Raw genomic sequence first — 144179 nt, forward strand, 5'->3', positions numbered from 1 at the left:
AATTGTACAGGTATATGGTGACTTTGTATAGAGTGTTCATCGTAAGATGACCTCCTGGCCACCGTTTCACAAAGCCTTCTTAACTTACGATCATCGATGAACACTCTATACAAAGTCACCATATACCTGAGAACGGAAAAAAAATTGAATTAAAGTTTAAGAAAAGGTATTGTTTTGTATCACAAAATTTAAGACTCGAAAACAACTACATGTAGTTTAAATCATATAAATAAGCAAGACAAACAAATGTGCAAATGATATAAGTAAACACAATAATAAATCGTGTTACATCTACCAATGAGAACAATTATATAGAAAAGAACTGACCATAAACACGAATCATCATTTCACGAAACAACTTTAGTTGAAAAATTAAAAATCAACACACAGTATAGCAGAAAATAACTCGTGGACAATTCAGAGAACTGTGCTAGTAAGCCATAATGAAGCAAAGAATGAAATTAAATATATTGACCAGAACCAATTTAGGTTGATTTTTATATTGCAATCATTAAGCTGAAACACAGATTTGTCATCTTTAAGACTCCCTATGCATTACATCATCCTCTTTGGCAAATCACACAGACGCATGAAGTAAGAAAATTAATATTCCGAAAGTACAGGTAAAATAACACAACTGGACCGGGATTTTTTTTAATTTGAAACAAAATTTAAGACACGGATAAACCATAATCTCTTCAACAACAAGAAATGAAAAAAAAGAAACTAGAAAGGAAACCTGATATTTTGAAGTTACAAAGCTGATATATAAAATACCAGTGAGATCAGCGAGGACAAAACTACATCCAGGTCTGAATATTGAGAAACTTTCATTCATTATCGTACAACTGCATACTATAAAAAGGTTCTATAATACATATCAATTGAGAGAATAGGAAATAAAGAAAGGACAATTCTACAAGATAAAAATACTATTGCCTATTTATGACAACAAACGAGGGCTATGGACAAATATAATGTGTGTCTCTCGTGATAAGAAAATCCCCAAATTTTCTTAATTATTGAAAATCACCACAACTCTGCATCCATTCTGATTAGCAAACCATACATCACAGTAGCCCTAACATAATAACATCCAGTGTAACAACCTTTCATGCATAATGCATATTGTATGATATGAACATGGTAAATATATATACGATAAAGTCATAAGAAACGAGTGACCGGTGAAAAATAATGTTCTTCCAATTCTTGAACCAATGCATACAAACATCATAAACTTAGTCTTCTGTGCACGAATTTATCATTTCTTTCGTGTAAATTTCGTATAATCGTCAATTTTTTTTTCAATCGGTCAGTGTTATTGTGAAAATATGGCAGGTAATTAAAGTTCGTGTTTTGAAGCCGAAGTTTAACGATTGTCACCTGTTTGTCAACAATCGATAAAAAACCAACAAAAAAGCATGGAAATTGAGCACGTGTTTAACATGTAAATTCAGATAATAGTTTATTTTAAGGACATCCATGCGTATTGCGATCACCGGATTTTTACGAGATGGGTCACACTGAGGTTACTTTGCATACGGAAAATATGTCGGGGGGGAATTGCTTCCTGGAAGAAAGCAATTAAAATAAAGTAAACTTCTTCTAAATATGAAGTTCTTCAGAAAAAAGTAAATGTACATAAGTTTTATAATGAAAATAATGAAAACTATCCATTGAGTTATAAAAAAACATATGCATTATTTTTTTTAATTTGAGGTTTCTTATGACTTTAAAAAAAAAAGATACTATTGAATCGATAGTAATCTTTATATAGTTTGTTATCCAAATATTATAAATTGTGTTCCGTGCTTTAGGAAAAGTAAGGAGTTTTGCGCTTGCCTGACTTATTCAAACATATTAGAAATTTAACAAACTATTTGGGAAAATAAATAAATCCTTTGATCAAACGATATTTGCAAAATTTGGAGAGAAAAAAAATAATGGCGACAGAAGTTTAGAATGTTCAAATGTCGTATATCGACTAAGAAGAGACAAATCTAAATATAACAAGAGACTCATGAGAGCCTGATATCGTTCACCTGTAATTTCAGTTTCATACATTTGACTTATTTGTAGATCTTACTTCGCTGAACAATTGTATCGTTTTAACTTTCTCTCTTTCTGTGCTAATATTTAAGATATAACACAATCCAAAACTGTAAAAATTCCGAAAAATGGGCTATTTCTGGACAGTAACCCAATAATTAGTTGTCCTAATGGTCTGAAGATTAATAGAAAGGTTTTTTGCAAATGTGTTTTATTCAATTATAAATTGTCTTGCCTTTTCCGAAAATTCTAGCTTTTTAAAAGCATTTTTACTTTATTGATGGCATTGAAGGGGTCACCTAACAAAAAATTTTTTTGTTGATCCCATCTTCTTCTCTTTTCATTTTTCCTTTTATTCTCCATTTTTAATCTTTATTCTCATTGTGTTTTTATTTTTATTTTTGTTGACCTATTATTCTCTATGCTGTATTTTTTCAACTTCATTAAATATTTAGACACTCAATTTTTCTCGTTTTTCTAAATTCAAGTGCGCTTATTTACTATCTTTTATTTTTTGGTCGTAATGAACGTACAGTGACCTAGAGCTGATTCAGAGCTGTTTCTTTTGTCTCTTGTTCAAATGTTGGACTTGGATTTTGCAATTTATTAACCGTCTTTTAATTTGTTTATGATTTTCGGTATTTTTTTTATTTTACTTTTAACATCTTAAGGCGTGTCTCAGACACGTCCTTAGATTATTATTGATAATGTTCCTGGCCCCAAGAATCTTTTTAAATATATTTATTTCAATTTTTGTATTTATTCGAAAATTCCGCTTAAAACCATTCAGATAATGTGGTCACATGAAGTGACGCATATCCGTTGTTTGATAAAGGTATTGATACATTAAAGGTAAACTGTTCTTTGCAAATTGTTTTAAATTATGGCTCAATCAGCTTTAGAAACATGCGAAATATGCAACCAAGCATTGGGCATTGATTATTGCGAAGAGTGCGAACAACTGTTTTGTAATAATTGCAAATTGATGCACCTAAAAATGAAAATATCGCTAAATCACACTTTTAAGGATGTAGATCACCAGGAAGTAAAATTAAACTTGTGTGACCAACATAATCTGGGATATATTTTATATTGTGAGAAATGTAGTTCACTCGCATGTAAGACATGTATAATTGAGAACCATAAAGGTCACGCATTAGGGGATATAAACGTTGCAAAAATATCAGAATTGCAAGTCGAAGTGTCGGAAAAATTAGAAAGCTATTCGAAAGAGCTAGATGAGGGACATCGTAATGCACTTTTGGTGAAAGGCCAGTTGGAAAATCTTGAAAAGGATTGTAAAAAGGCGAGGGAAGAAATTAAAAGTCGCGGTGATACGATCAAATGTAATGTGGATAAAATAGTAGATTCGCATACCACACGAATTTTGCAAAAAGAGGAAATCCAGAAACAGAAAGCCAAGGCGTATATTGATGCAGTAGAAAAAATTTACGTGAACGTATGGAAACTAAAACGAGAGCATCGGAATATTTCCGACAAAAGAAGTGGTGTTACCTTACTAAAGTCGTTACAAAAGTTTCAAAAAGAAAATAACAATTTTAACTTAAAAATACCTGTCGTGCCATCTTTGGGTCATATATATGCTGTCGAAGGTGGCTATGAGTATTTATTAGGCCTTTATGATCGGACTAAGGATTTATTTGACAATTGCAATTTTGAGTTTGGTTCTGAATCGAAGTAAACAAGAAAAAAGGTTATCTACAGTTTGTATAAAATTAAACAATCAAAATAAATGAAACATTGCAAACTTCGTACTTGTTTTTAACAAAAACAATCAAATACCCATGGAAAGACATACATCCTTTTCATATACAATTATTTGCTTTATACTGTCATTAATTTATTCTAAAGTTAACAAATTAATATCAAGTGGAATGGAAAATCTCTTTAACAATTGACAAATATATGTTTGGATATCTGCTGTCACAAATTGATTATCCAAAATGGTACAGGAAAACAGAATGTAGTATGGACAGTTGGGGAAAAATACAAATTAAAAAATGATTTGTGTTTTGAAATAAACCTAACAGGACCTCTATCAATGACGACGACCTTTTTTACAAATCCGTATTTATGTATCCTTCAGTAAAATGTATTAGCTGGAGATTGGTTATGCATGAATTAGTCGTGTTCAGCCATTAAAAGGAAAGGGTGTCAACATTGAAAATGGAACACAGTCAAACTATTTCATTGACTGATTCGATTCACAAAAATAAAACATTATTATACAAGTAAACACAATAACTAACTGATTGTTCTTAACCTAAAATATGAAATAAACAAACATAGAAAAATTCAATTGCACTATTTCGCTAACTATTTATATCGGGTTGTATGATCGTCGGCAGTCTTCGGATATCATCTCAATAGTAAATAAGATTACGTCTAGACTAAAATACACACGAAAGTCTGATATAAATATTATCGAGTACAATCATTGTTGACTGTTTATTTCAAACTGATGGTAATTTGGATATACAATTTAATATGGTATAAATCAAATAGGAGAATTTGAGTTAAATCGTTTCTCTTTAGTCTTTTTCGTTTTTTGCCTTAGCGTTGTGAGTTTATTTTCGAGTTATTTTTCCCCTCTCGTTTGACATGAAAACATCAGAATGCAATATCGTAACTCATACAGGCGTTATAAGACCGATTTTTTTTTGCATGAACCCCCTGAGGGGTTCATGCTTATATATTGGTGAGTTTTGGATGTGTCTATGGGCCACTCGATATCTCTCGGCCGGAAGTCGGAATAAAATTCTCGGAACGTCTCGAATGTTGTCGATTATTTATACAGGTATTAATCTATGCTTTGGCTACGCTAATCTGACTTAGTTTGAATATATAAACGTATTTGCCTTTTCACAAAACATATATGTTTTGATAATAAGCGGTGTGAAAGTTTTTATAAAACAACAACGCTATTATATTTGTTTTGAAGCGATCTCTGAATATTCTGTGTGTATCTAGGTCAATTATAACACGGCATTGTTCAGTGGCAGGATAACATGCGTGAAGAATTAACCACGTAATATAGTGTATTAATAATTTTATCAATGACTTGGGAGATAACAGTTTGGTTTAAATATTTTTATTTATTTAAATCGGAAAACCGAAAGATAATATGATTTTAACAACAACGCTATTATATTTGTTTTGAAGTGACCTCTGAATATACTGTGTATCTAGGTCAATTATAACACGGCATTGTTCAGTGGCAGGATAACATGCGTGAAGAATTAACCACGTAATATAGTGTATTAATAATTTTATCAATGACTTGGGAGAGAACATTTTGGTTTAAATATTTATATATTTAAATCGGAAAACAGAAAGATAATATGATTTTAAAAATTAAGTTAGTTTCAAAGCTGTTAAAGAAATATATAGAAACTATAAACTGTATTTATCATGTTTATGTTTTTATAGAAACTAACAATAATTGAAGTCAGAATATTTGCAATTATGAGAGGGGCGTAAAGAGGGTATCTGCACGGAAGAACGCTAAATAAAATTGTTATTCACGATGAACGAATAAATAAAAAATGTCTTGCACATTAATTGATCTTTTTTCGATTTCACGAAAATGATGAATAATGGACCTTTTTCACGGTTGCATGTGAAATAAAAATGGCAAAACACGTTACGCGTAAATAACCCTTTATATTACCACACTCTTAAGTATTTTCAATATTCATTTGTAGTTGAAATAAATATTTAATACCTATAAGACTTATATATAAATTCTTGCATCTTAAAAAAAATTTGATCAACAATAATAATTTTTCTACGTTATATTTAATTCATACAGTTTCAGTAAGGTTTTTAAAGTAATTGTTATGTAATATATCCATAAAAAAGAAAGAAAGACTTGAAGACAATTTAGATGAAATGATAGAGGAATTATTAAAAACTTGAATTTGTTTTTGTTTATTGATGGTAGTTATTAAAAATTTCGAAAAAGGATTTTGAATATGAATTTATTTTTATTTAATTTCAATTATTTTTTATTTATATTTTTAAATAACAGTTAAAGTCTAATCTTGAAATATTTGCATCTTTGAAATATGTTGCAATTATGAGAATAGTTTGCATTGTTTTTCTTCATAACAAATCGTTAAGTGTAAAGTAAAAATCCATATGGAATCGAACTTTATTTAATTGAAAGAAAGATCGTAGAGAGCCGATCGGTCTTTTTTGGGTGCAAGTGTGAATATGAAAGCAAGATGTGTCAATATTGTGTATCAATAAATAACCCTTTGAAGACATCGCCTTTGTTTATTGTATTGAAATACAAGAGGCTGTCACAACGACAGCAAACCGGATTTATTAACATTTATTTGTGTCCTGGCAATATCACAAGAACCATTACTGATGAATGTGAAGTTAAAATCGTCAATATCAAATTTGACCTCCATTTTGTCATCAGTATCAACATATTAAAATTTGAAAAGCTTAGATTGAATGGTTCATGAGTAAATGCAACAACGTGAATGGAAACACCATTTTACGATCTTTCAAGAACCATAACTCCTGAACGGTAAAAGTCAAAATCGTCATTATTGAACTTGACCTCTATTTTGTCATCAGTAACAACATATATAAATTTCAAAAGCTTTGGTTGAATGGTTCATGAGAAAATGCACGGACACGACTCGAAACACCATTTTTCAATCTTTCAAGAACCATAACTCCTGAACGGTAAAAATCAAAATCGCCATTATTGAACTTGACCTTCATTTAGTTGTCAGTAACAACATATTAAAATTTTAAAAGCTTTGGTTGAACGGTTCCTGAGTTAATGCACGGACATGACTGGAAACTCCATTTTTTAATCTTTCAAGAACCATAACTCCTGAACGGTAAAAGTCAAACTCGCCATTATTGAACTTGACCTTCATTTAGTTGTCAGTAACAACATATTAAAATTTTAAAAGCTTTGGTTGAATGGTTCATGAGTTTATGCACGTACACGACTGGAAACTCCATTTTTCAATCTTTCAAGAACCATAACTCCTGAACGGTAAAAGTAAAAATCGCCATTATTGAACTTGACCTTCATTTAGTTGTCAGTAACAACATATTAAAATTTTAAAAGCTTCGGTTGAACGGTTCATGAGTTAATGCACGGACAACATTTGATTCCCGCCCGCCCGCCCGACCGCCCGCCCGACCGACCGCCCGCCCGACCGCCCGCCCGCCGTACATCCCCAAATCAATAACCGACATTTTTGTCACAAAAATCCGGTTAAAAATTGGTGGATAATTACGGACGTGTACATCCCAGATACGTTGGTCACTTCTATAACATGAAATAAGGTTCCAAAAGGGAAATATTTATCGATGTATTCTTTAAAAGTGTTAATTCATCATTTTTTTATTAAAACATTTTTATAGCATAAACTCATATTTAAATTTCGTATTTGTGATGTTCTTTAGTAAGTTTTATATATTATATATTTATATATATATTTGTATCATAAAACGTTTATAAAACAAGTGTAAATTATTATACCGATCTTTGCCAATAACTTTACTATATCTAATATATGTTATATTTCGGAATACAATTTATCTTAACTAATTGGAGATAATGCAAATGAAAAAAAATATTTGTATTTCAAAATTTATATCATATATTATCAAACATATCCCTGTCACATTCAGTAAGTATCTGCCTGTAATTCAATGGTTGTTGCTGTGTTGCATGATTGATTTTTCGTTTCTTTTTGGGTACATTAATCAGGTCGTTCCTTTTTTCGTTTGTATTGTTTACATTTCTTATTCCAAGGCCTATTGTAGCTGACTGTGGTAGGGGCTATGGTTTTTTTTTATGAAGGCTGTTTGAAAATGTATAGCTGTTAATTTTTGTGTTATAAGGTCTCTTGTGAAAGAATCTCATCGAAAATCACACCAAACTTCTTTTCTATATTAATCTTATTTGGTTTACTTTTTTCTTGAAGGTATATCACAGAACAATTCTTATATAGTAGATATTATAAGTCATATATCAAGGTATTTTGACAAATAACCTAAACCATATATTCAAATCTGAGGTCCAGAACTTTAACATTTATTTATCTTATATGTCCACATTGATTACATTACAAATAAAGTGTGTATAATTGTCACAGACAGCCTCAAATAATTATGCAGGATAATTAAAAACTTCCAGGAAACAAATTAAATCGATATCAATTTTTAAAAGTCAAAATAAATTAACCACAAAAAAAGCAACCTGAGGATTAGACGTATGTTGCAGAGTCAATAAAATTTCCCGTAGTCACTTAGAGTTTGCAGAAATTGGGAATTGCAATAGATCAGCAGCAATTTGTACATGAAACACAAAGTAAAAATTAAGTAAATTCATTCACATGTGCAATAATCTACCCACTATTACATATTTTCAATAATGATGTGACAACAAAACTCATTAATATTGATCAATATCTCATTCACAGTAAATTTGTTCAAATCAAAAGCAAATAAAATCAACTAATGTTATTGAACGCAGTCAGAAGTTGTGGGTTCATGTATTGCTTTTCTTTTTTCAAAGAAAGCAACTTATTTTCTAGTTGACGTTAATGTTAAGGTAGCACAATACAAAGATTTGTTTACTTCCAATCACTAACCTTTGAAATGCTGTAACTTTCTTATGAATGCATAGAAAATAATAAAAGAGGTATACATAGATAGACAAAAGATTGATCTTTTAAATGAATGCAATATTTTTATTATGCAATCATTGTGTAATCAATTATTATGTAATTAGTGGCAAAATCTGGGTACGTTCACGTGAATGAATTTAGCTCTATCATCTCTTTAACTATACGGAAAATTTTAACGAAATCGTAATCAACACATCATGGGCTTCAAAAGGGTGTCTCAGATTGTCTCTATTGTATTCCATTCTCTCATAAATCTCTAATTAGTGTAAACATCCTAACCACATAAAAGAAGATAATGTTTAAGTAGGTGTAAAATTTGTTCTATACATTCTATCTTAAATCTGAGACACCCTTTTGTAGATAATGGTCATAGGAACAACATATGATAAAATCAACCCTCTAGGGATACCTATGCAGAAGCTAATTTCATTTGAAAGTGGAAATTTGGTGAAAAATATTTTAGACACAGTTAACATTATAATTGGTTACATAATTGTTGCATAATACTAACATTGCATTTATTTGAAAGATTAATCTGTTAGCTAGCCAAAACTACCACTTTTTCAAGCATTATTAAGAAAGTTACAGCATTTTAAAACTTGGGAGTTGGAGTTATAAAATCTTTGTATTGTGCTACCTTAATTATGTACATTTTTATAAATTTCCTGTTTACAAAACTTGGAATTTTTCGAAAAACTAAGGATTTTTTTTTATCCCAGGCATAGATTAACGTAGTCGTATTTGGCACAACGTTTTGGAATTTTGGATCCTCAATGCTCTTCAACTTTGAACTTGTTTGGCTTTATAAATATTTTGATATGAGCGTCACTGATGATGAGTCTTGTGTAGACGAAACGCGTGTCTGGCGTACTAAATTATAATCCTGGTACCTTTGATAACTATTTTTGTATATATAAACACCTGTCTTTTATGTAAAAGAAAATACTTTAACTCTGGGTTTTTTTTCGGTCATATTCAGGAGCGATAATTATATGTTCTATATTCTGTATTAGTAATAAGTGAAGTATAACAAATTTTTCTCGCAATGAAAATCTGAAAAAAATATTTTGTCAATCACTAATTCACTAGTCAGAGAGAGATAACTCTAGCTGTTTCTTGGAATGCTTTTGATTCAATTTATGCTATGATCTTTAATGAAACATAGTATGCAATGGTCTCACTTAAGTTTAATTTCTGAAAACATACCACATCTTTTCTTTATCATCCCTAATAGAAAATATGCAAATTTAGTTCGAAATGGAAAATATGGATGTCTATGTTAGTATTTCACATCCATTAGGAAATATCTCATGCATATCAAGATGATTATTCCGTCATGTTGACCTACCATTACTTTTACATACTGATTGACTAGTGAAAAAGTAGCAACTTCCAATTTTCTAGTCTGTGGTATGACATGAGTAGGGATTAAAGAAGGTCTGGCTGAGGGGTCCTTCATTATTTAGAGCATCTCTAGAGCTTTTTTTCTCTCTATCTTTTATTTATATTGACACTATTTTCTTATGTTCCAGCTCTTAATTGTTCTATGTGTTTGTTCTTATTTTGCCTACTTTTACATTTTTTACCCGTTATTCTGCAAAATTTACTCATTAATCTCTTTTCTGAAATCAAGCCCCATTCAAACCCCTAAAGCTTCAGCACTTCAAGTGAGCATGCTACCACAATCTTACTGAGACCACTCATACAGTAAAACAAGAAAAACAAAACTTCCTTTTTTCTTTTATTTGAATCAACAAATAGTAGAAACTCTATCATTAATGGTGTAAGATTTTTATGAGAAATATTTTGAAAAAACATTTGCACAAGAGACTAAAGTTGTAATTATATTCAAATTGAAATGATTTATCTGGGTTTTGATTATATACAACATAATGTAGTTGATCATTGCCTTGTGACATTTCTTGTGTAATACTGTCTTTTTATGTTGAATATTTAAATAAAAGTAAAACATAACTATAAATATAATAAGTAGCTGTTTTAATAATTTATAAATACAAGGCCTTTCTGGATATTGATATGAAGTTTTTTTTAAACCATTTATGAATAAAGAATCAAGAATAAACAAGGTTATAAATATTTATCATTGATATATATTTATAATATATATAATGAAAAGAGATCAGGCTATATGTATTCATATTATTTCATACAAAATTTTTCTCCTGGAAATATAAAAATGATATGGACATATATAGATCAAGCTAACAGAAATATTGCCTAAATGTATTGGTATAACATTATAAAGTATGTAGATATAACAATGATAGAATTAAACTAACATGATGATATAATTAAAAAGAGGGAGCATACAATTTATGCAGCAGTAAAATATACAGTTAAAGTAAAAAGAAGGCTCACTATAGGCTCATATAGAAATCACTTGAAAATGATATGATGCTATAGGCTCATATAGAAATCACTTGAAAATGATGTGAGGTTAGAAACAGACATTGTTATCTCCCCTTAGTCTTTGTTATCTCCCCTTAGTCTGGAATGTTTGAATTTATTCTGTGGATTCATTTATTTTCATCTGCATTTCCATGGTTTTCATCTATTGTTCATGAAACCAATCATATATACTGAAAATGGTTTTCATTGAATAAATGATTGTTAAACCAATTAAATGAATCAAGACGAATAGAATGGTTTTTAATCTCAATTTTATTAATTTTAATTTTAATTTTATTTAATGAATGAATAATTATTTGAAACAATTCTATGATCTGGTAAAATGGGTTTTCATTGGATAATTATTTAAACCAATCTTATGTACAGATAAAATGATCTTTATAGTACAAATGCATAGATATTTTTTTGAAAGCAATGTAAAAAAGGGGAGGGTCTACCAAAAAGACAAAATAAGAAGATTGACTAGTAAAAAGTCTATGCAATTATAACCATATATTTAGCTTCTTAAGGGACATCATACCCATAGAGTCTCATATGTATTGATATTCAATATATGGTCAATAGTAAGGGAGCTACCATTTGATTTTTATGGGGGGGGGCTAGGATGAAATTTGAAAAAAATAGGCAGGACAGGAGTTTTGAGTTAAAAAAAAAAGGCAGGATGAGACACTTGCAAAAAAAAAAAAGTCAGGACGACAATTTAGGTTAAAAAAAGTCTGGATAACCCCCCCCCCCCCCCCCCCCATAAAAATCAAATGGTAGCTCCCTAAGAAACAAATTCAAAAATATAACAAGAACACAAAAGTAAACAAATAAGGCAAATGCAAAATATGTAAGAACAGAATATAAAACAAAACAACTTATACATTGAACCTTTTATGTTTTGGAAGATATAAGATTACTACAATAAAGGCAAGACCTCTGGATCTTGTTTCAAAGCATAAACAGTTAAAGCATTCAACAACAAACCAGATGCTCCGCAGGGCGAAGCTTTATACGACCGCAGAGGTTGATCCCTGAACGGTTGGGGCAAGTATGGACACAACATTCAAGCTGGATTCAGCTCTAAATTTGGATTGTGATTAAATAGTTGACACAGCATAGGTTTCTGACACAGAATGAATGTGTTCTAATGAACTTAAAATTTTTGTTTTCTCTTAGAGCAATTCACTATGCTGTTGAATATTAATCCTCTCAAAAAAATGTTTGAAGAAATTTTCTTTTTTATTTATGAAATTTCAAATGAGAAAAATTGTATCAGTTGGTAGTAAAAAGTGAATATACATTGTATATTGTATATAACAAAGATTTAAGTTGATTCTGGACAAAGAAAGATAACTCCAATTAAAAAAAAATCTTGCTATTGCACAATATTTTGCAATTAGAAATTTCTTGCTTACTATTCTGGACAAAGAAAGATAACTCTAATTAAAAAAAAATTTGCTATTTCACAATATTGTGCAATTAGATATTTCTTGCCATTGCGCAATACTGTGCAATTGAAAAGACTTGCTATTGCACAATACTTAATATAATAATTTTAGATCCTGATTTAAACCAACTTGAAAACTGGGCCCATAATAAACCAGGTGCTCCGCAGGGCGCAGCTTTATACGACGGCAGAGGTCGAACCCTGAACAGTTGGGGCAAGTATGGACAAAACATTCTAGCGTGATACAGCTCTGAATTTGGATTGTGATCAAATTTTTGACATTACATGGTTTTTTTTTTTACACAAAACAAATGTCAAGATTTTACAAATTTTACAATTAAAGATTTCTTCTTCAAACTTTTTAAATCTAAAATGAAATAGTTGACACAGCATAGGTTTCTGACACAGAATGAATGTGGTCTAATGAACTTAAAAGTTTGTTTTTGCCTTTTAGCAATTCACTATGCTGTTGAATATTAATCCTCTCAAAAAAATGTTTGAAGAAATTTTCTTTTTATTTATGAAATCTGAAATGAGAAAAATTTAACCCCCCCCCCCCCCCCTTTTTTCACATCCCTGTTTCCCTTTTTCCAAAACTGATATCAATTCAAATTTCTAATGGAGTTTGCAACAATAACTACTCTTTTAAATACATCATAAAATATTAAAATGTAATATAAAGTGCTTGTTATCACTGAATGGTAAAGATTGGTTGGTAGTAAAAGTGAATATACATTGTTTATTGTATAAAACAATAAAAAAAACTTCATCAGCAACATTTTATATTGGCAAATTTCCAATGAAGTTATTTACATAAAGTTATTGGCAAATAAAAATAGAAAATGACATCATAGTCATGTCTGGCAAATGTCCAACATACATTATCTAAAAACATTTTAGATAAGATAAGGAAATAAGATGTAAAAAAACTGCTTGTTATCACTGAATGGTAAAGATTATTTTAATTTATCAGTTGGTAGTAAAAAGTGAATATACATTGTATATTGTATATAACAAAGATTTAAGTTGATTCTGGACAAAGAAAGATAACTCCAATTAAAAAAAAATCTTGCTATTGCACAATATTTTGCAATTAGATATTTCTTGCTTACTATTCTGGACAAAGAAAGATAACTCTAATTTAAAAAAAAATTGCTATTTCACAATATTGTGCAATTAGATATTTCTTGCCATTGCGCAATACTGTGCAATTGAAAAGACTTGCTATTGCACAATACTTAATATAATAATTTTAGATCCTGATTTGGACCAACTTGAAAACTGGGCCAATAATAAAAAATCTAAGTACATTTTTGGATTCAGCATATCAAAGAACCCCAAGATTTCAATTTTTGTTAAAATCAGACTAAGTTTAATTTTGGACCCTTTGGACTTTAGTGTAGACCAATTTGAAAACAGGACCAAAAATGAAGAATCTACATACACAGTTAGATTTGGTATATCAAAGAACCCCATTTATTCAATTTTTGATGAAATCAAACAAAGTTTAATTTTGGACCCCGATTTGGACCAACTTGAAAACTGGGCCAATAATCAAGAATCTAAGTACATTTTTAGATTCAGCATATCAAAGAACCTAACTGATTCATTTTTTGTCAAAATCAAACTAAGTTTAATTTTGGACCCTTTGGACCTTAATGTAGACCAATTTGAAAACGGGACCAAAAGTTAAGAATCTACATACACAGTCATGACAATTAGATTCGGCATATCAAAGAACCCCAATTATTCAATTTTGATGAAATCAAACAAAGTTTAATTTTGGACCCTTTGGGCCCCTTATTCTGTTGGGACCAAAACTCCCAAAATCAATACCAACCTTCCTTTTATGGTCATAAACCTTGTGTTTAAATTTCATAGATTTCTATTTACTTATACTAACGTTATGGTGCGAAAACCAAGAAAAATGCTTATTTGGGTCCCTTTTTGGCCCCTAATTCCTAAACTGTTAGGACCTAAACTCCCAAAATCAATACCAACCTTCCTTTTGTAGTCATTAACATTGTGTTTAAATTTCATTGATTTCTATTTACTTAAACTAAAGTTATAGTGCGAAAACCAAGAAAATGCTTATTTGGGCCCTTTTTGGCCCCTAATTCCTAAAATGTTGGGATCAAAACTCCCAAAATCAATACCAACCTTCCTTTTGTGGTCATAAACCTTGTGTTAAAATTTCATAGATTTCCATTCACTTTTACTAAAGTTAGAGTGCGAAAACTAAAAGTATTCGGACGCCGGACGACGACGACGACGACGACGACGACGACGACGACGCTGACGCCAACGTGATAGCAATATACGACGAAAAATTTTTCAAATTTTGCGGTCGTATAAAAAATGGTACTGAAAATATCACTAATGTGCATTCAAATGTTTCTAGTAAACCAAGAACATTTTCTTTAACACTTATCAGTGGCGGATCCAGGGGTAGGACACCCCCCTTTTTTTTGGTCAATCAATGCATTTGAATGGGGACATATAGTTGGAACCCCCACTATATCCTGGGTTGGGACCCCCCGTTTTAAAATGGCTGGATCCCCGCCCCTGCTTTGAAATTTACAACATTAGTTATCAATTAAAATGGCAAGAAAGAAAATTAGGCATTGAAGAACAACTTTTGACTAGGCACGTACTACAGTTTGAAATGGTGTACTGACAAAGTAAAATAACAAAATAATGATATACATGATCACTACTACCTGGTAAAAAGGCACAGCATTTAATAGCTTGGTTTCATGAAATCTTCACCAAGTTCATTTCTGAATTTTCTATAGTTAAATTTGTTTGACGATAATCATCGTGTACATATAATTAGGACAAAAGGTTCATGGTTAATACTATAAATCACAGCCTAATCTGTCTATTTCATCAATAATGAATTCAACATCACTTTTTGTAACTGCATTATTGGAAAAAATCATTCTGAAAAAGTTCACAAGGTCACCATCAGGCTGATAACCAATCAAAAGTGTTCCCTTTTCCACCATTTTCTGTTTGATAACAGGAGCAACCTTGCAAAATATAAACAAATCAGTTTTAAATAGATGATACTAATTTTAACATAAGAATTGTTCCAGAATTACATGTAAAGAAGGAGTGAAAAAGATGCACTTATTTAAGACCCTAACAACCCATATTAAAAGACAAGAGTGCACACGCTGAAATGTCTCGCCTTCTATACTAATCATTGATATTATGTAGATAGTCCCAAGTATAAAGCATTATTACAACTGTCTCATAAACTTAACATTAACCAAGATAACGAAACAAAGACCAATGAACCATGAAAATGAGGTCAAGGTCAGATGAACCATGCCAGGCAGCTATGTACAGCTAACAACGCTTCTATACAACATATATAGTTGACCTATTACTTATAGTTTAAGAAAAATAGACCAAAACACAAAAACTTAACACTGTGCAATGAACCGTGAAAATGAGGTCAGGGTCAAAAGAAACCTGCGCTACTGACATAAAGATCATAAAATATTTCCATACACCAAATATAGTTGACCTATGGCATATAGTATTAGATAAAAAGACCAAAACTCAAAAACCTAACTTTGACCACTGAACCATGAAAATGAGGTCAAGGTCACATGACATCTGCCCGCTAGAAATGTACACCTTACAATCATTCCATACAACAAATATAGTAGACCTATTGTATATAGTATGAAAAAAAACAGACCAAAACACAAAAATTTAACTATAACCACTGAACCATGAAAATGAGGTCAAGGTCCCATGACATCTGCCCGCTAGACATGTACACCTTACAATCATTCCATATAACAAATATAGTAGACCTATTGTATATAGTATGAAAAAAAACAGACCAAAACACAAAAATTTAACTATAACCACTGAACCATGAAAATGAGGTCAAGGTCAGATGACACCTGCCAGTTGGACATGTACACCTTACAGTCCTTCCATACACCGAATATACTAGCCCTATTGCTTATAGTATCTGAGATATGGACTTGACCACCAAAACTTAACCTTGTTCACTGATCCATGAAATGAGGTCGAGGTCAAGTGAAAACTGTCTGACAGACATGAGGACCTTGCAAGGTACGCACATATCAAATATAGTTATCCTATTACTTATAATAAGAGAGAATTCAACATTACAAAAAATTTGAACTTTTTTTTCAAGTGGTCACTGAACCATGAAAATGAGGTCAAGGACATTGGACATGTGACTGACGGAAACTTAGTAACATGAGGCATCTATATACAAAGTATGAAGCATCCAGGTCTTCCACCTTCTAAAATATAAAGCTTTAAAGAAGTTAGCTAACACCGCCGCCGCCGCCGCCGGATCACTATCCCTATGTCGAGCTTTCTGCAACAAAAGTTGCAGGCTCGACAAAAATTAGGGAATGTATCCATAGGACACAAATGATGCCCTAGCTTGCATATAATATTACAAAGGGACATAACTCCAGAACTGTAAAAGTGACATTACCAAAATTTGTACTTCTTCTGAATTTTGTGGTAGCAAGTATTGTGTATATGTTTCATATCATTTTAATAGTTGAGGCAAACTTAAGTTAGAGACTGGAAACATAATCTTAAGCAATATTTCAATTTATTAAGGGGCATAACTCAAGAACGGTAAAAGCAATGCAACCAAATTCAAATTTGGTCTTTTTTTAAGGTAATAAGCATTGTGTAAAAGTTTCAACATTTTTGGAGAAGCAAAGTAAAGTAAACGGTAAAAGAAACAAGAAATTCAGCCATTTTTCTATTTGTAAAGGGGCATAACTCTATCATGGTAAAAGTGATGCTACCAAATTTAAACTTGATCTGTGTTTTGTAGTAATAACCATTGTGTTTAAGTTTCATAACATTCAGTTGCAGCAAACTAAAGTGAAAATTCTTACAAACTTCTATTGTATAAAGGAATTCGAAGATGAAAACAACAGCATTTGAGCTGCTTCAGATAGAAATTGACCTTATACAATTTCAAGTACACATAAACATGATTAACAAGAATGTGTCCATAGTACACGGATGCCCCACTCGCATTATCATTTTCTATGTTCAGTGGACCGTGAAATTGGGATTAAAAATCTTATTTGGCAAATAAATTAGAAAGATCATATCATAGGGAACATGTGTACTAAGTTTGAAGTTGATTGGACTTCAACTTCATCAAAAACTACCTTGACCAAAAACTTGAACCTGAACGAACGAACGAACAAACGGACAGACGGAAGGACGCACAGACCAGAAAACATAATGCCCCTCTACTATAGTAGGTGGGGCATAAAAATGTGGGCCTATTTTGTAGGGTTTAATAACAACTAAATTTTCAAATAGTTACAGACTTTGCTTAGAGAGTTTGTCAATTGTCAACCCGAAATAAGTTATATATACATGTATTGATATTTATTTGCATAAGACCATTTTCAATCCGACGCAGCTCATTTACTTTTCTTGAGTGCCTCCCAGCCCCCCCCCCCCCCTTTCTTTAAGTTTTTGAACAGCCCCTTTATCATAAAATATAGGATCTGTTCTATTTTTAGACAGTTCAAATAAAATTAAGATACACCTACCTTTCCGACCTGCTCCCACCATTCTTCTGTTTCAGGTTTTCCTCTCAGTCTCTTAGGTATATACCAAAAACACACATTAGTACACTGGGGCTGAAATAGTATGTATACATTTGTACATATAGAATCATTCACTTTCATGTTCCATGTTTTTTCACTCTTTCAATTGGTTGACAACATTTGATTTTGTAAGGTTTAATGAACTTCTGGATTTGACTTGGAGATGGGTATTTATGTAATATAATATATCTTCTTTTTTTGGTATATTAAACAAATATTCACACTTTTTTGTTGTTAATTTTCTTATTTAGGGGGGTTATTTTCATTTTTTATTTTTATTTTCAGGCTATTTTCTTTATTTGTTTGGCCAAAAAAAAAAAATCAATATTCATGCCAGTTCTCCTTATTCCATGAAAAAAATGAAACAATAGTATCTGTCATTAATACGTTTAAATAATTATTAAAATATTAACTCACTTCTTGTACCATTTTAAACCCATCTCTTGCCTTAGCTAACTGTGTAAGGTACCTGTAAAACAACACTTCAAAATTACACATAAAATACATTTATTTTTTTTACTCATAAAATAATGCCCCTCTACTATCATAGGTCACCAGGGACATATAAAAAAAATATAAATTTCTACACATTGTCTAAAATACTTAAGGGAAACAGACTCTGCAACCAAATCTGGTGCAATACTATATATCTCTAATCTTGGCAGTGGAATTTTAATTATCTGAGATGCTTATCAAGCCTTAAAATGTGTCTTAAAATTTGATAAGATTGAAATATGATCATATCACACTTGATACAAAGATCTGATAGAGTCCAGGGAGCCTCAGTGGTCCAGTGGTCTAAGTAGTTCTACTAATGTAATCATTAGCCAGTCAACACTGAGGTTGTGAGTTCAAACCTCGCTTGTCCAGGTGCACTGGACTCCAATCTTAATTGACTAGGATTGTAAGTTTTCCTAGACCACATTCATTCTGTGTCGGGCTTCCCCCACCAATAAAAACTGGCGACAGACAATAACCCAAAAGTAGCGCTTTAAAGAGGTACGAAAGACACCAAAGGGACAGTCAAACTCATAAATCTAAAACAAACTGACAACGCCATGGCTAAAAATGAAAAAGACAAACAAACAACAGCACACACGACACAACATAGAAAACTAAAGAATAAACAACACGAACCCCACCAAAAAACTAGGGGTGATCTCAGGTGCTCTGGAAGGGTAAGCAGATCCTGCTCCACATGCAGCACCCGTCGTGTTGCTTATGTGATAACAAATCCGGTAAATAGTCTAAAAGTGGCTTTAAAACACTAACAATCAATCAACCAATCAGATGGAATCCTACTTGACATATGTCATACCTTGAACAGGAAAATAAATTATCAATATCTTCCTCTAGTCCAGCGTCACCTTTAGCCTTCCACATTGTCCACACCTTCAGAGCATCCACTTTACGTCCACATTGTATAGATTTGTCTCCTGTGTCGTAGGAAACATCGTAGAATTTGTCTTGTTGAAACAAATACTTGGCCTTTGCTGAATGGGCATCTAACAGGACTGTCTGAAAGTCAACATTAAATTTATAAATATTGATAAATACAATTGAATGATTATAATAAGTGTTGAACACTCATAACTTAAGCACAATTTGCAAGTTAAAATTCATGCATTTTTATCACATCAGATTTGCTAAATACAAAACATTTTCAACAATTTTTTAAACTAAATACCCTAAGGATGACAATAAACTCATCATAGATATCAGGACTAAATTTCGTATATACGCCAGATGCGCGTTTCGTCGACAAACCATTTGTAATTTCAAATAGATGATCATATGTGTTGAACGCCAATCATTTAGACACAATTTGCTAGTTGCAAGCCATGCATTTTTATCACATCAGATTTGCTCAATACATAACATTTTTTACTAGATACCCTAAGGATCCCAGACCAGTTTAATTTCAAATAGAGTTGTCTTATTGGTAGTCATACCATATCTTCTTATATCTTTTAGTAGTATTAGATTGATTGATTGATGTTTAACGCCACTGTCAGCACTATTGCACTGTTTTGTGGTGGTCAGTTTTGAGGCATTCAGAATGCCTGAAGAGTACAGAACCCCTGACCTTCAGTAAGAAAACTGACAATCCTAGTCAACTAAGATTTGAGTAAAGCCACATGCTCAAACTCATAACAGGCTAGTGATAAAGTTATGCCTCGTTCACATGCACATTTAATTCGAATTGAATTTGAATCGAATGCGAATCGAATTCGCTAATCAGGTTCACGCACTCTTCAAATTATCAAATTCGCATTAGAAATACGCTTTTGTTAATACAAATTAAAAGTTAACGTCGTTTGGACAATTAAGCGACTTTGATGCGCATTGCAATTCGAATTATAATTGACGTTAGGACGTAAAACGTTTCGAATGCGAATTAAACTAATTCAAATTAGTTAATGCGAATAGAATTCGAATTACGTGTGAACTCAGCATAAGTTTGACTACTTATACCAGTAGTCTTAGAGAAATTATCCAATAATTTAGCAGTTGACAGATAAAGATGGACTCAAAGTGATAGCAATTTCTCACACTGGCCAATTAACTAAACAGATAGAGATAGTTTTCATTGAATATCAATATTGTTCTTACCTTATGTTTAGTAAGGAAAACTGCAGCTTGTAAGTTTGTTCCCATCATTTTATGGGGATTCCATGTTAAAGAATCTGCCCTGTAAAATAAACAAACAATACTTTAATATTTTATGTAATTGTTCATATATATATATATTTTCTGTTTCTATGTAATTTGTAGTTAATGAGAAATAAGAGGAACCAAATAGATAAAAATTTATTAATTCAGTATTTATATAAAAAATCTTTGGCTAAGTAGACTCTTTTTCAAAAACTTAAATGTATTTTTTTCATCTCTTGTCTTATGTGTTTCTTTTAAAGGCTTTGGAAGGGGAGCTACGAGTTCTAGAATAGGTGTTTTTTTAATGTGTAGAAGTCATTTCACAGGACATTTTCTATGCACATGTCTAGATTTTTACACAAGCAAATTCAACAAAAGCAATTTATCATTTAAATAGATTTGCACTTATAAAAGTTGACCAAACTGTTCTTTTTTAATTTCCTCATCTTGATGAAAAGGTAATGTGACATTGTCTAACAGTGCATAGATACAATACATAATCACAAGACTTGTATGTAAAAAAAAAAAAAATCAGAAACAGTAGAACAGACAGTCTCGAAAATAAGTATTAATCTTGGCTATCACTTGTATCTTACAATAATTCCAGACACAGTACCGGGGTAATTACATTTCAATAATGTCAAAGTCCCATATCTCTTGTCAATAGCTTCAATAATGTCAAAGTCTCATAACTCTTGTCAATAGCTTCAATAATGTCAAAGTCCATAACTCTTGTCAATAGCCTCAATAATGTCAAAGTCCCATAACTCTTGTCAAAAGCTTCAATAATGTCAAAGTCCCATAACTCTTGTTAATAGCTTCAATAATGTCGAAGTCCCATAACTATTGTCAATAGCTTCAATAACGTCAAAGTCCCATAACTCTTGTCAATAACATCAATAATGTCAAAGTCCCATATCTCTTTTTAGCACAGTAATTACCTTTCAATTCCCTTCATGAACCCCTTATATTTCCGTGACAACAAACAACCTGCTCCCCATGCTCCATCTACATGCATCCATATTTTGTATTTCTCACAGATGTCAGCTATTGCTTCCAGGGGGTCATATGCTCCAAGGACAGTAGAACCTGATGTTGCATTGACCATGTATGGTACTATGCCCTGTAAATCAAATAGGAAAATGATGGTACAGTGATAAGACTTTTAGAACATTTAAATAGGAAATTAAAAGCTGGTTGGTGGTATGTTGTGTACAGGGTTCTTATTTCATGTATATCTCCAGTTAAAGACTTTGCATAGAGATTTTTCCAACCCTAAATAAGTAAATAGATGTTCTGATATCAATTTGCATAAGGATGATTTCTATTCGAAGAAGGTAATATTAAAAATTTTCTTATAAACTTTTTTTTATAATTACGACATCTCTGACATTATATAGTTACTTTCTAATTTACCTAACATACTTTATGAATTATCTTGCATAATTCAGAACACATTTTATGGACATATACCTTTGATATACAGTCTTGTATAGTTTCTTCCAATGCTTTGGGACACATTCTACCCTGATCATCAGTTTTAATAGGTAGAACATTGTCCATACCAATACCTAGAAAACCAGCTCCCTTCTTCAATGAATAATGTCCCTGTAGAAAAAATTAAATATCTTCAGTAATACAAATCTGATATTTAATGTGCTACTTATAAAAAATATGGGTGCCACATTTTGAGCAGTATCTGCTACCCTTCCAAAGTATCTGAGATTACCCCTCGATTTTAGGTGGAGTTCGTGTTGCTTAGTTTTTTTTTCTTTCAATGTCGGGTTTTTAATACTGTTGTACGTCTTTTGATCCTTTTTTTGTAATTAAAAAAAAAAAATGATTTTTGCTGCCATGGCATGGTCAGTTTTATTTCAACTAATGAGTTTGAATGTCCTTTCGGTATATTTTGCTTTCTTGTATGTTTTTTGTCTTAATTTGATTTTAGATTTCAATATTTTGAGACTAAAACTCTGTAATTAAAAGAGAATGAAAAAAAAAATTAAAAGCCCATCTGGTAAAATGGGCAACTATTAAATGTAGAGTATAAAAAATATTCTATTAATAGATTAAATTTTTTGGCTTTTCACACTAAGAATTCAAAACAAAATAGTTATCTTTAATTTATAAGCTTTCTCTGTCTGATGAATACTTAGAATAAGCTTCTATTCTATTGAAAAGTTGATATCAAAAATACTGTGGATTAATTTATTTTTCGCTGTCTTGGATTTTCTGGAGATGAGAAAAATTGTATTTTCTCAGAAATTTGTTTGCATGGTGTTCCAAAGTCTGTGTACAACGCTATAGCATATAGAAATTTTTTTCTTTAAAATTATCGTTGCCTTTAACCATGAAATCCACGAAATTTGGTATCCCACAAGTAATAATGAATCTGCAGTAAGGCGAAATGTTTTATTTTCAATAAAACAAATTTGCACACAAGACGAAAGGACAAGAATATAGTATCTCAGACTACTGAAAACCAGGCTACATCAATAGACCAAAATAAATCATATAGCATCAAAACTATTTACACCTACATAAATTTCCCATATATTTTTTCATATGAATTGTTTTATAATTGCTTAATGTCAGACTAATTATTAGGGTCTAGAAAGGGTTAAGAAAACACAGAAACAAGAAAAACAGCTAGGTAATAAATAATAGAGAATCATGGGGTGCTAAAATATAAAGGCTAGTGACAGAATGGCCACAAAAATCATATAGAATATTGAAATGTTTAACTGTTGCTATGGACTACCTTCTCTGAGGTCAATACACAAATTTTAGGTAGGGCTTGCATCCCCTTCATTTTGCAATCTGGAAATCGTTGATACCGAGCTACGTTAAGTGCATACATGTTGGAAATGGAGCCGCCTGGAATAAATCGTATTTTGTACAGGAAAAATAATGTCTAAGTGCAAACATATTGATTGGAATATAATATAAAGGTATGAAATTTGATACTAATGAAATAAGCAGAAACATGACAACAAATTCTTGAATGAGGGTTTGCTATTCATTATCATGATCATGTGCTATATCTAAATTGGTATTTGCTATCCATGGGGTGTTTATGAGTAAGTTTCATCCAGTTATTATTAAAGTGCTTTATGAATTTGTCTCCCCTGTTTGTCATTGACTTATGAATTCTTTTTGTGATGTGATGTATGAATTCTTTTTTTGTGAATTGTTAAGTAATTCATTAATTCCTCTCCACTATTTGTGCTGTAATACATAAATTGATTTGAGCTATTCCTGATGTGCAGTATGAACTATCTTTGGTGATTTTTTATTTAGAAATAAAGACCAGTTATTTTTGGTTCCTAAAACTTGTCTGAGTGGCTACTGATGCCTCTGACCTTGAAGATTATGAAGATGTTAATCATAATCGTTTTTGGTTGTTTTTTTTGTTGCTATTTAGTATGATTTTAAAGTATACTGGTAAATGACTAGCTTTTGAACTTAGAACCCTATTGGCCAACCAATCCATTTAATAGAGTCCTCGATCATATTAAAGTATTGAAGTTTGGTAGATTGACTTTGTCAGAATTTCCAAACTGTGCCTCAAATGCATAATTAAACATGATTCAAATTTGTCAATTTTACAAATCAATTTAAAACCAGATGCTCCGCAGGGCGTAGCTTTATACGACCGCAGAGGTTGAACCCTGAACGGTTAGGGCAAGTATGGACACAACATTCAAGCTGGATTCAGCTCTAAATTTTGATTGTGATTAAATAGTTGACACAGCATAGGTTTCTGACACAGAATGAATGTGTTCTAATGAACTTAAAATTTGTGTTTCTCTTAGAGCAATTCACTATGCTGTTGAATATTAATCCTCTCAAAAAAATGTTTGAAGAAATTTTCTTTTTTATTTATGAAATTTCAAATGAGAAAAATTGAACCCAATTTTTTTAATCACATCCCCCTTTCCCTTATTCCAAAACTAATCTCAATTAAAATTTCTAATGGAGTTTGCAACAATAACTACTCATTTAGATACATCATAAAATATTAAGATGTAAAAAAACTGCTTGTTATCACTGAATGGTAAAGATTATTTTAATTTATCAGTTGGTAGTAAAAAGTGAATATACATTGTATATTGTATATAACAAAGATTTAAGTTGATTCTGGACAAAGAAAGATAACTCCAATTAAAAAAAAATCTTGCTATTGCACAATATTTTGCAATTAGATATTTCTTGCTTACTATTCTGGACAAAGAAAGATAACTCTAATTAAAATTTTTTTTGATATTTCACAATATTGTGCAATTAGATATTTCTTGCCATTGCGCAATACTGTGCAATTGAAAAGACTTGCTATTGCACAATACTTAATATAATAATTTTAGATCCTGATTTGGACCAACTTGAAAACTGGGCCCATAATAAAAAATCTAATTACATTTTTGGATTCAGCATATCAAAGAACTTCAAGATTTCAATTTTTGTTAAAATCAGACTAAGTTTAATTTTGGACCCTTTGGACCTTAATGTAGACCAATTTGAAAACGGGACCAAAAGTTAAGAATCTACATACACAGTCATGACAGTTAGATTCAGCATATCAAAGAACCCCAATTATTCAATTTTGATGAAATCAAACAAAAGTTTAATTTTGGACCCTTTGGGCCCCTTATTATGTTGGGACCAAAACTCCCAAAATCAAACCCAACCTTTCTTTTATGGTCATAAACCTTGTGTTTAAATTTCATAGATTTCTATTTACTTATACTAACGTTATGGTGCGAAAACCAAGAAAAATGCTTATTTGGGTCCCTTTTTGGCCCCTAATTCCTAAACTGTTGGGACCTAAACTCCCAAAATCAATACCAACCTTCCTTTTGTAGTCATTAACATTGTGTTTAAATTTCATTGATTTCTATTTACTTAAACTAATGTTATTGTGCGAAAACCAAGAATAATGCTTATTTGGGCCCTTTTTTGGCCCCTAATTCCTAAACTGTTGATACCAAAACTCCCAAAATCAATCCCAACCGTTCTTTTGTGGTCATAAACCTTGTGTCAAAATTTCATAGATTTCTATTAACTTAAACTAAAGTTATAGTGCGAAAACCAAGAAAATGCTTATTTGGGCCCTTTTTGGCCCCTAATTCCTAAAATGTTGGGACCAAAACTCCCAAAATCAATACCAACCTTCCTTTTGTGGTCATAAACCTTGTGTTAAAATTTCATAGATTTCCATTCACTTTTACTAAAGTTAGAGTGCGAAAACTAAAAGTATTCGGACGCCGGACGACGACGACGACGACGACGACGACGACGACGCCGACGCCAACGTGATAGCAATATACGACGAAAAATTTTTCAAAATTTGCGGTCGTATAAAAAATTAATAAGGAAATAAATTTCATCTGAATGCAGCATAAAAATTTACCTGGACAAAATATTCCATCTCCATTTTCAATTCCTGCAAAATTCAGCATTTTCCTGATAACACATTGCTCCATCAAAGTAAACACTGGGCTGACTTCATATGTGTACCTGGTTAAGTTTAAAAAGCACATCAATTTCAGTAAGTCATATCAGTCCATTAGCAATTGTCACAGATGCTGATCTTTGAGTTGATGTTAGGTGGGGATGAGCCATTAAGAACTATATCTTTTTTGACTTAGCAGCTAATTATAATTTTGTTTCCAATACTTTACAGGGAGCATATGCAGGTGGCACCACCTGTTGTCTGAATCCTAAGTTGCATCATAAATACAAATCATACTTTCTGAACATTAAAAAACATGAAAAACAAGAAATTTTAAGCATGTATTGTCACAAATTAGATATATATGAGAAAAGCTTTTTGTATATTACTGTCTTCTTAGAGAGCTACCAATTGATTTTAATGGGGGACAAGGATGAAAAGTTTGGTCCTGCCTTTTTTAGTTGTTATCACTGTCCTGCCTTTAAATTTTTCGCTCTATTGGGTCCTACCTTTTTTATAAGTGTATCCTGACTTTTTTTTAGTATAAATTGTCCTTCTGCTTTTCTCTTTTTTTGCCAAGTATTTTTTTCACTCAAAACTCCTGTCTTGCCTTTTTTCAAATTTCATCCTAGCCACCCATTAAAATCAAATGGAAGCTCCCTTTTACTAGTATCATGTATATATGACAACCTTTCAAAGACGGAATAACAACTTACTGGCTAGAATTCAATGTTTCTGTAAGCCATGCACCACCAAGGGTATACTCATCCAGACCACCAAACAACTGATTGAAAAACCTAGGATGTCCTACAACAATTACAAAATACTTCTATGTTTGTTGTAGTACAATGAAACAATGGAATTTACACACATTATCTAGTAATAACATGAATAATGTGTTTGTTAACATGCAATGCAGTATAAATTTAGTATAAAAGTGTCAGGCCCCCTATATTTTGTTGGGTTGCGGTTTCATTGATGTAAACCTTTAACTCTAACTCATAAATAAGTGAGTACATTTATTGACATATCAATTAAAAATTAGAGTCCAAACATTAGAATTGTATCGAATAAGTGGACGGACAACTGAGAATTAAAGTGTATGAAACCTGATAAAAAGGAAACAAATTATCTCCCTTATTTATGTTCAGTTTGAGAAAATAACAATATTGAAATTAAAACTATTAAAGTAAACAATTCATTTGTATATATATTCCTCAACTGTTTGGTTGTCATCAAACTTTTTATTTGTTGGTGGTTTTTTTTTTTCTTTTTTTTTAATCTTTTTTTTCTGGGGAAAAGGGGGGGGGGAGAAAGAACTGTGAAAATTGCAGGAAGTTGTGCATAAATACAAAAGAATATTTTGGGACTGAAAAAAAATCACAGACATGAACTAGGGAATTAAAATGTAGGATTTTGTTTTATCATGATCCACTTTTCAAAAATTGCATTTAGTCTTATGTAGTTATGAAGCACAGAAATTCAACCCCTCCCCCCCCCCCCCCCTTTTTTTAGGGTTCAAATATATCTTATCTATGTAGTGTTTTGATGATTTGTTAATCAGTTAGTTTTGTTTTCTTTTTTTTTTAAACATGGAGTTTCCAGTCTTTCAATTATGAGATAATGATTCAAAAATACCTTTAGTATCTATTCCTTTTTTATCACGATAATCAAATTACTAAAATAAGACATGATTTTTTTTAGCACTTTTTAACATTAAAATTTTTCAACTTATTGCAAATTACCTCCCTTTCTCCTAGCAAACATTTTGTCAAAGTAATCTAACCTGTTTTTACACTGTATTTTATCACATCATTACATATATCCAGCAGACGGTCATCACTGGTTGGGTCCTTCAATTTCAGATCTACAATTTTCTCTAGTTCTTTGGGGTGTTTGAATTCCACAATTTTATTTTTCCTGTCATTGGCTTTGTCAATACCCTCTGTGATCATCAGATCCATAAGTTTTGTCAGGAAATGGTGCTGATCTTCTGCTGGGGCACCATTTGCCCCATTGGTGGCACCATTCATTGTATTACGTTCCATTTTCAACTTTTTGACATCACTGACACCATTATTGGTTGAAGTAGTTTGGCCGTTTTCCATTTTTACTTTTTACCTATGAAATAAATAGAGTAAGTCGAAATGAGTAAAATTATTTAATGACACCTTAAGGAGTTATTGGCCTTTGAAGGGGTATGGTGTGTACGAAAAATTGGTCTCGACACAAATTTCGTTCCTGTTTTCTTAATAGCAATTAAAATTATTATCTCCTACGGAATGACCATGATGATATCCAGGAAATATTATTATTTACCAAAGATATATATTATGAATATATGTATCTGCTGTTTAACAGTCTTACTATACAAATCCTTGCTATGATCAAAGATTTGTACAGTACAAATCCTTGCTATGATATAAGACAAATATCGCATTGATATAATAAAATATAGCATGTATCTTTGACTTATAGGTGATTTTGGCTTTAATAGCAAACAATTGAATTCATCTCAATTGCATTCCACTGAATTTGCTACATGATATTTATAGAATGTGTACATCTACAATTGATAAATCGTGCATTTATGTTTCATTTATTCAAAAATTCAATTTTCTCGTTTAAATACACCTTGCTTGTTATTACATAATATAATTCATGGAAATTATACACCATACGTATGTCGTTTTAAATGTCACCCTGTCTTAAGAAAAGATTCATTACTTTATACCGAGAAATCGGCCTTTCTTCGTACAAATGCTAACATTCGTCTGAAATTTCCCACAATGCAACTCGTTGATATGAGACAATATCGCTCGTTGATATAAGAAAAGTTTTTATCGAATCGCTTCTTCAATAGACTGTTAAATTAAACTAGTAATTAATTCATTAACCAACTCTACATTCCGGCAATTCAGAGTCTTCAATGTAACAATAACTTTTTTTATTACAAAATGTAATATCATTGCATTTCAATGTAACCGCAGCCATGCAGTTGCCTTTTAAAAATGAAATATTTCCCTTCCCGTTTTGCGAGAAATACGTCATACACACATGCACTCGTCTCAGATTCCCACCTATATACCTTTATATGATTGCATTTGTTTCCCTATATACCTTATATAAAGGTATATAGAAAAAAAAATCTGAGACGACGGTGCCTGTCGTCATACACTAACAGAAGAAAAGACAGGGGAAAATGTTTCGTTTTTTCATATTCTATTACTTTCGTTTCAAATCATTTGCATCTCCAACGGAATGTTCATAAATATCTTCTCCCGCCAACTGTCCGCACACGGTGACGCGAGATAGACCAAAATAATTTCGATGTTGACACTGCTGAGAGACATGACACAAGAACGTATTCATCGTATTGCTAGAGAAATAAGTACGTATACTGATAGATACTTATATATTAAGAGGTTATGGGTTTATGAAAGATAGAAGATCAAAGTAGAGACATCAGATATGTGTAGAGTATAACAAAAATCATAGGTGGATCCAGGAGGGGTGGGGGCCCTGGCCCCCCTTTCGTGGGAAAAAATTGGTTGATTATATAGGGAATCATTGAAGCATGACTGGAGCCCAAACCCCCCCTTTAGGAAAAGTTCTGGATCCGCCACTGAAAATCATTCTTGGTCTTGACCTTGGTTAACGATTTTACTTCCTTGCACTTTACAACATCGAACGTGTTCTCATTACTAAGCCAAGATATAATAACTTTAATTCCTTCCTTCCCTATCTGTAGCATAATCTTAAGTGTCTACGCTATTAGGCCACCCAAAATGAATAACGTTTTAACTGTAATTCGTAGCAGATGATTATACAAAGCTTTCGTATTTGCCCCCCTCCTTTGCTTTTTTTTTATTATATTAAAGCAGATGCGGAAACAAGCAACGGGGCTTGCTACATATAAAACCAACAGAATCTAGATGACACTACCATTTTCTGTGTCCAATGGACCGTGAAATTGTGGTCAAAACTCTAATTTACAATTAGAAAGCATGATCATATCATTAACTCTCAGTGGTTAGAAACATATTCTTTTTTTCTTATTTGTAGGTATACCAAGAATTACAATCCTAACCACTTCTTTTTGGTTGGGAAACAACGTGAAATTTAGAAAGAGATTCCGAAAGGGACAATAACAGATCATCGTTAGCATCATAGTCGAAGTCGAAAGATGAAGATGCTCAGCATGATCGAATGGGTAGAAAAGTCTAACTCTTGACAGACGAACAAAAAATTAAAGTTTTATCAGTGCATATAAGGTGTGCTCCGGAAAGGAAAGAGATTATTGTTGTGCTAGTGATAGACTGCAACAGTTACCCGTGTACTAACAACTGATTCTTAATTTACACATTGTGTTTTTTGTATTCTTTCTTTTACACATTGTGATTTTTTTTATTCTTTCTTTTACACATTGTGTTTTTTTTTTGTTCTTATTAACACATTGTGTTTTTTTTTTTTTTTGTTCTTAATAAAAATTGTTGTTGTTGTTATTAACACATTGTGTTTTTGTATATTCCGAAAGCATACTGCATATTTTACGGAGGGAACCAACCTATATTAGTGACGGTTATCGCGTTACTCGCATAAACATCCATTTCTTGCACATGTTGATGCACAAAAGAGAATGGTAATGAGTTTTCTGGACAAGTAAAATAGACAATACTGTTGATTACCATTAAAAAAAACCGTATCATGTGAAAAAAATAAAAATATAAATACAAATATACATGATATACCTGTCTTATTTAAATCTATTTTCTTTTGCGTCGTTAACTGTGTATATACAGTGTATCAGGCAATGTATGTATGCATACCACGGTTGATATGTGACCTTCACCAATCAGAAGCATATATTTTCATTTGTAGATATGTCTCCGTCTTTACCTTGTGATACCCTTTCATACTATTTAACATGCTAAAACTATGCTTCAACTGCATTTACATATATAAGAACGTATAATGTGTACGTATGGCTGACTTTCTCCTGACATTTGTGAAACAAATCAATACTAAATCATTTATTCAACAGCCTTGGAATGAATTCATTATCAAAACATGACCGATCTCAAGGTTACACTAAACCTTTAAATCGGTAACGTGTAACATTTTCTTCTTTTGTTACTACATGTATTACTTTTTAAATTTAATAAATCCCCCCCCCCCCCGAGACATATTTTTAAACGTACGTCTCTACTTCTCCACAACCTTTCACAGTAAATAGGTCGTTATCTTACTTTGCACTAACCCCATATGGAATTTTCTGCCCTCCCCCTTTAAATGTTGTACAAGGACAAAATCACACTACATAACGTATGTTTTTTTTCCTTTAGTTTGTCACAAACAGGTTTTAATATTTTGTTTAAGTGATCATACCCCAGTCCCACTAGGCCACGATCGCACTACGATCTGTGAAAAACATGCAAATTTTGATGATCGTGGTACGATCGTGTAGGTCGCAGTAAGGTCGTACCACGGTCGTGGTGAGGTCTTCAAGATCGTGAAGAGCGTGGCCAACTTTGAACATGTTCAAAACAATCGTGGTGCGGTGGTGGCGAAATTAGGTCGTAGTGGAAGCGTAGTGAGAGCGCACTAAAATCGTAGTAAGATCGCAAAGGTCGCTGTACAATCGTAGCGAGAGCGTAGCGAAAGCGTGATTCTATTCAGAGAGATTGCGCTACGATCTCGCAGCGACGTTATCACGACCTTACTACGACCATCACGTTCTCACCGCGACCCAACTACGCTTCCACTACGACTTTACCACGCTGTTCACGACCATAGTACGATTCTAGCACGCTCTTGCCGTCCTCATCACGCTCTTCTCACGACCTTACTACGTTATCACTACGACCATCATTTTTATTGTCATTTTCACATAAAATATATAAAAAAAACTCCCTAGATTTTGTTTGTCTGAATGTATTTATCTATGTGCTCTAACGGCTCAACCATGCTTCTCGTTTTTATATAGATTAAACCGTTGGTTTTTCCCGTTTAAATGGTTTAACATTAGTATTTTTTTGGACCCTTTATAGCGTGCTGTTCTGTGTGAGCCAAGGCTCCGTATTGAAGGCCGTACCTTGGCCTATAATGGTTTACTTTTATAGATTTTTACGTTGATGGAGAGTTGTCTCATTGGCACTCATGCCACATCTTCCTATATATATTGACACATCTGTGTCATCTCTGCTATCGTTCACTAAAATATCGTCATTTGCATGATCTTTATGGACCAGCAATAGGTTGTAATTTAGGTTTGATTGGTCGTTCCGACATCTCTTGATGACAAGTATTATACTACTTATGAGTATAGTATCAGTTTAATTGAAGTCTGGAGCTGGCATGTCAGTTAACTGCTAGGAGTCTGTTGTTATTTATGTATTATTGTCATTTTGTTTATTTTCTTTAGTCACATGCATCTTCTGACATCAGACTCGGACTTCTCTTGAACTGAATTTTAATGTGCGTATTGTTATGCGTTTACTTTTCATTGGCTAGACGTATAGGGGGAGGTTTGAGATCTCACAAACATGTTTATCCCCACTATTTTTGCGCCTGTCCCAAGTCAGGAGCCTCTGGCCCTTGTTAGTCTCATACTATTTTTAATTTTAGTTTCTTGTGTACTATTTGGAGTTTAGTATGGCGTTCATACTTTGCTCCCTCTGCCTCTACATCAACCCCTACCACCACGCCCACGTGTTCTAGTAGATTTTGGTGGCATGACTGTATTGTTTCCGAGAAATCTCCGTTTTAATCAGAAATAGAAGGAATGGAACTATGTTGATATCAAACACGATATTGACGGTATTGCTGAGAACGTAGTAAGATCGCGGTATGAACGTGCTATAATCGCAATAAGATCGTGTTGCAATCGGATAACTCGTGGTATGGTCGTAGTGAGAACGTGAAGAGCGTAGAAAGATCTTTATAAGCGTAGTGAGGTCGCAGAATAGGCGCGGTGAGAACGTGGTTTAATCGTAGCGGGATCGTTGTAGAAGCGTAATTAGGACGTAGTAGCATCGTGAAAGCAACGAAAATTAACATTTGCATGCCGCTCATACCGCGACCTCGCCACGATCTTAATTTATTTTAGATCGCGGTGAGCGTGGTGCGATCGTGGTCTAGTGGGACTGGGGCTTGACAACAAAGATTATTATAAAACTAATATTACATGCAAATGCTGATTTATATATTATTAAATTGTTTGGATGTAACATTTAATATTAATTATCTCTCCCCTTCCGATTCTCCAACTTTAAAGTTTAAAAAAATCTTACTACTATTTAAAATGTCATTAGTCATGGCAGATAAACCCTCGATCGAAAATATGACATTTATCAAGGCCTCTATGCTTGAGAAAATCGCGTTTCAATCGTTAAAAGTTATTAAAACACGGATGCATATTAAGTTGTAAATAAATAAAAAAGAAGATGTAAGAGTAATTTAAACATGTTGAAATGAAGTTAGTTTAAAATTTGTCAAAGTAAGCTTTAAATATTCTTTTTTTTAATTTAGATTTATTATGCATGTCTCTATACTTAGTATGCGACGCGTAACAGTTTATAAGTAGGTGATCTCTTATATGCATTTTATACGGTACATTTGTTCGGGATATATTTCAGATTTCATTTATGAAAGGAAATATATAGAGCAGAAATTTGATTTTTTTTTGTATCAATTTAATCAAAATGTAGATTCAAATATTTTCCACTTCAAACGATAAAGTATTAAAGACTTCTTCAAAACTTATATATGATGTATAGTTCGGCGTCAGCAAAAAAGAAGCCAAGGAAAGTGTTTATCTCTTCTTCACAAACACGTATTTCATTGAATCTCGATATTGATCATGTTTATAATTTTTCTAACAATGACGTTCTACCTCCATAAGCCTGCAAATGTCATGGCGGGTCACATATATATATACCGACCATGCGAGGGCTGTAAATCACTCAAGGTCGTTAAACACGTTCCATCATCATGGTGCCATATAGAAAGAGCGATCTTGGATACTGGTGACTGGCATCTCATTCAAAAGCACCCTGTCTACATCTTAAGAGTTTAAAACCGACCTTTTTGTAAGTCAATTTTAAAAATGACCTAGTGAACTTATTTTTTTTTCAAACGTAAGCTTGTGATCTAAGAGAAAACCATCCTGAAGCACTGTTATTGTCTTTTATATTGTAAGCCATAACTAAAGCATATGACCAGACTGAGTGTATACAAAAAAGGACCACACAATAATGGAGAAACTGTCATTCTCTATACAACACTTAGATGGCTTGGAGGATATTGAAAACAATAACTATTTTCTCTGCACATCTACACAACTACAAATTGAAAGCATTGAATGATTTATATATAGTCTTACCTATAACATTCGTTTAGACTACTGAATATCAAGTCCTCTCATGTGGAATCCTATACTGCTACCAAAAACTCTTTACATATAATGTATTTTTAATAAAATTAGGCATACTTTTTTACCGATTTTTGCGATGATATATATTTTTTAATATAATATCATGCTTATGGAAATATCACTTTCATTAAAATCTGAGGCATCACTGCAACACACACATATTTAAGCAACTAAGGAATATAAACTCAATAAAATGAGACAATGGCACATCGCTTTTAAGGAAAGTAAAATTAACAAAAGAAAGACTAGGTATGTGATGTTTAACTGTCAAGGTCAAAAGAGGACACCTGTCTCTAAATTAACGTTTGATTTAGTGATAATGAGTTCTAATGGATACAGAATGATCCTGATCCTAAGGTCAATATCATTTTGACACAACCGGTCTCTTTATGTTAGCTAGCTTTTTTCATCTCAGTGGTACTATAGTTTGTCTGAGTAATCGTACACTGTTCTGTGGTTAATTTGTTTTGGCGCAGGATCGGTATTCATCAGGGCTATAAGGATATCTCAGTACAACAACACAAGGGCATTTACAGCACCATCTAGTGGCTTTTGTGTCTTGACCTTCACAATACACCTTATCGCTATTTAGTCCATTCCTGGAAAAGCAGTCATTTATACAACTTCCTGTTTAGGTCACGAAGGCTGAAAATGGAGGTCACCAGCAGTGAGCTGAGGGAGGAAAAACTTTAGAAAGTGATCATGAAGAAACTTTGATATAGTATGATCCACTTTTTTCGAAATTAAAATTGAAGTAAAAAAATATTTTGTTTGAAGTATTTACGGTAGTTTAAACAGGTCTCATTAAAAAGTATCATGCATGGTGAATTGTTTAAACAGGGACCCAGATAGCTTCAACTGGATGAAAAAGTTGTGTAATTTTAGAACTTATCCGGAATGGAATAAATAGCGATTAGGTGTATTCACACAGGAAGTAGTAACTTTTCTAAGTTAATGTTCTCCTATTACTATAGTATCAATGAGTACATCCATCTGATTTTCATTTGATATTTAGAAACACTTTTTTTTTTTGGATTACTAACAGACATACGATGTCAATATACGTTTGTATTGTTGAAATTACTTTTCAAGTGATATATTTTTTTTTTGGGGAGGGGGGTATAAAGCTTTGCAGTCACTAGTGATTCATAGCAAATATAGAAATACATCTTCGACAATATCGAAAGGACGGCATAGACTGCAAGTTTACATATATGGAGAGGGACATAAGAATACCAGCATAGACTAATGTGAGATATTTTTTGTAGAAATTATAAGAGTAATGATTACTGCCAATGATAGCACTATTACCAAACTAACCTTCAAAGAATCGTAGCTCATCCAAGACTTCCACAGAGTTTTTCACACTCTAGACTGAGGAGTGGCGTCCCTTGGTTAGCTATTATAGACAGATTTGTCAGTCTATTTACTCCTCTGAAAGAATTTTTACTGGTTTTTCCTATGTAATGTAACGGTGTTTTTATACAAAAAGTTCCGTAAACTTTATGAGTAACCATGGTAATTATACTAGTTGATATTCTTCTCCTATGTGTATGTACCTTTGATTGGTTCTCGGTAAAGTATTTTGTGGTTCTTCGTCTCGTTATTTCCGGCAACGACCGGTAAATACCGTTTTTACAAAGAACTCACTGTAAACAGCATACAGAACGTTACAAGGTGTTAGTTAATTCTGGTTAAAACTAGTCGCTAAGTTATGAGTAATATATTTCATTTATTGAACTGCAAAGAAGTAGCTCTTTTTAAGCGCAATTTTGTCAAAAGCGATAACTATATATATTGTTCTTATTATAGTATGCTCCTTAGATGAATAATCATCACATTAATCATTATATAATTTGTTAAAATAATACTAAACATACAACTTTGAGTTCGGTACTCGGCACACAAAAACAATTTTTAGTATATTGTCGGCTTTAACTAATAACCGGTCACATCAGTACGTGGCTTTCCATAATAACCAAGTTCGTTCTACCATAGCACAAGACAAAACATCATTATTTTACATTTATTATATAGAAAAATAAATGTTAAAAATTGTTAAATTTTCTTATATTTTAGCATGATGTACTCACCTAGTACAAAGCGATGTACCTTCCTCACCGGTCTTCTCGAGATTCCACGTGATTTAGTAATGATTTTTTTTTATGTTCTAGATTAAGGACAAGATATTCTATTTTTAACGATGGAAACTTACTGGGATATTGATTTTGTTTTATTTATAGCTTTTCTTAGTGACCGCAGAGTTCACAAAAGAGTAGTAGGGTTTATATAATCTTTATTGCAAAATTACACCCACGAGGGTCAAGCAATACAATCAAACAATAATTTTATACTATACAATGCAATACAATACAATGTAATACAATGAAATACAAAATAATACAATACAATATATGTCATATAGAATAATAGAACATTAGAGTTCAAGGGGCATTAGCAAAGGTGGACAAACAAATCATTTATTTTCTATTTTTTTTCAAACATTTACAAAATTGAAATATTGAAATAATTGAAGGAGAAAAAAGGGGATCATACCAGACTAAAAATTGATCGTCAATTTTAGTTCAATTTTAATTTTTCTATATTATTGAAGTTAATTATTAATTCCAGTTTTTCTCTGTTATCTATTCTATATTTTTATTCAATTCTTCTCTTTTCTCCTTTCTCTTCCCCTATTTTCTCATTTTTCCCGCCCCACCCCCTTAACTTTTTTGCCAATTATTGTTTACTCTGTATATCCCATGAGTTGACCCCCATCAACCGAAAACGCATTTTATAGTTAAAGTAAATGAATTCGAAAAATATCATCTACCTTACCTTTTAAACAAGTGTTATTTCAAAAATGGTATAAAAAGTAAAGATTATAATTGCCGTTATAGATATTAATCATAAAAGTAAGCGAGTCTATTATACTTTAACTAATCTCTTATATTATCCATTCATTTAATTGGACACGTTGCATTTGTTAATTTTCACTACCTTTCAAAGATCTTCAATTGCTCCGCCCAAACATACCAACATCTAATAATGTCTAAAATTACACCCCTTAGGCAGCAACCATTTGATTTTCGGGGTGGGGGCTATGGTTTTTTTTTTGAAAAAAAAGTTTGTTTCCAGTTTTTGGAGAGAAAAAATAATTTGTTTTTGATTCTGAGGGAAAAAATGTTTGTTTCACCCTCAGCTGCCACTATATGTAATGCTAAAATTGAAAGAAAAAAATTGTTTTCGACTTGTCAGAAAACAGAGAAAAAAAATTTGTCCAGAAAAAACCCATAGCCTCATTTAATAAAAAAGATTTTGAAATCTAATTATATAAACATATTTTGGGGTAAATTAAGTGATGAGGCCTCTCATGGGGTGTCCAAGTAATCACAAAATCACATTTGTTTTGCCATTTGAATATACTCGCATAATCATTGATTGTTTTTTAAAACAAGATAATCAAATGATCAAAACCATAGTCCTAGATTATGAAATAATCATGAAATATTTGGTCTGGTAATCAAATAATCACTTTAAAAATGGCTAAGTAATCACATGATCAAAAATCCATGATTATTTATATGTCTGAACAAGAAGAATGAAAAGTAAAACATACAGACTGTTTGTTCTGTATGTGTTCAAACCCAAATATTCTATAGTACAGTGCTATATACAGCTCAACATTATCGAAAGATACTAGATACATCAGGTGTATATGTAGGGTTTGACTCATCGAAACAAAGAACACAAGCTGAAGCATGCATCTAACAAACAGATAAAAAGAAAAGAGATACAAAGTACCCATGCATCTGTAGGAGAGGGGCGAAAGATACCACTGTCCAGAGGGACAGACAAACAAAAAAACCCTCATAGATCGAAAATAAACTGACAACGTTAACCCCATGGCCAAAAAATCAAAAGCCGAACAGACAAATAATATTATAGTTCACAAGCTAGACACAACATATAAAACTAAAGACTAAGGCAACACGAATCCCACCAAACACTGGGGTGATATCAGGTCCTCCGGAAGGGTGAACAGATCCTGCTCCACTTATGGCACATGTGAGAACTCATAGTTGTCGACAGGAAAACCGGCAACCCTGACCAATAAGATTTGAACCGAGCACACCTAATTCATACACGTTTTCACGCTGTATGTTTGTTTAATCTAGTACATTGGCTAGACGTGTAGAGGGACAGAGGATTGAAATCTTACAAAACGTGTTTAAACCCGCCGAAATATTTAAGCCTGTCCCAAGTCAGGAGCAACTGCCCTTTGTTAGTCTTGTGTATACAATACAAGTTAGAAGTCAAGATGCGGTATTTTGGCCATTGAGACAGCCCATAGGTAACCGTATGTTTTGTGCAATCTTGGTTTATTTACATGCTTCGTAGTTAAGTGTGACGTCCATTTTCGCTGAACTAGTACACATGTTTGTTTAGGGCCAGCTGAAGCCCGCTTCCGGGTGTGGAATTTTCTGATTTTGGTGGCGTTGTGCTGTATTCTGTTCTTTGTTCGGGTTGTCTCTGACAAACTCCGTTTCCAGTCTTAATTCTATTTTTATAGGCTAATGAGATAGTAGTTTAACTCTGTCACCGAAGCCATGTTTTCATTTACAATTTTAAATTTGAAGTGTGTATACATGTATTCAATTTTGCACAGAGGCGGAGTAAGGGGACATGGTGCCCAGTTCTCTTGGCTTCATATGTGGGAAAAGTTTGGTTGATTATATAGGGACTCAATGAATGATGACTGGAGCGAGTCCAGTCTTTAACAGTCAGTGGCCCTTTCCCCTTTTATGAAATTTCTGAGTCCGCCACTGTTAAATATAATCAAATGTTACATGTGAATAAACAAAAAAGATCTTTAAAAATTTATTTTTTATTTTTATTGAATCCCGATTACCACTGTTACATGAATAAATATATATATGCTATAATATTTTTTGTCATGATCAACAAAAAAGTCGCATTTCAGTTTCTAATGACCTTTTTTCAATTTCAAACAATTAAAAGGAGGCCCTTCATGGGGTGTCCAAGTAATCACATTATCAAAAATTATTTGCCAATACATGTATAATCATATAATCATTGATTAAGTTTTTAAACAATATAATCAAATAATCAAAAATACAGTCCTATATTATCAAATAGTCAAATAATCATGAAATATTTTGTCTGTTAATCGAAATAATCACCTTAAAAACGGACAAACCGGCCCAGTTATCACATAATTAAAAACCCTAGGTCGTAGGAGAAGGCTCTAAAATGGAATTTATATCTTCTGTTCTGCTAAGATGTCTTAAAATTTGTCGGAAGCATCAGAAGTTTACTTGGAAATATTTGCACCTCTGCACCTGCACGATGCTCCACTATAACAAGCTTCATAGTTGCTAGTTTCACAGTCCCCACTTGAACAACATTGCCAGTCATAATTACAGCTGTCTCCTGTGTTTTTGCAATGAGTTGATTTCTTGAAGATATCCATTAGTAAATCGTCCATTTGCCTACAAAAATAGTGTTTTAAATTAGATTTATGAATTAATGAATTAACGCGTTTTATGCTGGTAAACCTAGAATATGACATGCATTACTTATGATACAGTTTTGTTTGCTCATTTTAAGTCCACAAAAGTAATTTGCTGTGTTAAAAAGCTGAGGTTGATACTAACACACAAAGGTCTTTGGTATATTTGTTGTTCTCCGCCAATTTTATTTTTGGTTTCCCAAATGTTTGGTCCCGAGTTACTCGATATATGTTATTTCTGAAAAACTAGTTTTGCGCACGTTTATAATACCATTTGTTTTGTAGAGTGCACTTAAGGATGTACTTAGGTGGGTGAGGGTTTGTGAAATTAATAAAAACAAGAATTGAAATTGATACTATAAGTCTGAAGTGCATTAGTTATAGGTCATGGAGCTCTATTTCCAGATATGACTTTTAAAATATGGCGGGGAAAAGCTGACTCGGACTATTACCTTTAATATATTTGCATTGGTATTATTTGGGTCTCAAATCAAAAGTAAAAAATCAAAAAAAATCTGCTTTAATTTTGGCAAATTACCCTTTATGAGCAATTTTAAGTCTTATATATGAAAAGATAAATGGGTGTTATAGGCCAAAATATTTATACATTGAATTGTATAGGGGATAAAAACATGGAGTCCGACCATTTATTACAAATTCCAAAACCTCATGACCTAAGTACATCCTTAAGTACGGTAATATTGAGGTTTTGAGTTCAATCCCTGCACGTGACAGGTGTATTCGACTCCATTCTAAATTGACGTGTAGGATTGGCAGTTTTCTGCCGGAGGTTGATGATTCTCTCCGGGCAATACGGCTTCCTCCACCTATATAAACTGGCCACCAAAAGAGATACCAGAAGGACATTCAAACTCACAAGTGAATCTCTCAATGAGAGGGTTCAAGTATTCACATAATGATAATCACATTTTTGTGCCAATATAATCACATTATCATTTATAATTTCTTTTGAACAAGATTATCAAATAATCAAAAATACAGTCTAAGATTATCAAATAATCATGCAATATTTGGTCTGGTTATCAAATGGTCACTTTACAAACGGCCAAGTAATCACATACTCAAAAAGAGGCTCACGTAAAAGACAAACAACAGTCAACAAAACACACACACACCACAACACAGAAAACGGAAGTAAATTAAATGATCAACATAAAACTCTATGCAAAACCGGGGTGAATTCAGGTGCATCGGACGGGTATGCAGATTTTCTTACACATGATTAAGACACCCGCATCGACAAAACGTCTCGTAAACAATAAGATAATTATAAAAAAAAATCACAGATTGTCTCCATTTTTCTATGGCAAATTTCATTTTTTATGAGACCTTTTAGTTTAGCATTATGGAAAAAAAACCATATCTAAACATGGTGTGATACGATAATCAAGGATTTCTTTCATTATAGCCTTCCGGTAAATATTTAGGACCTCATTTAATCTTGTCATGGAATAGAGTCAGCAGTGATGTTGCACCAGTGTAGCATTGTAAGCATGTGCTTACAAATAATTTATAAAACTGATTTTTTTTTCAATAAGAATTTGACGAGAATCGTTCAGCTTAAGAAAGACTGCAGCCCTCAACCCCCTCCCCATTTGCTTAAATGTTATTTCCCCGTGTCTACACCACTAGAGTGGCGCTGATCTATATTCATCTGACCATCCGGCTTTCAATGGTATTTGTAAACGCGGAGTAATTCCTACCGTGATTCCGTGTTACTTTCTTCTTTTAGTTCAGTGTTGATCATATCCCTGCGACTATAGTCTTTTAAATCATCAAGTAAGCGTAACAGGCCGATTGTTTCTTTTGAACGCACAGAAGCGCTATGTATTGCTGAAAGAAAACAACAATTATTTTACATAAATTACAAGTGTGGACACAGATCAGTGTGGATAGTATGTTTGGATGTTTGACAGTGTTTTCTGACAAAAAGAGTTTTCTGGTTTTTCCCAATAGGATTCTTTGTTGAACGGTTGTGCACAGTGATAGCCAACCTTTACCTAACACGGAAAATAGCAGTGGTTTTTTTATTTTTAAATATTGAGTTTTAAAGTTTAAGACTGTCATGGAGGAGACACTACTTTACTTCAGTGACGACCGTTCGTAGATTTTATTTAACTAGACATTGCTTTTAATATCAAATCTATATATTGACCAACGTACTATGAGTGCTTAGTGTATATAATATGTACATTCCTGTAAATAAAGGTTGTGCATGCATGTGCAACGTTATATTGGAGGATTTGAACTTTTTTTTTAAATGATTAATCAGACTAGACTTCGTGAACATTGCCATTTCCCGTGTATTTAACTTTTATGTGACAATTCTTTACTTATAAAAATATTTTTCGCTGGTATTTACTGATTATGTCAAAGTCATGTGATTCGCTATTAATATGGAGTTAACAAGTGTGTCAAAAAAAACCCGTCACTCAGTCATTTTGAAATTCAAATTACAGTAACACATTGCTTAGGCTGAGGGTGACAACCATGATACCTTCAAAGCGACACAGGATTGAGCAAGAACGTAGTGACTTCTATTTCACAATTCAACCAAACAGAAAGTAATACTCTATTACACTCTCATGAAAAAAATCCACAGCAATATTATTTACCTACGAAAACATGTTTAACCCCAAACGCCCCAGCCTATTTTAAAATAACATGATATCTGAATAATGACCCCAGTCAGTATAGCGCTCTATATCTATTTAAAGTCGTAAGTACGAACCATTTGATTTGAGGAGGCAGTCTAAGGTATTTGAAAGAAAAAAATCTGACTCTGGTTTTTGCATTGAATAAAAATTCTGGCCGTATCTGGATTGAAACCAATAACCTTGTCCACTTTTTTTGCAATTAGAAATGAAAATTTCCAACAGAAGTATTTAGCATTAAATGAACATGATGAACAAAAAACAGGCGTATTTTTTTAGGGCCGGGGTTTGCATGTCTGACCGGAATGTCTGTTTCGCCGAACTGATATATTGAATTCTTTTTTTCAAGACCATGCTGCAGACTTCAACCTGACTGCTGAGTGTGGCCTTTATGTCTCCATTTGTCGACCGTCATTCATAAATTCGTTGTCATTTCAGACTCATTCGTAGCCTTTGATTGATTTGGAACCCCTCACCTCCCTTAATTTTGTTGCGTGAAAAAACATATCAACCAAACATTCGGATAAAAATTGCTTGTTTGACTTTTTAAACTCTTGTCGGTCGTATTGTAAATTTCATCGAATAACTCGGCGTATTTCTTGTTTACAACAAGAAATATGTGAGGTTATGCTAACTTAACATACAACAAACGAGAATTTTCCATGTCTATTTTTTACTGACAAGTCCCACATCAAATATATCAGTACATAGTTTTGGATCCATGCTATCATTTTATGATAGACAATCAATAGGGAGAATATATAATACAGCATAAAAAATGTCCAACCCTTACACTTTACAGCAACTATAGAATATACATGCCCCACGACAGGAACCGTTCAAAAAGTGCATGTTACACTAATTTTATGTTTTTAAACCCAACAAAGATCCCAAACATTTTTCGCCTCGCTCCGCTCGTCAAACTTTTAAAACCGTCGCCCCCTTTCCAAATTCCTGGATCCGCCCCTGGTAACAGTAACAAGAGGCCGCAACACCTCAATGAAACGGGGACCAATTTGTATATATACATGTAGTGGCATGTGCACACTTGGCAATTAACAGAGGCGGATTTAAGGAAGATGGCACCCCTTTATGAAGCTACACACATGTGAAAAATGAATATACTTTTTACAATGCAACAGTCCAGACATTGACTAAATATGTGTCCCATTTTAAAATCCGTGATCCGCACCTAATTTATATGGAGTGTGTTAAAAACGGCGATACATAATTTATGTAACAAGTTTTAGCTTTCTAAAAAGCTATGGACTGCTTCGCTCTACGCTAATTTAAGGTAATATGTGTGCATGTGGTTGTTAATTAGTTTTGGAAATGTGGTATTTTTAGATATTGATTGATAAAAACTTGATGTTCTTTATATTAAGAGTGTCTGTATGCGTTATATATCCATGCTTTTAAAAATCTAAATTTCTTGTTGAAAATTAAAACAATTGTAAAACGACACGACTCTAGGGTGTGCCTAGATTGTCAGAAGTTATAAACTACAGATAATGCTTTTTTATAAACATAATATTGTATATGAACATATATATTGTTTAGTAAAGCAAATCGTGCAAACTGAGTAACAAAGCAAATACACACGTATTAATAATTGATATTTCAGTATTGAATTCATCTGTGAAATGTATATATGCAAAATAAAACGAACTTGAATTAATGACAGTTGTTTGGAACTGAATTGTCAATTTTCCGGCATTTAATGTCTTATCCTGGCCGAGAAAAGTCTGTAATTCTTTATCTCATTTAAGCCAATAGCTGTTGCTGTATCTCAGCCGCATCCAATCAGAATATATACGTGAAAAGTAATTTATTCAAGATGGCGTGTATTTCGATTGAAACTAATAGCTCCGCAACGTGATGAAAGCAATTAGTTGAAACCCAAATGCACGAATCTTGAATGTCTTCCGGTAACACATGTATGAATCATAGGAGACATAAATAAAAACACGGAATTTTCTTATCACTGTTCATTAAAAAATTGCAAAACGATGAAGTTTCTTTACCAGACCAAAATTGGCCGAAGCCATGCAGAGTTTTTTTTGATGTGCTCATTTTATGTAAATGTTTTTGTTCATAAAATGTTTGAATATTTCGAATCACTATGTTTTCCTATCCAATATAAAAAAGAAGATGTGGTATGATTGTCAACAACTATCCACAAAAGACCAAAATGACACAGACATTAACAACTATAGGTCACCGTACGGCCTTCAACAATGAGCAAAGCCCATACCGCATAGTCAGCTATAAAAGGCCCCGATAAGACAATGTAAAACAATTCAAACGAGAAAACTAACGGCCTTATTTATGTAAGAAAAATGAACGAAAATCAAATATGTAACACATAAACAAACGACAACCACTGAATTACAAGGCTGCTACGTATATACTTCAAAAATATTCTAATGGAGTTTTATTGGTATTTCGGGAATTTAAGATAACTAATGGTACTATCAGGATTTCAAAATGGAATTAACAAGTCACGGCTTCCACTTGAGGTCGATGATGTTTTGAAATAATTTGAATGAATTTTTTTTAACTAAAAGCCTATAAATTGGACCACAATGGTCAAAGCGTACAAAAATATTTCGGACAAAAAGATATTCAAACTTTTCCAAAAATAAAACTTTCACTATTCGATTTAAATATGCATAAATTGTCGAATGTATCACCTGTGAGAAAATGAAAAAATACATGTATATTCTTAATATAATAGTAATTAGGTCCATACATCAGCATGTGTACTTACCAGAGATGGAAAAAAGCACAAAAAAAGTCACACTTAAACTTTGCATCATTTTCGTTTTATCCTTGTCTTTACCGATACTTTCTTTTATTCAAAATAGTTTCTTTTTATATAGTAAATTAGACCTAAACATCTGGATTCTTTTAGGGGTACCTCCACGGGGTTTGTATAACTAAAACCAAAAACATAACTTTAGCGAAACGTATAGAAAATAATTGTAATGAAAATTAACCTTGCATGTTCCTTTTATATCGTAACCAGAAAAAAAGAGTGTAAAGAAATGTTCAAAAACTTATCGACATTTTCGATACCCTTAAATTGGCCCATTTGTCAATTTCGTGCGTTGAATGTCTTAAGCCAATAGCTACGATGACAATCTACGAAGTTCAAGATTGCTATCAGGTCACGGAGCTTCTAAACAGCTTGTATATTTTTACGTCTTAAAAAGATTTTCGTTAATATTTTACAATGTAATTTAACACCTAGAGATAAAAAATGATTATTTGTTTATGGTTTATTAAATTTGTAAACATTTTGAAAATATTTTAGTGTTATAATTTATAAAATATTTATTTGAGTTTTAACAGATATGTTGACAAACAATCACGCGACTGATTTGAATAAAAACAACAACAACAACAAATAAAATAACCTAGTAAAAAAGTTTTCTCGTTTGAACTATTTTACATGTGTGATTTCGGGGCCTTTTACATGTATAGCTGACTATGCAGTATTGGCTTTGTTCATTGTTGAAGGCCGTACGGTGACTCATATCTGTTAATGTCTGTGTCATTTTGGTCTCTTGTGTAGAGTTGCCTCATTGTCAGTCATACCACATCTTTTTTGCTATTCCCTTAATGGTCACTTAATTTTTTAAACAATCTGTTCAATTGATTGTACTCTGTCCAGTAACCTGTTTTCTTGTTTGTTTTTAGGGTCATAGAATTTTTTTTGAATTATTATTCTGGAATAAACCCGGTAGATTTGTTCTTGTTTCTACAAAGACAACAAAATGCTGTATAGTTTAAAAAAAAAACAACCCTCAAAGATATATGTAAGCATGCTACTAGTTTGCCTATATTTGGTTTGATAATTCTTTTCTACTCTATTTTACAATATAAAACTAGTATATGATTTTGTTTGAAATATAGAACAAAATTCAGTAGTGTTTTTTTCATAACGTCTTTTTACTTGTCACAGAGTTTACTTTACATGGCATTGACAATAAACATTTCAATTTTTATTGTTGCTGATTCCTCGAACAAATAAATTTTGAAAATGCTTTAGTAACGTACTCTTTTTATGCCTACACATTTTGGATGAACAAAGAAAACATATGTTATTAGCACTTTTATAACCCCGTGAACTCCGGCATCAGTCCGTGAAGTTCGGCACGGGTTACATTAAAGTCTGTAGGTCTATAATCGACACTATGGCTGCTTTAAACGCAAGACCGTATAAAAATATATACAAATTTGTTAACACAAGTTTACAGTTCGAAAGCTAGGGGAAGACTGCCCCAGCAACAGTTTACAAAACATAAATTAATTCAAAGATAAGGGTATTAAAAACATTATACATAAAAGGTTCTCAAGAAATATATCTTTCATTGTCTAATCTTATGTAATAATAAACGGATTATTGTCCTCCGGCTTAACTTAGCAAAATAGCGATAATTGCTTCTTTTGAAGTTGAGTGTAAGTTTAGCACTTTTGACAGCCATCGGATTAAGTTATAAAATAGTAAATCTATAATCTCTTTGGATATTTGAAAGAAGAAACATTATATTTAAGAATAAATCAATTTAAAACGAAAACTCATATAAATATTCAAAACGAGAGTTCATATAACTTTTTAAGACGAGAGTTCATAAACCTATTAAATTCAAAACGAGAGTTCCTAAAAAGCACTTTGCAAACTATAGTAAAAGTTCCCAATGTCACTTTTCTTCCGGTTATATTCTCCACTGCTTCCCCGAAGTGCTCGTCCCGAGCACAAATTGCTACATTTCGTATTTGGGTTTTTAACGTTATTTCATCTATGGGTAATTCGTCTTGGGTAAATCGTCTTTGGGTAATTCGTCTTTGGGTAATTCGTCTATGGGTAATTCATCTATGGGTCATTCGTCTCTCTAGTTGCTGAAAGTGTGTACATACTGAAAACATCACGAACATAGAAAATGCACATATTGGACCTTTTAATAGATATACAAAGGGGGTATGTGGAGGGGGATAAACATAAACATACTAGATATTCTGAGGAGGGGGACTACTGACATAAGTATCCTAATACTCTGAGGAGGGGGACTACTGACATAAGTATACTATACACTGATTAGAGGGACTACTGACATAAGTATACTATACTCTGAGGAGGGGGACTACTGACATAAGTATACTATACTCTGAGGAGGGGGACTACTGACATAAGTTTACTAATACTCTGAGGAGGGGACTATTGACATAAGTATACTATAATCTGAGTTGGGTACTACTGACATAAGTACAACAATACTCTGAGGAAGGGGACTACTGGCATAAGTATACTATACTCTGAGGAGGGGGGCTACTGACATAAGTATATTATACTCTGAGAAGGAGGGATTAACACAAATGTACTAAAAATATTCAGTTTCACTTGACAAATCGAAAAAAAAACATGACTCTATCATATGTATAGATATATAAACAACAGAGAGGTCGCTTTTATCATAATCATAAAAGTAGGACTACGTATTCAAGGAATTGGAGGAAAATAAAAAGGGTTGGCAATAATTAGCATTGGCCCGTTTATGATCCAAACAAAACTACACTATACTGAAAGGTTTTCGAAAATACTATCAAGAATTTAAACCGATTATCAGATCATTAGTGGGTATTTCTACCTTGTAAGCAGGCTTTTATCAAACATAATAATGCATTTTCTGACATGTAGTATACAGGTCGTCACTCCTGTACACCCAACGGAAACAAGACCACAAGACAGATGACGAGTCCATCTTGCATTCTTGTTTCGCACCAAAATTGTATTATAAAATGATTTTGTTACACCACCGATAATCCATTTATGAACAAGCTCAAACGTGTAAATTTAATTACTTATAGCATGTTGTATTATATGATACAATAACGACAACTAAAACAATAATTGTGGTTATTTCAGTATACTATAGTCAGTGATCCTTGTTCAAAGTTACAACCTTCACTTGTGTAAAACACTAGGTTCTATGATACAACAAAGATACACAGACTTTAGCTTGATTTATGGAGGTGTTCTTACTACCATTGGCAAATATCTCAGAAAAAAGTGGTAATTCATCATAGAATAATGAAATTTTCATCATAGAATAATGAAATTGGTTCTTAATAAATTCTAAATTTTAAAAATGAAAATCGAAAACAGAACCTATTTTTACATTTATTTAACAATCTGCCCTTGGACAGTTTGTAATTGCAAACAGATTAAAAAAATTTGGATTGGGAAACTCTTTCTAGAATTCATAACCTGTCTTTGGTTTATGTATATGCGGGACTTGTGGAACTTAGCACTACTATGATAAAACATGGATTTTCTATTCTAATGTTATATATTTAGGGGCGGTTCTAGATTAAGTATATTAAAATAATAGGGGTAATGTAAAAATGTGCATTCTCAAAAATGTTCGTAACTATGACAGCATGTACCACACTTACCATCACTTCTGGGTTGGGTTTGTGGTTTAGGGTTTTCTTGATAGCACTGTTGATTTTGACTGGTTCTGGCTCCGATCCTATCTGAATGGTAATGTCTGCTAGCAAAGCACATGGAGCAACATACTCTGGTCTAAGTCCACGATATGTAAACCGCTCCACCATTGCCGATGTTCCAACTAGAAAACACAGTCTGCATTTTCGGTTTCGAATGCTTTAAAATGTTCCATTTTCGGTAATTCCATTTTTGAATTTTTGTATACTGGGACTAGTTCATAAATAAAACACTCGCTTGGCTGCTTAAGGTTACGGTAATCGAGGAGTCCTTCCCAATTATAACCCCGTGAACTCCGGCATCAGTCCGTGAAGTTCGGCACGGGTTACATTAAAGTCTGTAGGTCTATAATCGACACTATGGCTGCTTTAAACGCAAGACCGTATAAAAATATATACAAATTTATTAACACAAGTTTACAGTTCGAAAGCTAGGGGAAGACTGCCCCAGCAACAGTTTACAAAACATAAATTAATTCAAAGATAAGGGTATTAAAAACATTATACATAAAAGGTTCTCAAGAAATATATCTTTCATTGTCTAATCTTATGTAATAATAAACGGATTATTGTCCTCCGGCTTAACTTAGCAAAATAGCGATAATTGCTTCTTTTGAAGTTGAGTGTAAGTTTAGCACTTTTGACAGCCATCGGATTAAGTTATAAAATAGTAAATCTATAATCTCTTTGGATATTTGAAAGAAGAAACATTATATTTAAGAATAAATCAATTTAAAACGAAAACTCATATAAATATTCAAAACGAGAGTTCATATAACTTTTTAAGACGAGAGTTCATAAACCTATTAAATTCAAAACGAGAGTTCCTAAAAAGCACTTTGCAAACTATAGTAAAAGTTCCCAATGTCACTTTTCTTCCGGTTATACTTTCATTGCTGTGTTTCGTCTTGAAAGTTTCTGAAAGCTTTTGATTTAATTATATTGATTCATTAATTAATTTAGGAGTATACACGTATATGCATATACTATATATGTCCAATGCTGTAATGGTTGCAAGATTTTACAAATAAGTAGTAATGCATTCATTCATTCAAAATAGGAAGCGATTTTTGACTTGGATGTCAAATGTTCCAGTTGAGTGAATTTTTGATTGATGGGTAATGAAATATACGTGTACCCGGAAATTTTGAAAATATAAAACCAGGCCTGATATTCCGATCTTCCTTTTGTTAGTTTTAGGCTTTAATAATGAACTGTTTACAATTTACATTAGCTTTACTGTTGTTCAGTTTTTCTGTTTCAAATGGACAATTTCAGAAAATGTTTGGACAACAAACTGTGCTAGATGGACACCCAGGAGCTAGTGACGGCAAAATATTAATAAAATCGGAACTTGATATCAAAACCACTGTAAGTAGAATTTGCCGTTTGCATTCTTTTGGTATTTTTTCCGTTTGAATTCTCAACCTCTTTTTTATTTTTTTAAAGAAAGAAATTAAAAAGCATTTATAAAAATGAATAATAAAAAAACAAACATAACATTTGATATGATTATTATTTAAATGTTTCGACGTTTTTCATATTTAGACTGAAGAATTATTTGGGTTAACGTTTATGGAGGATGCTCTAAAAAAACAACCTCCCAATTATTTTTACTTTATCTGTCACTTTCAACATAACTCAGTAGCTGTGACCTAATTTAATATCTACGCTAAAGTTCAAAGTTCTAACTGAATTGACCCCGAGTTTTTATAAATAGAAATGGGATGCAGATTGACATTGTTATCATTCTCAATGATCTTGTTATTTTCCGAATGAATGATCAACTCTTATTTAAGAAAATTACATGTGATTTGTTTATTATCTCTTCCCGGAAGTACGTCATTGCCGAAGGGTTCTCTGTTGTTTACACATATTTTGTTGTATCGCCCTTAGACAAAAATGCCTAATAAATAATACAAATACCTATTTATGTAAAAAAAAAATATAACATTCCTCTTTCTTTTCCTTGAATGCAAATTAAAATATTTGCATCTAAGAGCAAACATTGCGTCTTAAGGCATTTTTATTTTGCAAGAATAATGACAAATATTTTTGTATATAAATGTACCCTTGCATGCACCTGGCACCAGGTTCGAAAATATACGCACACCAAATGATCCCATTTCATCAGTATTGTACTATCCATTCATCTCTTGTGTGGAGGGTAGCATGTTTTTATTAACTATATCTTGTCTTTGTGCTTCGGTCTTTGACTTGTGTTTGAAAGTTTGGGGATCTCTTCCATCTTATACATATACACACAGGACATATGTACCCGATTTCCCATAAAACAACGCACTGAACAAAAAAGCTTACCTAAATAAATTTTGATACCGCGAAGCGTTCTGTATGCCTTTTCGTTTATTTAGTTTCCGATGTGTGTCTTTTTTTTTGGGGGGGGGACTTTTTCTTCTTCTAGTTAATTAAAAAGAAAAATGCTGAATTCAGCAAATTCTGTTCATTTCATTTTGAATTAATTATATATGTTCTTCGAAGACAGAAAATAATATAAAATCAGGTGCATATACCGGGTATAGCCCATATAGAGGTTCTAGGATCAAGTCGAATCTGTATAAATGTAACCTCATAACAGCCCATGTCCATACATGGTACGTTGGGTGTTTTGGTGTAACATCAAAATAACGCTTATAAATCCATTATGTAACTATACATAGCTGAACCGGGACGCCTACGGGTGCGGGAGTTAATAGCTACATTGAAGACCCATTGGTGGCCTTCGACTGTTGTCTGCTCTAGGGTCGGGTTGTTGTCGCTTTGACACATTCCCTATTTCCTTTCTCAATTTTATACTGGCTTTCATATAGTGTAACATCATAACAGCACACGTCCGTGGTATAAACTGGCATTCTAAGTCTCCTCATAACAGCACACAGCGATTCGCTGACTAAGCTGTGACTTATAAAGCCATATGCGTGTTACTTCATATAACAGAGCACGTACGTGGTATACTGGCTATCTCAGTGTAAGTCATAAGTTCGTGGTAAAAAGTGAAACAGTAACTCCTGAACTTTAATATAAATACTCAAATTTATTTAAAAAGTGTCATTATGTTTTAATTTCATGTTTTATAGTGATAATTATTGTGTGTCTTTCTATGTGATGTTACGCTATTGTTACAGGTTAGGGTGAAGGTTGGCACCGGTTAGTTTTATTGATCTTTATTAGTATATTTATAACAACGTCAAGCTTATTCAGTGTCAATGACAATACAGTTTCGAATATGACTTTACATCATCACTAAATACTTTAATTCCACATGTTTTATTTCCTTTTCAGTATTTGCCAGAAGATTGTACCATAGTAACGAAGACAGGTGACACCATCACTTTAGAGTATGATGTATGCTCCTTTTTATTTAGTGTTACTGTATCTCCAAACGTTACGTCAGCATATGACGTACGTTGTATAAGTTTTCGTATTTCCCTTTTCTCTAAACATAACAAAACTAAATCCATAATTCAATTTGCAGTCGGAAACCATGCCCTTAGAAACGACTGTATAGTCAGCTATAAAAGGATCCAAAATTACAAAATACTAAAACGACAACCATGACTTTGGGTAGGCACATGTATAAACACGACGGTATTAGACGTATTTGTGAGGGTCAGTGTTGCAATAGAACAACATAAGAACACACTTTAGAGATCAGTCGCAAATGGCTTAAACCTTCAGATTGACAAGAAACACACAAAAAAAAAAAACTGAAATAAAACAATTTAACTTGCAAAAATTGTCGTTCTAAGATTACTTGCAGTTACTGAAAACTGGTTCAAAGCCAATAAAAACTCAACAATAAATCGTGTGGTCCAAGTCTAAAACTCATGTCTATCTATCCTCGGAGACCGTGTATGAATAGATATAGAGTTGATAAGGTTGACATCTTAAAAAGATCAATACAACAAATATGTGTCTGGAGCATAATATACACGCCGAACGACAAAAATCTCTTATTTTATCTCATGGCATCTTCGCTAGCCAAGGGTTACGATCCAGTCCACTCATCTCCACGGAGGATCGTAACCCTTGTTCTCATGGTCGTTTGCATTATTTATTTAGAGCATGGAAGTAACATTTAAATATGCTATAGGTACATTTTTCATGTTTTTTAATCAGATAAAAGACGTATCAAGAAGTTAATTAAAAATCTGTTTAAAATTAACAGGCATACGTGAACGATGAACATAAAGAAACATCTAAAGAAACAGAGGGCATGCCTGCTGGACTGCTGGAATTTACTATTGGTAAAAGAATGGTTGTTTTAGGTTTGTATGGGTTTTTTTTTAGATTTTCATTTAAAACCTGGAAAACATCACACCAATGTATAAGATTAATTCTTATGTAACCGTCGAATTATTACTTAGATATTTGATGATTTTAAGACAAATTTAAGAACTTTTACCGGCAATTTAACTTGATTAAATGTGCTTTCTAAACAAATGTTCGTTTTTTTTTTAAAAGAATTCAATCAGTGATATTTTAGAAAATAAAAAAAAAAGACGAAAGCAGTATGTTTTCCATTTTTTTTAGTTTAAACCTTAACGAGTGAAAATTGTAAGCAAACATATCCATTTTGACATGAAATTTAGGAGGGAAATGGGGAATATGTCAAAAAGACAACAAACCGACCAAATGTAAAAACAGCTGAAGGCCACCAATTGGTCTTCGACACAGCAAGAAAATCCCAACCCGGAGGCAAACTTCAGCAGGCCCCTGAACAAAAATGTGTACTAGGTCAGTAAAAATGGACGTCATACTTAACTCCAAAATATATAAATGAACAAACATTTAAAATTTTTTATAGGACTAACATAAAGACTAGAGCCCCCTGGCATAGGACAGGCGTAAGCCGCGGGATTAAACATATTTAGTGAGAACTCAACCCTCCCTCTATACCTCTAGCCAATGTAGAAAAAAACAAACACACAGCAATATGCACAGTAAAACTCAGTTGATGAAGTCCGAGTCCGATATCAGAATAAGTTACAAAATAAACTAAGCTAATGACAAGAATACATAGATTAACAAAGAACTACTAGCAGTTCCAATCCTGACATGCCAGCTCTACTTGACCTTAACTAACTACATGCATACCTTTTTAAAGGATCATTTATTCAACTTTAATTGATATTTTGTAGGTCTTGATATAGGCGTCGTTGGAATGTGTACTGGGTAAGTTATTATAGACAATAATCAGTAAAATATTTCATTGAATGTTGTTTTTTTTCTTTTTTTTTTTTTTTTATTAAAGTGATTTTTTAGGGGTATGATCGAATTATAGTTTTTGGAACACATATCATATGTATGTATGTTTGTAAGCCATTAGCCGATATGGGCGTAAAACGCTTTTTTAAAAATAAATTATAGATCATAATAAATCAATAAATTTCATTGAAAAAATGTTGATGGCATACGTGAAAACACATCACAAAAATGATTTTAAAAAAAGACAACAGTACATATATATGTACATATAATGCAGTTGTTAAATTCACTTGCCTCAGTAACAAAGACGTTTTGATAAATTGAGCTGCATACTGCATAAATGACGGACATGAAAGACATAAAACCAATTAATGAATTAAGATTAATCAAAATCCCTTTTTGTCTATTTCAGAGAGAAGAGGTCCATTAAAATACCTCCACAGCTGGCCTGGGGAGAAAAGGGTATCCCGGGAATAATACCAGGTAATTTCATCTTCGGTATGATAGTTCTTCATAAGTCGTCATTTCAGAATCTAATGCATCCTGGATAACATTTTCAGAAGCGTTCACCAAAACGCTGTCAGATTGGTTTTAAACGTTCTAAACAATGGGAATTGAGCCAATGAAATTAAGTTGTTTTCATTTTGGTGTACGAACAATGAGATTACCCATAGTCATTTACGGATTCTGAAAAGTGAGCTGCTGGACCGATAGTAGTGTATCTAGTGTGGCCCTTGTGATATTTTCACATTTTGCGGATTCAACCTCAGTTCTGGAAAATTAATGTATGAAAAAGAAAGAAAAAATCAGACTAATACTTTTGTTGTTTGTCATTCCACCAGGAATGTGACTTACAGTTTTCCCTGCAAACTATTTGAAAAATCATTCATTTTTGATAGACTCTAATGGATCAAAAATTGTCAAATATATCTAATATTTGTGTTACATATTTGTTTTTCGGTCATTTTTTGTACATAAATGAGGCCTTTTAAAGCTGACTATGAGGTATGGGCTATGCTAATTGTTGAAAGCCGTACGGTGACCTTTATTAAATATATCTTTACCAAAAAAGTAATTATAAAGATATGTTTTCTCACTTGTTTTTGAAATACACATATTTTGAAAACTATTTCAGTTTCCGAAGTATGCTTCATATATAGATATAAGAAGATGTTGTATGATCGCCAATGAAAAAACTCTCCATCAAAGTCAAAAATTGTAAAAGTAAACCATTATAGATCTAAGTACGGCTTTCAACACGCCGGGGACTTCAGGTCTACGTGTCATATTTGCCACTGAACTTAAAGTAGCAACCTATCAATCAATTTCAAAATCAGAACTCCTTTTCAGTTTTTAAGACAAAATATGATACTTATTAGATTTGTTTTCGATAACTCTCTTCAGCTTCGTACTTATTTTGGCCTTCAAATATTTACTTTTAATATTTGAGCGTTACTGATGAGTTTTTTGTAGACGGAACGTGTGTATAAAAGGCGTACTAAATTTTAACCCTGCATATATGGTATATATGATGAGTTTATTTATATCTTTACAGCAAATGCTATGGCCAGATTTGACATTGAATTAGTAAAAATACAAGGACAATCATGGGCCGACTGGTACGTGGAAATATTGCAGATCGTTTGTGGAATCTGCTTTGCTGCAGGCGCTATTGCATTAGGATGTGAAAAAATCAGAGAAAAGAAAGGCGGCAAAAAGTCAAAGTAGATATTATGGATCGTTTGAGTTTTCTATATTTATGTAATAAATGGTTATTGTTTTTAACATCTTGTCATTTTATCCTTTTTGACCGTTACAGACCGGGCGGATTTTAGGGAGAGGTGATGGCAGGAGGAGGGGTCGGGCCCCTCTGTTTTCTGTGAATTTTGTTGTTGATTATAAATTGGAAATTACTGCAGCATTACCGGATCGGGCCCCCTTTTAGGCAGTACGTGGGTCCCTACTTGTCTAGATGCGCCACTGCAGATAGAACAGACATGGTGCAGTGGCATATATTTCATGTATATTATGGTCACAAAGATGGTACGCCACCACGAACCATTTGCAACGAAAGAATATTTTTTTTCTTCTTAAGGTGTCTTTTTAGTAAATTGGTCCTGAAAAAAAACGTTTTTAATTGTAATTCGGTATGTAGGTATCAAATTTTAATGTGTTAAAAATCACGTGATACAGGAATATAATTACCTTGGGCTTGGGAAAAGTTGCCATTCCTGTACGTGAATAGATCGTTTAGAAAGCAAGATCAGAAGCGATTTTTGTTCCAAGGATATCATTGAAGCATGACTGGAGCTGGCCTCTATTAGGCAATTTCTGCCCCCTTACAAAAAAAAATCTGGATCCGCCACTAAAGGCTTTTATTTTAAGAAGATTAGAAAGCAAAAGGTCAGGGACTATTTTTATCTTATGAATTATATATATGATTTTTTTTTCGATTGTATATAAAAACAAAAGGTTACCGGGATTTGGTGAATTGTGAATTGGCTTACCCCTTTTCTCCAGCCTTCAACCATGAGAAAACACTCACTGTTAAGTCAGCTATTAATAGGTCCCAACATGAAAAATAAGAATAATTCAACTGAGAAAAATAACAGCCTTATTTATAACGAATCAGTTTGCCAAAAAAACAAATATGACAGACATGAACCACTTAACTACAGGCTCCTGACTTAGGACAGGCACATACAGAATGTGGCAGGGTTAAACTAGAAGCAAGCGCCTAATCCTTTTGAAACATTGATAGTTGTGTAACAGAACAACACCAGAATAAACTGTAACAAGAGTGTACACGCGCCTTCTTTACTAACCATTGCTAATATGTTGATCATAGGCGGATCCAGGAGGGCCCGGCCCCCCTTTCGTGGGAAAAATTTGGTTGATTATATAGGGAATCATTGAAGCATGACTTGAGCCCCCCCCCCCCTTATGTCAGTCAGCGCCCCCCCCCCCCCCCCTTAGGAAAAGTTCTGGATCCGCAACTGTTGATAGTCCTACATATAGAACTTTACTACGACTTCCACATCAAATCAACATGCTCCAAGAAAGTGAGGCTAAGGTCAGATAAAACAGACATGTACTCCTTACAATCATTCCATACATCAAACATCAAACCTATTACACATTGAAGAATCAAACTTAACCACTGTTCAATGAACCATGAAAATGAAGCCAAGGTCAGACAAACATGCACACCTTTCAATCATTTTATTTTTCAAATATATAGTTGACCTTTTGCATATTATAGTACCCGGCTTTTGACAAAAAATAGTTGAAAAGGGCTAAACTCATCCAATCGATACAAAGCCGAAAACATCTAACAAAAATACAGACTGCAATTATTGTGGCAACGCATAGATCTATACATCTAACAACAAAAAGGATATGAGAAATGATCTGAAAATATTCGCTGATGTCAATGTGAACTGCAAAAAAAATAAACACCAAAATTTCCGAAAAATGAATTCAAACAAATATTGCTAAGGAAGCTAGCTACATTTATCTATTGGTTTATACAAAGAAGTATCTGTTTAAGTTTTTGTAAAATACCTTGAAGATCAGACGCAGCTTTTCATTTTTTATTTTTTGTCACAAAATCGTTCTTGATAATAAGCTTTCGTAAATTTCATGATGGTTCTTGGTGTATTAGCAACGTTAGATTGTATCAAAATAATGAATTTTCCTCCAAGAACACTCCTTTTCCCGCTTATGGTGACCTTCATAGCTTGCTGTTCGGTGTAAGCCAAGACTCCGTGTTGACGATTGTACTTTTTACAAATTGTGACTTGGGTGGAGAGTTCAACTTGTCTCATTGGCACCCATACCACAAATAAATCTTAACCGGATGAACATTTTAACCCATCGTCAAGTTTGCCCTTGATGCTTTAGTTTCAGATATATAAGCCAAAAATTGCATTTTACCCCTATGTTCTATTTTTAGTCATGGCGGCACCCGGTCATGTTGGTTGGCAGGCCGTCAAATGCATCAAATACACTGTTTTATATAGATACCCTAATAATCATTATGATTGTGACCAAGTTTAGTAAAATTTGTCTTACTACTTTCAGAGCAGATTTTTGTAAGATTGCAAAAGTTTACATTTAAAAAAAAAAAATTATATGAAGGACAATAACTCCTAAAGGGGTCAATTGACCATTTTGATCATAATTACTTATTTGTAGATAATTCTTTGCTGAACATTATTGTTGTTTTCCATTAATCTCCATCTATAATAGTATTCAAGATAATAACCAAAAACTGCAAAATTTTCTTAAACTATGATTACCAATTCAGGGGCAGCAACCCCAAAACAGAGTGTATGGATTTCTCTAAAAATTTCAGGGCAAATGATCTCGACCTGATTAACAATTTTAACCTGTGATAGATTTGCTCCAAATGCTGTGGTTTCAGAGTTATAAGCCTGAATCTACATTTTACTCCACTGTTCTTTTTTAGCCATGGTGGCCATTTCGTTAGTTGCCCAGGTCATCGGACACATATTTTTAACTAAATACCCCAATGATGATTGTGATTTTGTTAACTTTGGCCAGTAGTTTCAGAGGAAAGATTTTTGTAAAAGTTAACAGCGACGGACGACAAGTGATGACAAAAGCTCATTTGACCCTTTGGGTCAGGAGAGCTAAAAAACGAGAAATGAGAAACACTTTAGAACCACATAAACAAACAACAACTACTGAACATCAGATTCCTGACATAGGACAGGTGCAAACAATTGCAGCGGGTTTAAATGTTTTAATGGTACCAAACCTTCACCCTCATCTGAAACAATAGTGTAACATCACAAGATAGAAAGACACTCTATAAAATATCAATATACTATAGCTACTCTTTGTTTTGCTTATTATTTTAGTAACGTGTTTAACCTAGCTCCTGCAGTTTGTTTTACTTAATAACAGTTAAACCTGTAAATAAACGTCAAATCAACATGATTTCACCGGCGATAACTCAAAAAAAGGGGTTGTCTAATTTTTTATTGTAGATTATCAAAAATCTAGTGCTGATTAATTTTGCAAAAGAGTATAATCACATATTCTCCAAACTTTGAGGGTGGATATATCTTGTTTCAATTTCGCAATTTACACTTTCAAACTAGTACATATGGTTTTCTAAACAATGGCAATTTAAATCAATATTTCACTCAGGAACAGTCAGGGCAATAATTTTCCAACAGCTGTGCCCTTGTATTCACATGATGTGCTCGTCACTTTTTCAAAAAAATTAAGTTCAATGACATATCTGAAATTAAACAAGGATGTGTCTATAGTACATGGATTCCCCAATCACACTATCATTTGCTATGTTCAGTGGACCGTGAAATTGGGTTCAAAACTCTTTTGTCATAAAAACTAGAAAGGTCATAATATAGGGAACATGTGTACTAAGTTTCAAGTTGATTGGACTTCAACTTCATCAAAAACCACCTTGACCAAAAACTTTAGCCTGGAGCGGGACCAGTAAACCAAATGCCCATAAATGGGGCAAAATAATGCCTATAAATGGGGCTTAAATATATAAAGGGAGGTCATCTTATAGATATAAACAAAGATATTATCTGAAAACAGAAAAAAAAAACTTTTTTATATAGTTATGATTATAATCCATCAATCTCCAGCAACTTGAGATTGGCTTTTTTTCTCAGTCTAGGATAATAACTAAAGAAATAAACAGATTATCTATAAAAGATAAGAAAGATTATGGAGTATCCATCCATGACACAAAATCTGTAAATATACAAACCAGATGCTCCGCAGAGCGCAGCTTTATACGACCGCAGAGGTTGAACCCTGAACGGTTGGGGCAAGAATGGACACAACATTCAAGCTGGATTCAGCTCTAAATTTGGATTGTGATTAAATAGTTGACACAGAATAGGTTTCTGACACAGAATGAATGTGGTCTAATGAACTTACAATATTTTTTTTGCCTTTGAGCAATTCACTATGCTGTTGAATATTAATCCTCTCAAAAAAATGTTTGAAGAAATTTTCTTTTTATTTATGAAACCTGAAATGAGAAAAATTTAACCCCCCCCCCTTTTTTTTCACATCCCCCTTTCCCTTTTTCCAAAACTGATCTCAATTCAAATTTCTAATGGAGTTTGCAACAATAACTACTCATTTAAATACATCATAAAATATTAAAATGTAAAAAAAGGTGCTTGTTATCACTGAATTGTAAAGATTGTTTTAATTTATAAGTTGGTAGTAAAAGTGAATATACATTGTATATTGTATAAAACAATGATTTAAGTTGATTCAACTACTATTCTTGACAAAGAAAGATAACTCCAATCAATTGAAAATTTCTTGCTATTGCACAATATTGTGCAATTATATATTTCTTGCTATTGCACAATATTGTGCAATTAAAAATATTTGCTATTGCACAATACTGTGCAATTGAAGATTTCTTGCTATTGCGCAATACTGTGCAATTGAAAATTTCTTGCTATTGCACAATACTGTGCAATTGAAGATTTCTTGCTATTGCTGAATACTGTGCAATTGAAAATTTCTTGCTATTGCACAATACTTAATATAATAATTTTGGATCCTGATTTGAACAAACTTGAAAACTGGGCCCATAATCAAAAATCTAAGTACATGTTTAGATTCAGCATATCAAAAAAGCCCATGAATTCAATTTTGGTTAAAATCAAACTAAGTTTAATTTTGGACCCTTTGGACCTTAATGTAGACCAATTTGAAAACGGGACTAAAAATTAAGAATCTACATACACAGTTAGATTTGGCATATCAATGAACCCCATTGGCCCAATTATTCAAATTTAGATGAAATCAAACAAAGTTAAATTTTGGACCCTTTGGGCCCCTTATTCCTAAACTGTTGGGACCAAAACTCCCAAAATCAAACCCAACCTTCCTTTAGTGGTCATAAACCTTGTGTTCAAATTTCATAGATTTCTATTTACTTATACTAAAGTTATGGTGCGAAAACCAAGAATAATGCTTACTTGGGCCCTTTTTTGGCCCCTAATTCCTAAACTGTTCAGACCTCAACTCCCAAAATCAATCCCAACCTTCCTTTTGTGGTCATAAACCTTGTGTTTAAATTTCATTGATTTCTATTTACTTATACTAAAGTTATTGTGCGAAAACCAAGAATAATGCTTATTTGGGCCCTTTTTTGGCCCCTAATTCCTAAACTGTTTGAAATAAAACTCCCAAAATCAATCCCAACCTTCCTTTTGTGGTCATACCCCTTGAGTCATAATTTCATCGATTTCTATCTACTTAAACTAAAGTTATAGTGCGAAAACCAAGAAAATGCTTATTTGGGCCCTTTTTGGCTCATTATTCCTAAAATGTTGGGACCAAAACTCCCAAAATCAATCCCAACCTTCCTTTTATGGTCATAAACCTTGTGTTAAAATTTCATAGATTTGTATTCTTTTTTACTAAAGTTAGAGTGCAAAAACTAAAAGTATTCGGACGACAACGACGATGATTCAGACGACGACGCCAACGTGATACATTGTACCAATATACGACCAAAAAATTTTCAATTTTTGCGGTCGTATAAAAATACTCAAAGCAATAGAAAAGCTTTTTTATTACTGTTCTTCATCACAAAGTACATGTATGTTTGTAGTCTTTAAAACTATTTTTTTTGCAATATCTCATTTTCAGGCTCTTCTATGAAAACATGGACAGGATTTCCCTTCTCTTCTTCAGCACCTTAAAGCTATAAGTTTCCATCAGAAATAAAAGTTGTAATAGAACAATATTGAACATTTATTAAATATAATGCTGTTTTTAAAATGACAAAGTTTGAATGAAACATCTTTGGAATGTATGATACAATTTAATATGTGAACATACAGAAATTGTCCACAGTCTACAAACATCATCGTTACATGCATACTGAGCTAGAAAATATTGCACCATGACACACAAAACTTCAATTACAATTGTTTTGCCTACTTTTTCGTATTGATAGCAATATATATAGTAAATTATTCCTTTCTCTTTCAAAAATATCAAACATTTCTTTTATTGGATGTGTACGTTATGAAATTCATGTTTTTTTACAATAATGTTAATCGTTAGTAAAGGCAATTAAAAGGAAAATAAAGGAAAACTTACAGGTAAAACAACAAAAATAAAGAACTCCATGGAAAATTAAAAGCTTGAACGTATCAAACTTATTGAAAACTAAAAGTTTTATGTAAAGAATAACAAAGTTCTTATCAGAATAAAAGGTTAAGATTGCTTTCATATTGCAATGTAAGCTAAACATATACATGTAACATTGATTTGTACATTTTATTGTAGTTTAGCATTGGAACACATTCAGGCAAATTATATATTTTGATTTGGAGTTATCTTTCTTTGTTCAAAAATTTTATATTTATAATTACTATTTTTCAAAAGGTAGAAAGAGTCACAGAGTCATACAGCATGAAAACTGTCAATCAAAAATCTAAAACATTTTCTTGACAAGAATATATAAAGTTATTCAAAAATACATAATTTTGTAACTTGAATATATGATTAATTCATCAAAAAGTTTTGAGTCACAAATACAATTTATACAAATTGAATGACTAAACCTCAAACTTAACAATATTAATTTTGAAAAGAAATCATTTCTCTGGTGAGTGCAATTTGCACCCACTTCATTTCTATCACTATAACAAATTGCTGAAAGAACATACAGTTATACATTTTGAGATATTTGGGTGTGAATCAGATACATTTTTTGAGAGAATGACCAGCATTCACAAAGATATTCACCATAACAAAGAGTGTCTATCTTGTGTGTACTGTAATAAAAATGCTTCTTAATTTATTTTCTGAGATAAAACATAAATATACATTAATTTCATATGAGGCAGGCATATACTTCATCATACACAAGTGACATACAAACAAAATGTAAGATACTGTTCAGATTATCTCCCCTGATAAATATAGAATATCTCCCTTGTTCAATATATATATATATATACATTTGTATATATATACAATATATCTAAACATCAACCCAACAATGTTAGATCTGTAAATTAGCGAAAGATTTACAGATCTAACATTGTTGGGTTGATGTTTAGACGAGTTGTATATATACATAATGTACACAGCCATGTACATGTATCACCATCTATGCTGGTGATCCAGTGGATAAATGTGTTATAGAGTTGTCACTGACTCAGACGTACTTATATATATATATACAATATATATATATACAACTCGTCTCAACATCAACCCAACAGTTAGATCTGTAAATTTGCTTTCGCAAATTTTTTGTTCTTCCCTCACTGGGATTCTAACCCATGCTACTGAGATATCGTGACACCAAATCGCCTGCACTGTAGCCGTCCCGCTATATATATATATATACTCATTTTCACAAAGTAAGGATTTTCGAAGGCATTTCTAACAGTAGTTGAAATAAGACTTACTTAAAGTTTTATGGCTACCTGGGATATAAGTTACCAGTTTTTCATCTTTTTCTTCTTTTTCAGTACATTTTATAACTGAGAATAGTACATGTACATGTATGTGCTTAACTTTGTCTGAATTCAACATACATTTTTTACATCTATCTCTTTTATAATAAATTAGGAGGGTTTTACTGAAAATTTTTTAGGCTTGAACAACACTGAACAATTAATGAATCTCAGATTATCTGATAAGATTTGAGCAAACAAACAAAAAATGTTAGCTTCAATTATAGGTCAAGACCTTCTCATGTGTTAAATGTAAATGATGACCTTATATATATAGACATGAATTTCTTTCAGCTCACTTATACATAATACTACATCTGTTTTCTTTCTGGCAAATTGGCTGCTGGAGAAAACAAAACACCAATAAGCCTTAAATAAAAACAAAATGTTAAAATCTATGTAAAATACTTCCATAACAAAAACATTAAAACTAATGATACTATCATTCCACCAAATAAAATAAATTTATCTTGATAAGTTCTCTTTTCTATAAGTCTCATGACTGTGTTTGTAAGGCCAAGTTTGTTTGCAATGTCTAAAATACGTTTGTGTGCACCTTTCAAAGTCATTCTCTGTTCACGTAAATTTTCTAACACACTTTGTCCATGATCAAGAAGATTGTCCATGCCTCGATGAGAATCTCGAAGTTTAGTATGATGTTGTAGTCCAGCATCCATTGCGATTGATGTATCACCTTGGTCATTAGTGGTAAAACTTCGGGTCAGTAAAGCTTCTCTTTGTCTTTCTTCATCATCCCTTTGATATCTGAAAATAAAAATAACCATATGGCAACATAAAAATTTGGTCCTTTCCCTTAATTTATTTATAGGGAACTATTACTTTACATATATTCAGAATATTTTTTTTAATATAATTACATATAAATAAAGGAGTGATGTTGAAGAAAGGTATAAGCCTTATGATGGAGGTTTCACCAGTATTTTCAACAGATGGAACTGAGCTAATTTTCAGTATTCTGACAGTTGTTATCCATTTGTTTAATGTGTTTCAGCTTTGATTTTGCCATTTGATTAGGGCATTCCGCTTCAAATTTTCCTCTGAGTTCTGTGTTTTTGTTATTTTACATTTCTATAGTCAAGTTTAAATTAATAGTTCAAATAATTATGATTTTTTGAAAGGCTACATGTACTTTAATTTGTGTCTGTGAAGCCTAGGATAATGGCTTTTCATGCTATTTAGAATGCATCCTTACGTCATAATTTCTTTTGAAAAAAATCATGCATAGTACCAATACACCTAATCACTTTTGTCTGCCATTACCATGTTTACAGTATACTGGAAATCGAAAAATTTCCAATAAAATTTTTTCATCACAATAGAAAATATGTTGTACCAATGGAAAAGTGTTTGTATGACAATGTATGACGTCAAAAGTTCAACTGGCACAAACGATAGGGTCAAGCGGAACATATCTCCAAATAGTGATAAGGTGTATTCATATATATGATGTACGTCATGACAAATGAGGGGGGATAGGACCTTTATCGGGACTCCGGGATCGGGTGTTTTTAAGCTCGGGATTTCGGGATTGACCCTTTCGGGATCCGGGAATCCTTTTTTTCGGATTTCGGGACGTCGGGATTTACTTTATTTAAATTCGGGACCTCGGGATTTCATTTTTTTGAGTCCGGGATTTCGGGATCAGGACCCCTCCTACCCCCCCCCCCCCCCACAAATGAAAACATATGTCTGTGATTATACCTTCTGTGTTGTATCTGACGTAAAGCTGCCTGTAAATGTTGACAATCATATTTCAATTGGTCCACTCTTAGTTTAGCATTAGCCCGTCTTGTTGGTTGTTCTTTGTTTACTAAAACATCCAGTCTTTCACAATTCTTAATGATAACATCTATTTTTCCATTTGAGTGATGCTCCAGGGCGTTTGCATCTTCACCTCTTGCTCGTTCTAAACTTCCTAGAGATGCTTGGACTTCTTGAATTTGTCTATTGGTCTGGTGGTACAAATTTTCCATTCTAAACGTGTGAATTAAAGGCCTAATCGGCTATAATCTCAAAAAATATGTCAAAACTGACGTGGAACTGTCAGTGAAAGTCCACTTCCGGTTGGAATTTTTTGGGGAAGTTATAAATTAGGTATTCATCGCCGAGTATGTTTGCAAATTTCCGCGGATTTGCATCTGCAGATTTAAGCGTAGTATGAGAGCGATAATATTTCATTTATGAAATTGATGAGTATAACTTTCGATAGACAGAATTCGTTTTACCTTTAATCTGAGACTATTATACCAAGATCAAATAGATAGTATGTGTGGTTACAGTCACATCTAATAAAAAGTAAGGCCGGGTTGGTAGACTCGGCCGGATTTAAAAAAAATATATTTCTATATCTTTACATTCAGTCTATGGGAGCAACATGCTGATTTTAACAGTGCTTAATGAAAAATGACAAATATATCTTTAGGGTAGGCTATTATAAAGACTAAAAAGTAGAAAAGGTAGAGTAATTCTGGAACCACATATATATTTGTATTTGGCCTACTCTGGTACTTTTTTTTATCATTTTTACAAGGATTTGTAAAGAAATCCTTGATTTTTACTACATTTGTTATAGATGAAACTTTGTATACATATAATAAAATACAATAGAATATTTTATTTCACAAATCATGTCACGGTACAGGACCCATAAGCAGCTGATAAGGGGTGGCAATGATAAAGATCAGTTACAATTGATTGAGAATGACATAATTGATAAATACAACAATAAAAATTACAGCGTACCCCACACCGGTACCAATGATTTCCCGAGGATTAATTACAAGAACAGATTAATATCCAAAGGATAAATTGATTTGTCTCGAACAAATGGTGTTATACCATGTATACTACTTAAAATAATATATATTGGGGCAAAATCAATTTGTTCTTGTGATATTAATTTGTTCTTGTAATCCTCGGGAACTCGTGATACCCTAGCGTACATACATATACTAAGTATATATGAAGATTTATCTAAGTTTCTTTTTCAATTTATAGAAATGTTAGAAATGTGTTGAAAAAAAAATTCTATCTAGTTGAAATCTGTAGTATAATATAGTTCCAGTTTGAAGTTCGGATAAAAAAACTTGACAGAAGCTCATCCTCAACATTTGTATATATTTGTTATATATTTCAATTCAATTTCATGGTTTTATTGTCATTTTAAAACAATTTCTGTGTTTGTGACAACACAAGTAAACACAAACAATAAAATATATAGATTAAACCAGGTTTTATAGCTAGATAAACCTCTCACTTGTCAGAGACACCTAGGTTGTTTCCTGTCTACTTATTTATCCACGTATATATATTTTTTCCATGCGTAGAAAGTCTTAAAATTAACTATATGTCTTGATTTGTTTTATATTTAGCCTAATTTGAAAGAAACACTATCGATGATATTTCGTCAATAATCATTGCTTACAATCTGTTGCCTCCTCTACTAGGGTATCGATAGTATGTGTTTAACAGTTATGGTATCGTCAATAATCATTGCTTACAATCTGTCGCCTCCTCTACTAGGGTATAAATAGCATGTCTTATGGTATCGTCAATAATCATTGCTTACAATCTGTCCCCCCTCTACTAGGGTATCGATAGCATGTCTATGGTATCGTCCATAATCATTGCTTACAATCTGTCGCCTCCTCTACTAGGGTATAAATAGCATGTCTTATGGTATCGTCAATAATCATTGCTTACAATCTGTCGCCTCCTCTACTAGGGTATAAATAGCATGTCTTATGGTATCGTCAATAATCATTGCTTACAATCTGTCGCCTCCTCTACTAGGGTATCGATAGTATGTCTCATGGTATCGTCAATAATCATTGCTTACAATCTGTCGCCTCCTCTATATACTAGGGTATAAATAGCATGTCTTATGGTATCGTCAATAATCATTGCTTACAATCTGTCGCCCCCTCTACTAGGGTATCGATAGCATGTCTATGGTATCGTCCATAATCATTGCTTACAATATGTCGCCTCCTCTACTAGGGTATCGATAGCATGTCTTATGGTATCGTCAATAATCATTGCTTACAATCTGTCCCCCCTCTACTAGGGTATCGATAGTATGTCTATGGTATCGTCCATAATCATTGCTTACAATCTGTCGCCTCCTCTACTAGGGTATAAATAGCATGTCTTATGGTATCGTCAATAATCATTGCTTACAATCTGTCGCCTCCTCTACTAGGGTATAAATAGCATGTCTTATGGTATCGTCAATAATCATTGCTTACAATCTGTCGCCTCCTCTACTAGGGTATCGATAGTATGCGTTTAACAGTTATGGTATCGTCAATAATCATTGCTTACAATCTGTCGCCTCCTCTACTAGGGTATAAATAGCATGTCTTATGGTATCGTCAATAATCATTGCTTACAATCTGTCCCCCCTCTACTAGGGTATCGATAGCATGTCTATGGTATCGTCCATAATCATTGCTTACAATCTGTCGCCTCCTCTATATACTAGGGTATAAATAGCATGTCTTATGGTATCGTCAATAATCATTGCTTACAATCTGTCGCCCCCTCTACTAGGGTATCGATAGCATGTCTATGGTATCGTCCATAATCATTGCTTACAATATGTCGCCTCCTCTACTAGGGTATCGATAGTATGTCTTATGATATCGTCAATAATCATTGCTTACAATATATTGCCTCTTCTAATAGGTTATCGATAGTGTGTTATTGTATCGTCAATAATCATTGCTTACAATCTGTTGCCTCTTCTACTAGGATGTCGATAGTATGTCTTATGGTATCGTCAATAATCATTGCTTACAATCTGTTGCCTTCCTCTACAAGGGTATCGATAGTATATCTTATGGTATCGTCAATAATCATCGCTTACAATCTATTGCCTCCTCTACAAGGGTATCGATAGTATATCTTATGGTATCGTCAATAATCATCGCTTACAATCTATTGCCTCCTCTACTAGGGTATCGATAGTATATCTTATGGTATCGTCAATAATCATCGCTTAAAATATGTTGCCTTCCTCTACTAGGGTATCGATAGTATGTCTTGCGTATCTCAACATTCAGGATGTCGGTCTGTTGTCAAATTTTTTATAAACCTTACAGATATTAACGATAACGTTGATTTCTTTCAACATGACCAACCTCTCGTCTCTCAGGCTTTCAAGACGGTATTTGCAAGTCTTCATATAGCTGATCATAGCTGCATTATAATCTAAGCGATTGGTGCAAGGATATCCCTCTTTACCACTTTTTTAAGGTTGTTTTGATGTTTGTAATATTCTATTTATTTCTAACGATTTTCACTTTAAATATTTATCGATGCTGTCTTGCTCTTTTTCCCCATATCGATATTACAATAACAGTAGTATCTGCAATACTCCTGAAAAATAAAATAACACAGTTGGTTAACGAAGATCTACAAAAAATATTAGAATAAAAGAATTATTAAGAAAAAAGGGGATTCCATGTCCCAAGTCCATGGCATCTAGCTGATAGTATCACTTAAATTTTACATTACCTGAAATAACTGTTATACAGGTAAAAAGCAAAGCACAGCCAGCTTTGTCTTTAAGACAAGAGAAACAGAAAAAATAGAGTTATTCTGGCTCTCTCTCTCATCATGTAGAGTGGGGCGCTCATATAGTATTCGCCGGGGACAGAATTTTGCCGTTTTATGATTTTCAGGTGTAAAAACTTCAAAGGATTGGTGAAATGAAAGAAATATGCCAGTAAATTATATTATTATAACAAATATGATTTTTTTTAAAACTTAGACAAAATTTCGGCGCTTACCGCAAAGGACAGAAAAACAGACAACGATTTTCTACCAATTTCCTGAATAAAAAAAGGCCGATTTCAAAGAAGTATTTCTTAGTCATTCTTTGACTGATTGCCCTAAATTTCAGTTCAGTACACATTTGAAATGTCTGCAATTCCTCTATAATGAAATTGATTTGATAAATATATATAGTGTTTATTAAAGCGGCAGCTATTGGTTTTAAATAGATGTGTAAAAACGGCAAATATGTGTCCCTCTTTGACAAAACATCCGTGAGGGAAATTTCAAATAGCCTTTAATCTAACTTTTCATATCATGTACATATGTTTATAATCATGTGTCCATATATGTTCTAAATCATGGCACGGTTTATTCAATATTAAGAATCTATTAACAATCAGTATGTATGTTAGATTGCATGTGTTGTTTGTGTGGATATTGTATGAAGTTATGAACTTTGTGATTTGTGTTGATTTATATGCTCTTTATGGGTTCTTTGATTAGGAATGAATTACATAACATGAAATGAGCTTATCCACAAATTTGGTTAGGAAGTGTCGGACGGTCTGGAAAAAATGTGTGACCTATTTTTCGTATCTTTCCTTAGTTCCTACAATTAACCACTATTTTTCTGTTCCAGTTTATTTAAATCTGTTAAAGATCTATAGAATATAGTGAATAAAGACGTACAATCAAGGTCTAGCAGCCCAATACATCCCTTTACATATTTGAAAGCCGTAGTCAGTACTTTGGTATGTATTTTAGCATTACCTCAAAATATGGGTCCCTGTACAGTATTGTACCTATTTGTCCTTAGGAACAATTTCAGTTACCAGATTCGTTGTTGCTACAACTTTTTTTTTCGTTTGCAGATTGAAGATTTCCTTCCAGGGTTTTGTTTGTTATGACAGTTTATGACAGGTTGTGTTAATAGATAGGAAACAATCATATATAATTACAGAGACATGTGTATATATATCTTATATTTCTCTAAAATGGAATATAAAAAGATTACTTTTATAAATTGTATGCTTAAAGAACTTTGAGAAAATGAAAAGGAAGCTCATGTCATCTGGCTCATTCTCTTCTACATGTAGTAAACACAATATATAAAGTTACTGTACATTCCTTCACAGAATTTGATTATATGAGTTTTCTCCCCTTAATTAAGTATAAAAGTATAAGTTGATTTTTTTTTTGATACAGCTTTTGTACTTGTAACCACATTATTTTCTATATTATTAAAGACATACATATAATAGTCCCTCACTGTCTCAATATTTGTATTTATGGTCAAGATTTTAACTGATTGTATTCAGTTTTGTTTTTACAATTGTTGAAAGTTTAATTTAGTCCTTATGCTTACATTTTTTGTAAATCTATACTGATAAACCAACAAACTCAAACTGCATTTTCATTTACCTACGTCTGTTTATCCATCATGTCCATGTGCCTTGTAAGGAAAGTGCAATTTCTCCTAAACTACTAGAACGATTGGATACTTAGGAAACTTCACACAGTCAGTTAAAAAAAATGAACTGAAGATGTTCCTGATCCAAAATGTATTTAATGAAATTGTTGTTTTATATCTCAACGCTGAGACAGTCCAACTTACTTACTTTAATAATATTGCAGTTACACGTACTATATATAGCCTTAGATAAGCAAAACTCTTCAGGGCTGGATAGATATTGATGTAACATTTAACAATTAAAGAATACTACCTTGTATCCAACATGCTGCTGCATAAGTGCCTAAAAATAAAATTAGCTCCCAAGTCTTCTCTCACAATTTTTATTTAAACCATGTGTAAATTATTGATGCATCACTTTTTTCATTCAGTTAAGCTTTTAAAAAGAAAAAATGAAGTAATCATGGTAACATAAACTGCTTGTTTTACTGTATTTTATAGATTGATTTTACTGCAACAAGATGATATGTTATAATTATTCAAGATGATATTGAATACAACATTCATGACAAGAAATTGAATCAGACTTACCAAATAGATTAATGGAAGAAATAAGTTGTTTAAAATAAGAAAAACTGAGACAATTAATAGATATATACCACTGAAAAGATGATTAACTTGGGACTAGCTATTATAAGTTGTTGGCATTTCAAACATATATTTGTACTATTTGCACCTAAATATCCCCATAACTTCCAAATTTTAACCAAATGGAAAAGATTATTATAACCCTTTATGATTTTGTCTGTTTCTTAAGATTATCTCACAGTCAGGGGACTTACTTAAACAAGTAACATTATTTCCATAAAGGTTGGAAGTTAGAGTTGTCTTTCTTTAATAATCACCTATTTAAGTAGTACAAATTAATCACTAGAAGAAGTGATTTAATATGAGTGTAGCTTTAAATATAGAATACTTTAAATGATCCAGGGACTAATTATGTTTCTAAACTTATCAGAACCAACATCTGTGTTGTCTAGGATGACCAGGTCATTTCAGGTGATGACCTTGTACTGAATCTAGGATAATGACAAAAAAATCACTTGTTTAAGTATCAGACCTCAATTTCCTTCCCAAAATTCACTTCTTTAAGTATAATTCTTTTAATAACCCCCACTAATTTCAACACCCCGAACAGTGAAATTTTTATCGCGAACAGTAGAATTTTATTACATAATCTGAAAGATGAAACCTTGAACTTCACAGGAAAAATACTCCCACTGCTGTGAAAAATCTTTTAAGAAAGTATCAGTTCATTATGTAAAGCCATTATTATAGCATTTTTAACCGGATTTTTGTGACAAAAATGTCGGTTATTGATTTGGGGATGTACGGCGGTCGAGCGGGCGGGCGGCAACCAAATGTTGTCCGTGCATTTACTCATGAACTGTTCATCCAAAGCTTTTAAAATTTTTATATGTTGTTACTGACAACAAAATGAAGGTCAAGTTCAAGGATGACGATTTTGACATTTACCGTTCAGGAGTTATGGTTCCTGAAAGATTGAAAAATGGCGTTTCCAGTCGTGTCCGTGCATTTACATATGAACTGTTCAACCAAAGCTTCCCAAATTTTAATATGTTTTTACTGATGACAAAATGGAGGTCAAGTTCAAGAATGACGATTTTGACTTTTACCGTTCAGGAGTTATGGTTCTTGAAAGATTGAAAAATGGTGTTTCCAGTCGTGTCTGTGCATTTACTCATGAACTGTTGAACCAAAGCTTTTCAAATTTAATATGTTGTTACTGATGACAAAATGGAGGTCAAGTTCAATAATGTTGATTTTGACTTTTACCGTTCAGGAGTTATGGTTCTTGAAAGATAAAAAAATGGTGTTTCCATTCATGTTGTTGCATTTACTCATGAACCATTCAACCTAAGCTCTTTCAAATTTTAATATGTTGATACTGATGACAAAATGCAGGTCAAATTTGATATTGATGATTTCCACTTTCACCGTTCATCAGTTATGGTTCTTGTGATATTGCCAGGACACAAATAAATGTTAATAAATCCGGTTTGCTGTCGTTGTGACAGCCTCTTGTTTCAACTAAAATAGAATTTTCAGGTAAATGATAGCATCAAAGGCATAAACCTTGCTACTTAAAAGAAGCAAAAAGTTCATATTTTTTAATTTTACTAATTAAAAGATGTTATTTAAACCTATGTGTTTAAAATTTTGAAAAAACTACAAAATCCTAATTTGTGACAAAACCTTGAATTTGCTACTCAAATAAGTGATTTAAAAATCACTTATTTCAGTAAGTCCCCTGCCACCCAATGTGAGCTCAACAAAGGCACGTACATAGGCGGATCCAGGGAGGGCCCTGGGGGGCCCAGGCCCCCCCTTTCGTGGGAAAAATTTGGTTAATTATATAGGGAATCATTGAAGCATGACTGGAGCGGGCCCCCCTTAGGTCAGTCAGCACATCGCTCATTAATATCATTGAGAAATTAAAACCTATGGCAAACAGCCTGTTACTTTCGTATGATATAAAACGATGTCAAGAAGCGTTATTGAGTGCGGTTGAACGAGCCTATGACAGTTTTGACAAATCAAACTTCAAGGTCAATGCTCCGCCAGTCAATGTATTAATACATTTGTTGAGAATCATTTTAGAAAACAATGTATTTGAATTTGATGGGAAAATTTACAAACAAATAATAGGTACGGCAATTGGTGCAGTTCCTTCACCGGAAATCTGTGACATACTTATGTTTGAAATAATGAATCAAATTATTTCTGCATTTCAATATAAAGACAAATTATTCTATCATGGCAGATATAGAGACGATGGATTCATAATATATGATGGAATGTCAGATGAAATTATAGATTTTTTTCGTCTAGCAAATGATTATAACCCCTTATTAAAGTTCACCTATGAAATCAAAAACGATAAAATGTCGTTCTTGGATGTTGATGTGTAATATTAAAGGTCAAAGATTTACAACATATGGCATTCTTGACCTCGAAATACATTTTAAAGAAACAAATTCTTATCTGTTTCTGCACAGAAATAGCTGTCACTCACTGCATGTATTCAGAGGATTTATTAAAGGTGAAGCAATACGGCAAATTAGAAATACAAGTGACCATAACAAATTAATCAACAATCTAACTAAGGGAGCTACCATTTGATTTTTATGGGGGAAAAAAATAGGCAGGACAGGAGTTTTGAGTAAAAAAATAAGGCAGGATGAGCAACTTGGTAAAAAAAAAAGGCAGGATGACAATTTGTGTAAAAAAAGTCAGGATAAACTAGTAAAAAAAAAGGCAGGACCGAATAAAGTAAAAAATAAAAAGGCAGGACAAGGATTACAACTAAAAAAAAAAGCAGGACAACATTTTTCATCCTAGCCCCTCCCCATAAAAATCAAATGGTAGCTCCCTAATTTCAAAGTGAAATTATTAGATAGGGGTTATGATAACGTTGAAATAGATGATAGTATTACTGATGCTTTATCAATTGACCGTACTGATTTATTACAAGAAAACAAATCTAAAGAGAAACAAAGTATTCCGTTAGTTTTAATAACTAAATACAATCCATATATACGTAAAATAAAGAAACGTATAATGAAACACTGGCATTTATTACAGTTCGACGAAGACTGTGTACAAATATTCAATACAGCACCAATAGTTGCGTATAGCAAACATAAAAGTATTGGAGATATGCTAAGTAGTAGATCAAAGTTAAGGACTTTAACATTAAATTGACAGTTGGACCCCTGATGATGGTAGATCTGTCATAATAACTAGATATATTGAAGAATAATTAACATATAAATACATGTATATCAATATAAACATGAATAATTTTCATATTTGATTATATTCAAATAATGCATCTTAAAATGACCATCCCAAGCTTAACTACCGAAACAAGAATTGTGTCGGGTCCTATCAGCAATATGGGATGCGTGGTTGCATGGGTGTTTTATTATAACAAAATGTCTCAGGAAAGAACTCTTATTACAGGATAAATGATCTACAAAGAATAAAAGGGCAAGAACACAACAAAGACATAAAATGGGTGACCAGTCAAAAAAAGATGAAAATACTGTATTTATTGGTAACTTAAAAAAAGATGCCTCAAAAGATGAACTGAAAACAAAATTGGTTGAACTATTCCAGCATGATTTAAAAATAGGTCTGAAACTACATGACATCAAAATGAAAAGTGGAAGGAACAATAAATATGCATTCATTTATTTAAATTCAAATATTGATCGGGACAAGGCAATCAATATGCTTGGTTCAAGAGAAAGCCTATCTCAGATGAGCTTTGATTTTTTACAACTGGTGGAGCCTACTCAGATTATTAAAGTTGGTGTCAAAAAGCCTGTAGTTAATGACAAAGCTAACATTAAACCTAAATTAAAACAAGAAAAAATAGAAAAATTCAGAAGTTCTGATAACAAAACTAAACTGGCAGATACACCATCACAACATATTTATATAAAGCAAGGTGATGTATCTGCACAGCATATTTATGGAAATTCAGAAAAAGTGCCAGTAAGTGGAGGAGGGGTTTTAAAATCAGCTATTGATAATCATGAAGATGGAGGAAATGCAATTACAAAATATATCGAGGATCAATTGCTTGGAACTGAAACTAGAAATAAGGAGTTCAAACTTAGTGGTGGTGATCTGAACCAGACTTTAAAGAAGTATGTGTCAAAGTATTTGTGTGGGTTTCTAAACAGTTCACAGAAAGGAACTTTATACATTGGTGTGGAAGACAGTGGTAAATACATATATATATATATATATTTATTTTTTGTGACCAAAACTTTTCAAAAGGCTTTCTAATTGTTCTATTTTGACATACAAATTTCTTGTTGATATGCACATCTACATAGTATGTCATTATTAACTACAAAGGTTCATAAATTCTGTTGTTTTGGTTTAGAGGAGTTGCGATAACAATATGTTATAGTAGTATATTTAGGCCAAATTTCTATATATGTTCAAACTTGACAAAGGGCATAACTTTAAAAAAAGAAATGTCTAAAACATTATACAGGATATAACTACATCTGTAAAATAAAATCTAAAATTAACATATTCAAAAGGATGCCTTTATTGTTGGTATCCCAATACATTCATGTATTGCATTATTTAAACAAGTTTTTAACTGCATTTTCCCATGGAAAAATCTTTGATATGCAGGGAACCGATTGATACAACTCTTTTAAATCATATAAATCTATTGAGTTTCAATATCAATGAAGGTTAGGTACATATATATAAGTCCATAACAGCTAGACTAGTTAAGTTGATATTCAAGCTGTTTTTCAGGGGCAGTAAAAGGAATAAAATGTGATCAACCAACAGAAGACCAAATCCGTCTCAGGATTGATGAAACTGTTAAGACATTTAAACCAGCGCTTTTTCCACAGAAATATCATGTGGATTTTATTCCTGTTTACATGAAAGATGGCACTTTGAAAAGTAAGTACAAAATATATTTTACAGAACACTGGAGGAATTTGCAAGGCGATGATCACAGTCAAAATTTCTTTTGATTGAAATTTTTCACAGAAATTATTTAGAATATGTTTAAGATAATTTCTTCTAAATTTCTTGCTGTAGGATTAAGAAAAATATCATGATAAATGAACCGTATTATGAAAAATATAAATATGAATACATGTGTCACTTTCAATTTTCTTTTACACATGTTAACGTAAATCATATCCTAGGTTTTAATAATAATAATAATTTATGATTGATTGCACATTGCTCTTTTGTTTTCCTGCTATAAAAGGAATAATATAAGTAGCTGAGCATTTGGTCATTCAGAAATAAATTGTCCCTAAAAGATAGAAACAAATTAGTAAATACAAATTTTCTATAAAAGTATGCAGACTTTGGCGAAACAACAAGATAGAATATCTGAAAATACAATTTCAAATGAAAAGTTGGTATCAAAGAAAATAAATGAATCCAGTGCCAGTATTTGGACTTTTGAAAACATTTGGTTTCTATTATATATGAAACCAAAAATTTTATTAGAAGCAGGCCGTTCTTTCTATGTGACATTGTTTTGGATGATTAATTGACTATAATACTATGGATTGTACAACATTAACAAAGATTTTTTAGCTCACCTGGCCCAAAGGGCCAAGTGAGCTTTTCCCATCACTTGGCGTCCGGCATCATCCATCGTCGTTAACTTTTACAAAAATCTTCACCTCTGAAACTTCTTGGCCAAATTCAACTAGACTTGGCCACAATAATCACTAGGGTATTTAGTTTAAAAATTGTGTCCGGGGACCTGGCCAACCAACCAAGATGGCCGTCATGGCTAAAAATAAAACATAGGGGGTAAAATGTAGATTTTGGCTTGTAACTCTGAAACCAAAGCATTTAGAGCAAATCTGACAGGGTTAAATTGAAGATCTAGTGAAGATCTATCTGAATTGGACAACCGGTTGTAAGGTTGCTGCCCCTGAATTAGCAATTTTAAAGAAATTTTGTCGTTTTTGGTTATTTATCTTGAATACTATTATAGATAGACATAAACTGTAAACAGCAATAATGTTCAGCAAGGTAAGATTTACAAATAAGTCAATATGACCAAAATGGTCAGTTGACCCCTTAAGGATAAATTGCCCTTTATAGTCATTTTTTACCAATTTTTCACAAATTTTTGTAATCTTTTACAAAAATCTTCTCCTCTGAAACTGCTGGGCCAAATTTGACCAAACTTGGCCACAATCATCATTGGGGTATCTTGTTTAAAAAATGTGTGCAGTGACCCAGCCAACCAATCAAGATGGCCACCATAGCTAAAAATAGAACATAGGGGTAAAATGTAGATTTTGGCTAATTTCTCTTAAACCAAAGCATTTAGAGCAAATCTAATATGGGCTGAAATTGTTTATTAAGTCAATATCTATCTGCCCAGAAATTTTCAGATGAATTGGACAACCCATTGTTTGGTTGCTGCCCCCCAATTGGTAATTCTTAAATAAATTTTGCCATTTTTGGTTATTATCTTGAATACTATTATAGATAGAGATAAACTGTAAACAACAATAATGTTCCACAAAGTAAGATCTACAAATAAGTCAACATGACCGAAATGGCCAGTTTAACCCCTTAAAGGGAAATCACACTATTTAAACTACTAATAACAATTCATTGAAATTTTGCATTTAGACAGATCATACTTATTTCAATATTTTAGGCGAAAAAAAATTTAGGGTCACCGATGTTCTTTTCGAGATATGATGTCATCAAAAAGTAAAGAATTGCATTATACCGTAATATAGAAATAGCGCTCAAAAATGCTAAAAGAAGGCAAAATTATTGTAAAACGATGTTTAACTCTGGTTTAACTAAAACAGTCAATTGTAACTTTAATCTTATACACATTTATTTTTCTCAGTTTCCTTATTTTTTAAGGCCTTTTTACATTTCCCGCCATTTTTAATTGCCGTTATTATAGATTTTTCTTGAAATAAAAAAAATCTACTAATATTTTTTCCTTCAAACTTCTGCATTAGTTGCAGCTTCAGGGGAGATTTTAAAAGCATTAATAAAAAAGGGGGATCACCGATGTTTTAAATCCGCTACAGTGGAAATAATCTTATTATCAATTTATGGCGGGAATTCTAACTTTTTCTCTTAACGTTATAGAACGACGTTGCTAGCATAGCAGCATTTCTTGCAATGCTTGGAACTATTCATGGGTTAAAATTATATATATATTTTTTTTATATAATAATATTTTTTTTAAGGTATTTTGATTATTCATTATTAAACATACAGTAACAGTTTATGAAAAAGTAATTGTCAAAGTTGTAGTCATCTAAATTTTTTAATTGCATTTGTTGTATAGGAAAAACTAATGTGTGCCTCATGCCGTATTAAAGAATTAATTTACGACTTGCAGATTTAGAATCTTCTACTTCGGAAGATTGATGGTATCTGGGCTGAAAAGTAACACGTTCCATTTAGACTAGAAACAGAATAAATTCATTAACTTGTCCATTGCACCGGGAAGATTAAACCCGAAATGCCGTGTTTAAAAAGCCACAAACTCGGCACTTAAAAAAAAAGCCCTCAATGACACCGTTTTCAGAAGAAATTTAAAATTAGCTAACATTTCTGTTATTACACAACGCTCCATAATCGACACAAATTAAGTTCGAGTTCCAGTTTTATTTTGATTTCGAATATTTTTTCAAGTAAGATTTCTAGTTTAAGCTCGAGTTACACTTAGAAACTTCTTGAGTTATACTGTTAGACAGAGTAAAAATTCTGGTTAGAGTTTAAATTTTGAGATCCGATGAAATTAAGAGTAAGAATGTGGTTTCTATTTTCTGTTGGTGCACCTCTTTTTGTTTGAATGTATATTCTTTTATCACATTTATCTTTCATTGTGGTAAATGCACCTATTTTTGCCAATACTGATTAATGAGGGGGGGGGAGGACCTTTTTCGGGACGTCAGATCAAGTGTTATTAAGCTCGGGATTTCGGGATTGACCCTTTCGGGATCCGGGATTTCTTTTTCCGATGTTCGGGATGTCAGGATTTTTTTTAAAATTCTGGACCTCGGGATTTCATGTTTTTAAGACCGGGATTTCGGGATCAGGACCCCTCTGACCCCCCCCCCCCTCATAAATGATAGTTAATAATTTGAAAATAAATAATTGAATTGGTGTGCCAATATTTTAATGCACTCTCTGATATATCATGTTGGCTATTTTTGTTTAAAGAACCAAAGAATAAAGAGTAAAAAAACTGGATGTCTTTTTCAGTCACGGTCTCCGACAATATCCCTTATCACTGTCGACAGTGATCACATTGAGTGATCTAAACTCGAACCTACATCTGAACTTTTATTACTATTTATTATTTTTTTTAACAATGTTTTCTTGATTTTTGCAAAACTTTCAGTGGCAAATATTACATGAACATTAGCACAAAACATTTGTCTGTATGAGTGGAATATTCTTTCACCAGACGGACCATTAATGTGTTTGATACAGTTTACCAGTACTTTGTGAGACATGTGTATATCTCTACATAAATATATATATATGTGTGTGTGCGTGTTAAATATTCCTCTTGTTGGAGACTGGTAAAGCCAATTGTATAGTACGTGTTGAATTATTATATGCCCGGTTACGGGACGTATTATGGTATACATCTGTCTGTTCGTCAGTCGTCAACATGTCGGACATTAACCCAAAAACGCGTTAACCAATTGGCATAAAACTTTAAAAAATTATATTATATCTATTGACGTGAGCTCCCTTTCTTTTTTTATAAATTTTGATTTTACGTTTCCGAGTTATCCATTAAAAAAGGGGGACAATTATAACACAATGTCGCTTTCATCAATTTTCATACAACTTTGATAAATTGTTTATATCTGTTGATGTAAATACCCCTTTGATTTTCATAAATTTCTAAAATGATATTGAGAAGTAATGAATCTTTCTGAAATTGTACCACAAGGTTCCATATCACAAATGAAAGGCTGAAATTGATTTAAGGGGTACATGTAATTGCTCAAAACGTTCAGGAATTAGGGGCCACAAACAATCATTTTACTAAAATTACTATTTTACAATAACTTGTGTTATGGATCTATCTAAAATTGTACTACAAGGTTCCATACCACACAGGGAAGGCTGGGATTGAGTTTTGTGGTAATTACTCCAAGAGGGGAGGGGGTGGCGCTTCATTTTTTTTTTTGCAAATTTTTCAAAATATCTCAAAACGAAATTTCCAATTGAACAGTATTGCACAATAGATTTTTAATACCTTTGACCACATTTATTTTATGTCAGAAACCTATATTATGTCAAAAATTTTATCACAATCCAAATTTAGACCGTATCAAGCTTTAATATTGTATCCAAACTTGCCCCAACTGTTCAGGGTTCAGAGGCGTTAGATATCAAAGGAACATTTGGGAAAGATGGACGACAGTCACACTTAGATCATTTCTGTCGTCACATGTGAAATAAATAACGATTTCAAATAGGACTTCCCACATTTACGTCCAGTGGCAAGTTTAATGCATATTCAGAACTAGCTAGAACATATGAATTTTACTCTGCTTTGTAAAAACCCGACAGGCTGAGCCGGATAAATACTTATATGAAATGAGATGTTTGATGAATTATTTATACATGTAGTATAGAAGACTATAATAGTAAAGACGTTGCATGCATGTGATATAAGAAAACTGTAAGTTGAAACTCATTGTTTTTATTTACAAACCTCTTTTGAACAGAAAACTACAGATTCCGATAGCTATACGCTAACATGCTGGTACTCTTGGTCTATATGTTAACGTTAATGTTAAAGTTGTGCCATTTCATGACCACTTTCGGCTATTTTTTTGCCATACATTTTGTCCATTTCGAGTAGCATTTTCATTTTTGCACTTAAGGTCAAGATGAGTCCATAATATTTTTGGAAATTTAGAATTCAATTAGATATTGAACATATACATCAGAAAATTAAAAAAAATTATATGGCACCGACTTCGGTATCGAGAAAATGGTCGGAGAGGGTACTAAGTTACATTGAATATGCTATGAAATTCCAACGTTCTTAGTGTTGATTATGCATGATGATTATGTGTTTTGTATTGGTAGATAATTTTTATCATAATGGTCTGGATAGTGGGTCATTCATTTATTAATGTTTATTTTGTGTTTCCAATATTTTTTATTCTTTATATTTTAGCACCTCATCATTCAATCTTTTTTTTTGCCTTTTATTCTGCAGTATTTGCCCATTGTTTTGTATTCCGCAGGTAAACCCCAATACAATCTAGAAACTCGCTAGTACAACATATCAGTTGTAAAAAATATGATATGTCCATTATCATTTCTCCTGCTTTAGTGGGGCATCCCTTCGAGCGTTCGCTTTTTCATAAATTAGCAACCTTTACGGCGGAATCGAAAACGGCAACGTCATAATACAGTTACGACACTATGGTGGCGCCGAGAGCGATGCGTATAAACAATAGTGTGATTTCCCTTTAATGAGCTATTGCCCTTTATAGTCAATTTTTAACAATTTTCATTAATTTGGTAAATTTTTGTAAAGTTTTACCAAATAATTTCCTCTGTTACTAAAGGGCAAAGTTCTTTATAGATAGAGATAATTGTAAGTAGCAAGAACGTTCAGTAAAGTAAGAACTTCAAACACATCACCATCACCAAAACACAATTTTGTCATGAATCCATCAATGTCCTTTGTTTAATATATGCACATAGACCAAGGTGAGTGACACAGGCTCTTAAGAGCCTCTAGTTAATCTGTCTCTTCTAGCCTATTATCAACCATTTTTACAGATAATTTAAAAGTGCTGCAGATTACAGTTGACAAGGTTGACAACTTGAAACAGCTGTATCAAGCTGATGGTAAAATTTATATGCGACGTGATGGAAGTGTTGAGGTTCTTGATCCTTCACACATACAGGAATGGTGTAAACAGGTAAGGCTGTGTTACCTAACTTACATTTATTATACCAAGGAATGGCTAACCTAGAGAACCTGGCTACAAATTAAACCCCCTCTTATAATTAAGTCAATCTAATTAAGATTAAAGAGGGTGGTAATAGGGGGTGCTTGCACGGGAAAAACGTGAAATAAGACATCGATGAACGTGAAATAATTTCTGTCATGAATGTTGCACAAAAAATAAATACTTTGATGTGAACCTTTTGTGACTGAGTCACTGTCTTCTTGTATATATTAACTCTCTGTTTTACTTGATATTCCAAATTTAGTATACACATGTATGATATAAAACGGCTTTAAAAAAAGTATTTCTTGACTATCCCTGCCAAATGTTTGAATTTTATTTGAAAAATATCGAGCAAGCAAAATTAGCATTTGAAAATCTTGATGCACATAAAATTACATAAGCAGAACACGTTGAACGAGGCACATTTCTTGCATGACTAAACGTTGAATAAAGAAGTAAAAACATGTTGAACATGAAATGAAAAATGGTGATCACGTTGCACGAAAATAACCCTTTACCACCCTCATTAAACCTCAGCACTGGCTTATTTTTTGTCTCGCCTGTGACGAAAGTCACAATATGAGAGAAATAGGTTTAACTTTCAAACTTGTGGTAGCAGCATAAAATATTGACCCCTTAAGGAGTTATTTAAGGAATGACTGTAATATTTTTTCTGTCTATGAAGAAATAACATAAAAAATGTGGTGCACACTGAATAACGCGTAGCCAGAAAAAATATTACAGTCATTTCTTATAATTTAATTCTAAATTCCATTTTAAACCGTAGAAAACCATGAAAAACGTTGATGACGTCACGGTCACATGACTAAATTATGTCTATGAGCTCATAACAAAATAACGTCAGCCAATCAGAAGACGCGTTACATCCAAAATTAAATTATTGCCCTTTATAGTAGATTTTTGACTATTTTTCGTAAATCTTAGTAATCTTTTTCAAAAATCTTCTCCTCTGAAACTACTGGGCCAAATTAAACCAAACCTTGTCACAATCATTATTGGGGTATCTAGTTTAAAAATGTGTCCAGTGACCCAGCCAACCAACCAAGATGGCCACCATGGCTAAAATAGAACATAGGGGTAAAATGTAGTTTTTGGCTTATATCTCCAAAACCAAAGCATTTAGAGCAAATCTGACATGGGGGTTTAATTGTTTATCAGGTCAAGATCTATCTGCCTTTAAATTTTCAGATTAATCAGACAACCCATTGTTAGGTTGCTGCCCCTGAATTGGTAATTTTAAGTAAATTTTGCTGTTTTTGGTTATTATCTTGAATATTATTATAGATAGACATAAACTGTACACAGCAATAATGTACAGCAAAGTAAGACCTAAAAATTAGTCAACATGACCGAAATGGTCAATTGACCCCCTCAGGAGTTATAACCCTTTATAGTCAATTTTTAACAATTTTCATAAAATTTGTAAATTTTTACTAACATTTTCCACTGTAACTACTGGGCCAAGTTCATTATATATAGAGAAAATTGTAAGCTGCAAGAAAGTTCAGTAAAGTAAGATCTATAAACACATCACCATTACCAAAACACAATATTGTCATGAATCCATCTGTGTCCTTTGTTTAATATTCACATAGACCAAGGTGAGCGATACAGGCTCTTTAGAGCCTCTAGTTTTGTTTACCTGCATGTTGTTAGAAAAGCATGTGTTTATTTATTAAATGTTTTTGGTAAATTTCCAGATTCACCAGATGGAATTACAAAAACAGCAAGAAGAAAATGTTAGAAATTTAGATCTTGAAAGAAACAAAATTCACAGCGAAAATGAAAAGGATAAGAAACAAATAGAAAAAGAGAAAGAAGAAGCAATTAGCAAATTCAAGAAACAAATAACAGAAGTCAAGGAAGAAGAAATAAGCAAATTGAAGATAGAAATTACAGTTGTCAAAGAAGAAAATAAACATTTAAAGAAAAACAAGTCTAAAGTGTGTGTGTTGATGTAATACAACTGTACTGTCAAGGCACATAGTGTATGTTAGACATTAATACATTATATTTTTTATGAAAACAGTTTTTTTTAATGTTTCTCCTGACAGCAAAGCTGTGGTGACATATATAATCTTGTGTGTTTTTTGCCTTAATTTATAAAAATCATTTAGCCTCAAAGGCATCAATTATCATAGAATAAATCTGTGATATCAATTTAGCAATAAAAGATATAAATCTTTTTTTGGGTATATGTACACATAATTATATTAACATTCTTTTACATTCCTCACTGTCAAGTAGAGTTTATGACAATATATACTGTTGATGCATTTTTATTTGTGGCTACTGACTTTAAAGGATTGCAAAAAAAGATTGTTTTGTATTTTTTACAAATTCAGCAACAAATTGAAAGGAAATTTATTCTTTCTAGAACATTTAAATTGTGGTTTAAATATACCCATGCAATCCACGAAATTTAGTACCCCAGGAATAAAAGTAATTTATTTGTTTGAGAACATATATATTACGTTTAATTGTTTATTGACATCATTTTTCAATGTGTGTGTGGGTTTTTTTTTGTATAATAGTTTGGTTGTATGTCTGTTTCGTAAATTAAACTTCTTGGTGGTTTTATACCAACAAATTGTTGTTGAAGTAAAATTAGAAAAAAATAATGTCATTTTTTTGCAATTAAATGAAATATATGATGTAGATTACACAACACTGCCAATGATATAGATATTTTTTTCGTCAATGTATTATTTTTGCTATGATGTGATGTATTTGTTTTGGTGATATTATATTATTTTATCCTGCAATTGGGTGTCCTACTATACAGATACAGCCCTACAGATATCGCTATGCTGTATCTGTACACTATACAGATATCGCTTAAAAGCTCCGCCCACTGCCGGACTGAGTATTGTATGAACCTATGTGACCTCAGAATGTGTATTGGGAGTCGCATTCCAATGACGTATCAATTGCAGACTAACGTTTACTTTTATACGTTCTGTTTGTTTTCAAAAATTTCTTTTGAGCAACAAGAATCAAACCAATTTTCTGATAACATACACACACGAACCGCAGTCTTTTCTACGATGACAACTACTGTCAAAACTTTAATGTGTATGATTGTGTTACACAAACAACCATGTCAATTTCAGCATGCATGTTTAGTGAATGTCGAGTCTGAAGCGTAGGACAACACGTACACTCCTGTCTCAAATTGGACAATGTTTTGTTATTTATTTTTACTGTTGAAATTATTTGTTATGTTAAAATAGATAATTATTCACCTTGAGCGATGTATTATTGTTGAACATTCGATAATTCTTTTTTGCGAACCCGTCTTCTGCTGCATGTGTGATTACTACATATCGTATTACTACACGGGCCTCAAGGGATTTCAAATCGAAAATAAATGCAAAATAAATGTTTTTGTGTCTTTCAAAACACAAATAATATACAGAATTAATTGCAGGATAAAGACAATAACTGTTTAGTGTCTTTAAATATCAGCGGTATTTGAACTCGGCTCGAAACAGGTGTAATAGCTCGCTAAAAGCTCGCATACACCTTGTTTCCTAGCCTCGTACAAATACAGCTGATATTTAAAGACACTAAACAGTTATTGTCTATATATTGTATGTTTCTTCAAATTATGTATATTCATATTTCTGATTTTCGAATATGACAATAGGAAAACATACTTAACTATTAAGACTTTATTCTACTTTAATTCATAATAAGTTATAATTTGACTAGACCACATTTTAATTTGACTAGACCACATTTTAATTTGACTAGACCCACATTTTAATTTGATTAGACCATATTTTAGTTTGACTAAACTTTTCATTTTAATTTGACTAGATTTAACGTTGAAATATGAAAGAGTGGAACCCAGTGTCTTGCCTACTTTTGATGTTAGGCGCAGGCACAACAAAAAATAGGATTTTTTTTTTTAATTTTCCTCTGGATACTATCTTTTGATGGTAAGAAGCTTCTGTCCAAATTTGGTTAAATTCCAGGATGGTTTATGAATCTAATAGATGTTATATAAACTTTAACTGCAGACTGTATGTAATGTTAACTAGATGAAAAACTTATTCCATTTATAAGCAATAAACGGTACAACAGGAATATTTTTACCACTAGCTTTTAATCAGAAATAAACTTCTGTCCAAATTTGGAACAAATCCAGGATAGTTAAGAAAGTAATTAAATTTTTTAAAACTTTAACCACAGAGTGAATGTAGAAAAAACACTGGCAGAAAAACTAAGTTCATTTATAAGTAAAAGAGATAAGGAGGATTTTATTTTTTACAAAATTTACTTCCGGATACTATCTTATGATCATAAACAAGCTTCTGTCCAAGTTTGGTATAAATCCAGGATACCGGTAGTTTTAGAAAGGTATTTTAAAAATAATTCAAAAAAATTAACCAGAGTGAAGATTTGTGGCCTACCACGGCCCCTGCCAACGGAATGTAGGATTGCTATGTTTTGTTTATGCGACAAATTTAGCAGGCTGGAAAAAAATACTGTATATAAACTTTTGTCAACTATTATTAAAATTGATGTATTTTAGCTTGTTTAAGATTTTTATGAATATTTTTAGAAGTGTTTGAATATATATAGTAGTTATTTTACTGTAGGGTCCTTAGTAGCCAAGTGGTCCAAGACCAGTAGAATTTGCATCGGACCAGTAGATTTTCTCAGCTAGTGGTCAGGCAGACCAGTAGAATTTTGTGATGTCCATCATCGTTAACTTTTACAAAAATCTTCTCCTCTGAAACTACTTTGCCAAATCTAACCAAACTTGGCCACAATCATCATTAGGGTATCAAATTTGAAAAATGTGTCTGGTGACCCGGCCAACCAACCAAGATAGCCAGCAATGGCTATCAATAGAACATAGGGGTAAAATGTAGATTTTGGCTTATTACTCTGAAACCAAAGCATTTAGAGCAAATCTGACATGGATAAAATTGTTTATCAAGTAAAGATCTATCTACCCTGAAATTTTCAGATGACTTGGACAACCTGTTGTTGGGTTGCTGCCCCTGAATTGGTAATTTTAAGGAAACTTTGCCGATTTTGGTTATTGTCTTGAATATTATTATTGAAAGAGATAAACTGTTAACAGCAATAGTGCTCAGCAAAGTAAGATCTACAATTAAGTCAACATGACTAAAATGGTCAGTTGACCCCTTAAGGAGTTATTGCCCTTTAAAGTCATTTTTTACCAATTTTTTGCAAATATTTGTAATCTTTTACAAAAGTCTTCTTCTCTGAAACTACTAGGCCAAATTTAACCAATCTAGCCACAATCATTATTGAGTTATCTAATTTAAAAAATGTGTGCGGTGACCGAGCCATCCAACAAAGATGGCCACCATGACTAAAAGTAGAACATAGGGTAAAATATAGATTTTGGCTTATAACTCTGAAACCAAAGCATTTAGAGCAAATGTGACAAGGAATTGAATTATTTATCACGTCAATATCGATCTTCCCTGAAATTTTCAGATGAATTTGGTTGTTGGGTTGCTGCCCCCTTAAATTGGTAATTTTTAAAGAAATTTTGCTGTTTTTGTTATTATCTTGAATCCTATTATAGAGATAAACTGTAAACAGCAATAATGTTCAGCAAAGTAAGATCTGCAAATAAGTCAACATGACCAAAATAGTCAGATGACCCCTTAATGAGTTATTGCCCTTTATAATAAATTTTTAACAATTTTCATTGATTTAATTAATTTTTGTAAATTTTTACAAAATATTTTCCTCTGTAAATAAAGGGCCAAGTTTAAAAAAAAATTATTATAGAGAGAAAATTGTAAGTAGCTCGAATGTTCAGTAAATTAAGATCTACAAATACATCATCACCAAAACACAATTTTGTCATAAATCCATCTGTGTCCTTTGTTTGATATGCACATAGACCAAGGTGAGGGACACAGGGTCTTGAGAGCCTCTAGTTCTTGTCTAACATATGTAAAAGAAAGTATGAAAATAAAAGTAAACATCTATCATTTATATACTGTAAACTCAGAAATTAATGGGAGGTTTTTATTATTGCGAAAAATGAGTCAGAGTTGTAGACGCAATAATTTTAACTATTTTATATGAATTAAACAGAATTTTTCTCAAAATCGTAAAAATTAAAATCGCATTTAAGTCTAAAATGACAAAATCGCAATAATAAATGCACACAATAATTTCTGAATTTACAGTAAGTGTTTGTCAAATGAATGTCATTTTTGCAGGACCAGTAGATTTGGAGATGGACCAGTAGACTTTTCAGTCCATTGGTCTGGCCAGTACAAAAAAAAGCTTAAATGACCCCTGGTTATTAATGTATTTAAAATAAATATATATTTATTTTGCAATAAAAATGGACCTAAGTTTTAGACTAGGACACATTATTTTGTATGAAACTTAACATTATACGCAATCAAGTCATACTTAGTTGAAAGATGTAAAACATATAATAATTATAAATGTGCATATTTTTTAAGTGGTCATATTTTGTTCAACATATTTTGTTTAATGGTTTGTTAGTTATTGCTTTTGGTACATAATTTTACAGGAACAATCTTTTGCTCTCTATTTGAACTGCAAGAAGCTATAGTAGGATATTATATATCCAGTACTAGCTATATATGCTTGGTAAAGACAACCTTATGCTCACAAATCCCCACATGGGTGGATGGTTTTATTCCTAGTTATTTGTTCTAGACCAACATGCTAGATGATTTAATAAACCTATGTGCCATCAAAACTTCCTTGACAGCCTTAATATTCAAAAATTACTTTCAGACCCCCTTTGAAAAATATAGGCCAGTCTGAGAAGCACAAAAATATGTATCCAAGAAGAATAAAAAAGGCATAAACCAAGATTTAAAAAAAATTTATTATTGGTATTTCTCAATGTGATATGTCTTACTTTTTAAACGAATGAAAGCAATTTTTTAGGACACCATTAGTTATCTACATTGATTATAAAGGGAAAAATAAAGAGTATTATTGTTTTTTTTTTCATTTTCAGATAAAATTTACATTAAGGAGAAATAACATTGATTTACAAGATTAATCTTTAAAAAAAAAATTTAAACATGAAAGAAACAGTAAAAAGTTACTTTTCAAGTTATTGTTTACTAAATACTTAGCGATTGGATAATCATAAGTGAGCTATCAGTTCATTTTGTTTATTACTTGTTTCTCTTTTGCCTTATATCTGTCTTAGTTTAATGGGAGATAAGGTATTGATTAATCTTTAATTGTTTACATTTGCATATGTCTTATCATAAGTTACGTTGAGATTTTTTTTATTTATTTGAAGCTGTTGGGGAATATACTGTGGTGAGCAATGGAGTTTCCTCATTTTTAAAATGTTTACCCTGTGAATAACTTTTTTATATTTTTTATATTGTATTTTTTAATTGTTTTTTACACTCTTAAATTTTTATATTTGATTAAAAGCATCAAGTAGTCTCTTTTTTGTGTTTCTAAAAGGCTACTAACCAAAAAAATGAAACAGCAACCTTGTAACAACAAACCAAGAGACATCCTCAATCTGACTATTACTTGTGCATTTGCCAACTTGTGATTTTCTCCACAAATTCAATTTATTGACTTTTTGGGTCACCAGGCAGAAACAGAAACCACCAATTGAACTTTCTGCATCAATTTCTGTCTATCATATACTTTTTTTTAAAGATCTTCTCCTCCGACACTTTTTAATCAAATTTACAACCAAAGTTTTGTTGCATGATTTTTAGCCTTAGGGCTATTTTTAGGACTTTGATAAAGTTTGTGTTATTTATTCCAGTCAGTCAACAAACATGGCCACCATTGATAAAATAAGAACATGTGGGTAAAATGCTTTATGTCTTGAAAAAACTTTCTTTTCAGGTCTTTTCATTCTCTTTCAACTCCAGTCAAAGGTCATGTATCCTAAAAGGTAGGTTTAATGTCGTCTGGGGTATGAAAATATTTTTTAACCTGTTACCTTTTGATGGCTATTATTGGTTTGTTTCTCTTTCCTATATTTTCTCCCATTTATCTGTTTATCTATTGTAACCCTGTCGTATAATGTAGTCATTTTAATTTTACAATTACCACTGCCATTAAAGCGGGAGGTTTGGCATGCCACAAAACCAGGTTCAACCCACCATTTTTTCATAAAATGCCCTGTGCCAAGTCAGGAAATGGCCATTGTTACATTATAGTTCTTTTCTGTGAGTGTTACGTTTCGGTGTTGTGTCTCTGTTGTGTCGTAGCTCTCTTATATTTGATACCTTTCCCTCTGTTTTAGTTTGTAACCCGGATTTGTTTTTCTCTATCAATTTATGAATTTTGAACAGCGGTATACTACTGTTGCCTTTATTTAATGTCCTTTGTGATCAGGTTTGACTTTTATACTTTTCCCCCATAAATTATAAGGTGACTATTTTGGTAGGTCTTGACCTTTGGTTAATATTCATGTATTTGCCCATTACCTAAAAAATCCTATAAGATAGGTAGACCGTTTGAATAAATAAAAAAAACAGTGTCGTAGCATTTCAAATAACTCGTAATTGAGCATTCTGAAAGTTATTGATTGACATTCAATGTTTGACTAATTTTTATCATTTTGTCAATTATCTTAAAAGCTATGTAGAAGCTGCAAACAGAAAAATAATCTGCCATTCAACATCTTCAAAAATTCCAATTTGACCAAACCATTGATACAGGTAAGTGACAAAAGGTCTTTAGGGTCTTTAGTTTGTTTCTTACTGACATTATTCTTTAATAAGATGATACTAAAAAGAAATTACTAGACATACTATAAGCAATAGGCCAATTTTATTTTGAGTATGGAATAAATGTAAGGTGTACATGTCGATCTGGAACATATTTCGTTGACATAATTTTCATGGTTCAATGTTTAGTACTTTTGTTGGCAGGTATTTAACGCCCCATTTATTATGCCCCATTTATGGGCATTACGTTTTCTGGTCTGTGCGTCTGTTTGTTCGTTCGTTCGTCTGTCCCGCTTCAGGTTAAAGTTTTTGGTCAAGGTAGTTTTTGATGAAGTTTAAGTCCAATCAATTTGACACTAAGTACACGTTTCTTATGATATGATCTTAATAATTTTATTGCCAAATTAGAGATTTTACCCCATTTTCACGGTCCACTGAACATAGAAAATGATAGTGCGGATTGGTCATCCGTGTACTTAGAACAATTCTTGTTTGTTATGATATAAGCAAAAGGTAAAGCATTTTTGGTGTATGGAATATTTGTAAGGTGTACATGTCTTTGGCCGGGTTTATCTGAACTTGTTACCAGTTTCTATAAACAATATGTTATTTATACGTGTTACATGGCCTGATTGTAAGGATTGCATGCATATGTTTATCTGTCGGGGCTCATCTGATCTTTTTATGGTTCATGGGTCAATGTGAGGATGTCTTGGTTTTGGTCCTTTTTTCCAACACTATTTTTCATAGTTGTGTTATATTTTGTATATGGGATAGTTGTTCATCTGACCTTGGACTTATTGTCATGGTTCCTTGAGATATGTCAACTCTTTTCATGGTTAGGTCAGTTTCTCGGGTACTGTACGCAATAGGAATCACAATCACAATTGGTGTTTGCAATGAATGTGTTGGGTACATGACCATATGGTAGGGTTCATTTGTTCTTGACCTTATTTCATTATACCTTGGCCAACGTAACTTTTTTGTAGTGTAAGTCTTCAAGCAATAGGTATCTTTATTAGGGTATATGGAATGATTGTAAGCATATCCTTTGGGAGACATTTCAGGATGTGCATTCTTCTTGTGATTAAATTAAACATATTCTGTTTATTGAGTGATAGAAATCGTAGATATCACTTTGGCATGGGCCGCTTGATCAGATCTGTTTTCAATCAGTCGTTAATACATTATGTTTTTGAGATCAAGTTAGAGTCTAATTGAATATACAAACAACAGGCCCGTCAACCATATGTTACATGTAAATCATTGTACTATATACTGTTTCTTTGACAGATTAGACATGAATAAACTCAACAGTAGTATACCGCTGTTCGAAAGTCATAAATCGATTGAGAGAAAACAAAACCGGGTTACAAACTAAAACTTAGGTAAACACATCAACTACAGAAAAACAACGAAACACCAAAAATACTAAAGTGCGACAAAAATCCCAATACGACAATGCAACACACACATAAAAGATATCAACCGCCATTCATTGGTCAGTTTGAAATGTTTGTTACCTGTTGACCCTGATCTCAGGCTATTTTAAATTCATGTAAAATCAGTAAGGTTGAGCATGTCCACTGTTTTGGAGTTAACTCGACCAATCTGGAAAAATGTTGATTTAATAAACCCTACTTTAACTTATGCTCACGGTCATAAAACTTTCGAGCATGATTTTTGTACTCTGACTCGAAAATCAACCAATCAAATTGCTGGATTTCATGTTTCGAGCATGATTTTTGTGCTCCGAGCACTGAGCAAAGTTTTATGTAGTTCAGTGGTTATCGGTGTCTCATGTCTGTCATATTTCTTTGTCGTAAATTGCTTTGTTATGATTTATGCCGTTAGTTTTCTGAAGTGAATTGTTCCATATTTTTCACGTCGGGTCTTTTATACCCGACTATGGCGTATTGGTTGTCATGGCTGAAGACCGTACAGTTGCCTATAATTGCTCACATCCACTTCCTTTGAACTTTGGTGTCTCATTGACAATCATACCAATTATCCTCATTTTCATATGTAGAATGTAGTCCCGCTTTTGCATACTAGACCACTACTGTGCGAGATTTCTATCCCGTGCCGTTTGACAGTAATCATTGCAGACAGTCTGACAGGGTTGTAGCACTTTGGATTGATTATGAATAAAATGGGATTTTGGGTTTATGTCAATCAATAAAATAGCAACCCAACAACAAAAATGAAAAAAAAATAAAATAAAAAGGGCAAAACGCAGTCTTCAACAGCAGAAAGGCGTCATGCTCTCTACTGTCCCAAGATAATTAATTTGCTAGTAAATCATACAAAAACATTGCTGTCAATAACACCTATCATTCAAATTATAATAATAGGAGCGGGCTATCTGAGTCTTAAACTTGGTCCTGGTAGCATGGTAGAAAATAATTCTACTTCTACTTCTACATGCGTTATATTCTTATCGAATAATTTCAATACATTTTTATTTAACAGAAGAACGTTGCCAATAAGTGTTGTGTTCTCAGAAAGGCGGACAAACGATCGGCACTCCGCCTGAAAATAATTTGTCCCAATATTTTTCAAAATAATAAGATTCGTTAAATTTGTTTAATTGGTAGATTTAGATATGATTTTATCGAATAGGATATTATTATATTCATTTTAAAAAGATAATGTAATGGAGGTTGATACAATGTAACTTCAATGTTGCATACAAAAATAACAATTCAGGTAAGTACGGTTTTGTTTTCTATGATACTGTCACTTCAAAGTTAAGTATGTAAAGCAGGATCTTCCTTACCTTCCGGAGCACTCTTGATTATCTCGATTTTTGTTGTTTTCAGTTTCTTTTTTTTTAAGTGTGATCTGTCTTTTCGTTTCTCTTGGATACCAATTTTTGAAATTATTTTTTTATGCAGTGACATTTAAATCAATATTACGTTGTTCATGTTGTTACGGCCAGAAATTACCTTTAAATTGTAGCCAACAAAAGACACAAATCAATAATAAAATTTAACAATATTTATTATACAAAAGTTTACAAGAAGTATTACACAAATATTACTGTCAACTTAACTGTCAAAATATGAGTCCAATCTTTTATCTTTATCTGTATCCGGAAATCTTTCGGAATCCAATCTGAATATTCGTTCACTTCTAAGGTCACAATCCAGTATGATGTTGTTTGCAGAATAAAAATGTCAATCCAAATGCTATGAATATTAATGTCTATCGATGTCTAAGTCCAAATCCAAGAGTGAGTGTTTAACTTTAGTGTCTGTATATATATAGTTGGCATGGAAGATTCTAGAACAGTCTATAATGGAACATCCTAGAAAGTTACAACAGAAGTTTCTAGTAAAATGTAGAAGTTTATATAACGCATCTTTTATTAGGATCATTCTGGAAAGTTCCAATCATTCTGTAATTGTTCCAGTGATTTCTAAACTGCACAGTTCTAAGATTATTCTGTAAACAACTATCAGGACACACAACACAAATCAGGCGAACATAAATAAATACAATAATTACAATATCATAACACCTCCCCCCTTAAAAGAAGTTTTAGTGTAACAAAAACTTATCATGAATAAAACGAACAAAATACATAGTATATACAAAGTGTTTTAATAAGCTCTAGATAAAGCATCTGCTATTACATTATCTTTACCCTTAATATGTTTTACAATTACATCATATTCCTGTAACAATGAACTCCACCTAGTCAACCTCTGATTCTTGTTTCTCATTTTATTTATGAAGGTGAGAGGATTATGATCAGTACAAACAAGAATAGGACATACAGTGGGATTCAAATATACATCAAAATGTTGAAGTGCTGACAACATTGCAAAACACTCTTTTTCAATAGTTGAATAATTTTTCTGATGTTTATCTAATTTCTTGGAAAAATATGATATAGGTTTCTCAACATTATCATCTGTCTCTTGGTATAAAACAGCTCCAATTCCTACATCGCTTGCATCAACGGCAAGTTTAAATTGTTTTTCAAAGTCTGGAGTAATCAGAACTGGACTATTAATTAAAAGTGATTTGCTATTTTCAAAAGCGTTTTGACAATTTTCACTCCAGATAAATTTATAATCTTTTCGTAAAAGATGAGTCAGTGGTTGAACCACAGAAGCAAAATTTGAACAAAATTTTCTGTAAAATCCAATCATGCCTAAATATCTCATAAGTTGTTTTCTATTTGTAGGAGGAGGAAATTTGGAAATGGCTTCTACTTTAGCCATAATAGGTTTCACTTGACCTTGGCCAACTGTATGCCCTAAATAATCAACAGTGGCCTGACAAAATTCACTTTTACCAAGATTAACAGTCAAATTTGATTGTAACAATCTATCAAAAGTATCATACAAATGTGTTAAATGCTGTTCCCAGCTATCACTACACACAATTAGATCATCAATATAAGCATAACAACAGTTTAAATCTTTTATAACAGTATTGATCATTCTTTGAAATGTAGCTGGTGCACTTTTCATGCCAAACGGCATTACAGTATATTGAAATAAGCCATCTGGTGTAACAACAGCTGATATTTCACGAGCTCTCTGTGTCAATGGAACTTGCCAATAACCTTTCAACAAATCAAATTTGCTCACAAATTTTGCTTGACCAATGTTGTCAATACAATCGTCTATCCTTGGAATCGGATAGGAATCAGATTTTGAGACTGAATTTACTTTTCTGAAATCAGTCACGAAACGAAAGGTTTTATCTGGTTTTGGCACAAGGAGACAAGGAGAGCTCCATTCACTGTTACTCGGCTGAATAATATCATTGTCAAGCATATATTTAATTTCTTTTCTCATAGCTTCAAGTTTGAGTGGATTGAGCCGGTAAGGATGTTGCCTAATTGGAGAAGCATCTCCTATATCAACATCATGACAAACAGCAGTGGTTTTGTTTGGCACATCTGGAAAAAGATTTGTAAAAGAAAATACCAAAGTTTTTATTTTGTCTCTACGATCAAAAGACAGATGTGCAAGTTTTGAGTCTAAATTTGACAAAATTTCGGAATTTTTCAATCTAACTGTCTCTTCCAAAGTTTTAGAACTAAAAGGTGGTTCAATTACATCTGGTTTGTCATGATTGTTCTCAAATTTAACCATGCCTAAAGTGGCAACTGGTTTACTCTCACATTCATTAGTACGCTCAAAATATGGTTTTAACATATTAATATGACACACTCTGTTTTGTTTACGCCGACCTGGAGATTTTACAATATAATTCAAATCATTGATTTTACTCTCTATTGTATAAGGACCACAATATTTAGCCTGTAAGGGATGTCCAGGGACTGGCAAAAATACAAGTACCCTATCACCAGGCTCAAAAACTCTATCCTTGGCATCTTTATCATACCATATTTTCATCTTGTTCTGTACATTTGTTAAGTTTTTCTGAGCAATTTGACAAGCAGTATACAATTTTTCTTTAAATCTAGATACATAGTCTAAAAGATTCAAGTCAGTATGTTCAGTAAGCCACTTTTCCTTAATCAATTTTAACGATCCCCTTACAGTATGGCCAAATACCAACTCAAAGGGACTAAATCCAAGGGATTCTTGAACAGCCTCTCGGGCTGCAAAAAGTAGAAAGTGAACTCCATCATCCCAGTCTCTGTCAAATTGAAGACAAAAAGTTCTAATCATGTTCTTTAATGTTTGATGAAAACGTTCTATGGCACCTTGAGATTCTGGATGGTACGCACTTGATCTATACTGAGCAATCCCTAACTGGTACACGACTTGCTGAAAAAAACCCTGACATGAAATTTGATCTCTGGTCGGACTGTATAGACTTAGGAAGTCCTACTAATGTGAAAAATTTGATAAGTGCTTTGACAATAGTAGGTGTCTTGATATTTCTTAGCGGAATAGCCTCAGGAAAGCGAGTGGATGTACACATGATTGTCAATAAATACGCATTTCCAGTTTTGGTCTTTGGTAAAGGTCCAACGCAGTCAATTAGAACTCTGCTGAAAGGTTCGTCAAAGGCTGGAATGGGCAGAAGTGGTGCTGGTGGTATTTTCTGGTTAGGCTTACCAACAACCTGGCATATATGACAGGATTTGCAGTATTCTGCAACATCATTTCTAAGTCTTGGCCAGTAGAAATGCTGCAAGATCTTAAGGCAAGTCTTTCTTATACCTAAGTGTCCAGCCAAGGGGGTGTCATGGGCAAGACCAATAATTTCTTGCCTATAAACTTTAGGCACCACCACTTGGTATACCACTCTCCATTCCTCTTCTGGGGTAGCATCAGGAGGCCTCCACTTCCTCATTAAAATACCGTCCTGATGGAAATAGCATTCAGCCACTTTGTCTGCTTCCTCCTGTGGTTTAGCCCTCTTGCAGAGCTGAAGAACCTCAGGGTCTTTATTTTGTTCTTCCAAAAGGTTCTTTCTGTTTAATGAATGGCTGTTTATGTCTGGCCATGGCATAATAACATTCTTGTTAACATTAGGTGGTCTTATTATGGCCTTTTCTGAGCTACCAGGACCTTTAATGTCGGCTAGGAAAGTGTCAGAAAGGTCCATGTAATCAAACTGGTTTTCTTGCAAATCCTCGTCTTGTTGTTTTCTAGCCATCGCCCTAGTTACAACACAAGCTGGATACAATTCAGCTTCATCTTCAGGTAATTTAACATCCACCACTGGTTCACTGGTAACAATTGGTTCAGCAACCACTTTGTTCCTAGCTAGATCATTTCCTAGCAATAATGTAACACCCTCAATGGGGAGATTAGGACGAACACCCACAATAACTGGTCCAGTTATCAAATCTGACTTCAGATAAATACGATGGAGAGGAACATCTATACAACCTAACTCTACACCTTGTAACAAAACGGAGGCACCAACAGAAGTTTTCTCGGACAAAGGCAACACACCTTCTAACAATAAAGACTGAGAAGCTCCAGTGTCCCGTAAAATCTTAACAGGCTGAAGAGTGGTATCATCAACAATAGAAATAAACCCATCAGACATAAAGGGTTTATATTCCTCCATGTAATCACAAAAACTGGACTTAAAAGCGTGACTCGCAGGACATTCCAACGTACTGGTAATAAAAGGTGTCGTACAAGCACTGGACTTCGGCTTATTATCTCGTTCATTCTTCTTCTGGAGTCTAAAACAATCAGCCATCAGGTGACCATTTTTCTTACAATAAGCACAAATCAGTGACTTCTTCTCAAAAGTATCAAATTTTGGACTAGACATATTATAACTGGACTGACTCTTATTCTGTGCAACAGGCTTACTATCAGTACGCTCAGTGCTTTGATTTTTGTAATTTCCACTTGAGGTATTAACATTTTGACCCTTGAAACTTCTTTTATGTGAAAGGGTATAATTATCTGAAATTACAGCTGCATCATGTATTGTCCCAACAGTTTTGTCGTCTAAATGTGTTTTTAAGTCTAAATGAACACATTGTTTGAACTCTTCTAATAACATCAATTGTCTTAGGTTATCAAAATTGTTATCTGTTTTCTTTGAAGTAAGCCATTTATCAAATAGATCTTCTTTTTCCCGAGCAAATTCCACATAGATTTGTGAATCAAACTTTTTATAAGATCTAAATTTCTGTCTATATGCTTCTGGTACTAGCTCATAAGCTTTCAAAACTTCCTGTTTTACTGTGTCATAATCGGAACTTTTTTCTGATGGAAGTGCGGAGTATATTTCAACGGCCTTACCTTCAAAAACACTTTGTAGCATTGTAGTCCAATATGGCTTTGGCCAATTCAAATTACGAGCAATTTTCTCAAACTGTGGAAAATATTTATCGATTGTTTTTTTCACAAAATCTGGGAACCAAACGTATATTTTTTGCTGCATCAAAATAATCTGATTTCGACTGGACTTTAGAGTTGCTTTCTTCTTTGACCATTTCAATTTTCAGTTTTTCCATCTCTAGCCTTTCTCTCATTTCAAGTTCTTTTAATTTTATTTCATCTTCTTTTTCTTTTTTATCCATTTCCAACCTTTCCTTCATTTCCAGTTCTGCCTGTTTTAATTTAAGTTCATCTTGATTTAATTTAAGTTCATCTTCTTTTCTTTTCTCCATCTCCTTCAATTCCAGTTCTTTTAATTTAAATTCATCTTCTTTTCTTATCTCCAGTTCTTTTAATTTGAGTTCATGTTCTAATTCAAGCTGTTTTAATTTAAAGGCGTCAATATTTTCGACCTTAAGTTCAAGAGCCTCTTCACCTAAAATTTCTGCGTCAACTAATTTGTCTATAACCAAATTTTTTATAATTTGTTTTCTCATAGATACTTTAAAATCTAATTTCAGATGTTTAGCAAGCAACACTAATTCCTCTTTCTTTAAATTATCAAACCCCTCCAGGTCTGGCGTTTTCAAAAATTAACCGGCATCAAATGCCATTTTGTAGAATTTTGTTGGCTAGTTATAATACAAATATTGAATAAATTTTGAATAAGATATTTTCGTTCTCCCGGACGAGCCCCCAATTTCTGTTACGGCCAGAAATTACCTTTAAATTGTAGCCAACAAAAGACACAAATCAATAATAAAATTTAACAATATTTATTATACAAAAGTTTACAAGAAGAATTACACAAATATTACTGTCAACTTAACTGTCAAAATATGAGTCCAATCTTTTATCTTTATCTGTATCCGGAAATCTTTCGGAATCCAATCTGAATATTACGTTCACTTCTAAGGTAGCACTCCACAGTTAGAAAATAAAATTAAAAATGAGCCACAAAATGTTTTATCATCTCCTATTCCTGGATTTCTAATACATTAACCCAACTGTTTGTGTTGTACATGTGCATATGTATGTAATCAGTATATTCCATAGATTTGATTTTCAAAAGTTAAAAGAGTGAAAATTAATTCCTTATATGTGTATCCATGGCAACATTCTGCATTTATTTACCATAAAATATTGCAAAAAGGGGGGTTGACATGTCACATATCCCCCCAAAATTTGGATCAAACTAGAATTTCAATGCCTTTGAGTGATACCTTTTCAGAATCTGTTTTCATAAATCTTCCTAATGATCAAATAAAAAATGGGTGTCTTTCGCCTCATTTTTTCGTAAAATCCAATCACAAAGTTCGTGCGATAAAAAGTTGGAAAAAAACATTACAATAATTGCCGGACCAATGTATGGTAGGGACATGCAAATACGGACTGTCATGCAGAAAACAGCCTATATTACATACATTACATAACCTTGATGTTCATATAAACCCAATACAAAGGCTATTTTAATACTCAGCTATCCAAAAATGATTTTTATTGCACACTAGCTCTCATATTTGAAAAATCCACAGGGGCCAAAATGCGAAACTACACATCTAACTGTGGAGTGCTACCTTAAGGTGAAATTTTTCCCCTTCTGCTTCAATTTTTATTATATTTTCTGTGTTCTACTAGCTGTTACGATGAAAATGGTACCTTAGTTTTTAAAATTGGTTCAGTAATAAAGATTTTATGAAGGTTAGCAGTTGATGTTGAAACGCGACAAAAAGTGATTTAAAAATAAATGCTGGATCATAGTGAAAAACTTCAAGTCTGTCTCATTTTTGGGGTAAATTTCTAAAACTTTTCCCATTATCTTATTTAAAATCATAAAATTACCTTCAAAGAGGACAAATTGTACAATTTTAAGGTATTTGAAAGCACTTATAGGTCAATTTTGCTGTAAATAGCATACCTAACCTTGGTTTAGAAGCTCTCAAGCAGGGTATAAATTTCTAGCAGTACTGGCATCATTAAATTTAATTAATGTCAAATTATAATATAAAATCCTGCTAAAAATGTTTATTTGACTTATTCGCATTCAAAAATATAAAGCAATACATTCTGAGGATATCATATAAAGCGCAATCTTTGGTTACAATGGCGAAGCTAATGGAGTACAAATTTGAGACCGCAACATGTCTAAGTGTCAAAATGTGTATATTTGGTTGCTAAGGACAGTAAACAATAAAATAAACATAAATTGCATTCCTAACAGATTTTTTACCTTCAGAACTAAAACAAGAACATAAAAGACTAAAGATTTGTGGTAAATTTTATCTTAAAAAGTGCATTTCTGTACTTTCTGGTGTGCCATAAGGTAGCACTCCACAGTTAGAAAATAAAATTAAAAATGAGCCACAAAATGTTTTATCATCTCCTATTCCTGGATTTCTAATACATTAACCCAACTGTTTGTGTTGTACATGTGCATATGTATGTAATCAGTATATTCCATAGATTTGATTTTCAAAAGTTAAAAGAGTGAAAATTAATTCCTTATATGTGTATCCATGGCAACATTCTGCATTTATTTACCATAAAATATTGCAAAAAGGGGGGTTGACATGTCACATATCCCCCAAAATTTGGATCAAACTAGAATTTCAATGCCTTTGAGTGATACCTTTTCAGAAACTGTTTTCATAAATCTTCCTAATGATCAAATAAAAAATGGGTGTCTTTCGCCTCATTTTTTCGTAAAATCCAATCACAAAGTTCGTGCGATAAAAAGTTGGAAAAAAACATTACAATAATTGCCGGACCAATGTATGGTAGGGACATGCAAATACGGACTGTCATGCAGAAAACAGCCTATATTACATACATTACATAACCTTGATGTTCATATAAACCCAATACAAAGGCTATTTTAATACTCAGCTATCCAAAAATGATTTTTATTGCACACTAGCTCTCATATTTGAAAAATACCACAGGGGCCAAAATGCGAAACTACACAGTGCTACCTAAGGTCACAATCCAGTATGATGTTGTTTGCAGAATAAAAATGTCAATCCAAATGCTATGAATATTGATGTCTATCGATGTCTAAGTCCAAATCCAAGAGGGAGTGTTAAACTTTAGTGTCTGTATATATATAGTTGTCATGGAAGATTCTAGAACAGTCTATAATGGAACATCCTAGAAAGTTACAACAGAAGTTTCTAGTAAAATGTAGAAGTTTATATGACGCATCTTTTATAAGAATCATTCTGGAAAGTTCCAATCATTCTGTAATCGTTCCAGTGATTTCTAAACTGCACAGTTCTAAGATTATTCTGTAAACAACTATCAGGACACACAACACAAATCAGGCAACCATAAATAAATACAATAATTACAATATCATAATAACGTGCTTTCACTATCTCACATGTTTTACTTGTAGAGATGTTTATGAAAACCAAAGGTACAAATTCGACAAAAAAAAAACAATATAACATTCTCAAATAATTGTATTCAAAATGATTATAAAGATTTACAGAGAGTAGTTCATCATGCAAAAGATGGGAGAATGGGAAGAAATGTGGAAGACAATTGGGACCCCAAAGCATCAGCTTGATTTCTTAATTGTATTCCAGAAAACAGGCGATGGGGGTATTACACCAAACTGTTTATTGGAAAGGTAAAGAAGCACTTAAAATTCTTCTTAAATTCCCATTCTGTAACATAGATTTGAAGACAAAATCAAGTAAATGTGATCGAATTGGTGACACTAGCGGTTTAACTGCATCTCATCTAGCAGCAAAATATCATCATCGAGAAATCGAAAGTTTAATCAAAGAGGTCGTAAATCCCGTTCTTTTCCAGGCGATGACACATTCCAAGTGATTGATACAAAGAGTGAAAAATACGAATTGCCTTTAATAAGATTCTCTATAGTTTCTTGCAATAGTACGTTTCACCCAGATGAGATCAGCAGTAACGAATACTTGCGTCAAGTTCTTAGAACTATTTATATGAATCTCAAAGAATCCAAAGACAGATGGAAAGCAGTAATGGCGAATATATGTGACTCGCTTGAAAATGTATCCAGATCCGTTAGTACAGATTTGAAAGGAAGGTCGACTTCAAAGGAAAACTTTTTTCTGGTATTATCAACGCATAGACAAACGAAGATTCCTACCTATATTCGGACTTAAATACAGCACTAAGAAGACAAAAACGCCAACATCAATAGAAATAGATTTTTTACTTGGCACAGAACATATTAAGACAAATTTGGTGGGTTTATCTGGTTTATAGGCTAGCCAAACCTCTCGCTTATATGACAATGTAAGAAAATATAGCTAAAAGTGTTGATTTTCGATTGACTTTCATGAACTTTGATTCTTTTTATTCTATTTATAATCAAGCAAAAGATCTACACGTATAATGATGAATGTTGGTGGGTTTATCTGGTTTAAAGGCTAGCCAAACCTCCCGCTCATATGACAATATAAAAAATTATAGATAAAATTGTTTTTTTCGATTGACTTTCATGAACTTTGATTCTTTTTATTCTATTAGTAATCAAGCAAAAGATCTAAACATATAGTGATGAATGCTTATTGAATTGAGGAGGTAGTCTTCGAAGATATTGTAAAAAAAAAATCAAGATTTTTATGTAAAAAAAAAACGCGATCCTGACCTGAACCATAGTTTGCATACATTTGCTCAATGCTATTTTGATTTCTATTCTAGACGATTGGAAATTTTCAATCCGTCAAAATATACGTGTCAGATTAGGTTATTCTAATACAAGCTAATTATAACTTTTAAAACGATTTTATCATCGCGTTCGATATATTGAGTGTACATTATGGATAATTATGCAAAACATAAATTATTTACATACATATTTTTTTACCAGAGCACATATACATGATTTATGTTGGACGTCCTTCTCCTTTATCCCCCCACTATCTGTAGTACCACTACTTTTGTAGTGTAACACGGTTTGGTAACTATTACTGTAGGCAACTGTGTACATGTGAAAGAAACAACTTATAGTGAAAAAAATATTCGGTGCATGGAGCAGTAAAATTTCGCCTATAACTATATTGTTCAAGAAACTTGAATATAGGATATCAACACTATACATTGCGCACCCACGACCGAGTTGGAATTTCAAAAGCAGATTGTCACATCCAATTATAAGCTAGTTCAATTATAAGCTATACCATTATCCAAGCAGGGTGCTCAATTTAAAACATGAAGCACAATTAGCTTTACAGTAATTCAATATCTCTTATATTCCTATACATGCAATGATCTGTTCCATCATGATCATACTATATACATTTTGACTCCACATGTCACACAGCACAAGTTATAACATGCCACTTAAGCACCAACACATGTACAATGCTGTAAAAGTGTATGCACTGTGGCTTTGATCAAAATCAAAAAGCAGTTCACTTGCCACCAAGATATCATTATTGCAGTGACGATCGGTTACTCAGCATATATAGGTTTTTACTTTCTATTGTTCATTCTAAGCCAACATATATATATATATATATTATACAAGCTATTATTCTGTACATCTTTTAGTCAGCGCTAGGTATAGATAATTGTATCATGGTGTTGTTTGCAAAGGGAAAGAAACAAGTAATATAACATTTATATTTAAACTCTTGGATAATGAAGGTCGTGGTTATTGTGACGGACATTCATCTGGAAAGGCATGTTCTGATTCGAAATTTAATACCACAAAAATGATGAAGGCAGCCCTTAATGGAAAATTTGAATTTAAATCACAGTGTGATTATGATATAGTTATTATTGAAGAAGAATCTGTATTTCAAGGCCTAGACAATACAGTTTCCCTGAAGGTGGTAGTTTAAAAAGATTTGATAACTGCAAATGCATAGATAGATCATTTAATCAAAGAAATGTGCAATCAAGAAGTAATCTAACTATCAATGGCAGTATGTCTCCTTGTTAATGTTGTAATTAAAAATATCACTGATTTAGGGATTGTCCACATAAAACATGTGATGTTAAAATGACAGAAGAATAAACAGATCTATCCGAAAATCTTCCAATAACTCTGATTATGACTGCTAAACAAACCATTAAACCTATTAGGTTAATGAAGTTGATGTATTTAATGCTGCTGTCGTAGATACATCATCAACCAGAGGCCCATTACGTTTGCGCGCATTTGGGGATTAGAATGTTTTACGTTTGCACGCATTTATTTTACAGTTAAACTCTGGTAAAAAACAGGAAATATTATAAAAATATAAATATGGCATTACTTTGTTAATTTTTATAACAGACACGACTATAGATTCCCATATGGAATTTACTGACCCCATTTATATCGTATTATGGATCACTAGCACACTGTGTAACGACTATATCTTAACGACTATCTTCACAATGTCATGTGGTATTTTGACTAGCGGCCTATCACAGTGATCAAGTCTTCAAAACTTATTATTAAGATCCTACTTCCATTTGTCTATACAGAAAACAAAAGCCAACAATAACAACTTTTAAGCTTTAATTGTTTTATGAATTTATTTCTATCGTTCATTACATGTATCAATTTCTTCGTCTGTTGAATCCTTTCAGATTTCTTTTTTTTGTTTTGAAAGGGAATTAACTCTGTTATGCCACCAATAACAACTCGTTCGCTTTTTATGAACTTATTTCAACCTTTCATCATCAATTTTTTCGTCTGTTGAATCCTTTCAGGTTTTCCCTAACACCATGTTTTTTTATAAGAGGTTGTGGCATCTTTTTTTTTTAAAGGGAAGTAACTCCTTAATTACCCCATATGGTAACTAACCATGCATGGTAACTAACCATGTATGGTAACTAATAGATATAAGTAAGATGTGGTATGGGTGCCAATGAGACAACTCTCTATCCAAATAACAATCTTTGTTGTACCATTATCATGATAACAGTACTGTGAAAATTAGATATTTCTGCAGTATTCATGTTAGAGATATCTTGCTTTCCGACTAACATTGAAAATGACTACTCACGGATCGAAAAACAAATCCTTACATTATAACATCCCCCCCCCCAAGAAAACGCAAAATTATATGAAGAAAAACATTTAAACTTCACTTTTTAAAGTTAACCAACTGAAAGTTTCCTATACCGATCCGTATGCTATAGTTATTGACCCATGAAGACGTTGTCTGTCATTCTACTCGGGTGACGCTTTGAATTTAAATGAACGTTTTTGGAAATTTTCGAACAGTCATCAATCCACGGCTCCTCGGAAAGTTTTCTTGTAGGTTAGAAAAAGGGGAACTATATATTCAAAATTTGAAAAAGGTTTGTGACTTTAAAAGTAAACACGGTTATTAACTATATTTTGTTTACTATTGTTTGTTTTAATATAAAGCTTGCCGCACGAGCTTCACATTAAAAAAATCAAAATTTAAACAATGAAAAATTTAAGATGATGCAAAGGCATGTATAGTAGGACTAGCTTGACCCATAAAATATATAGCAAATTATTTTCTTCAAGTAAGTAGGTACATGTATACAGTAAAAAAAATATCAAAGCCGACGGATATGTACATGCCTGTGTTTCTTTTTTAAACATGATTTATATTATAGTATTTGACATAAACCCTTATTATAACATGTACTGTAGCTATGGTTCCTTGACTGATTTAGGTCCTTTTAAACGTTATAATTAGCTATATTTTGTCTTTGTAATATTTTTATGGTTAGAACAGGTGAACATACATATTTTGTCATACCCCCCCCCCCCCATTTCAATGGTAGTTCCCTTCAGACACATGCAATTGTGATTCAAGCAACCCATGGCAACGTTTGGTTAAACTGGATTGTCTCCTGGTCCGAGAATAATTCCCCCTTTCGCACCAAAATAAAGTATTTCATGGAATTTCTTTCGATTTATATGGCTTGTGAACTTTTTAGGACTATTTCAGTCTTCGACTAACTTGTTCACTTAAAAGACCAACAATCAATCTGTACCAAATAGCTTTTACTTTATATTGATTAAAAGGCTTCTTCAGAGTTAAGATTTTCCTGCGACACCTTTAAAGGCAAGATACATTAGATTTTTGTCAAATTATTTTATATTCTCTATCGGACCAGCCTATTCATGATACCTACAGATATATAAAAGGGTGGGGTAATGGATTGTAATGGTTGCTCACCGATGCTACAACAGGATCAATATATCCCTTACCTCCCCCAACCCATCCTCGAGGGCATTGGAGGATCTCCAGATTGATATTGATTATTCTTACTTAGCGTTTTTGTCTCGCTGCATTGCTTGCTATTTTAAATTAAGAGTAATTAGAATAATAATCTATTGCTTTTCTATGTAAACATTTGTATTGTAGGTTGTAAAAAAAAAATCTAGACCTTGGTATATCGACCAAATGATTAGAACGTCTTGAATTTCTATCTTAAATTTTTGCTATAACGCCTAAACTGACAGATACATAAATGTTATAATAAAAGAATGCACTAAATAGAGAAAGTAATAACATTAACTATGTTCTGGAACGTTGATCCTATTTAATTGATCATATCACAATGTTAAAGAAAGTACTGTTTAAATCCTTAGTTTTGTATAAATTGATTATACAAAATATTTTACAAAAAATATCATGTAAACATATAACTAAGGAATCTCTTTGTTTCTTATATATCATAGTAATTTTGCATGAATTTTAAAAGTTCATTTTACATGGTTTTGTTTTAATAAATAATTTACATATATAATTTATTATACTTAGTGTATTAGAATAATGGGCAATCATACCCCAGTGGGATTGATGTGCATACATGAAAATTAACAAAATAACACAATGCACACACATCACAAAAATAATAAAAAACACAAGACATTCAAATACTTTAAATACAAATCATGCAGTTGTTGAATTCACTCTACTTTGTGACCATGACTTTTAACAAATTTTTGAAAACCTAACAAAATTCAGTTTGGCCAAATGTTCAACGAAAAATGGTTTAACATAATTAAAATTGAGAATGGAAATTGGGAATGTGCCAAAGAGACAACAACCCGACCATAGAAAAAAACAACAGCAGAAGGTCACCAACAGGTCTTTAATGTAGCGAAAAATTCCCGCACCCGGAGGCGTCCTTCAGCTGGCCCTTAAACAAATATATACTAGTTCAGTGATAATGAACGCCATACTAATTTTCAAATTGTACACAAGAAACTAAAATTAAAATAATACAAGACTAACAAAGGCCAGAGGCTCCTGACTTGAGACAGGCGCAAAAATGCGGCGGGGTTTAACATGTTTGTGAGATCTCAACCCTCCCCTATACCTCTAGCCAATGTAGAAAAGTAAACGTATAACAATACGCACATTAAAATTCAGTTCAAGAGAAGTCCGAGTCTGATGTCAGAAGATGTAACCAAAGAAAATAAACAAAATGACAATAATACATAAATAACAACAGACTACTAGCAGTTAACTGACATGCCAGCTCCAGACTTCAATTAAACTGACTGAAAGATTATGATTTCATCATATGAATATCAGGCACATAATTGAACATCATTTTGTCATTGGCATATGATGCATAGACATTGTAGCATTACATGTCGGTCGTTCTAAACTTAACTGTACACTGAATTAAAATCAATCTTCCATTTTCAGTGGGTTTTTTTTTCGTTTCTGTCAGTCTCTTTGTAAAGTCGGTGGGCACTTAATATAAGTTTAACTACAGCACTTCGGGGTTTAAATTCCAAGATATTTGAATAGGCTTTATCTCTTCGAAAGTTAGTTTTCAGGTTTACCAAAGTCCTAATTCAAATAATTGTGTCACCTTGGCAGGCTGTTTTAATTTTCTGCTTTGCCTCCCTGCTATTGAAGGATAACAATTTAAAATCGAAAAGTGACCTCAGCAGATGGCATGATTATCTGGACTACCAGAGTCTAAGCCCGACACTTTTATATGGTCCTAAGTATATCAAGTACGTGCAAAAAAGTAAGATCTGTTCATTTTGACTTTTGTACTCTTATTCTGAACAACAAAATAAATTTTGTAAAATATTCACTTCAATCTATTCTCCAAGCGACAAAATTAATATGCTTATTTACCAGTGTTCTTACTACATCTTTTATACTACTTTCTGTAACGTCTATGTTGTAAAGGCACCTACGTTTTAATATTATATTTATATTATGTCATAGATCTGATTCGTAATGGTACTATGTGGATAAACTTTCCAGTTTATTTTAAAGAGCTAAATTGATAATGCGTTATCCCTACAATGGCTTCTTTTTTCTTTTTTGTTTTTTTTTGAAATTGTGAACTTTTCATATTTATGTAGCAACATAGCGTGAGCATAGACGGAGTATATTTCTCTCCGTTGATACGATATTTAGGGTCCTCATTTCATATCCTGATTTCCTAGAAATCCTAGATAGAGGATTGATGTTCACAGTGAGGCTATTAAATCAAGAGTTCCAAGTGGCGAAGTTGAAATCATCCCTTAGTACATTTTACAGAGGCCATCACGAATCGGTTGATATTTGTGGAATACTAGTATCTGTTTCACAGTTGACAACTGATATGTTGCAATTGTTGTATCAACAGTCTAAATCTCTATTTTCTGAATGTGATATACCAAATAAGACTTATCCCCGGGGCCCTCATAGACAACACGAGGAGAAAGTTTATTTCAAAAAATTATTCAACAACATACATTGTTTTGCACTACTGTTATTTTTGCATCACTAGTCCAGCAATGTAGTGAACGGTCCCTGTAGCATTTATTCATTTACTGTCAAAGATTGATCATGAACATATGCATAGTTTTTGACAAAATTGTTCTTAATTGAGCTTTGGGTTTATCCTGTTTATGTCTCGCATTAACAGAGTCAAAATGAAAGACGTAGGTCTGCTGTCGGCGGCGGCGGTGCCAACAATGTATTAGTTTGTGTTTCTGTCTAAGTACTGGTGAACCGCTATTGGTAGATCAATATAGATACTATTTGATATGACGCTGTATTAGCATTAGCATCTAATTTATCAAATTGTTTGGGCCCGCCCCTCAGTCATGAATCCTTCAGTCATGGTCTATTGACCTTGAAACTTTGCTTATTTAACATGATTTAGTTTGTGACTAGGTCAGTTTATTGGGAACCACTAGTGGTATGTCAATGTTGTTTGGTTTGTAGTTGTATATAAGCATTAGCATATCTCATTTCCATGGAGAATATTTAGTCCTTACCCCTCAGTCATGATCTATTGACTTTGAAGCTTAGTTTATATGTTTTAGTTTTTGATTAGGTCAGTTTTGGATGAATCAATCAGTCGATTTGAAAAGCTCACTAGAGCTTGTGTTTATGTAGTTTATTCAAGATTTATAAAGAAAACACAGAGACACATTTACAATGTGTTACAAGAGGTCATTATTGAATATCTACTTTGAATAAAACTTATGTTGATTCAATGATATGTGTATACAACCGTATTGGCATTTGCAAAGTTCACTTTCCATGGAGATTACGTAACACCATCCCTTCATTATGTTCATTGACTTTGAAACAAAGTTTACTAGTTAATGTTTGTGTTTAGGTTTGCGTAAAGGGAACGACTTATTATGTAAAGTCAATGATATTTGGTATGAGTTATGCTAGCATTGACACATCCCGTTTCCATGGAGATTGTTAAGCCCTGTAGCTTCAGTCACGGCCCATTGACTTTGAATATTTCATTACTCACATGTTAAAGTATTGCATTATCAAAATAACAAATAAGCGAGACATATCTCCGTGTTAACAATTCATTACACATTGTTGAGCCAAACCAGATTGGTAAAGTTGGCGTCAAAATGCCTACTGTTGATGATTACAAAACTGGCAAAAAATCTGAAAAAAACAAGAAAAATAGGAACGGTACAACTATTTTGATACCAAGACTGTAATGAAAAATCCACATTCACAACATATCACAACATATCTACAAATGTGTTATATCTGAGTTCATATTAAAAGAAATTCAGAAAATGTGCTAAGTAAGTATGGATGGGCCTTTAAATCAGCTGTTCATTATTTATTTTAGATCGAATGAAAAATGATGAGATAGGAAAAGGAAATATGTTTGTAAAAGGTGGATATATCGGAGATGAAACTACAGTTAGGGCATTTATTACTGGTGAACATTATCATGATTTTAAGGCTCATGTTTCTAAGTACATATGTGGGTTCCTTAACAGTTCACAGAAAGGGACATTATACATTGGTGTTGAAGACAATGGTATGTACATTTATACGTGTTTTTTTGTTATTAAAGCCTACTTAGTATCAGAAACTTGTGTTTTCCTAACTAGACATACCGGTACAATAGTCATCTTGAATTTTCAATTGTAATTTAGACCATAATACTAAAACAATATATGCTCAACCTCACCATTGTTGTGAGCAATTCAGAACTCGTTAATTGTCATTCCTTGCTAGTTGACTTTATTTTTCAAAAAATGTTCACAGTTAAGAGAAAACACCAATAATAACATTCATTTGCACACCCGAAATCAGAAAAAAAGTTTGATGAAAATCTAAAAAAGTTTAAGTTCTGTCTTAAGAATTTAATTGCTTGAAAATATCAAAATAAGTTTTATAGGTGAATACAATCATTTCGAGTTCCAACAGTATTTACAGGGTAAACACTAATTTTCTTAGAAGAACTCCACGCTCCTTAAATATGTCTAATCCCCCCCCCCAAAAAAAAAAAAAAAAAAAAAAAAATAAATAAATGTTAAAGGTTGCATTTCTGTAAATATTGACAATGCAACTTTTACGGCTAAAAATGTACCACTTTTACTATGAAATTTTGACATTTTTTTTATATCCTAGAATTGAAAGTTCATATGCACTACAACTGTTTTCAAAGGTCAAAATATGGGGCTGTGTGGCATATTTTCAACGTGTATATGCCCTGAACTTTTCAGAGTTTAAACCAACACTAATTTTCTTAACTACCCCTACCCGAATGAAGGATTACCACCGATTTCATTGTAAACAATATGCACATGTATATTTACTGGTATCATTCCCAAGTTATGTCTCTATGAGATGGAACACATATAGCATAACTAGGAACCAGTATGTAAACAAAATTTATTTTCTATGAATATTCCAAAAGAGGCGTGGTTTGAGAAACAGCTGTATTTACAAAGTGCAACATATAGAGCATTGTATACACAAGCACACTCATTCATCTCTTAAAAAATTCCAAAAATGTTTTATACATGTTATATAAACAAATCAAATTAATCAACAATGAAACTATTGAAGGTACAGTGGTTGGAATAAAATGTGATCATCGCAAAGAAGACCAAATTCGTAAAATAATTGACGAAACATTCAAAGAAATTCAACCACCCATCTATTTACAGAATTATCATGTGGCCTTTGTTCCTATTTTACAACGTGGTGGTGATCTAATAAGTGAGTTTTTTATATGTTGTACTATGTGTCAAGTAAAAATAACTAATTAAAATCATAGTTTGTATAAATGAGAGGTTTTTGTGCCTTAGAATTGTAAATATATTCAAATAAGAAAATTACAATGCAGTAAACTGAAAGAATTACTTCATTGATAAATATATCAACATTGTTAGAAAATAGAGAAAATGAATTGTTACAAACGACAAAATGAAGAATCTCCCAAAATAGCTTGACGAACAAAATGAAGAATCTCCCAAAATAGCTTGACGAACAGTCAAGCTATTTTGGGAGATTCTTCATTTTGTCGTTTGTAACAATTCATTTTCTCTATTTTCTAACAATGTTGATATATTTATCAATGAAGATCCAAGGTCTAAATATCACTAAATAATTTAAACCCAACCTCTTAATGATAAACACAACACAAACTTATATTTGTAGACTAACTCGAGAACTGCAAAGTGTGTTCTACCGATTTCATTAGACCCAAGATTAATATAAACATTTACATTATATAATATGCAATATGAAATTCAATAACTTGTACACAAAAAAATATCATTTTTGGTTGATTATAAACATATTGATTAATCATTAATTTGGCTCGATTAATTTTCATAAAATTGTGACAAATATTTACTTTGACCCTTTGACAAAAATATGAATATTTAGAAAACAAATCGAACCATACACTTTTTCTGATAAATTTCTTTGGATATATAGCAGTTTGACAAACACATATTTTGATCATTGCTTAATATTTCTTTAACAATAGAACGTGATTAAAACATTCAGCTGATTTTACATCTCCCTGTAGTACAACAATTACCTTTTGTATTTGAAAAAAAATGAACAAATACATTTCAATGGTCAGTAAAACAAATTTAAGTAATCTGTGCCCTTTTGTTAATGCCGGGGAAACTCCGATGTAGGGCCTTATAAGAGAAATGTGAAAAAAGAGTTAAAAAAAACGTTACTTTGTTTGTAAATATAAGATAAAAAGAACTATTGTCATTATGACTACGGCTATTTAATGCTGAGATAAAATATTTTGGTCGAAATACGATAACGTTGGTACAGTAATTCCATCTACATAAAAGTTAATTAATTTATCTTAATACAAGCGTGTGCTATCTTAATTCCTTACACATCAATAGAAAATACGATGCTAAAAGTACAAAAGACTGGTTAGAATTAAACAACTGTATGCGAAATAAGATCAAAGACAAAGCTATGCTAGTCAACAAAATATGTTTGAGGTTTTTAATCATGCTTTTCTTCATTTATACTATTACATTGTGAGCTTGCTTGTCAATTATACAACTGAGCATATCTGTCTAGAATTATAAAGCATATCAATTTCTCATTTACATGTAATTATCTTGAAATAATGTTATCAGTAATGATTCATTATTGCATTTCATTGCCTCCTAATTATGTTCTGACTTTATTAAACTCTAAAAAGGAGTTCATTGTCGTTTGATTTTGGTCTTGTTTGCTTCACTTTAGCATGTTCAGAGATGTAATCTTTAATCTAATGATTAATCTAGATCTTGTCATTATTTTTATATACAGGTAATTATAAAGTCATTGAGATTACAGTAGAAAAGATGGGCAACCTGACACAGCCGTTTACAACTGCCGGGAAAGTTTATATACGACTAGGTGTATGTTTACATGGTCCTCTTAAACCTTCAGAGATACAGGCATGGTCTAAACATGCTTTTCTGGTAAGGAAGTTTACAGATTTCACATGTAAGACTTGTGTAAACAGCTTAGGAAATTTTGACCGTCTACTTAAAAAATCTTATGAAAATCAACTGTTGGTCGTAATAGTCTAGTCCGGATGGTTACCTGAGGTAACCCGGACTAGGTGTATTCCGATACACTAAACATCTCACTAATTTCTATAACAGATGGGGATCTCTTTTACAGCGTATTTTCTGGCCAAAAGATATCACTTTCAAATCAATCTGCAACATATATACAGACCAAATTTATTCTGTCAGTGTATGTTCACTAGTTTATGTCACAATGTCTTTTATAGTGTGTCTTTCATGTTGTGATGCAACAATTTTGTTTCAGGTAAGATTGAAGGTTTAGTACCATTAAAACGTTAAAACCCGCTGCATTTGTTTGCATTTGTCCCAAGTCAGGAACCTGATGTTAAGTGGTCATCGTTTGGTGTTGTGGTTTATACGTGTTTCCCGTTTTTTTAATATGGTTTATTTCGTTGCCTTTCCTGTTTGAATGGTTTTAAACTAGTAATTTTTGGCCATTTTTAGCTTGCTGTTCGAGGTGAGCCAGTGCTCCGTGTTGAAGACCGGACTTATGATTTTTTATGGTTTACTTTAACAAATTGTGACTTGGATGGAGAGTTGTCTAATTTTTTCGCGCACTACATCCTCTTCTATTTATGTAGTTAAGAAATATAAGACCCTGGTCGTTGTATTTGATTGATATTTAGATTATGGTCGCTCGGTAAAAGGTATTGCTCATTTACGACGTACAAAAGGAACAGTCTACCAGTAGGTAGAAAATGAGATGTTTAAATGACCAAAACAGCCTTAGTCGAAAAGACATGTAGATGTTAGGATAAAATACAACATCACGGGTATATGGAATTGGTAAGGGAATGGCCCTAAAGCGAGTGAAGAACAATGATCATTTTAAGGAACAGGCAGTCGTTTTCATGGGCAAAAAAAAAGCAAAGAGGAGGTCATACAACCTGGTGAACAAGCTCTAGTTTGTTTATTTTGTGAACAGTCATACAAAGGACAAGAAAGTTTTAACAGGGACAGCATATGTTCAGGTGCATACACCATCTCCGACATCAGATGTAGCCAAATTTATAGCTTGTGGGTTTATTTTTTAGAGCAAGATTTGTATTGACAAAAGTCGCGTTTTAAATGCTCAAAGTACGGATGGTTTATAAGTGACAACAAACTTCTGTTAGTCAATTTAAGTTTACGACCAGCACCAGAAGATCATTAGATGTGATAATAAACAAATATGTATATTGATTTACACTATTCGAATTTATAGACAGCTATATAAAACATTATTGTAGGGGCGACAAACTGTCTAAACTTGATTTCACTTTTTTCCTGGAAGTTAAGCTTTGACCTTTGATCCAAATCTAGTAAAAAAAAACCTACATACTCTTGGTCAATTTAACTTGATTTTTACATTTTATGACCGTCAGTTGCTGATAAATGAATTTTAAACCTTTCAGTGGTTCACTCAAAAAGAAAGGAGTTCATAAACAAAATCATGTATTTAAAACTGATATTTTCCTTCCATAGGACCATAAACTGAAAAGATCATCCCATGACAAACCAGCAGCTGTACAAGAGGATACATACAAAGATGCCGATTCATTTGGCGTTTTACATGCATTTACCAACTCCCTTTTAAAAGGGTAAGTCTTATTTCAGTATTGTAGTATCAATTTGTGTGATCGTTCCTTTAAGTTACTTTTTGTTAAAATTCTTTCCACATCATCAGTATGTGTAGATTTTATTTTAGAGTGTTCTTTAATCATTTGGCACTTTCTAGTTGTGCTTCTATGTTGCATATTTGTTTGTTTTTAAGTGGTTTTTGATTAGGGACTTTCAGTTTTGAATTTTGCTTGGAGTTTACGATTTTTATGATTTTACTATTTTTTACAGCTTTATTGTTTGCCTGACAAAGTTGAATGACATGAAATGATCAGGAAAATAAAACATACAAACTAAAATGTTTAATTTGAATCAAGTAGAATAACACATATATATCTTAGTTCTGGTTGGAAAATGTCTGTATAGATACAAACAAAAACAATAAATGTACTAAGTATACAAAAAGAAAAAGTGTACACAAATTTACGAAAAGCAATTTGTTTTTTTTATTGCAGAATAAACGAATACATAGAACTGAGCAGACACAAGCGTGAAAGGGACCCACAAAAAACACAAATTGTAGGAACACAGATCGAGGAAATGAATTTGAAATCTCCAAGTAAAAATATTAGTATGAACATAATACTTTTAAGTTTAGTTTTTTTTCGTAATTATTGAAGAGGTAGTATTTTCAGTCTTGCAGAAAGAAAGGGGGCGAAAGATACAAGAAGGACATTCAACCTCATAGATTGAAAATAAACTGACTACGCCATGTTAAAAAAGTAAAAAACAGACAGATAAATAATACTACACAAGCTACAACTACAAAGCTAAAGATTAAGCAACACAAACGCTACCGATCTCAGTGCTCCGTAAGGATAAACAGATCTTGATCCAAATCTGGAAAACTTATTGTGAATTATTTTCTGTTTTCAAAAAAATGTTATATTAAAGCTGGAAAAGAAAGCAAAAATAAGACGCAGGAGAACGAAATATTGGAGAAAGAGAAATCAGGAAATAAAAATATAGCAGTTTCAAGATATAATAATGAAATTTTCTAGATAAAAATATCAATATGAAGAAGAAAAAGATAAATACGTTTCGGCTTTATGAATATTTGAAAAGGCAGTATTTGTCAGTCTTAAAAAAGTATAGTATGCATATGGCTATTCTGTTTTCAATATATTAATAAAGGGTTTACATTTGTGACAAACCAGTACATTTAACATCAATTTGTTTGCGAAAGAAGAACTTTCAAATATTATTGTAAATGTGAAGTAAGCATTGAAGATATATAAGATAATACAAATGTACTTTAGATTCATTGGCCTCAAACAAAATTAATACTTGTGACTCGAAATCAAACAACTTTTGTCTTCAATGCTCTTCAACTTCGTACTTTATTTGGCCTTTTTAACTTTTTTTGGATTCGAGCGTCACTGATGAGTCTTTTGTAGACGAAACGCGCGTCTGGCGTATATACTAAATTTAGTCCTGGTATCTATGATGAGTTTATTTATCATACTATAGTGACGATTGATGACACCAGTACTCATCACCACAAAGCCTTTCAAATGCATTTGAGCACTTTTCTGTGGGGATACACATTGTAAGATCGTAAAAACCTATTTGTTTTTATTGTACCGCGGGAATAGAAAGTGGCAGGAGGCGAGACATATGCATCGCTTTTTCCTGCGACGTCGTTAACATCATCGCAGTCAACAATTGTCTAGTTTTCTGCTAAAGTTAGTTTGATAGGAACCATTTGTAATAGATCAAAAGTAGTTTGTATAAAGTTGCATTACAATCAGTTTGAGTTCTTTTTTTGAAGCCCTGTCTCCTAGGTCATTCTCAACTAAAAATCAGAAAATTTCAACCTAAAGTTTTTTTCTCGAGTTAGTTTGATAAGAACTACTTAAAATCAATGATATGTTCGAAAACGTTGATTACGATCGGTACATATCAGTTCGCAATTTTAAATTAATTAAGATGGTTTGATAGGAACTGTTTTAAAAGTTTTTTTTAGTTGCATTTATATAAGTAAATATCAGTTTGAAGATTATTCCGAGTCTATGTCCATACTTTAAATTGACTAGCGATTTTCAAGGTTAAATTATCTGCATAATTCAGTTTGATTGTAACCACTTTTTGTCACTAAAACTACACCTCAATTTGTTAATAATATCAAAGCTCTGTCCTAGGTCATGGTCCAGCAGCATTGAATTAATTAACAATGTTTCTGTCCATCTGATTGTCTTTTTGATTTTCTGCCACTTGACGAGACATATCTCTGTGTCAACAATTTATTGGTTTGAACACGTTGTATGATATTCTGAAAGACACTAACATAGCAGAAAAAGGTAAAGATGTGAGAGAATAGGTTAATTGTCTAATTAGTTATCAAAGGTACCAGGATTGTAATTTAGTACGCCAGACGCGCGTTTGGTCTACATAAGACTCATCGGTGACGTTCAAATCAAAATATTTATAAAGCCAAACAAGTACAAAGTTGAAGAGCATTGAAAATCCAAAATTCCCAAAAGTTGTGCCAAATACAGCTATTGTAATCTATGCCTGGGATAAGAAAATCCTTAGTATTTCGAAAAATTCAATGTTTTGTAAACAGGAAATTTATAAAAATGACCACAGTATTGATATTCATGTCATCACCGAAGTGTTGACTACTGGACTGGTGATACCCTCGGGGACGAAACGTCCACCACCAGTGGCATCGACCCAGTGATGTAAATAGTTATCAAAGGTATCAGGATTATAATTTAGTACGCCAGACGCGCGTTTCGTCTACTTAAGACTCATCAGTGACGCTCATATTTAAGGGCATATTCTACTATTTAGAAAAGATCCATGTTTTTCGAACAATTTTGACACATGGTAAATTTTGACATGCACTATCGAAATATGCAAAGAAAGCGATACCTTCATTACTTTCTATGCGAAATATTGCAGCATGAAAACATCATTTTTGATTTTAAATACTTTCAAACGGAAAGTGATATTTTCACCTAGTGTTTTGTAAAGCGTTCCTTTACTTTATGCCACTCCTTTAATGAATGCGATAATATCTTTTGAAACCATACAATTGTAAGCTATACAATTGCATACTTGCCAGTACAAATGCATGCAGAAAAAATATACCAATGATTTTTTTCTTCCAATTTTGATAAAACATTTCTGAAGGATTACATTGATGTGGATTGCAAAATATGAAATTGGGGATCCTTATTCTCATATTTTGTCCCGTCTGTGACAAAAGTCATAGAATGCAAGACGCGCATTACATCTATAACCTAGCGGCGGCGACGGCGTGAACTATTTGAATAAAGCTTCATATGTTCAATGCCCGGTGTGCAATATATCTCGTATGCAGATACCGGATGTAACGAAGTTTGCGACTGTCATATGGCAATTACCCATGACCTCATTTTAATAGTTCAGTGCAGTTTTAAAGCAATTGATATTTTTTGGGGAAATTGAAATATTCACTTAAAATGAGTAATAGGTTAACATTACTTGTACGTGTCGTTCTTGCAAGGTCAACTTTTTCATTTAAGAAGGAATCACTTGACTTCGACATCATTTCATGGAACATTGATCAACGTTAAAGTTTCAAGGGTAATTTTATATCGCAGATACTCAAAGCAGTAGGTCAACTATAGTTGGTATGTGATATTAGTTGTAAGATGTCCGACTGGCAGATTACATTTTACTTTGACATCAATTTCATGGTTCATTCGATAATATATAGTTTTTGAAGTTTGGTCTGTTTCTTAGATAGTATAAACAAAAGGATTTTGGGAATGATTGTAAAGTATGTTTTTTCATATGGTATACTTTTTGGACGTTTTGGATTATAGCACTTTATCTTTTATATAAGCTTTGGATTTTAAAAATTTTGGACACGAGCATCACTGAAGAGACATGTTTTGTCGAAATGCGCATCTGGTGCAGGAAAATTGGTACCGTTAATGTTATCATAACAAATCCGGTAAATAATCTAATTCGGTAGGTCACATTCATGAAAAGGAAGGGGATTACAGTTACGACGTAAGAAACATTCCGATATCATTTGAGAAACGTTTATTCCATAACGGTCAAACAACTCGTGATGGCGTCCGTAAAATTTACGAGGGGATGATTTCAACTTCACCATTTGGAACTCTTGGTTTAATAGCTTTTTGTGAGCAGCAACCCTCTATCAAGAAAATCCTGATAGGAAATGCAAGCACGGGAATATTGTATCACAGGGGAGATATATATCCCATATGTACGTGCTGCGGGAATGTTGCTCCTTAGAAATGGAAAATTGACAGTTGGAAGGCTGAAATAGTACAGCATACATTGAATAAATTAATTTGATGCATTATTTCACAAATGTGCATTAAAGTCGGACTGAGGGTTTCAACTTTCAGTTCTATTAAGCGTAAGACATGTATTATGACTGATGAATTGTATGACCGAAAACAAGGTCATAGATAGGGTTCTCAATGGATTGCTTTATGAATTCGTAGGTGTAGAACCTCACGAATCTGTCATCACAATTGGTGTTGAGTATAGTAGGTGATACTTCATCAACCCCAACAAATTATTGTTGTTACGGCTTGACTATTATACATAATTATGATATATATGTTACAGTGAATTTGTATTATCAGGGATAATGTAGAATCCCTAAAATTTTCAGGGATTATGAAGAATCACTGGTTAGTTTATGGATTATATATTATCACAGAAATTCTCAGGGATTATGTATAAGCACTAAAATTCATGTAAAATAATTTAACTCTCCGTCCGAGATCTTTCCGATATCACTATCCCATATATTAATTGAATATGAATATACGATAAATTAATCCAACATTAAGGGATAATGTACAGGAATCATGTTCTTTTTTAGTCATTCGATAATTGTCGGTTCTCTAGTCTCGACTTTTTAGTTTAGGATTTCTTAGATAATTTCAAATCAAACTCACTGGAAATTAGGTACGACACAGAAATATAGATAATATGAAAATAATATAAACTGTGCCGTCTTTAAGACAATATGACTATACGATTTGGCAAAAGGGAAGAATTTCAATACTGAAATAAGGTGCTATGCTGCAAAGACCGGACTGAATCAGAGTCGACACGACACGTAGCGTTATATAGTTCAATATAGACAAACCCCGTAGACCATGCCACCTGCATTATACCAAAATGCAATATTATAACGGCAACAACAATGACTGACTACGAAATCATTTTATATCTTCACAACATTAAAAATTGGTATAAGTAAAATTGTTTGGAATAGAAATTATTTTAAAATGTCATGTTTTTATATTATCCTACCACTCCAGATAGTAGGGTTGGCATTTACAAATACCTTTACAAGATTATCCAGGGAACAAATCAAATCAAAGAGGCTATTTTAAAGTTATTTGTTGATAAATCCCCGTTCGAGAAGAGTGAGGTGTATTTAAAATCCTATGGAATATTTCACATTTGAGATCATTTGAAAAATAAAGCAGCAAATTGAAAGATAACTTAAAATGCAAGTTATTTTGCATCCTTCGCGTACAGAAAACTGCAATGGGTCACAAGTAAACCAATTATAAAATCTTTTTTTAAGTTCTGATACAATGTTTGTCATTTTATAACTTCTGTAGAAATAGCTGTTATACGAACAGTTAAATGTTGTCATTTGTTTTTCAACATTTTTGTAGTATACACTGATTTCTTACTGTATATTTTAGTAAACGTAAGAACTGATCAAAAAGGTGGTTGCTTACCAGTATCCAGTTTATTTGTGCCTAGTCCTTCTGATAGGGCTTATTCTCCTCGACGATCACTTCGAAAATTTACAGACATTTCTGACTCGAAACCAAAACCGGCTATGTGAGTATTCGAATATTTCAAAATCAAATTCAATGTATTTCCATTATATTGTTATAAATTTTAATATTACATAAATTTTATGTATTCTCTTTAGATTTTATTTCTTTTTATTTCATATTTAATGTCTACACGTTATCAGGAGGGATACATTTTACATTTTATCCATATATTTGTTTGCTCGTCTTTCAATTCTAAGTACTATAAGCAAGATGAGAAGTGACATATTTCTCTGACCTGTCCACATTCCAAAAATGTAATTGTACCCAACGGAACCAAGTGGCATATTGTATTTTTGTATGCTTCCGCACGCTAGTGTATTCGTCAGTCTGTCCTGCTTTTCCCATAGCAATTCCTCTGTAACATAACAACAGAATGTCATCAAACTTTGTAAATGATAAGGACGTCCCATGTCAATCCATGTGAATATAGACAGGAAATAATGATTAAATATTTGTCGGTGAGTTTTTGCCCCTTTAAAATTTAAATTTGAAGTGAAAATATTCTACTGCAACAGTTTTGTCATCACAATTCCTCTAAAAGGAAATATAATGTAGATATGTATATCCACAAAACATGTTTATCTGTTAATTTTTGTAGAAGAAATAAAGTTGGCACCACATCTCATTTAAAACCAAACAAGATAATTTTATGAAACTTTTTATATAATAAGAATATACTACTATTTTGTAGATGTGCTTATCGACGGGAAATTGTGATCCATTGCTTTCTCTGGGAGTTATTTCCCTTTGAACTTAGAACTTTGGACATGATATACTTCTACAACTCTTTTAAGCGCAACTCCTTAAAACCAAAAAACAGAATTTCATGAAATTTGTAGGTTATATGCATATCCACAAAACGTTATGAGCTTACCGGGGCCCGAAGGACCCCATTTGAGTTTATGCCATCACTTGTCGTCCGTTGTCGTCTGTCGTAGTCCGTCGTTTGTTGTCGTCTGTCGTAGTCCGTCGTTTGTTGTCGTCTGTCGTAGTCCGTCGTTTGTTGTCGTCTGTCGTCTGTTGTCTTCCGTCGTCTGTCGTCGTCCGTCGTCTCTCGTCTGTCTTCTCAAATGAATCTATTTAAAATTTTGTATTTTATTTCCTTGTACGTAAACAAACATAGACACTATGACTAAAATGGAACATATGGGTAAAATGCATTTATTTTAAAGAGAATATGAAAGATACAATGAACATTTAATTCGTCCCTCTTTAAAATGACATTTTTACGCCACTCATTAATATATACTGAAAAGCAAAAAATAATCATTGATGAGAGATTTAAGCCGAAAAAATTACAGGTGAGCGATTCAGGGTCTTGATAGCATCTTGTTATCAGTTGACTTTTGTGGGAGATATGAATCTTTAAACGTAGGAATCTAGAGAGATTATTCTTGCACAATTACAATGTGGGGTTGGTTTGGTTTGTGAGGGTTCTTCAATCGATTCAGTACTTGATATTTAACATATAGTTACACCCTTGCCCTTAGAAGGGATTCTTTCGTTTAGTTTTATAGTCCATATGGCGGTCCAACGATTTACAGAAAAGAGCGACGATTTACAGAAAAGAACCGAAAAGAACCGAAAAGGACCAAAAAGAACCGAAAAGAACCGAAAAGAACATTCATATATTTATTATATAAAAGCAATATATATATATATATACACGATTTTTTTTATGTTGTTAACAATACTTCGAAACAAAGGAATGCATTCAAATTTAGATTGTATATTTATAGGGACATGTAGACTTACAGAAAGACTTTTGCAATATAACTAGGTTTTTAGTAATATTGTTTTTAAGTATACTGATATGTTTGATAAATTTTCATTTATTTTTCATCAAGGATTTTAATCTTATCATTTGAAAATTTGTTTATAATAGATATAAGAAGATGTGACAACTCTCCATCCAACTAACACTTTATAAAAGTAAACCATTATAGGTCAAAGTACGGACTTCAACATAGAGCCATGGCTCACATTAAACAGCAAGCTATAAAGTGCCCTAAAATGACTAGTGTAAAATCATTCACCTTAGGACAGGTGCAAACAAATGCAGCAGGTTTACACAGCTTTTAATAAGCATTTTACATTTTTTAATAGTAATATATAATTCATAGATTTTGCGGTAAAAATCATTGAAATGAAAAGCAATATTCTCGTACTATAAATGTTAATCCTAACATTTTAAAAAATGTTTCGTTTGTTAATAACAGAGATATATAATATATGTATATTGGTATTGTATCATTAAAAGGTCTTTTTTTTCGTGTCATTATATATATGTGTGTGTATTAACTGATTAATGGAATGTACATACACATTCCCAAACATTTGTAAGGAACTGTTGTAATGTTCCAACTAAATTAGCGGTTGAGATTGAACAAAATAATGATACTTATAAATATAATTCACGTAGAACGATTGTTTGACAGTACATATAAATATTAATATTTCTTATATTTTTTTGTCTATTCTATATTTTCTTTAATATAAGATAGGCATCCGACCTACCTGTAAATTTCCAAATTTGAGTTAGGTAGTCCTGTCGCAGTATAATATTTCAAAACCCAAGAAACTTTTGTAAATAAATATCTTTTCATTTATAGACTTATTATAATTTGCAATTTGATAATTTCCTTCGATTACAAAAAAAAGGTCGATTTCCTTTTCGGTTCTTTTCGGTCCTTTTCGGTTCTTTTTGGTCCTTTTCGGTCCTTTTCGGTTCTTTTCTGTAAATCGTCGCTCTTTTCTGTAAGTCGTCGAACCCTCCATATGGTAATCCCATGAAGTTATCATTTTATTGTGGTGAGAAACTAAATACTCTAGCTCCCGTGTATGATTTTTTTGTGGCATTTTCCCAAGGCACTATAAAACAGATTTTCCTTACATTTGAACATAATCTATTGTGTGACATATTTTAAACTCCATTGCTTCGCTATCTCCTGTTTATTGAAAACCTATAGTGAACCAACTTATTTTAGAGTTTCGCCCATTCTAATTCACTTCGCTGATATTCAATGATCGATTCTCAATTGTTTTTCGTTTCGCTCGTTTTAGTTCCGTGGCTATTTTTAAAAAAACTTAAATACGGAAAGATCAAAGCTTTATAAATTCGCAGCTACTAGTATTCTGGATGGTTTTTCTCGTGCAAAAGTCGCAAAAGTAAATCGATAACGGAACATCATTAGAAATGTTGTCGCTTCAAACTCGTCAACAATCGAATTCATTTTTATTGGGGTTATACGGGATATATATCTTATTTGGCTTTTATTGTGTTTGAAAGGCCGTTTTATAGTATACAGTTACCAAATCTTTTCCGTGATCGATTGATTTTTACGACTTTTGAAAGAAAGAATACCGAATATAAGCATCTGCGAATTTATAAAGCTTTGATCTTTCCTTATTTAACTTTATAAATATATATATATATATAGACAACTCGTCTAAACATCAACCCAACAATGTTAGATCTGTAAATTGGGCTCTACAGGTGGTCGTGTGGTCTAGCGGGACGGCTGCAGTGCAGGCGATTTGGTGTCACGATATCACAGTGGCATGGGTTCGAATCCCGGCGAGGGAAGAACCAAAAATTTGCGAAAGCAAATTAACGGATCTAACATTGTTGGGTTGATGTTTAGACGAGTTGTATATACATTATGTACACAGCCATGTATCACCATCATTGATGGCGATCCGATGGATACATCTGTTGTAGAGTTGTCACTGACTCAGACGTACTTATATATATATAACTCGTCTTAACATCAACCCAACAATGTTAGATCTGTAAATTTGCTTTCGCAAATTTTTGGTTCTTCCCTCGCCGGGATTCGAACCCATGCTACTGAGATATCGTGACACCAAATCGCCTGCACTGTAGCCGTCCCACTAGACCACACGACCATCTGGGCTTCAAAAATGAAGCTTTCGGTGGCCGGGTGTTACCTTTCCACGTCAGTTTTAATCTAGCGTCGTACTACAGTACATGCTATATAAGGCATGAAGATGTTTTTTTTACAGATCAGCTAAATTATCTATAGTAAAGGATCCTACAAATTAATGTAAGATAAAGTCACAGAAAATAATTATATTTATAAGTACCTCTGACCCAGTGACAACTCTACAACAGATTTATCCATCGGATCACCAGCAATGATGGTGATACATGGCTGTGTACATTACGTATATACAACCCTATCGTTAATTATCCATTTTTAGATGGTGACGTTCCCTTGTCACCATCTTATGGTGTTTATATATCTCAACTTGTACGATTCGCACGTGTATGTAACAATGTTTTAGATTTTAACGAGATAATTCTCTGTATTACTGAAAAATTATTACACCAGGGTTTTCGATATCACAAACTAGTCAAAACATTTACTGAATTTTATCATCAGTATAAGGACATCATTCGTAAATATAGCTCATCATGCAGACTTTTTATACGTTCAGGTATTTCACATCCATTTTTTTATGGAAATATTCTTTATAAAGCACACAAATGTCAGTATTCACCTCAGAAGCTAACAAAACCTTATAGACTTATTAAGAAGGGATATAGTTACCATACTGAATGAATGAATGAATGAATACTTTATTGCAAAAAGCATATATATGCTATAGCAACGAAAAACATATTTACAACATGACAAATGATAAACAGCAGAGATCAATACATATAAATCATTACAAGAAAGCATATAATATTAAGTAACAATATGTGATCTGATTGACCACGCAGATTTTATGTAGTTACACAATTTTTTAATATGTAAAACAGACTTTTTTTTTATTGAGTTAAGTCTGCCAATTGATATTTTATCTTATGTTTTTCTTTGTTGTGATGTTATGCTATTGTTTCAGAAAAAGGGGGAAGGTTTGGATCCATTAAAACGTTTAATCCCGCTGCAAATGTTTGCACCTGTCCTAAGTCAGGAATCTGATGTACAGTAGTTGTCGTTTGTTTATGTAATATATACGTGTTTCTCGTTTCTCGTTTTGTTTATATAGATTAGACCGTTGGTTTTCCCGTTTGAATGGTTTTACACTAGTAATTTTGGGGCCCTTTATAGCTTGTTGTTCGGTGTGAGCCAAGGCTCCGTGTTGAAGGCCGTACTTTAACCTATAATGGTTTACTTTTTTAATTGTTATTTGTATGGAGAGTTGTCTCATTGGCACTCACACCACATCTTCCTATATCTATTTAATTTAAATAGATACTGTAATTTAGTAAGGTTTGGCCAAGAACAATAGAATTTTGGCAAATATATAGGCCTAATTGATCTATAGGCAGGGCATACTAATAAAAAGTGGAATTCGTTTTCGACACACTGCATATTACAACATTTACATAAACGTAATTATCAAGCCATGCCAGTATATCTTCCTGTTTCAATTTTCAGTTTAAATGTACCACTTCGCAATTTAGTTAAACAGTGTGAATTATAAGAAAAATCTAAATAATGTTCAAACCTAAATTCTAACTTTATATCTTTATAAATACTAAGTTTTTCGCTCTTTTCTACATATGCTAACCATCTTTGTATAAACTGATCTTTAATTCTATTCTTAATTACAAAAAAAAAATCCAATAGTATGTATTTCTGATTGTTGATACCATATATAATTGAGACCACTATCAAATAGTAAGTCACGTACATTAGAAACCCAGTTTTTTTTGCCATTATTGGCATCATCAAGTAACAATTTATAAACATTATAGACAATAGGTGTTTTGTTAGTTAAGATATTCAACCAATATTTCAAAATCCTATTTTTTCTCATAATATACATAGGAAAATGGCCCAATTCTCCATATAAAAAACAATTTGGGACAGATTTGACAACTTTTAAAATATATCGACAGAAACGATTGTGAGTAATCTCAACATCTTTACCTTGATTGAAACCCCACATTTCCGAAGCATAATTAAGAACAGAGGCCACCATACTGTCAAATAGATCAAGTTGTTTCTTCTTTGACAAGTATAAATCTTTCAGTGAGTTTAACAATGACGATAAAGCTCGTGATCCCTGTTGGGACACACGTTTCTGGGTCTGTACGAATTTTCCATTAAAATAAAACATCATGCCAAGATATATACAGGAATTTACTATTTCTAGCTCTTTATTGCTTTATACTGTTGTCAGGTCATTAAAGATTGCATATTTTGGCATTTATATTGATTCGCTTATAGGTTCTTTGCATCGGAACTAAACACATTTAAAACCATTTGTTGGCATGACACGGGTTATGTTCGACTCATTTATGTATGATACTAAACACCTAACTGGAAGGATTGTGCCTGATATTCATATGATAACGACATAAACTTTCAATCAGTTTCATTGAAGCCGGGAGCTGGCATGTCAGTTAACTGCTAGTAGTCTGTTGTTATTTATGTATTATTGTCAATTTGCTTATTTTCTTTGGTTACATCTTCTGACATCAGACTCGGACTTCTCTTGAACTGAATTTTAATGTGCGTACGGTTATGCGTTTACTTTTCTTCATTGGCTAGAGTTATAGGGGGAGGGTTGAGATCTCATAAACATGTTGAACCCGGCCGCATTTTTGCGCCTGTCCTAAGTAAGAAAAATCTGGCATTTGTTATTCTTGTATTATTTTTAATTTTATTTCTTGTGTACAATTTTGAGTTAAGTATGGAGTTCATTATCACTGAACTAGTATATGTATTTTTTTAGGGGCCAGCTGGAGGACGCCTCCGGGTGCGGGAATTTCTCGCTGCATTGAAGACCTCTTGGTGACCTTCTGCTGTTGTCTGTTTGACACATTCCGCATTTCCATTTTCAATTTTATGCATTTTCTGTCACGTAATAATTATTATTGGGAACTTCTAAATGCGCTTTTTGGTTTATGTTTTCCAAACCTTTACTTACAATAATAATAACATTTTTTTTAAAGCAAAATTTGTTTAACTAAAAAACACGTTTTGATTTCAGAATCAGGAAATCTTAAGGAATAATGAAAAGGTATCTTTTATTCTAGTAGACGCAAGTTGAGTAAGAGCTTTAAAGAAAAGTACATGCATAAAACAGACGCCGAAAAGGTTAAAGAAATGAACCCTCCAGGTAAAAATTTACTTATGAAAAACGTTCTGGATAGTCACATTTCAACTTTTTTGTAGTCTTGCAGAAACGTTGTGGGTTTTTTTTATCCTGCAAATCGGTATTCTACTATACAGATACAGCTCTACAGATAGCGCTATGCTGTATCTCTATACTATACAGATATCCCACTGCCTGACTCAGTATTGTATGAACCTGTGTGACTTCAGAATGTGTATTGCAGTCGCTTTTCAACGACGTATCAATTGCGAATTAACGATCACTTTTATACGTTCTGTTTGTTTTCAAGCATTTATTGAGAGCAATAAGAATAACACCAATTTTCTGATAACATACACACATGAACAGCTTTGTTTTCTACGATGACAACTATCGATTTCAATACTTCAATGTGTAATGATTGTGTAACAAAATCAACCATGTCAATTTCAGCATGCATGTTTAGTGAATGTCAAGTCTGAAGCGTAGGACAACTCGTACACTCCTGTTTCAAATTGGACAATGCTTTGTTATTTGTTTTTACTGTTGAAATTAGTTGTTATGTTAAAATAGATAATTATTCACCTTGAGCGATGAATTATTGTTGACCATTCGAGATTCTTTTTTTGCGAACCCGTCTTCAACTGAATGTGTGATTATTGAATCGTATTACTACACGGGCCTCAAGGGATTTCAAATCGAAAATAAATGCAAAACATGTGTTTTTGTGTCTTTCAAAACACAAATGATATAAAGAATTAAATGTAGGATAAAGACAATAACTGTTTAGTGTCTTTAGATATCAGCTGTATTTGTACTCGGCTCGAAAAAGGGTGTAATAGCTCGCTAAAAGCTCGCATACACCTTGTTTCCTAGGCCTCGTACAAATACAGCTGATATTTAAAGACACTAAACAGTTATTGTCTATGTAATATTATAATATAAAACAATAATATTGGTGAAAAAAACTTTCAGAGATTATCAGACACTTCAATTTTAAAATCATTGAGCATAGTGAAAATGTACTATAGCAGATTGACCACTTTTGACCTGCTATCAAAGATTATACTCTTCGCCCAAAGCTAAAAAGTTATATATTTGTACAGATTTGTTATCTGTTGTCCAGCAAAAGTATTTCATTAAAAATAAGTATTTAAAATAAAATTGTTTGGAATTGAAATTATTTGAAAAGGTCTTGTCGTTATATTATCAACACACTCCAAATAGTAGGATTGGCATATACAAATACCTTGTTACAAGATTATCGAAAAGAATGAAATCTACGGGCTCGTATTAGCGCCAAACATTTAAAAAAAATATTTTTCTTCCTATCTTTGCGATTTAACGCAAATATTTGCGTAATAACGCACAGTTAAGAATAGAAATAGAAAAAAATGTTAGGCGCTAATACGCGTCCGTAGATATCAAAGAGGTTATTTTAAAATTATTTGTTTATCTAGTCCCTTTTCGAGAAGAGTTTGGTAAATCCTATGGAATATTTCTCATTTCAGATCATTTGAAAAATAAAGCTGCAAATTGAAAGATAACTTAAAATGCAAGTAATTTTGCATCCTTCATGTACATAAAACTGTAATGGGTCACAAGTAAAGCAATTATGAAATCATTGTTTGAAGTTCTGATGCAATGTTTGTCTTTTTATCACTTCTGTAGAAATAGACAATAATAGTGCATTGACTTGGCTATCAACGATATAAGGATGAGGCTTAGAAACGGAGAAATGCGAGGTTCTGCCGAGCTTTTCCCCCGTTTTAGGTGGAATCCTTATATCGTTGATATTTCAAGTCAATGCACTATTATTGTCTTTATACTGTAATCTAACAGACTACATTTTCAATTGTTATTTAGTGTGTATGTTATTATTTGATTTAAATATTGAGAAACTTCCCCCTTTTTAAAAAAGGCCTCATATCATGTAGGCGGAGAAACGTATAGCACAATCAAATGTACATCTACCTCTTGAAACTTGCAATCAATGATGTACAAGTTTGTTTGAGAATGAACTAAAATATCAACAATAAGCATAACACATAATGATATATAGTTTGCAAACCAAAAGTATTAACAAGTGAAATATGTTTTTTTCTTCTTCTAAAAATTGCAAAAGAAATAAGTTTGAGTCGTTGTAAACATATATATGGAAACAAGAACAGGTTGAATAGGTCGTATGAATAATCAATTATAATTTCGGGAATTTCTATTTAAATATTCACGAGAACAAGTGATATTAGTTCAGTGACTGTATATGACATAGAAGTATACTATACGGTCAACGCATTTTAACTACTCAAATAGAACGAGTGCAATATAAATAGCTGTTATACCAACACTTTAATGTTGTCATTTGTTTTTCAACATTTTTGTAGTATACACTGATTTCTTACTGTACATTTTAGTAAGAACTGATCAAAAAGGTGGTTGCTTACCAGTATCCAGTTTACCTGTACTTAGTCTTTCTGATAGTGCTAATCCTCCTCGACCATCACTTCAATATTTTACAGACATTTCTAACTCAAAACCAAAACCGGCCAGGTGAGTATTCCAATGTTTTAAAATTAAATTCAATGTATTTCCATTATTTTTTTTGTAAATTTTAATATGATATAAATTTTATGTATTCTTTTTAGATTTTGTTTCTTTTTATTTCATATTTAATGTCTACACGTTATCAGGACGGATACATTTTATATTTCATCCATATTTGTTTGCTCGTCTTTCAATTCTAAGTACTATAAGCAAGATGCGAAGAGACATATTTCTCTGACCTGTTCCCAGTAAGCCACTGTAATTATAACCCATGCAACCAAGATGCATAGGGTATTTTTTACGCTTTTGACGCAAGTTCGTTCGTCTATCAGTCCTTTTTTTTGCATTGCAATTCTTCTGAAACCTAACAACAGAATGTCATCAAAAAGTGTAACTGATAAGGGCGTTTGATGTTAATACAGGTGCATATTAACAGGAAATTATGATCAAACATTTGTCGCTGAGGTTTTGCCTTTGTGAAATTAAAATGTGTAGTTAGAATATTCTACTGCAACAGTTCCTCTAAAACCATACACAGAAATTCATAAAATGTTGTTTCTAACGAGAACATATAATATAGATATGCATATCCACAGAAAAATGTATATCTGTTAGTTTTTGTAGAAGTTATGAGACTTTGAGCTGTGGATTTTGTCTTTGCAACAGTTGGCATCTCAACTCATTTGAAACCAAACAAGAGAATTTTATGAAACTTTCTATATAATCATGATAATTGGGTTTTACTTCTATTTTGAATATGTGCTTATCGGCAGGAAATTGTGATTCGTTGCTTTCTCTGGGAGTTATTCCCTTTGAACTTAGAACTTTTGCCATGATATACTTTTGCAACTCTTTGTCAGCGCAACTCCTTAAAACCAAAAAAAAACCCAGATTTTCATGAAATTTATAGGTTATATGCATATCCACAAGACATTATAAGACCACTGGGGCCCGAAAGACCACATTTGAACTTATGCAATCACTTGTCGTCTGTCGTCGTCCGTCGTCGTAAACTATTTAAAAAATCTTCTCCTCTGAAACTACCGAGCCAAATACCTTCAAACTTTAACTAAATATTTCCATGGGGTATCTTGTTTATAAATTGTATTTGAAGTTTTGATCCATCGATAAACACGGCTGCTATGGCTAAAAATAGAACAAAGGGTCGAATGCAGTTTTTGACTTATATTCCAAAAACTAAAGCTTTTAGAGTTAATTTTACTGGGTACAATTGTTGAATTGGTTAAGATCTATCAGTCCTGAAATTTACTGATAAATCAAATAACCCATTGTTGGGTTTCTGCCACTTATTTGGTTATTTTAAGGACATTTTGCAGTTACTTGTTATTATCTTGAATATTATTGAAGATAAAGATAAAATGTGAGCAGCAAACATGTTGTTGTTGTTGAAGGCCGTACGGTGACCTATAGTTGTTAATGTCTGTGTCATTTGGTCTATTGTGGTCAGTTGTCTCATTGACAATCATACCACATCTTCTTTTTTATATTAGATAAGTAGGATCTACAAAAAAGTTTCAAATGATCAAAATTGTCAATTGACCCCTTAAGGAGTAATTGATCTCTAAGGACAATTTTACACAAGGTGTTTAAGTTTTGTAACTTTAAAAATCTTCTTAAATGAATCTAGTACGAAATTTTTATTTCCATGTTCGTCAAGAAACATAGACACTATGGCTAAAATGGAACATATGGGTAAGATGCTTTTGAAGAAAATATGAAAGATACAATGAACATTTAAATGGCATTTTAAGCAACTTATTAATATATATTAAAAAGCAAAAATAATCATTGATGAAAAAATATAACAGGTGAGCGATTCAGACTCTTGAGAGCCTCTTGTTATATGTTGACTTTTGTAGAAATTATGAATCTTTGAACGTAGGAATCTGGTGATATGTTTCGTGCTCAGTTACAATGAGGGGTTGTTTGGGTAAATGAGAGTGCTTTAATCGACTCAGTACTATATGAACATATAGTTATACCCCTTATCTGTAGAACAGGTCGAGAACTCTAGATTTCCTGACGTCAGAATATATTTGCAAAGGAATTTCCCAAACACCAGGCCAATGATGGCCTTGAAAAACTGACCAATCGACTCGATGAACTACAATGCATTGTGGGCTACTACGAGTTTATTAACACTTGAATACACGTGGAATTGTGCAAAAGTGAAAATTATAGTATCTGGGATTATCAAAACAAATGTTTTTGTTCTGCGAATATGTTTATTGAAATATATATAACATAATCTTTAATTTGCATGCTCAGATTAAAAATGTATTGTTTACGGGCTTCACAAATCGACATTCTTTTTCTCCTTGTAAAAGTAGTTGAACAGGTTTGTTCCATAGTTATGTATTGTACCTGTGCACTTATTTCACGGCGTGAAACAGTGAAATTTCAGATGGAGTGACCAATCTAGAACGTAATTTTGTTTAGCTCTTTAAACATGTATAATGTCATTAAAAACATTTCTGCCTCGAAAACAAGAAAACTGGCACAGAAACAATTCTATCTGTACTTGATGTGTAAATTTTTTATCAGGACCTGAACTATAAGTAAGAACATCATAATATTCAGTATGTTAAAATAAGTGTTATAAAAGTGAGTAGGAATTGTGCTTGATATTCGAGTGATGAAGACATAATCTTTAAATCAGTTTACAGGTACTGGCATGAAAATACGGATTTTTTGTGTTATTAAAATTTGCTGTTACAAAACATTAGAAATTATTATAAATTAAGGAATGTATATCCCTCATGCAAAGCTCTGATTCCTTTCACGAATTTGACTATATTTTTTGGATCTTTTGGATTATAGCTCTTCATCTTTTATATAAGCTTTGGATTTCAAATATTTTGGCCACGAGCATCACTGAAGAGACATGTTTTTGTCGAAATGCGCATCTGGTGCAACAAAATTAGTACCGTTGATTTTATCACTACCACTAGGTCGATGCCTCTGCTGGTGGATAATTAGTCCCCGAGGGTATCACCAGCCCAGTAGCCAGTACTTCGGTACTGGCATGAAAATACGGATTTTTTTGTGTTATTAAAATTTGCTGTTACAAAACATTAGAAATTATTATAAATTAAGGAATGTATCTCCCTTATGCAAAGCTCTGATTCCTTTCACGAATTTGACTATATTTTTTGGACCTTTTGGATTATAGCTCTTCATCTTTTATATAAGCTTTGGATTTCAAATATTTTGGCCACGAGCATCACTGAAGAGACATGTTTTGTCGAAATGCGCATCTGGTGCAACAAAATTAGTACCGTTGATTTTATTACAGCCGATTGCAGGTTAGGTAAACTGCCATCTTTTAAGAGTAGACAAGTCCGATTATAGCCAATTTACATGTCTGTAAGTCTAAACTAATTCGAAAGAAGGGTAGTATACCTTACATAATAACGACATTACGGTTCAGCTTACACGCAATCTAACCAAGGATTTTACCTTTCATTACACACTCAATGAAATCGGCTGTTATTGAGGTCTTGAGGTGGCATGTAAGTAACTGCTTGTAGTCCTTAATTAATTTATGCATTATTGTCATTTTGTTTAGTTTCTTTTGTTACCTATTCTGACTCGGACTTCTTTTAAAATAAGTTTTACTGTTCATATTGCTGTGTATTTGTTTTTACTACATTGGATATATGTATAGGGGGAGGGTTAAGATCTCAAAAACATGTTCAACCTTGCTGCATGTTTGCGCCTGTTCCAAGTCAGTAGCTTCTGGCCTTTGGTACATTGTCTTATCGGGGTCTATTATAGCTAACTATGCCGTATGGGCTTTGCTCATTGTTGAAGGCCGTACGTTGGACCTATAGTTGTTTATGTCTGTGTCATTTGGTCTTTTGTGGATAGTTGTCTCATTGGCAATCATACCACATCTTCTTTTTTATATTGACTTAATTTAATAATAGTTACTTGTGTATAATTCGGAAACTAGTATACATATGTGTGCCGGCTAAAGGACTTCTACGGGTGCGGAGATTCTCACTGTATTGAAGACCCATTTCCATTCTCAATTTTGTACAGTAAATAGCTTAACATATTTTGTATAGTTTCATCCATTGATAAAGTCCGTCGGTTGCATATTTTATCCCAAAATATCGTGACCTCAGACTGAGAGGTATTTTTATCGTTCGGTTGCTGTCCTATTGACGTATGTGCAATATCTCAAATCATCTTTATCCTGTGGATCATATTGGATGCTATAATACCTTTTAAGTTTTCTGAAAACGTGCTTTGTATATAGAAAGAAGAAGATATAAGGTATGAGTGCCAAATGAGATCTCTTAATTTCCATCCAAGACGTAATCTACTAAACTAAGTTTGTCTTATGGGTAATTGTGTTGATCACTGTTGTTTTGTTGCTGTCTGGTGGACGAATACATTAAATCTCCGTGTCATCACCAAAAATATCTATGGCTATATATCGGGTAATTCAAACACTTGTTTCTTCGCATAGAAACAACTCCTCGTTAATCTGAGCATGTAACAAATACTTTATATCACGAACTATAAATGTTGGTACAAAAAATGAAAAAGTAAGCAAAATTGTAAATCCCGCATTGCACGAAAAAATGTGTTGTATTTCAGTAAATAACACGTGTTCTTGTTTGATTGTAATCACGTAGTAGTCCATCATGCATTGTTACTCATTTAGTGGATTGGTCAATAACCAAGGTAAAAATGAATTGCGTCACGTAAATAAACAATTCCATGTGCGAGAACATAAATATGCTAATTTATGCATTGCCATATAAGGTAGTGTTCCCGACCTGTAGAAGGGCTTCTGTCATTTAGTTTTTTAGTCCATATGGTAATCGAATTAAGTTTTCGTTTTATTTTGTGGGAAACTAAAGACTCTAGCTCTTTTAAATTGACACGGAGTTTCCGGTGACACATTCTTTCTATACATGTACTGTGTTATATTTTCATATCGATCGCTGATCAACCTGTTTTCTGAGTAATTGAATATTCTTACAAATAATTGGTGTGTATGCAATTTTTTGTGGCATTTTCCCAAGGTACTATAAATCAAATTTTATTATATTAGAACATACTCTATTGTTTGATGTATTTTTACCTCCATTGCTTTGCTATCTCCTCTTTATTGAATACATAGTACACCATCTTATTTAGCGTTTCGTTTTGATTACAGAATCTTTTGCAGCTATCTTTTTTTGTCTCACAAAATTGACAAACAGGAAATTATCACTACAAAACATATAAGCAAACTTAAATTATTTATTAAATTCTACAATCGCGATCAAGTAAAATAAATCTTAATTCAGATTCCATGATAACACAAATTGATTTAGCTTATATGAAAAGTGTGCACATATACAAGAAAAAAAGTGTGCATGAATACCAAAATAAATATGCATATATACAAGAAGAAAAGGTGTACACATACTATACAGGAAATCTTAAGGAACAATGAAAATGTATCTTTTATTCTAGTAGACGCAAGTTGAGTAAGAGCTTTAAAGAAAAGTACAAGCATGAAACAGACGCCGAAAAGGTTAAAGAAATGAACCCTCCAGGTAAAAATTTACTTATGAAAAACGTTCTGGATAGTCACATTTCAACTTTTTTGTAGTCTTGCAGAAACGTTGTGTGGGTTATTTTTTTTATCCTGCAAATCATTGTTCTACTATACAGATACAGCTCTACAGATAGCGCTATGCTGTATCTCTATACTATACATATATCGCTTTAAAGCTCCGCCCACTGCCTGACTCAGTATTGTATGAACCTGCGTGACCTCAGAATGTGTATTGCAGTCGCATTCCAACGACGTATCAATTGCGAATTAACGATTACTTTCATACGTTCTGTTTGTTTTCAAGCATTTTGAGAGCAATAAGAATAACACCAATTTTCTGATAACATACACACATGAACAGCAGTCTTTTCTACGATGACAACTATCGATTTCAAACTTCAATGTGTATATTTGTGTAACAAAATCAACCATGTCAATTTCAGCATGCATGTTTAGTGAATGTCAGGTCTGAAGCGTAAGACAACTCGTTCACTTATGTTTCAAATTGGACAATGCTTTGTTATTTGTTTTTACTGTTGAAATTAGTTGTTATGTTAAAACAGATAATTATTCACCTTGACCGATGTATTATTGTTGACCATTCGAGATTCTTTTTTGCGAACCCGTCTTCAGCTGAATGTGTGATTATTGAATCGTATTAATACACGGGCCTCAAGGGATTTCAAATCGAAAATAAATGCAAAACATGTGTTTTTGTGTCTTTCAAAACACAAATGATATAAAGAATTAAATGTAAGATAAAGACAATAACTGTTTAGTGTCTTTAGATATCAGCTGTATTTGTACTCGGCTCGAAAAAGTGTGTAATAGCTCGCTAAAAGCTCGCATACACCTTGTTTCCTAGGCCTCGTACAAATACAGCTGATATTTAAAGACACTAAACAGTTATTGTCTATGTAATATTTAAGAAATAATTCATGGAAGCCATAGATTTGTTGGAAATTTACACATGGCCTGGGCCGTGATATTCGAATTTTATCCTGAGCGTTAGCGAGGGATAAAATTAACGAATATCACGGCCCAGGCCATGTGTAAATTTACAACAAATCTATGGCTTCCATGAATTATTTCGATTCTAATAGGACAAATACGATCATTAAAAAACTGAAGCGATGATGGGTATACCGTGTGTGTGGCTGTTCTATTTTACCCACTGTTCGATAAATGTAAAACAAATCTAATAAACCTGCATGAATGATTTCTTAACTAACCGCTAGAAAAAATGTGATTACTTTTTTTAACTTCTCAGTAAACCCAACATTTGCAATTTTAGATTTGCATTTTTTTTATCGTAAGCTACCGTCAAATTCACTGTTGACATGTTGTAACCAAGGAGCCGCCATGTTGACTTGCTGAAATCAGTAAATGTGCGAATATTGCAATAGAACAGAAAACAAGCAACACCTACCTCAATACTTTATTTTAATGCAATTGTATCCGAGTTTAGAAGGTAAACGCAATAGAAAAACCTTCAGCTTTGACGTTTTCATTCGTATGACGTCATGTTTTGAAATGACGTTAATGCGCAAAAATCATTACTGGAATTTCGCGGAATTTTGATTTGTTTTGTTTTTGTCCATTTTTCCGTTCTCTAATGTGTAAATTCTTTTTGTTATGCATCAGAATCAGAATAAATGTTCTGTAGGGTTTTATTCAATTGTAATTGTTAACACAGCGAAATCCACAACCGTTTACACATAGGTTACGATACATATGGATTTACGTGGGAGGCATATTTAAACAGCCATTTGTGTACATCTTGGAGTCTGCGCTAAGTATAGATATATCGAGAATTTTATCACGGTGTTGTTTACAAAGCGAAAGAAGCACGTCATATTAGAATATAATATAAAACAATAATATTGGCGAAAAAAACTTTCAGAGATTATCAGACACTTCAATTTTAAAATCATTGAGCATAGTGAAAATGTACTATAGCAGATTGACCACTTTTGACCTGCTTTCAAAGATTATACTCTTCGCCCAAAGCTAAAAAGTTATATATTTTTACAGATTTGTTATCTGTTGTCCAGCAAAAGTATTTCATTAAAAATAAGTATTTAAAGTAAAATTGTTTGGAATTGAAATTATTTGAAAAGGTCTTGTCCTTATATTATCAACCCACTCCAAATAGTAGGATTGGCATATACAAATACCTTGTTACAAGATTATCCCAAAGAATGAAAAAAATATTTTTCTTCCTTTCTTTGCGATTTAACGGTCATAAAACTTTACTCGACTCCAAAATAGTTCTCATACTCAGTGCTCGAATAAATTCTCCTGTGAGATCGTTCTCGAGAATCGCGGTCATAAACTTTTTCGAGTACGTTCTCAGTCCGAAAAAGTTTTTCTTAATCACAAGGGCCTTAATCCGATTCTCTTACTTCCGGTGACTTTGTTTACAATGGAGACCACTGCAGACGACCAGGTGCCGGCAGCAGTGGTGGACGATGGTGATCAGGCTGAATTAAATAAGCAAAGGACACAGTGGGGAACGGATGAACAGGCCCTTCTCATCTCCCTCGTCCTGGAGGATGAGAAAACTTTGTTTGGCGCAGCAAAGGGGAAAGAGGGAGATGGCAATATTAATGCTATCAAGAAAAGGGCCTGGCAAGCAATTGCAGATCGATTGAATGCGTAAGTGATGGTTTTTAGAGTATTTTATTCCTGAAAAAAACATTGATGTTAGGCAGCAACCTTCAAAATCATGACAACTTGAATTGTATTTTTACTGTCAATTTATATCTTAAAAATTTGAATAGATCAATAGTTTTTACCTGTATTTTGTAATGGAAACACTGCCATGATAAAAATGTTTTAGAAAAACAAAAGAATACTAAGCTACCATGGTATACATGTACAGTGTCACTTTTATGTCTATACAACATTATAAATTGCATTTATTTAATTGTAGTCAATTTATAACCAAGAAAAGAAGTTGGCAGGAATGTAAAAAAAAGTGGAACAACTCCAAACAGAGAGGTAGATATTTTAATAATACTAATGTTTTAAACATTTAGTTTTGAAACCACATACAAAATAAAGAGAAATAGTTATACAATGAATTAATCAATAATTTGAACTGTAAGATAATTCTAAAATAATTACCCTTGTCAAAACAAAAAACAGTAAGAAAATATACAGTCTTTCACAAGTGACTACAACCCATATAACAAGTGACTACAACCCATACATATAACAAGTGACTACAACCCATATAACACATCTATTAAGCTATAAAAGACCCAGAAAGGGCAAATGTAAATCAAATAAAAATGATGAAACACAGAATAAAGAATGTTTTCAAAATAAACAACACAGCCATCAAGACTAAGTGCATGCTGTAAATGAAAAAATATTGTTCAAGGATTTGTATAGTGAGAATATACCATCATTATATAATACAATACAATACAATATCTTATTAAAGTGTCAACTCTCTTAATGAAGCCAGTCATCAAGACTTAAGTGAATGCTTACATTAAACAAACAAATCACGGCGCCCAAAATGAGCAGAATAATTACAATATAATTTTCAAACATAATGTAAAGTAAATTAAAAATAAGTTAAACAAAGTATATAATATGATTGATTTTGATTTAATTGATTGATATAACATATTAAAGCAAATGAAGAAGGCAATTAATAATACAAATATATAATATAATATGACCAATTGTCTGTTACTCTGGTCCCTTTATTGGACAGCACACCTCATAGTATACTAATAATTTATCAAATGTAAAAGAAATAATTGATGTAAATGCATATTTGATCATACATATCATTCTATATCTTTATATAGAGAAATCTAATAAAATATTGTATTCCTGTTTATATTTAAAACCTCTAATAATTGACAAATTATTATCAAAATGTTTTTAACTTCATTTCCCAGTAGCCAAATAAAAAGAGATTTGTTATCAAGTTTTGAAATATTTTTGTTTTTACTATATATTTTGCTTAGAAAGGGATTTCTAACATTATCCAAAGTTTTACATGTTAAAAGAAAATGCATCTCATCTTCTATTAACAGAGTTTGCATATTATATTCTATTTTCTAGTATAATATTAAAGTAACGACCTTTTTCTATTTCAAGTTTGTGAGTTCCAATTCTAAATCTTGTTAAAACAATGGTAATTTCAATAAGTAAGGCTGGCAAAATTAAAATTTAGTTTAAATATGGGATAATTTCTAAGTTTATTAACAGAGGTCTTATTTTGTCTCATTTTATATCATTAAACAATTCTTTCTTCCATATGCTACAATACTTAAATTACTTTAAATATAATTTCTTTTTCACCATATTTCTAGTGTTTATTTTAGATGAGAGCACTCTTTTAAATCAAATAATTTTAAAATAGCATCAATACTACTAGCCCAACAATTCTTCCCAGCTTTAGATAATGTATTTGAGAGAGAGTTTGCATTTGTTAATAAAATATTATTTTTAACATGAATTCTTTTCCAATATATTATCATGTTTGTTAAAATATCTGTCATTAGAGGATAACGACCTAATTCGCCAAATATGGCTAAATTTGTTGCGTGCTTATTCACTCCTAATGTAGACTTTTAGATGCACTTATTCATTTTTTTAGATCTTTACTCAATCTATAGAAATAATTTAGTTCTGTGTCATTATTTAACTTTTTTAAATTAAAACAAACCCATATTTCTGAACCATATAATAATACAGGTTTCACTGTGTGATCAAAAATGTGCAACAACTAGTTAAACAAATTAAATAAAAAAATTCATTACATCTCAAAACAATTACATTCATACCAGCAAAATATGCATTAAAATGGGTATATCTTAGATTTGGAGATAACTTTACATTTAAATCAACTACCTGTATACCTAAAATATATGTATGAATATAACCATAAGTTCGACAATATCAAACATATCTATTGTTTTTAATGTTCAAAACATTGTTTATTCATCTACTTAAAGCACCTGAAAAACAATTGTTAATATTTCAGCTAAACAAAAAATAGACGATTTAAGGCACCCTAGAACTGGAGGTGGTCCAGCCCAGCCCCAAATCACACCTGTATTTATTTTCAGGTGTGAATTATAAGGATTAAACGCCTTTTTAAAGGAATTTATTGGTGTATAAACTCGACCAATTCACTCACAAACAAATAAAAGTCCACAGGACTTTTATGATATGTTTGTGAGTGACTTGGTCCAGTTTATACACCAATAAATTCCTTTAAAAAGGCGTTTAATCCTTATAATTCTGTAAAATTTGAGATAGGGAATATATTTTTCTACACTATTACACGGAGATTGTACATTTATATCATTGAATAGGCCTGGCGCATTAATATATTTGTTGGCTTATGCAAAAATATGTATCCAATGAAATTTGATATCTGATAAAAAGTAAACTGCAAAAACTCTTATTGTCATTCAAACGAATGTTTTTGTGTATTACATTATTTAACTGTTATCGTGCAGTGGAAATAAATTTGGTTAACATCAGTGTTATTAATGCCACCATCTTGTTTACATTGGTTAAAAAAGAAGTTCAGTCAACGTCATCTATCGAAAAATAACCAACGTAAAGATCAACTACTTGAAGTCTACTGGAAGTCCTCTCGACTAATCATATCAAAGTATTTCCTAATATGCAAATCACATAAGAATTACAAAAAAAAATATTTATTCTTTTATAGCAGCAACACCTGAAATATCAGTTGAACAAGACCTGGAGAAGCCCAATACATCTCGTGAGTTCTCCAGGTCAACTTCAGTCACATCAGGATCAAATACCACAAACACAAACCCTTGAAGTATGCTTTTATTTACAATGTTTGGAGAAATGGTCATTTATTGCATAAGAAGCAGCAGTATGATACCATTTATATTTTGGTTAAAATTATTGGACTTCCTTAAATTTAATCAGATAAATAAACTCAGCAAAGATACCAGGATTGAAATTTGGTATATACGTCAGACGGTCATAATTAAGACTACAAACTGGATGAAACCTTAAATATTTGTTTCCTAAAAACTTAAAAATTGAGACTGATATAAATATATGTTATTTAAGAATTTCTGTTTCTAGATCTGAATTTTTTTTTAAAACAAAATTACTTTACAAACAAAACAGTAATAAAAAATATTTAAAACATGAACGTCACTCAAGGCAGTCCTGACTTTCAGAGGGGAATGAATATGATACTTAGGAGCAGCTGCTTAGAATGGAGTATGAAGTTTTGTTCGACGTTACATGGAATAGTTTCAACGAAATAACTGTTGATTGCACTATCAAAATCGACATACAACGGAATAATACAAATTGTTACTAATCAAGACTTGTCTGCAAAAAACTTGTTTAATCGATTAAAACCTTGTAGTAATGGCCATTGTATTTTAAATTTTGTAAATATGATTTGTCATATTTTATCAATGTTGTTGTTTTCTTCAATTTCAGTTGAAAAAAGAAAAGCATTAAAAAGAAAAAAAACACAAGACATAGAAGAACTTACACAAAAAAAATTTACTTTTGGACAATGAGATGCTTATTGAACAAAAAAAAATGTATGTCAAAAAACAAGAAAAATATAATATAGAAATCCAAAAAATGAAACTGGAAATTGAATATTGGGCATTAAAAAAAGAATTACTTGTGTTGCAAATATGATAAAAAAAAATTACTATTTGGTCAAAAATTAAGTTTCATACATCCCACTCCTGTTTA

The 144179-nt window shown here is 32.5% G+C and overlaps 5 protein-coding genes across 6 annotated transcripts; 2 read left to right on the forward strand and 3 right to left on the reverse strand.

The window, feature by feature from the left end:
• Positions 1-15065: 15065 nt before the first annotated feature.
• LOC139498826 (cysteine sulfinic acid decarboxylase-like) lies at positions 15066-36946 on the reverse strand. Of its 2 annotated transcripts, none has more exons than XM_071287386.1 (12): positions 36883-36946; positions 28142-28476; positions 27072-27162; positions 26314-26420; positions 23665-23780; positions 22377-22511; positions 21845-22026; positions 20862-20940; positions 19567-19766; positions 18666-18717; positions 18192-18281; positions 15066-15635 (listed from the first exon to the last, which is right to left on the reverse strand). In XM_071287386.1, the coding sequence occupies exons 2-12, from the start codon at positions 28461-28463 to the stop codon at positions 15462-15464; spliced, it is 1548 nt and encodes a 515-aa protein (XP_071143487.1). In that variant the 5' UTR covers positions 28464-28476; positions 36883-36946; the 3' UTR covers positions 15066-15461. The 2 variants fall into 2 exon arrangements, with proteins under 2 accessions (XP_071143487.1, XP_071143486.1); XM_071287385.1 differs by lacking the exon at positions 36883-36946 and adding an exon at positions 36110-36294.
• Positions 36947-39669: 2723 nt separating this feature from the next.
• Positions 39670-45921, reverse strand: LOC139497280 (uncharacterized). Its single transcript, XM_071285462.1, has 3 exons — positions 45768-45921; positions 42047-42176; positions 39670-40302 (listed from the first exon to the last, which is right to left on the reverse strand). The coding sequence occupies exons 1-3, from the start codon at positions 45814-45816 to the stop codon at positions 40125-40127; spliced, it is 357 nt and encodes a 118-aa protein (XP_071141563.1). The 5' UTR covers positions 45817-45921; the 3' UTR covers positions 39670-40124.
• A 4731-nt stretch (positions 45922-50652) lies between these two features.
• Positions 50653-56518, forward strand: LOC139498827 (FK506-binding protein 2-like). Its single transcript, XM_071287389.1, has 6 exons — positions 50653-50878; positions 52808-52870; positions 53694-53793; positions 54667-54700; positions 55146-55216; positions 56289-56518. Exons 1-6 carry the CDS (start codon positions 50717-50719, stop codon positions 56459-56461), a joined length of 603 nt encoding a protein of 200 aa, XP_071143490.1. The 5' UTR covers positions 50653-50716; the 3' UTR covers positions 56462-56518.
• Positions 56519-62506: 5988 nt separating this feature from the next.
• Positions 62507-66337, reverse strand: LOC139498828 (Golgi SNAP receptor complex member 2-like). The gene is made up of 2 exons (XM_071287390.1): positions 65968-66337; positions 62507-65010 (listed from the first exon to the last, which is right to left on the reverse strand). The coding sequence occupies exons 1-2, from the start codon at positions 66237-66239 to the stop codon at positions 64641-64643; spliced, it is 642 nt and encodes a 213-aa protein (XP_071143491.1). The 5' UTR covers positions 66240-66337; the 3' UTR covers positions 62507-64640.
• Positions 66338-75553: 9216 nt separating this feature from the next.
• On the forward strand, positions 75554-85013 carry LOC139497709 (uncharacterized protein PF3D7_1120000-like). The gene is made up of 4 exons (XM_071285944.1): positions 75554-76271; positions 76826-76978; positions 82856-82998; positions 84753-85013. The coding sequence occupies exons 1-4, from the start codon at positions 75554-75556 to the stop codon at positions 85011-85013; spliced, it is 1275 nt and encodes a 424-aa protein (XP_071142045.1).
• The last annotated feature ends 59166 nt before the right edge of the window (positions 85014-144179 follow it).

Source organism: Mytilus edulis, chromosome 12 (assembly GCF_963676685.1).
Source record: "Mytilus edulis chromosome 12, xbMytEdul2.2, whole genome shotgun sequence".
NCBI classification, from domain to species: Eukaryota; Metazoa; Mollusca; class Bivalvia; order Mytilida; family Mytilidae; genus Mytilus; species Mytilus edulis.

Bases quoted from the DNA above. Each gene is read 5' to 3' on its own strand.
- LOC139498828 (XM_071287390.1), bottom strand. From the start codon at position 66,239: ATGGAAAATTTGTACCACCAGACCAATAGACAAATTCAAGAAGTCCAA. The intron at 65,011-65,967 runs GTATAATCACAG...TTTTATTTTCAG, and splicing joins CGTCAGATACAACACAGAAG to ATATCAAAGGGATGATGAAG.
- LOC139498827 (XM_071287389.1), top strand. From the start codon at position 50,717: ATGAACTGTTTACAATTTACATTAGCTTTACTGTTGTTCAGTTTTTCT. The intron at 52,871-53,693 runs GTATGCTCCTTT...TAAAATTAACAG, and splicing joins CCATCACTTTAGAGTATGAT to GCATACGTGAACGATGAACA. The intron at 55,217-56,288 runs GTAATTTCATCT...ATATCTTTACAG, and splicing joins TATCCCGGGAATAATACCAG to CAAATGCTATGGCCAGATTT.
- LOC139497709 (XM_071285944.1), top strand. From the start codon at position 75,554: ATGGGTGACCAGTCAAAAAAAGATGAAAATACTGTATTTATTGGTAAC. The intron at 76,272-76,825 runs GTAAATACATAT...GCTGTTTTTCAG, and splicing joins CATTGGTGTGGAAGACAGTG to GGGCAGTAAAAGGAATAAAA. The intron at 82,999-84,752 runs GTAAGGCTGTGT...GTAAATTTCCAG, and splicing joins TACAGGAATGGTGTAAACAG to ATTCACCAGATGGAATTACA.
- LOC139498826 (XM_071287386.1), bottom strand. From the start codon at position 28,463: ATGGAAAACGGCCAAACTACTTCAACCAATAATGGTGTCAGTGATGTC. The intron at 23,781-26,313 runs GTAAATTTTTAT...GATTTATTCCAG, and splicing joins AGATGGAATATTTTGTCCAG to GCGGCTCCATTTCCAACATG. The intron at 22,512-23,664 runs GTAGTCCATAGC...TTTTTTCTACAG, and splicing joins GTGTATTGACCTCAGAGAAG to GGACATTATTCATTGAAGAA.
- LOC139497280 (XM_071285462.1), bottom strand. From the start codon at position 45,816: ATGATGCAAAGTTTAAGTGTGACTTTTTTTGTGCTTTTTTCCATCTCT. The intron at 42,177-45,767 runs GTAAGTACACAT...GTTTTCTTTCAG, and splicing joins TGTGCTTTTTTCCATCTCTG to CAATACATAGCGCTTCTGTG. The intron at 40,303-42,046 runs GTAGGAATTACT...CTATTTTTGTAG, and splicing joins GAAAGTAACACGGAATCACG to GCAAATGGACGATTTACTAA.